The sequence below is a fragment of the Microtus pennsylvanicus genome, chromosome 12 (assembly GCF_037038515.1).
Source record: "Microtus pennsylvanicus isolate mMicPen1 chromosome 12, mMicPen1.hap1, whole genome shotgun sequence".
Classification (NCBI taxonomy): Eukaryota; Metazoa; Chordata; class Mammalia; order Rodentia; family Cricetidae; genus Microtus; species Microtus pennsylvanicus.
Window position 1 is genome coordinate 53,722,541 of NC_134590.1, and position 143,844 is coordinate 53,866,384.

At 46.1% G+C, this 143,844-nt stretch overlaps 2 protein-coding genes across 4 annotated transcripts; both read left to right on the forward strand.

Moving 5' to 3' along the window:
* The first annotated feature begins 13,916 nt into the window (after window positions 1-13,916).
* On the forward strand, window positions 13,917-117,196 carry Prom1 (prominin 1). 2 transcript variants are annotated; one of them, XR_012907287.1, is made up of 27 exons: window positions 13,917-14,031; window positions 21,187-21,557; window positions 57,371-57,426; window positions 64,378-64,583; window positions 72,663-72,783; window positions 74,631-74,694; window positions 75,817-75,906; window positions 79,845-80,065; window positions 82,344-82,418; window positions 83,162-83,225; window positions 87,223-87,382; window positions 90,224-90,376; window positions 91,678-91,801; window positions 93,414-93,517; window positions 94,879-94,963; window positions 97,364-97,510; window positions 98,489-98,560; window positions 99,713-99,805; window positions 101,762-101,815; window positions 103,216-103,296; window positions 103,425-103,493; window positions 105,019-105,111; window positions 106,845-106,960; window positions 107,473-107,496; window positions 107,911-108,014; window positions 115,731-115,771; window positions 116,341-117,196. XR_012907287.1 is itself a non-coding variant. In XM_075943667.1 (27 exons), exons 2-26 carry the CDS (start codon window positions 21,332-21,334, stop codon window positions 115,744-115,746), a joined length of 2,583 nt encoding a protein of 860 aa, XP_075799782.1. In that variant the 5' UTR covers window positions 13,917-14,031; window positions 21,187-21,331; the 3' UTR covers window positions 115,747-115,771; window positions 116,341-117,196. The 2 variants fall into 2 exon arrangements, 1 of the variants encoding a protein (XP_075799782.1); XM_075943667.1 differs by having other exon boundaries at window positions 107,911-107,979.
* A 17,725-nt stretch (window positions 117,197-134,921) lies between these two features.
* On the forward strand, window positions 134,922-138,160 carry Fgfbp1 (fibroblast growth factor binding protein 1). 2 transcript variants are annotated; one of them, XM_075943037.1, is made up of 2 exons: window positions 134,922-135,042; window positions 137,056-138,160. In XM_075943037.1, exon 2 carries the CDS (start codon window positions 137,076-137,078, stop codon window positions 137,820-137,822), a length of 747 nt encoding a protein of 248 aa, XP_075799152.1. In that variant the 5' UTR covers window positions 134,922-135,042; window positions 137,056-137,075; the 3' UTR covers window positions 137,823-138,160. The 2 variants fall into 2 exon arrangements, with proteins under 2 accessions (XP_075799152.1, XP_075799151.1); XM_075943036.1 differs by lacking the exon at window positions 134,922-135,042 and adding an exon at window positions 136,428-136,535.
* Window positions 138,161-143,844: the final 5,684 nt, after the last annotated feature.

A 143,844-nucleotide genomic window follows, 5' to 3' on the forward strand; every position in this document is an offset into this window, starting at 1 on the left:
TCTCAGCAGGTTCAGCGGAAACGTTCCTTAGGTGGTTTGGGGACAGAGGTGCAGAGAGTGAGATCTTAAGAACACAAACAATTCTGAGTGGTGTGTGATACAGGGGTGGACTGTGAGTGAATTCCCTGGTTCTAGACTTGCCGACATACCTAACAAGTACCTAAGAAGAAGGCCACTCTTTTGCCTACATGGAGATGGGGCAAAGCCATGGACTCTGTCCAGCTAGAACACTGAATTAAATTACATTTTCTTGTATTGGTCTCTTTTGAATTGTTGTGACCAAATACCTGACAGAAACAAGTCAAAGCAGGTTTTTGTACTGCTTTGCCTACAGTATCAAAGGTTCCGGCAATGGTTGCTGGACCCCGTGCACTTTGGGGAAACATCATGGTGTAGGATGTTCCTCAGCTCACAGAGGATAGGAAGCAGCGTACAGGAAAGGTCAAGCACCTACATGCTCAACTAGACTCCACCTACTGAGTTTTCCAGTCACCAGGAGGAGATTAAGTCTCCAACACAGGAGACATTGAGGGCATGCAAGTTACCTTCCTCATTGCTGTAATAAAATACCCAGTGAGAGAAAAGGAAAGTAGGAGGAGGGAGGGGTTTGCTTAGCACACAATGTGAGGGTACAGTCATATCAGAGAAAACATGGCACCAGGAGAGTGAGGCAGCCTGTCTATTGAGTTCACCTGCAGCCAGGGAGGAGAGAGTGCTAAATTCTGGTGTTTAGTTAGCTTCCTCCTCTTTATTCAGTCAGGGTCTTAGCCCATGGAGTGGGGCCATCCATAGCTAGGGTGGCTTTTCCTACTTTGCCTAACTTAATCTAGGAGCTTCTTCACAGACATACCCAGAGGTTTTTTTTCATGATGATTCTAAGTCCCATCAAGTTGACAATCAAGATCAATGCATCGTACCAGCGAGAGGTTACATCTAAGGCTTAATAACACTAGCTTGTTGTAACGAGTTGTTCTCTGTCACGCCAGCTCCCAAATAAAGACATGGAGACTTGTCAGTTGTGAAAGCCCAGCCTATAGCTTAGGTTTGTTTCTAACTAGCTCTTATAACTTAAATCAAACCATTTATATTAATTCACGTGCTGGCTGTTACCTTTTCTCCTGCACATCCTGCTTGCTCTGCATCTCTTGGTGTCTTTTCTTTCTTCTCTTTGCCTGGAAATCCCACTTATCTCCCCTGCCTACCTACTGGCCATTCAGCTTTTTATTATGTCAATCACAGCTCTACACCTTCACACAGTGCACAAATATCCCACAACATTTTCCACTTTTTGTTTAAATGTAAGGAAAGGTTTTTAACTCTAACAGTAAAACCATATACAATAAGAAACAGTTACCAAGTAACAATTACATTCACAATGTCCAGTACATTTGCACCTTACAGAACGAGGCTTTTAAGGGAGAGATGTTGACACGGTGTGGCAATTGTACTTTCTTTGCCAGCAGTCCAGAGGGGAGAGGTGCAGAAGAGGTTTAATTGGGATTGTTTCAGGCTCCTCTTAGGACACCTCAGCTCTTGTGAACCAGCTCCAGGGTATGTTTCCTGCCTGGTCCCTCATTCCTCACACTGCTTTTATCCTCCTTGGCCTCCTTCTGGAAAGAACATCATAAAACTGATGTCAAATCAGCACTGCCACACTCTAAAACCTTCTACAGCTCCCTTATCACCTCGGGTGGTCCTGGTCCTTTGGCTTGACAGGTAAGCCTCTTTAGAAGTGGAGTCCTCCACCTGGAGTTCTGGATTCCTTTCACTTCTTATTTTCATTTGCTGCATCGTGTTCCAGCACATTGCTGTTCAGCCATCCTCTGTCTCTAATTAAATAGACACAAAACTGCCTCCCTCCCTCGCCCATCAGGGACTGAACCTAAGGCCTTGTATATAGTAGGCAAATGCTCTAGAATCTGCCTACCTCGGCCTTCTTTTTTGCTTCCTATTTTGAGACAGGGTTTTACTAAGTTTCTCAAGCTGGCCTTGACCTCATTCTGTACCCCATTCAGGCCTTGAACTTGTAATTCTCTGCTTCAGCCTTGTTAGCAGCTGAGATGACAGGCCTGGGGCAGCTAGTAGAGTCCCCGGGAAACGGGTTCTGATCCACTGGAGGCTGAACCTGCTACTCTGGTCTCCTGCCTGTCATCATGCACTCATCCACGGTTGGTGCCTCTAAAAGTCACACTGGCATGTACCTGTTTTCCCTGCTGCACAGAGTCATGTTCCCAGGCTAGACAGGAAGTATCAACCTAGACAAAAACTGAGAGCCTCTCTAGTGATAAACTGTACCATCAGAAATTCAGGGAATTGCAATAAATCACATGTGCCATGGTGAATTATGGGTGTGTCCAAGGGAGACAAAAGTGTTTGAAGATGAGGATTGTTGAGTTGTTTTGGAATAATCACCTTTACCTCCAGGATCAGATGTCATCACCCTGAGGTTGATCAGGCAATTGCTGGGTGGACTTCTGCATAGAGGTGACTGTGTACAAGGTTGTTGTGGCTTTTGTGCAGAGTCCTGGGTTTGACTTTGTTTTGAGGAAGTTTGTGCTATCAGACTGTGGTTGGTATCTGAAGATCCACGCTCTGTGGTTGGCATCTGAAGATCCTTGCTCTGTGGTTGGTATCTGAAGATCCACTCTCTGTGGTTGATATCTGAAGATCCACACTTTGTGGTTGGTATCTAAAGATCCATGCTCTGTGGTTGGTGTCTAAAGATCCACATTCTGTGGCCTTTCATGGTTCTATTTTGTCAGGGGGTGTTATAAGTGACAAAGTTTTCACTAAGATAACCTTTGCATTGCAGATCAGCTCTGTGTCCTCTCCTCACAGCAAAGCAGAGTTGAGCACAGAGCACAACGCTAAGGAATCCGACGAGTGGATGAGTGTGTGCGCGTGGTTTAGTGCTTCCTTGGGCCACTGTTGCACAGATAGGGTTGTGTAAGGGGCAAATGAGATGCCCAAGCTGGTCATTAATTAAAGCCAATGGCATTTAATGAAGTTTTAAATGTTTTTTAAAAACTGTTCATACCCAAACTCTGCTTCAGAGTGTTGGATAAAGCAGGACCTGGCTCCGAACCTGCGTTTCAGCACCCTTGCTGGCTCTAGACCCTGGCACTGAGCACAGAGGGAGAGCCCAGACATTGCATGTGCTGAGCAGTTGAATTAATACACGGAGACTAGCAAGCAAGGGCAGGGTTAGAAAATGCAGTGAAAGAGCTGTCAGAGGTGTGTGGTTGTCAATCAGAACTCGATAAAAGCCGTTCCTGGCTTAACTTAGACTGTGTCAGAAAGGTACTGGATCACCCCAGGCCTAGGCTGGAGTCTGGAGGGTAGAATCAGAAACAAGCATGGGCACAGCCTGCTCAGGACGCACAACTGACATATGGTCCTACCCATACCCAGGTCACCATGGCTATTGGTCAGGTTAGGTCACACATCCAGGGGCAAAGTCCTGTGTGGATGTGGCCTTTGGCAGGATACCAAAAGGGTGTGAATAGGAAACTCATGGCTTGGCTCTTTGACTATCCAGTCTGGACTGGATAGAGCAACTGCTCCACAAGGAGTTTCTTCCGGGTGGGGAAAGGGTCAAGTCTGGGAGATACTGAAAATGATAAAGAATGTAGAAAAGATGGAACTCTTCTGTTTGGCATCTGGTTGAGGTCATTAATTAAAAAAACATAGACATCTCCAGTGAAAGATCTGTGGGGAGGACATTCTAGAACAAATTCTCAACAGAGATTTTGGTTTCGCTTTTGGAACGTGGAAATTCGCAGAAGGAAAATGCAGTTCCCCCTTGGGATCCGTGGAGGAAAGGTAGCAGAAGCCCTCTTAGACACTAGATCCTCAGCCCCTCACGGAGAAGGAGGTAGTGGTTGAGCATAATATTCACACTCCCTCCTGGATCCAATCATCTCTAGCCAATCACAATACCAAATGCAATGTAAATGCCATGTAAACAGCCGTCCTTCCGTGTTGTTCAGAGAACAATGGCAAGAAAGAGAGTTCAGAACAGACTTGGCCACTCAGGGAGACTGTACCGCACGCTTCAGCAGCAGTGTGGGGTTTTTTTTTTTTTGATGAATATTTTTCGTCTATAATATTTGTAATATTCCATCTTGAATATTTCGATTTGGAGCCCATGGGTATGGAAGGCCAATTGCTCTCAAGTGCTTCCGTTTTTAGGAATGTGTTTGGTCCCATCAGTGCTAGGAAGCACACAGGACTGTTTTCTCTGGTGAGGATGACTGCGGAGGGCAGGTGGTCCTCTTCACGTGGCCAAGCATGGTGCAACAGGAGGGATGCCTCCTTGGTCTAAGGCCAGAGCTCTGTTGACCTCATAGAGCTGTATCATCTTTCTGGTATCATTGTGTCCGGCTTCTTCCATCAGTCACACGCTTCTAGGATGGGAGGAGGGAGCGGCCAGCACCTGAGGAAAAGTCATTTTGTGTCACCCAGGTTGCAGTGCTCAGAGGGTCTACTCCTATTAGACCCCCTCTGACATGTTACTGCCATTGCCTTGGGAGTCCAATGGGACACAGAAAATTAGGTGTATCACAGTGAGAGTGAGCCCCAAGTTGGTCTGTTTAAAGACGTGTTACTACCCTCCGCCTCACAGAGAGGTGGCTTATTTACCAAGCTCAGAGTGCACTTCCTCAGTGTCCAAGTCACCCACCTTCCATATTTTCCTTTGTCTTTCTATAATGGAACATTTCAGAACTGTACCAAGCACCCCCGGCACCCGTTACCCAGGGTCAGTGATTTCTCTGACCCGAGTCTGACAGCTGTGTTCACAGTGTGCCCCGACATTCCCACAGAGCTACCTCTCCTTAGCAGGGCACTTCTGGACAGAAGCTGGTATCAGTCTTCCTTTCTCTGTGATTCCCACCTCTTTGAGGTAAGCAAGGGATGAGGTTTTAAGTCTTTGCACATTGAGGATAAAATCAGTTCCTGAAATCTTACGCAGAATGAATGCCCATCAATGCCTCTAAAGCAGATTCGTGACTCTCCGCCTTTGTGTTTCTGTTAATCTCTAGACTCCTCTAACCTCGGTCAGTTTCCCAAGGCCTGATCGTTCTCCAGCCTGATCGTCATCACTGTGTTGTTTTCAGGCAGATCTAGGGACTAAGGCAGATCTAGGGACTAAGGCAGATCTAGGGACTAAAGGAAAAATGTATTCGTTTGTTTTTATGTGGCCCTGGGGAACACACCCGGGCTTGCTGCTACTAGGCAAGCGCCGTGTCGCTGAACTGTGTCCTGAGTCCACATTTTCCTCCTAAGTTATTAGCTTGTTTTTAATCTGCCATTTAATAGAACTTAATTGATCAACTATAGTGCATGAGTCTCCAGGCCCAAGCAATGAGTTTCTCATCAACATGGACTGACGTCACTGTGTGTCTCAGAGTGCCCAAGGCAAGGCCTGCCTGGCACATTCTGAGTGCTTCTTAAAAGCTAAAGCTTTCTTCCAGTCCCAGATTTCAGCTCCTCTGTCTCTGTTCTTGTACTAAAAGCCTCCAACTTGGAAGTAAGAAGAGGGATTTGGAAGTGGATCCGCTGCTAATTGACACTGACTTGGGCATGCCTGCCATTCTCTGGCTAGCACTGGGTCTCGTGGGAGCTGCCAGGCCAGGCTGCTCATTCTCATGCCTTCTGCCCTGTGGTTCCCTTCTTCCTGACCACCGGTTTGCACCTCGTCCTCTGCTCATTGAGACCCATCTCGGTCACCGTGCTCAGGACAGTGTGCTTTATCCTTTCAGCTTGGTTTTTATAGCTTTTACCAATTTCTTCCAGTTTGAATGTTTATTGCCTATTTTCTTGTCTGGAACAGTGGCTCCAAGGAAGCAGAAATCATGATTTTGTTTTGAATTGGTCTGAAGGACTTGCATCAGGCTGGCAGCATATTATATATCAATAGATGTTGGTTGGATGAATAAATGTGTTCTCATGATCACTAGGGGATAATTTTCTGAAGTATTTTCCTCAAGACTTCTCTCCTTGAAAATTGGTTGCACACCTTGCTTAAAGGCGTGACCCATAGAGTCAGCCAGACTTGGAATCCTGCTTTAACTACTTGCTAGTTAGGTATCCTCAGGCATGATGACTTCCCAGAGCATTTAGATGCTGCCACATGAAATGACGTGGCTCTGGTTGAGTTCTGTGCTCTTAAAGGATGTCAATGTCCTTAGGCCTATACAGGATTTCATTTAAAAACAGGGTTTTTCAAGATGGTCAGGTGAGGAGAGATCATATGGTCGGTGTGGTCCTTTCACAAAGGAGAAAGTTTAGATCCAAAATCAGATGAGCACAGAGGGAAGGTGGTGGAAAGACACATGGGGCATCTTACCTGCCAATCAAAGAACATCTGGGCCCAAAGGGAAAAGAGGCCTGGAACAGATTCTCTTCACCGCCTCCAGAAGGAGCCCCGAGGATGCTTGATTTGGGCCTCTGGGCTGTAAGACAGCATATTTAAGTCACCCCTTCTACAACTAGTGGAATAAAATGGCTATTCGACATATTTCTGTTTAGTTTTGTTGGCTACTGTTTCCTGAAATGATCTCAAATACTGTGTATGTACAGTGCTTAAAATAGTGGTTGCCTCCACTAAAGATGATTGTTGATTTTATTAAGTAGGTCCTGAGCCTGTAAATCTCCGTTTTCTTCTCTGGAAAATGAATAAAACACCCCTCCTCCAGCTGTTAGGACCTAATTAAGAGAATGTAAACAATTCGGTGCCTGGGAAATGCCAGCAGGTTAGTAAGCGACAATCACAGATGCCTTCGGCTGCCCTGCAGAATACTCCATGATCTTCCAGGATGCTTTTGCTATTGCCACGGTTGTTTGTCTTCTCCAAAGCTTAACATTTCACTGTCGCCCTTTGCTTTTCTCCTGGGATTTACTGAAGACCTATCATGTGCTAAGTAACATCTCATTTTGTCCTCTGGAAAGTTCAGTAAGAATTCCGTTCCTTTTTTCTAAGGGCCCCTTTGTTCAATCCTCTTTAAAAAGTCAACATAGGGGGCTGGTGAGATGGCACAGATGTTAAGATCACCGGCTGCTCTTCCAGAGAGACTGAGCTCAATTCCCAGTCGCCACATGGTGGCTCACGGCCATGTGTAGTTGAATCTAATATCCTCTTCTGCCAGGCAGGCATACATGCAGATAGAGTGCTCATATACATAAAATAAATAAATAAATCTTTAAAAAAATAGTGTGAGTATGGCTTGAGGGAAGGCGCGGACAGGTGTGGAGGTTTGAAGATAACCTCGCGTGTTGGTTTTCTATTCCTCTTGTTTACAGGCAGGGGCTCTGTATATACCAGGTGCCTACACACCACTGTGTATACTAGGTCAGCGGGTCATCTAAACTTTGTTACTGTTTCCAAGCATGACTCCTACAAATATCTCCCTCTAGCAAACCGGCTTTGATACCCTTTGGTCTTCATGGGTAAGGGCATCTATTCAAATACTGGATACTGGTCTTTAAATACCAGTGTGCTGCCGAGGACCATGTTGGGGTCTGCGGTCCTACTGCACCTGGGGTTTGTGTTGATGTCTGTGCTGCCACCGAGAGTCATTGGGATGCCTATGGCCTGTGCTGCTGCCTAAAGCCATGTTGGTGTCCCTGGGCAGTGCTGCATCTGGGGACCATGTTGATGTGAGTTGTCTGTATTGTCACCTGGAGCTATGGTGATGTCTGAGTCTGAGCTGCTGCCAAGGGCCGTGTCTGGTACCAGAGTCCTGATGCAGCTGGGTCTGTGTTGATGTCTGTTACCCGTGTTACCACAGAAGGCCAAGTGGCTGTCTGTGGCCTACTCCGCCACATGAAGTCATATTGGTTTCTGTAGGATGTGCTGTCTCTCTGGGGACCATATTGTTGTGAGTAACGTGTGTTGCCACTCAGGGCAATGCCAAAGCCCGTGGTCTGTGCTGCAGGCTGAAGTCATGTTGATGTTGGTGGTCCCTGCTGCCTCTGAGGGCCTTGTCTGGATTCGTGACCCTACTGTAGACAGAGACCATTTTCGTGGTCTGTGCTGTAGCCAGAAACCATGTGGAAGCCCATGATCCATCCATGCTTCTGCTGACTGTAGCGCAAGGAAGCCATTTTGGCAGTGATAGCAATAACTGCAGACGCACAGCTGAGAAACAGGCACATAGAAACATCCGTGACAACCCCCACCTCCCATTCCCCCCCCCCCCCCATAAAGTAACAGCCTAAATAGGAAGCCATCAAAGAGAACTCTGAAAATCTGTGATAGGATGCTGAAGCGTAGCTCTCCACAGAGATGTCTTCCGGTGGGGGTATGAGAGGGGAAGGACTCAGCTCTACTTAAGGGGCAGGCCACTGCGATTTTGTCCACACTCCAGTGAATATATAGATAACCCAAACTGGACTTGTTTTTTCCTTTTGTTAGGGGACGGGGTCATAAGCGTGGAAAGAGCAGACATGGAAGGACTGGGAAGTAAATGTGAGTAAGGTCTATGATGTAAAATTCCCAAAGAATCTATAAAGATACTATGTTGTCACAAGCAAAAAAGAACCAGCCTGCTTTAAGAACTTAGTTGCTTTCGGTTGCTATGATAAACACCACAGCAAAAAGCAACTTGGGGAAGAAAGGGTTTATTTATCTCATACTCCCAGGGAAACAGTTCATCACTGAGTGAAGTCAAAACAAGGACTGAAGGCAGAAACCTTGAGGCAGGAATTGAAGAAGCCTGGAGGAATGCTGCCTATGGGCTTGCTCACCCTTACCTGCTCAGTTTGCTTTCTTATATACCTGGACCAAGCATGACACCACCCACAGTGCTCTGGGTCTTTCCACGTCAGTTATCAATCAGGTAAATGCACTACAGACTTGCCTACGGGCCAATCTGACGGATGCGTTTTCTCAACTGAAGTCCCCTCTTCTTAGATGACTTGTGTCAAATTGACAAAAACCCAGCTGACACGCCCCTCATGCTTTTGCTGTGCGGCTTAACATGCTGAGGTCCTGGCTTCCATCTGCGGTTCCACAGAAGAAAACTGGAAACAGTCATCATCCTTACTAGTTAAAAAGAAAAAATCATTCTGTGTTCTCCATAGCCAAAGGGAACTCACTGGAGTCTAACCCTTCCGCTCTGTCCCTTTGCCTCCAGCAGCTGCTTCAAACACTGAGTGAGAGATTGTCCTGAATGTGGCTGCTGTGGGAGAGACTTAGATGGAAGCAGGATCTGGACCTTTGATGTGTACATGCAACAGTTCCGCCCCAGCCAAGAAACTTAATCCCCAGCCCACCTTAGAATCTCTTGAAGGTTTGTTTAGCAGTAACCATGGGGTTCAATTTCTCTGCGCATAGTCTAATTTAAAAATTCAGTTGTATAATGCTTTAAACTTTGCTCTTTGTCTCCCTAGAGATAACAAGTCCCATTAGGGCTCCTCCGCTATAATTTTCAAGGAATTAAGAAACATGACGCCCATGCAAATACTGTGCATATGAAAGCATTTGCTGGGCTCGTGAATTAATGCGGCAGCCACCAGGAGGCTGTAACTGGACTGCTTTAAAGCATGATTTGAGGAATGACATTTCTATGGGCAATTGGGAATGAAGTGAATATTTTTTTTTAATAGATGAAAAACTTGTCAACTTTCAGCTGTCAAGGGGGGAGCACTAATTAGGAAGTCTTTAAAGGATTGGGGAGGCACGTAGCTTAGCACAGGTGAGAATTTTGCTTTGTGTTGTTGAGTTCCTGGCTGAACCTTGAGTGCATTATGGCAACTGCCTGCTTTAGGATTGATAGTGATGGACTCGCTCCTACTTCATGTAGCTGTTTCTCAGGTGAACTGCTTCCTTGCACCTTGTAACTCTGGCTTTCTGATGCTCTCCTTGTCTCCATGGGTTATTAAAGATAAATCAATTGGTTGTTAGAGATAAATGCCCCATTTGATAAAGCGCACATTGCTACCATTTGAGATGAGAACTGTCTTGAAGGACCAGGAATCTGAAACAGTTACAAACTGGAAGGTAGACGGTCAAGCCCAAAACACAACACCTCACACTCACTCCTATTAAACCACTGACTGAACTTTCCCCATCGCTCTCCCCTCCATGTTAAGCTGTCTTCCCCTTGCTCCATCTGCTTCCTCCATGGGCTTTATTTTCACTGTGTGGAAGCTCTCTCTCTCTGTCTCTCTCTCTCTCTGTCTCTCTCTGTCTCTCTCTCTCTGTCTCTCTCTCTCTGTCTCTCTCTCTCTCTCTCTTTCTCTGCCCTCAAGTTAGACTGTGGACTGGGCCTGGCCAATCAGGCACAGATCACACCTGATAAACAAGAGAATTTTTTTTATTACCTTTTGGTTATCAAATGCCAGTAATGTTATTCTTGGCAGCCCAGCCCAGCAGGTAGAGAAAAGCAAGAGGATCAGGAAACCCGGGCAGGAAAATATTTACAGGGAAATGTTGGCTTGCTTGAAGCTATTCACCTCCCCCCTTTTCTTTTTGTCCTTTTTCTTCTCTTCTCACTTCCTTCTTCCTCACTCCTTGGTTACATGTCACATACATTCTAATCTTAAGAGCAGTGTTAAGATGCAAAATTCTATTATCTAAACGTATGATGCCATGTGTCTGAGTCACAGAAAAACATTATTTTAATTATTGAAAGTGTTCATTGCTATAATCCATCACAAATGTCCCTAGCAGCTCCACTCTGCCTAGGCTCTATGCCCTCTGGCTTCACTTCATCTGAGGGACATGGCTTCTATGGTCCTGTCCCAGGACTGCTGCCAAAGCTGGATGACCAGGTAGTCCTTTAGCCCCAGGGCAGGCTCAAAATAGTTGATCCAGACACTTCAGAATCAAAGGCCCTCTTAAATCCCAAGTAAATGGAAAAAAGTAAGCTCCAGGGTGCAGGGAGCAAAGGGCCCGGGGCTGAGCTACTCCAGCCTCTGCTAGACCCCTTTGTTCAGCTTCGCCATGGAGACCACTGTCTTCAAAGACCCCTAAAGCGGCACTGCCCAGGGAATGTGAAAAGTGGCATTGTTCCTTTCAGAACACCTTCATTCATGGTAGAAATGGGCAGGTTAATTAGAGATTATTCACAAACATATTTTACTTTAGTGACTGCAAAAAAATTACTTAAAACCACAAGAAGGTTTTTGTTTAGTGTTTGTTTCAAGACAAAGTTTCTCTATGTCACCTGACCGTCCTGGAACTCACTCTGTAGATTATGCTGACCTCGAACGCAGATATCTGCCTGCCTCTGCCTCCTAAGTGTTGGAGATTGAAGACGTGTGCCACCACCACCGGGTTAAGAAGTATCTTTTCAAGGAAAGGACTACGGACTATTGATCTTTGTGTATTCTGTTAATGGCTTTGGTAGCCCATGCTGGCCTTGACTGCCCCAGTCCTTGCAGTGCTGGGGTTATGCCTATGTTTCACTATTTCTGCAAGCCTCCTCCTTCTCTCTTCATGTGGTACTAGAACCTGAGCCTCAGACTTGCTAAGCACGTGCCCTTCTACTGAGCTATAATGCCCCCGACCCAATGCTTCATTTCTAAAGCCATACAACCCTTGTCACATTTAAAACCTATTTTAGTTTGTATTGTGTGTATCAGTATGTATGTGCACCTGAGTACAGCTGCCAGAGGAGACCAGAAGGTGACATTACAGGAGACCCAGAGCTGGGGTTCCAGGCAGTTGTGAGCCATTCACATGGTCCTGGGAACTAAATTAGTATCTTCTGCCAGAGCAGTAGGAGGATGCAACTGCTGAGCTGTTGTTCTGCTTAAGGCTATCCACGATACATCTTACTGTTGCGTTTTGTGCTTATTCATTTGCTGAGACTGAATGTATACAATGGTTCAGGCAGAATAGGTGTTAGGGTCGAAAATGAAAATGCAAGGAACTGTTGAAGCATTACGTGTCCTAGGTCATAGGAAGGCAGGTGGTTATTTGGCCATTTCCTCTGACTTGACACAGCCCTTCCTACAGGGAGGAAGGTAAGCCTCAGGAAAGCTCAGAAAGTTAACGGCTCCTAAGGCCCCACAGTGGCAGTCATTACACAGTTGCTCCAGTCTCCAGCGGAGCTGCGTGCAAGCAATGCAATGAGCTCCAGCAATGGAGTTCTCTCATGAGCTGCACCCACGCTAGGATGGGCTTTCCTGTTGCTGTAGCTACCTTTGAGTTCTCCATACCCCTTTCTTGAAGGAACCCCTCACTTGCATCCCTATAAATAATCCCCCCAAGATAGATTTAGGAAGAAATGTTTCTTTGGTTTATTATCAATGAATGCCGTTTGGAGTGCACAGGAGTTTGCTCACATCTCCTCAGGAGAGTCACACAGCAATGGTCACCCATTTCATTTCAATGTCAGAGACACTATCAGCTATTTTCTAGGTGCTGGAGGACAGACCTGGGTTCAGATTTACAGCTTCACTCACTCAAGTTATTAAACCTACATCATTATCATTAATCATTAATAGGGTATCAGAACACTCGTGCTGCTGAGATTATATAGAATTCTTTCAGAGCACATGGTCTGGAGCCTCATCATACCACTGTTCTTGCTTTGTGGATGCTACTAGGCTTGGAAGTGAGTATGTCACCCCTGTGACTTTCTGCAGACATGGGAACTGAGATTCAGAGGGACCAGGCCACCAGTGTCTTAATGCTGCTAAAATAGGCCGGCAGCTAGGGCCAAATAGTTGCTCTCAGGAGAGAGAACTGCCTCCCATAACCCCAGCTTTAGTGGAATGTCTGCTTCTGAGCAGAAAAGCTGGGGAGGAGGGAGGCTGAGAGCACCAAAGTCCAAAAAGGACGTAACTGGCAGTGTTAACACCTGTGGTACCCCAACATTGCGGACAACAGCTGTGAGGGATTTTTCAGGGGTCTTTCTGAACTCCCAGTTCTAGACTTGGAAATATGCACACTCAAAGTCAATTTCCACTTTAAGATTTCCCCTCCCCCTTTCCCATCCTCAGTTGACGCTAGATTTTGAGGTGAAAGGATTACTAAATGAAGGTCCATTTGTGGGGGCCAGAGATTGACAGGTTGTTTTTGCAGAGGACCAGAGTTTGATTCCTTGCACCCACATGGTGATTCATGACCATTTGCAACTACAGTTCCAGGGGACCCAGCGCCTTCTTTTGCTTTCCGTGACCACGTGGCACACATACATACATGCAGGAAAGACATTCGCCCATATAAAATACATCTTTTAGAAAAGTTCATTTGTCCCTAACTATACTACTTCCATCCCACCCCCATTTATTCTTCTATGAGTCTGTTATTCTAACCCCCGTCCACATTTCGGAAGCATTTTTTGGTGGTAGAACTATCCCAATAGTGCTTCTTTTCCTATTCCCCCATCCACCAATGGTTGAATCCAGGAATGTGAGTCGATAAAGAGTCTCCATCCCTGATAGTACAGCGGTAACATCCCAGCCCCATACTTTTTCTTTAGTTTTGTTTTTAATGAAATACACTGGACGCCAGTAACCAAAGAGGCCAGGGAAAAAAAAGCGTGGAGGAGAGAGATTTTAGGAGCTAGCCTCCTTTCCAGGAGCCACTTAGGATTAAGTGATAAAGGTGTTCTGGGGCTGTGCAGGAATTTCAGTAGGAAATACACGCTGTCCGGTGGATGGCCCCAGGGCATTGTGGCCGAGCTGCTCAGAAGGTCCAATCAGAGAGCGCTTAGAGCCTTAGGCTTAGTGCTCTTTAAGTTACTGAGCCGGGTAGAGACCCCGGCACCTGGCCTTGAGCTCTGCCACGGGTGAGTCCGTTTCTGAAGGAGTCGGTGTATCCCTTAGTTCCAATCCTAGATGTTCGCCGGGGAACCCAGGAGGACGCAACAGGTTCTCAGAGTTCTGGAGTCCCGTAATCCTGTTTCTTGCGCCCCTAGGCAACCCGGGGCGGGGCAGAGGGGCGGGCTCTCACTCAGCAACCAGGGTTGTGTCCGGAGACTGGATTTAAATAATTCATGAACCAGGCAGTGGGAGCTACTCGGGAGGCGTGGGGCTGGAGAGCGCCGAGACCCGAGCGAGAGCTGGAGCGGAGCGGTGAGTAGTTTCGAGTGCGGACCAGGCTGAGCGCACCCTCTTCTAGAACACCCAGGACAGGGAATGGGAAGTGGAGGAGGTCGTCCAGCGCCTCCTAGCTCCTTCACAGCAGGTGGCGGGAGCCTAGGTTGCAGTCCCAGAGCTGGAGGGGCTGCAAGGTGATTTAGGTCCCGGCTACCGGGCGATCCCGGGATCTGAAGGGCCAGCTAGAGCGTGCAAACTTTTTCCCGTGGTGGTGACCGGCTCCGCGCGATATTGCTTTGCTCGGGTGCTTCTTCCATCCTATGGAAGGGGTGGAGGTCCCTGGGTTCCGGAGACGTGAGCAGGCGGCGGCGAGACTCCCAGGCCCTCGGCCGGCTATCGGAAAGGGCGGCGAGAGCAGAGGAGGATTGAGTCTCAAGACTCAGCCCTCAGTCCTCGTCTTGAGAATTCTTCTGCGGTAAGGAGAGCCCCGGGAAAGGCCCGGGGGACGCGGGGCTCCCAGCCACCGTCTGCTACCTATGTGCAACGCACAGTACTACTGGTCCGAGCGGGAGGGCGACGGGGGTGCAAGAGCAAACCGCCTCCCCGCGGCCGTTGCAGAGCGCTCGCACCCGGGGCTAGAAGCCCTGGCTTCAACCAACCCTCCGGGTCTCACAGAGCCGACACTTTCGGCTTTCCTGGGGATGGAGACCAGGGGCGCTTCGGGTACACCTTGACGGAATGCGGGGTCCGGGGACAACAAAGGAGTGTGGACAGACCAGAGCTTCGTGGCAGCTGGAATATCGGGACTCGGGTTGAGTTTCCGAGAACGGGTCGGAGAGGGACTGTGAGGAGCTCGGCTCCAGTCCTCAGATCGTGTCCAACAGGGACTCGGAGGGGAAACGCCGCGGTGGCGCTCGGGACGGCGGGTCTCAGGGACGACCCCCTCCCCCAGGGCGACAGCGGATTCCTGGAGGCTCCCAGCTTCGCGCGCCGCCTCGCAGCCGGTTCTTTTGTGTTCAGCAGTCCAGGAGAGGCCCCTGCGAAGCCGGGAATGAGGGAGGGCGGGAGGGCACCGATCTGGTGGCAGCTTGGAGGAAAGGTGCCCGCGTTTCCTGCAGTTCCTCCTTGCTCCGGGAGCCCACTCTGTTGCTCTCTTGTTCAGTTGTGCACTTTCCTCATGCCCGGGCGGAGAAAGGTTTGCTCGATGTCTTGTGGGCGGTTGCTGGTCTTTGTTAAGCGAGTGAAAGATTGAGGTCCTGCAGGCCCCTCCACCCCGACTCAGTAGAGACCCAAACAACTTGAACAATGAGTTGCATTGAACCATAAGAAAAACTTTTTTCTTTTGATTGGCCAATTGAATATTGGCAAATTCATACGGTTCAGCTTGAGTGACTACTTACTTTTCTCATTCATTTGTGAATTTACCTCTCTGAATCACCACGGAGCTGACATCTGCCTGCATGAGCCTAGGAGTCACGGTTGTTAGCCGTTAAAGTTTATGGACAGCACAGGTTGTGCTAATTTTTTTACCTGTAAGCATGTTAATCTGCCCACCCCACGCAGAAGTCCGTTTCACATCAGAGAACGTAAGCAACTGTCATTCTCGCAGGATTAGCGAGTGGGACCAATGAGACCTGGCCCAGTTTGAAAACTTGGCATTTATTTGCTATTTATCAGGGCTCTTTAGTTTTTTCTTCTAAGTGTTTCATAAAAATTTTTATGGACTTCCTTATGATTTCTATATTGAAGTATTTCTCTGTGTTCTAGTTCAGTGAAGTAAACAAACACACCAAAGGACAAAACACATCAAACACACTATGAATCAAAGAAATGACTCAATGCTTGGGAACACTGGCTGCTCCTCTACAGGGCCCGGGGTTCAATTCCCAGCACCTACATGGCAGCTCACAACTGTCTGTAACTCCAGTTTCAGGAGATCCATGGCAACAGACGTGCACGTGGTGCACACACATCTGCACGAAGGCAAAACACCCATATAAAAGAAATAAATCTTAAAAAAGAAAACAATATTTTACATGTTGTTGATTTTGTTTATAATTTGAGGGAAATAGGTTTTGTCAATTGCCAAGAACCACCTGCTGGTTTTTAAGAACCAGGAAGCTTTTTTACAAACTAGTCCAGCATGTGTGTGACAGACAGATGTTCTTGGGGGATAGCGGCTTAGAGGAAGTGGCAGGAGGGTTGGATAGTCAGCTTTGGTGACACAGGATGGGTGACAGGCCTCCTGGTTGGTGTTTACTTGTGATGGGCACAGCACATCTTGGATATGGCTGCTGTTCTGCCACCAGCAATCCTAGAATGAATTCAGCTAGAATCCACTCAGCACCAGCGTCTGTCCCAGGCTCAGGCCCAAGAGAAAGCATCTCACCGACCTAGATGGCTCACTCCAGGACCCATCTGGGCACCCCAGGTGGCCTCACAATGAGAGGTAGGGCTGCTCCCCAGAGAACTCATAAAGGTGGGCTCAAAAGTCAAGCAGCCCCTCACCCCCAAAGCAGTGCCCCTGAAGACAAACATTTACATCTACCACGGAGATCCTTGTAGAAAAGTGAGCACTTCTTTCCCATCAAAAGAAAATAGCGTGAAGCTAGTGGTCACCCCATTTGCACATGCAGAAATGGAGCTATCCAGACTTTAGACTCAGGATCATGGGAGGTACGTGCTTAGCATTGACTGTAGTGGACTCAGATTCCAAAGCTTGCAATGGTGAGGCTCAATGGCAGATCGATAGTCCTGCCAGGGAGGGAGGCAGTGAAGAGACGGCCTGCTGATTTTAAAGCAGCCTTAAGTGATCATAGTGATCATAAGAAGTCCCTAGAGGTAGGCTAGTATCTGTCCTCCCTAAGGGTGTAAGATTGCCAACAGGTAGGTGCCTGGCTCAGCTGTAGAAGCAAAGATGATGACCTTGTGGCAGCCTCATTCCCATCTTATTTCGGCCATCCTTTACTGGGCCCTACCTGGAGGAATCAGTATCCCCTGCATGTCGCACTTCATCTGGTGCAGATCAGGTCAAAACCACGGGTACAAGGTATTCATACCTTAGTCTGTCGTCCTGAAGCTGCATCCAGAAAGCCTGCATGCATTGCCCTGGGAAAGAGGCAGGAATGAGGAAGGCAGGGAGGTGTTCTAAAAATAGTGTTGATTTCAACCTTTTGCTACCTTCAGGGATGTTGCTTAAAATGCAAGTTACGGGCTGGCAAGATGGCTTAGTAGGGCAAAACCAAACAAAATAAACAACTGTCAAAGCTACGAGTTCAGTTTCAGAACCCTTAGTAGGAGGAGAGAACCAACTCCAGAAACTCTTGGAAGTTGTCCTCTGACTTAGGGGCCACTGTGCATATCACCTTGCCCCACAATAAAAAAATATTAAATGCAGATTTGAAAGCTCCATCCCAGCAGTTGGGTTTGGCCATCAGTATTTTAAGTCACACCCCCTTTTTTTAAAAAAATAAGAATTATTTTATGTGCGGGAATGTTTTGCCTGCATGTCAGTATGCATATCAGCTTCATACCTGCTTCCTGTGGAGTCTAGAAGATACCGGATCACCTGGAACTGGAGTTTTGAATGGTTGTGCACCACCTTGTGGGTGCTGGGAGCAGAACCGAGGTCCTCTGCAAGGCCAACAAGTCAACAAGTACTTTTAACTGCTCAGGATATTCTGTGCCCTTGGAGCCGGTCTCCGCAGTGACTCTTGGCACCTGAATGGCTCCTAAAAGCTCACCCTTTCTTTCTTTCTTTCTTTCTTTCTTTCTTTCTTTCTTTCTTTCTTTCTTCCTTCCTTCCTTCCTTCCTTCCTTCCTTCCTTCCTCCCTCCCTCCCTCTCTCCCTTCCTCCCTCCCTCTCTTCCTCCCTACTTTCTTTCTTTTTTGGTTTTGTGAAACAGGGTTTCTCTGTGTAGCCCTGGATGTTCTGAAAGTCACTCTGTAGACCAAGCTAGTCTCAAACTCAAGGTTCTGCCTCTACCTGGGGTTTTCACATCCACTAAAAATCTTTTTTTAACTATCTTTTTTTTTTTTGCAACTGCCTGCTTTGTAACTCTTGAGACTTTGATATTTTCTTAAATTTTAATACTGAAGAGGGATCTACACTTTTTGCAAGGGGATATGAAGAGATGTGTGCATTGAATCCCACTTGGCCTCTGAAGCCATGGGCACCTCCATCTCTGCCTTGGTGAGCGGAGGTATTTTCTTTCCTTTGGGATTTCCTCTGTTCATTTCCACAGAGGGAGCTCAGAAGCTTGTTTCTTCATAGATCTCGGGGAGATTCTATCTGTGGCTTCGTCTCATTACCAGGAAGTGTGCCTTTCTCAGCACCTGAGCCTTTAATCCGTCCAGCTCTGAGAACCTTCAGCAAAGAACAAGCTGAGACATGTTGGGGTGGGGGTGTTGAGAAGAAGCCCTTAGGAACCATCACCAGGGTCACAGGGCATGGTGTGGCTATGGTGAAGCTTGATCCCAGGAAGCGGTCGGTAGTTGGCCAGAGGAAGACTTCAGAGGCATTCTGTTGTAGCTCTGGACAGAAGGGATTGGAGCAGGGTGGGCGGTAGAAAAGGAGATGGAGTCTGAAGGGATTATAGATACATACATATAGGGTATATAAGAATTCACATTCCTCATAGATAGAAGTTTGCATCTTTATTCAAACTGCTCAAGAAATCCTACCTCTTGTCTGGGTTTTAAAGTGCACTTGTTCTAAACTTTGATAGTAAATCCTATTCTGTGTTTTGTGCTGGCACCTCTCAGCAGGATCTGATTTAGAATATAGGCAGTTCTTGATTGTCCCCAGGTCCCCCTCCCAGTGTGAATTTTAGAGCAACTTTATGCTTACCCTGAAAGCGTCTATTTAGCACAAAAATAAAAGCCTGCCTTCTAGATCAAGGCCCTTCAACTCCTTTTACCTGTGAGCTTCGTTGTTGTTGTTTTTTGTTTTTCAGGACAGGGTTTCTGTATGTAGCCTCGACTGTCCTGGAACTTGCTCTGTAACCAGGCTGGCCTAGAACTCACAGAGATCCACCAGCCTTTGTCTCCGAAGTGCTGGGACTAAAGGTGTGCACCATCACTGCCCAGCACCCAAGAACTTCTTAATGCAAATCTGGAAATATAGGCATACAAATTAAATAAACATTTGCTGATAATAGATGATAAATAATTTTATTTTAAAACGATTTTATTATTATATAATTTTTACCACTTACTTAAAGGAAACTTACATGCCGATAAGGTGAACGTGCTTGTTTGTTTAACACAGTACAACTCAAAGATACACTAATTTGAAACATGCCGAGAAATGATGGCAGGAAAATATTAAAATTCCTTGTTTCCTGTAATCAAACCATTATGTCTCTATGCGCGCAATACTGCTTGTATGTTGGTAAAAACACTGCACTCTGGAATCTACACTAAGGCATTTCTGGCCGTGTTCACTTGTGTTGCATGGCACGAGGGCATGCACATTGCAAAGAATATGTGCTGTGTGTTCAGAACTAAGGCTACAGTGAAGTCTCGCATAACACCTACATCTAGATTGCTTGCTGATTTATTTATCCTCATGAGCTGGTGAAGAAGTCAGAAGTCTTTTTTTTTTTTTTTCTTTTTTGCTTTTCGAGACAGGTAGCACTGGTTGTCCTGAAACTAGATCTGCAGACCAGGCTGGCCTTGAACTCACAGACATCTGCTTGCCTCTGCCTCCTGAGTGCTGGGATCAAAGGCATGCACCACTACCATCTGGCTTGGGTTCTTTATTTCTTACATTTACCTGCTGAGTAGAGATGCCTTCTGGCAGAATGGAAAGAACCCGTGTTGCTCTCCATCAATGCTGTGTCCCTTTCGCTTCCCAGATGTGGTGGCGGCCATCATTAGGATTCCTGTTTCTCACCATCTCTTCAAAAGTGGATGACAGGGGCCTCGTTTGGCCCTGCCTCTCACTTCCTTGGTGCCTAGTCATTGGAGACTGTGACTTGGAATGGAGGTCTCATAAGATGACTTGTGGAGATATTTATGATCTAACAAATAAACCTTGCTTGGTGATCAGAGCGCAGAGCTAAGCCACTAGTTAGCCACAGAGGCCAGGTAGTGGTGACTCACACCTTTAATAATCCCCGCTCTCTGGAGACAGAGGCAGCCGGATCTCTGTGAGTCCAAGGCCATCCTGGGCTACACGAGATTGAATCTGTCTAAAAGAGAAACAGCTCTCACAAAGATGAGCCCAGCACTTGGGGTCACATACCTTTAATTCCAGCTCTAGGGAGGTGGAGACAGGAGTGATATGGCTGGGCAGAGAGGGGACTATACGGCAGGAGGAGACAGGAACACAGGGCAGTCTGAGGATTCATAGAGATGGCTGCAGTCTGAGATGCAGCCTGGGGGTTCGTAGGGACAGGACCGCCCCTTTGATCCGAGCATTGGTAGAGGTAAGCAAGCACTCTAGTTGCTGGCCACCCTGCTTCTCTGATCCTTCAGATAGCTGACTCGAGTTTTTATTATTAAGACCAATTAGAATTCATGCAACAGTGACTTGGTGGGCTTATCAGAAAAGTAGATTTCAATTTCTGTTTGTCTATGATCTTGAGGCCATGCCTTTCGGGTTTGGGTTAGGCACAGTGATGGATGCCTAGAATTTGATCTTTTAACAAACAAGCAGAGTGTAAGTTATGTAAGCTGCATCTTCAGAGCAAAGAGGGTGGTAGAAACTTAGACAAGGTAAGCACCGTTTACAGTTGGGGGACTCTGTGGCACCAGCGGGAGCTTGGGAGGGTGGGTGAGCCTGGAGCATCAGAGCCTTCTGGTCCTACTGTGCCTGCATGGTGCAGGTTACTAAAGTTTCTTCTGCATGAGTTCCCTCATCTAGAAGGTGGGATTATGCCTTAGGAACATGTAGGATAGCACCTGGAACACAGCAAGAGCTCTGTGAGCGCCCGCTCCCAAGATCAAACGGCTTCCTGAGCCCTGCCTGGTGTTCCCAACCCTGGAAAGGACTGTGTTCTGAATCAGTCTGTTTCCCAGCTTCCTGATAGTCCCTACCTGCAGCTCTGGAGCAGCTGTGTGTTTGGCTTCCACGCACCCCAATTAGGCCTAACTGTTTAACTCTAAGTCACGCCACATCGTCTGGAGTGGGCTCCTGATGCAGGCAAGGCGTCTCTAAGTAACCAATGTTCTTTCTCTCCCTGCCAGGCATGGTCCTTTGAGTGAATGACCTCCTTGGAGACCATTCCTCTACTCCTCTCGCTACCATCCAGGAGGCAGAAGATTCCACAGGTCCAGGAAAGGCCCATTGCCCCCAACCTTCCAGAAACTACCTCATGCTTGGGGAATTAGGATGACCATGGCTCCTGTATTCGGTGTCCTGCTGCTACTGGGGCTGTGTGGAAATATTGCTTCAGGAGGTCAGCCTGTGTCCACAAGCACTCCTGGGGCTTTGGATTATGAATTGCCTACCTCACAGTATGAGACCCCAGACACATTCAATGCCGGGACCGTTGGCCCTCTCTACCGAATGGTACACATCTTCCTCCAGGTGGTCCAGCCGAATGATTTCCCCCAAGGTAAGTGTTGACCATGGGGAAGATGGATTTGTCTCCCTTGGTTTCTGAATGACCACACCACCCACATAGAAAATATTCAGCACTGTACAGTATGAGGTTCAAAAGCATTGGCCATACAGGGGCAGAAAATATTTATATAGAATTTTAAAAGATGTGTATCTGGTTAAGCTAGGTGAGAAACAAAATCAAATCTTTCTGCTTGGTTGTTTTTTCATTTTATCTTGCTTTATTTTGCCTTGAGCAATGCATTGTTCCAAAGCACACACATACCCAAAGTGAAAATTAGGGTAAAAATGCAAGTTCTTTGTTGTGGAATGAGAGATTGAGAATTACCTGGCAGTCGTTGCTTGCATCACTTAAAGATTTAATTCTTCCCTGCCCACTGCTAACTGCAGTCTTCAGGCAAGGGCAGACCCAGACCAGTCTAGACCTGATTTCTGACTGAGGGTTTCAATACTAGGAGTTTAGTGTGGGGGATGTGGGGGTGTTGGTCACTTCAGAGGGCACAGCTTTGTGGTCGTAGCTGTTCTCTGTACACAGTACTGATGTTTCTTTGGCCTTGTTGTAATTCTTTCACCTGGAAGCCCCCTGCTGTGTGTGTGTGATCCCAGGGACAGCACCATCAGTGTTCTGCCTTGTTGGTGAACTTAGTTTAGGTTTCACCTCTGCTAAGCTTGACAGAAATTTGAGCATGGTCATTGGTTATAAAATTTACGGCACGGGGCTAGAGAAATGGTTCAGCGGTTAAGAGCATTGCCTGCTCTTCCAAAGGTCCTGAGTTCAATTCCCGGCAACCACATGGTGGTTCACGACCATCTGTAATGAGGTCTGGTGCCCTCTTCTGGCCTGAAGGCATACATGCAGACAGAATATTGTATGCATAATAAGTAAATAAATAAATATTTAAAAAAATAAAAATAAAACTTATGGCAGTCCAATAGATGAAAGTAGAAGACAATACAATGAGGAGAGTGGAGATGGTCTTGGCTAGTGTTTTAAGAGGCGTGTGTGTGTGTGTGTGTGTGTGTGTGTGTGCACGCGCGCGCGCGAAAGAGGGGGGGCTTATCACCTGCTCACATTATGGGGCTGTGTTCGTTAAGCTGTTTTTATTTTTAATCATTCGTTTTTATTTTATGTGCATAGATGTGTGTGAGAGTATCAGATTCTCTGGTACTGGAGTTACAGATAGTAGTGATTCATCACCATGTAGGTGCTGCGAATTGAACCTAGGTTCTTGGGAGGAGCAGCCGGTGCACTTAACCACTGAGCCATCTCTCCAGCCCAGACTGGTTAGGTTTTAAATGCCAGCTTGCCAGTATGGAGAATGAGGAATCACCTAGCTCAGGCTGGCCTGCTGGTATGGGCATGTGTGTGGGATTGTGTCTTGCCTGCCTAACTGAGGTGGGATGGAAGACCCACACTTAATGTGGACAGTATTGTTTCATTTGTACACAAATGAAGAAGGCTAGCCAAGGAAGCAGGAGCAGTGAGCAGGCAGGTGGTTGGGCATGTTCATTATCTTTCCTCTTGACTGTGGATGTGATGTGATTGGCTGCTTGCAATCCTGCCTCAACTTCCCTGAAATGCTGGACCATAACCTAGAGTTGTAAGCCAAATGAACCCTCTCTACCCCCATGCTGCTTTTTGTCAGGATATTTTTTTTATCATGAATTGAATGAGAACAGGGCTGTTTATAGTTTCATTAAATGCATGTTCGTTGGCATTTTTATTGTGTTTCGGTTAGACTGTTTGACACAGTCTGAAGTACTCTTATCAAATTTCTGTTTAAATTTCAATTCTAAGAAGTAAGTCAGCCCGGGCCTTTCGTGTCGCTGAAGATGACTTTGAACTAACACTGTCTACTGTTTCTGTTACTGCTTAAAAGAATAGAGTTGGAAATCTGTACAATGAAATGAGAAAACAGGTTAGCTGTTAGCATTGATTGTATAGTATCTGTTTGGAATAGTTATCTTGATTTTTTTTTTATAGACTTACTATGAATGTTACTGCAGAAACAGGTAACTCCTACTATTCCTAGTCAGGTTTTAGTTTTGTTTTTCGAGACAGAGTTTCTCTCTGCAGCCCTGGCTGTTCTGGAACTTGCTCTGTAGATCAGGCTGGCCTTGAAGTCGCGTATTGGCTGCTCTGCCTCCCGAGTGCTGGAATTAAAGGTGTGCACCACTACAGCCTGGCTCCTGGTTATTTTAAAATTTTTATTTGTGTGTGTATCTCTAGTGATTGATATGCATATTTGCATAAGGGTGAAGGTGCATGGGTGTGTGGAAGCTAGAGGCTGATGTGAATATCCTTTATTGCTTTTCACCAGCTGGATACATGCATGCTGCCGCACCTGTCTTACACGGCTGCTAGCAGTCCAGTCTCAGGTCCTCATGCTTGTGTGGCAGATATTTTCCAAGTGAGCCATCATCTCCACAGCCCCCAATCATCTTTTTTTAAAAAAGCGTATAGAAAGCTTAGAATTTAGTTGTTTTGTATGAATTTACAATGAATTCAGAAGAGCTGAAACTGGCCATGTCTCACTCAAAGGCATATTTTACAGTTAGCTTATTCTATAATCTCTTTCCATACACTCTTCCCTGTTACTCCCTCTGGATTTCGTAGGGAGGCTCTTCATACTTTGTAAGGCAATGCACATTCAAAGCCTTCACTTCAGTGACCAGGCTAGCTGAGGGTGTATTTGCAGATTTTAGATTTCATCAGCAGCATTGTTAGGTTAGAAAAGAGCTGTCTGGCGAGGAGAGATCTGAACATTCTGAGGGTGTTAGCCTACTGGTAGCTTGGGCTCATCGTAGTGAAAAGAGACATGCCTGAGTTACAGCAGCAGACCAAAGCAGGACAATTTTCCCTTTGAAGAGGAAAATTATTAGAGTGTTTCATATTTCAACCTAATGTTGAATTTGACAGTTGACACCTTAGGGTTTCAATTTCCTTCTCTCATCCCAGTTTCTTTTACATTGTTCCACCCAATTACCAGATTTCATAATAGTCTCATATTGTCAAGGACATGAATGAAATAGACATAGCTTTCATCTGGGGCCCATACATGCCATAGGTGCCATGGGGCATACCCTTAGAATATTAACCCAAGCAGAAAATTTTGAGACAAGTCTAATATGTTGATAGATGGTATGCTGTCTAGTCAACTAGACACAACTAGAGTTATCTATCTGAAAGGAGGGTAGTTTAATTGAGAAAATTATAGCCTCCATAAGATCTAGTTTCAAGGCATGTTCTTAATTAGTGATTGATGGGGGAGGACTCAGCCTATTGTGAGTGGCGCCACCCCTGGGCCGTTGGTTCTGGGTTCCAGAAGAAAGCCATGAGGAACAAGCCTTAAGTAGCACCTCCCCATGGCCTCTGCATCAGTTCCTGCATCCAGGTTCCTTCTCTGTTGTAATTCCTGTCCTCACTTCCCTCAGTGATGCAGAAGTGCAATACAAATAAACCCTTTCCTCCACAACTTGCTTGGGTCACAATGTTTCATTGTAACAATAGAAACACTAAGACAGATGCCGTTATCCATAGGTCTGTGCTTCTGCCTGAGTTTAGTGTAGACAGAGGAAGAAACGACACTGAAGCCTGGGTTCTCTCTGCTTCCCATGGATCTCATGTCCAACAAAATTAGTTTACTGTTATCATTTGAAGTTCATGAAAGAAGCCCATGTTGCATCCTGAAGAGGGTAGAGATGGAACAGCTTTGTTCTGTTGGGACTTGAGACACAGTTTTATTTCTTGGACAAAAGAGAATAGATATGAATAGATCAAGAATGTGGGTAACTGAGCCATAGCACAGTGCATTCTACAACCTGGTATGGTTATCTCATGAACATCTTCCTGGCTTGGAGTTACTCAGACAAGAGATTGCATGCTAGCCTGAGGCTGAAGAAAGCTGTTCTTCACCTTGGGTGTCTCTGTGTCAGAATTTTGTTTTCTTGCTGGGTGGTTGCATATCCTTTCCTTGATGTATGCTTGGAGATAGAAACAGATAATCAGGCTTGTTTTGGTGGCTCACACAGGTAGGATTTGCTGAAGGAGGCAGAGGCAGGAGGATCATGAGTTCGAGGCCAGTCTGGGCTACCCATTTAAAAAAAAAGAAAAGACATAGACAGTCAGGCACGCATCCTTCCTCTCCTCCTCTTTTCACCAGGTACAAATCTCACCATGAGGACTCTGCCTATATGCTTATATATACTATATACCTAATAACTAAATCTAGTTATTCCTCAAAGGCCATACTTTCAAAGGCCAACATATTGGATCTTGGCCTATGAATTTGGGAGGCACAGAGACAGCCTCTACCAGTGGATGTCTTAGTCTTCATTCTGTTGCTATGAAGAGACGTCAAAACCAAGCAACTTTTATAAAGGAAAGCATATAAGTGGGACTTGCTCTCAGTTTCAGAGGTTTGGTCCCTTATGATCATGGCAGGGAGTATGGTGGCACAAAGGCAGACGTGGTGCTTGAGAAGTAGATTGGAGTTCTATGTCCAGATCCCCAGGCAACAGGAAGAGAGAGCCACTGGGCCTGGCTTGGTTTTTTGAAACCTCAAGGCCACCCCCAAAGAGGGGCTTCCTTTAACAAGGTTGCACCTATGCCTGCAAAGCTACACACACCTCCTAGTCTTTCTCAACCAGTGCCACTCTTTGATGACTAAGCACTCAAATGTATGAGCTTGGAGGGGGCATTCTTATTTAAACCACCACAGTGAGCAAGAGAGCATGCTCATGGAATAATCTGGCCATGGTCAATAAGAGTCAAAACTGGAAGAAGGAAGGACAGGCAGCATCCATTGAGAAGCATTTTTTGATCATCCCAACTTCCTGAGGTGCGCCTGTTGGATGTTGTGAGCCAGAGTCTAAGTGGAATTGGGGTTGGGGAAGAGTCTCATCGGTGCTTGGAGGGCAGATCACATGGAGGTGGATACCCCTCCAGTGGTCTAGAGGGATAACTGTGAACATACAACGAAGTGGAAAGTCGGGGGGAAGGCACGCGATGAATGCAGTATCCATTTCATGTCCAAAGGACTGTATTTATTATGTCTTAGCTTTTACAATGTCCTGCAGGGATGATCCAGGTCAAGTTGTCAACTCTCAGGTCTTTGTTTCTTGTCGATGGAGTCTGAACCACTTTATGGTTCTTATTTGTGAGGCTTAAATGAGATGTTGTATGTAAAGCCTATGTTTAATACCGTGCCTGATGGGCATTATGAAGGGCTGATAATTGGGGTTTCTATTAACTTTATTACCTGAGAGTAAAAGTTGGCCAAATATAATGTGTAAGTTGATGTAAGGAGGGGACGTGGGAACAAGATGACTCCCTAGGCATAATTTTTGTTTTTTTATTTAACTTCCTTATTAACTCTTTTGGAGTTTCACATCATGTACCCCAATTTTGCTTACCTCCCAGTCCCCCTATATCTTTCCCTCATTTCTGACATTTCCCCACAAAAGGAAACAAAGTTTAAAAACCAAAAACATCCCTCCCCCAGAAAAAAGCAAAGCAAAACAAAAACCACAACAACAGAAAAATCTTTTTGCTTCTCCAACACCTCTTTTCTTCGTCCTGGTGGCATTGGAGTCTTCGGGGTGCCATATAGCATACCCTTTTGCTCCATCAGTTTTGTGGGCAAATGTTCATTGTAATGAGTCACTGGTCTGGTTCAAGGGCTCTGGTTTCTGGGACACCATTCTCACTGAATCCTCACCAGAACTCCTCTGGGATATTCTGTGCCGACCTGAGTCTTGGAGATCTTGCAGGTATCTAATCCCTAGGCACCATTTAAATGCCCCTGCTTCTGCTCCCTCGGGAATATTCTACATAGAATTTCCCTGGTGAAAGCAGTTTTATGACTTTCCAGGGTGTCCAGACCATATCTGGTCGGCAGGCCACCCAGTGGCAGAATGGGTGCCAGGATTGAGAACTTAGTGCCATTCTGAGTGGTCGTCTCTCCTCACAAGGATGTCTGCCTCTAACAGGCCCTTGGATTTTCTCTGCTTCTGTGTTCTTTACTCTGTCCCCAGCAATCAACCGCAATGCTTGCTTTGATACCTTTGAACTCACGGAAATCCTCCACGACTTATAGAGGTAGGTAATGACCATAGGTGGAGTATCCGTGATAATCATGTCTTTTTACAGGTTGGGAAACTCAAACGGTACATGCTCAAGTTGTTAGAAAGAGGCAGACTGGGAGACCTTTGTTTCTGAGGCTCATTGTTTGCTCAGTTGTCCTTGGCTTCCTATGGGTAAATTGCTTTTCCTTTTATTTTAATATGGTGCTCTTAAAATAACCATGGGCTAGGTATTGCAACAAAACTGCAAACAATGTAAAGAATAACACCCAGACTTTTTTTTTTGAAAAAGGAGTTAACACAACCATAAGAGAATATGAGAAGTTACAGCCTTTGCATGTAGATTGTGGGCACTGCAGACGGTCCACTGCACGTGTTAAATAGTGCCTCGTCCAATTCTCTGTTGTAACAATGTACTTGTACTAGACTCAGCCATTCTCAGGAAGAAAGCAAAGAAAAAAAATAGACTTGTCTGTATTTAGTTTTATGAAATATGGTAAAATAATTGTTCACCCTGCTTTAGCATATTCTTAATTAGATCTTAGGATGGTTGGCCTATTTCAAAAAGTATCTCCGGACTAATATGATTCGACCCTGGGATCTGGTGCATTGACTAGGAGGTAGAATTGGCGCCTGAGGGGGAGTGAGGCTGGGTTCCCATGGAGATGGGGATACCCTCAGGACCTTAGAGTCTCCATGCTCTCTGTCCTGTAGTTAAATAAGCTCATTGGCTGAGTGATCAAAAGAGTTGGGCATCAGGGCAGAGGGCTGTGCCGTGGCTCCCAGTGAGGCCTTGTCGAGATTCCCTCTGCCTCCTCTCGGAACTCCCCAAGACGTTAGCGTCTCCTGCCTCCTCCCAGCCCTGCCTTTTTGCCCTCACTCTCAATTCCTACTGTTTTTTGTTGTATAGAATGTATTTACCCGTGTTACAGGTTTCAGATTAGGTTTTTAGGAAAAAGCTGGGGGCAGCTCATCTCCAACTGTAAACCCCTGGGGAAGCCAAGCAACCATGGATCCTCTCAATGACCATTGCCAGAGCGGTGTTGAGAGGGCCCTGCTGCTTTGAGCCATTGCTGTCACCACAACATCAGAAGCAGAAAAAGGCGGTTCTGGGAAAGTTCCTTGGCCCTGGGGACAGTCCGACAGGTGTGTCTGTACTAATATCTAGGTACTAGATTATAGCACCTGTACTAGATGACACACTAGATTATGGCACCTGTATGTTCTCACCTAATTCATACAAAGCAGTCATTGTCCTTTATCGTGTGACTCACGTTGGCACTGGACCTTGCCAAAAATAAGGTCACCAAGGCAAAAACCGAAGTGTCTTTTTCCTTGTTCCCCAGTCTCTGCTGGGAGGCCTATACCTCTCCTTCCATCCCAGCAACCTTACAGGATGACAAGCCGCCCACTCTGAACTCTTAGTGTCTGAGGAGCTGAGGTTGAGGCTGGAGCACTGCATAGATTGCCCAGTGACTGCAGCTTTGTTCCTCCCAAGGAGTGAGACTCAAAAGGCTTGAGAGAACGCTTCTATGTCCCTTGTGCTGATGGCCTGAGACCACACTGAACGTCTGTTTTACATTTATTTCTATGTGTTCACACGCATGCCTACCTATGCACTCCATCCTCAGCTCACGTGTGGAGATCAGAGGACAGTTCGCTGGAGTCACTCTTCTGCTTCCACCATGAAGGTCCCAGGGAATTGAACAGAGACTGCCAGGTCTGGTGGCCAGCGCCTTTACCCACAGAACCATCTTGCCAGGTTCCATGCTGACCTTTGACCAACATCCCTGACTCTGTGGATAGAGATGTTTCCTTCACACTGTGCTTGCACGGTCCCTAGTGCCCTGTGTGTGTGCATATTGTGTGTGTGCATATGTATGTGTGTGTGTGCATATGTGTGTGGGGGGTTGGGTGAACAGTAAATGTGTCACAGTATGACCAGTATGACATGCACCTCTGTGTCTGTCTCCCCCTTCATTGCACAACCATGTAGCCAAACTGCAAGATACGTCTGTCTTACCAACTATTGCCTTGTTTCCTCGTACACACAGAGTTTTTCTGGCTGAAAGGCAATCTTTTTGTAAGCTACTAGAAAGCAGCAGGAAACGTCTTTCAAAAGGCTCTAGAAGCTGGGCTTCCTGCTCCGTGGGGCCCTGCCCTGACTGGAATGCTTCAGGAGTTTCCCCCAGGAAGCAGGAGATTAGTGTGAGGCACCTCAGCAGCTGCAGGCTGAAGCCAGCCTGGCGGGAAAACAGGCCCTCAGCCCCTGGAGGAGCAGCTATAAAGGGTGGTCTGCGTAGGGCAGCGCCAGGTCAGGATGCCCAGCAGAGTGAACATTCGCGTGCACACGAAAGATCAGAACTCCACGGTGTGTCTGGGGTCTAGATTTACAAAACCCACACCTCTGAGTGACAGTAAAGAGCCTGTGCCCTGATCAACCTTCTAATTCTACTAGCTCTGTGACGGTAAACGACAGTTAATAATACAATCTACTCTGGGGTCACTGTATTTAAGTATTAAACAAATAGTATTATAAAGCCCTTAGAATAACACTTGATAGTAACACTTATCGGCATTTATTTGATTATCAAATACCATAAGAATGTTTATAATCTGTATTGGTTACTGTCAGGTTTTGGAGGCCACAGAGACAAGAGAAGCAGTTACATGACCTGTGCTTATTGGTTTTGCAGGGTGGTGGTCATAGATGCTCACAGTCTGGGCACTCACACCAGCCCTGGAATAGTGTGTCATAACCGGAAGCCAAAAGTCTAAAATCAAGGCATAGACACAGCTTTGCCTTCTCCTTAGACCCTAGGAGACAATGCTGCTGGCTTCCTCCAGTCTGACGGTGCCAAGTGTCTCTTGGCCTGTGTGGGGTCCCTGCCATCTATCCCTCCTCCTCTTTTTAGGACCCTACTATCCCAGAATGCAGTCCTCTCTGGATCCGTAACTCCTAGTTAAATGTATGTAGAGATTTTCCCACAAATAACATTTGCCGGTTCTAGGTTTGGCACTTGGATATGTCGTTTTGATGGTCCCCATTCAATGCGATATACTTTTTCCTTCTTCCTTGGTTCTCTTAATAACCCTGTGCACCTCAGAGACGCTAAGCCTCAAGTTCTATTCTTAGAAAGTAGACCAGATTGTAACCTGTTTTGTCTGATTCCAAGCACTCACATTCCAGTTCTGCAAAGCCTTCCTTCGGGGCAAGAGCCTGATGCTGTCTGGCTGGGAGCTTTGGCTGCGTTGCCCACCTTCCAAAGACCCTGAAGCTGATTAGGGCTTCCCTCCCCCCAAATCAGCTCTGCTACAGGCAGACTGTGCCACGGTCACCCCGAGGTTTGAATGTTGCGCTTGTGGCAGTTCTGATTGATAGTGGCGGAGAAACGTGGGGAGGTTCCCCCGAAGGGCTAGCGTTTGAACTGAGCCGAGAACGTGTCGTTGAATCACAGAAACAGGGAGAGGCTGAGTGATGCCAGCTGACAGATGGACTTAGGAAAGGACCCAGAGAGCAGGAAAACGAGCTGGGAGGGCAGGACTTGTAGGTAGATGGATATCAGACAGGCTGTGGAGTGTCCACATAAGGTTCCACAGACAGTAGGAAGTTAGAGATCACTAAGAAAACCTACACTCTTCACCATAGATAGCTATGTGCAGGAGGCCACAGAGAAGTGTGTGGTTCCCCTCAGCCTTCTAAGAATCCCTGTTACGTCTGGAATAGGGTTAGCTCATTCTTACTCCAGCTTCAGTGTTACCTGGGGGCTTAGCAGAAACTGTTAATTATAGTAATTTCCTACTTTTTAAAAACAGTAAAAAAAATAACAATATGTGTACAGATCAACACAGATAAGCTATCAAATTGACATTACAGCAGAGAAGGGACCCGTCTCCCACAAGTCCACACCTAATACTTGCTTTCTGGTCACTGTCTACCAAGAGTAACTAGCCACTCTGTCAACCTGTGGTGGCGAGGACTGGTTATTCCTGCTAGAGACACCCCAAATGCCGTTGGTTCCAGCTTCTCATTTATGAAGCTATTTGTTATGTATAGTTGTAATGTGTACATATCAAATTTTGTTAAACCACTCAACTTGGTGTTTGAGAGTTTCTGGTTGAGTCATTCTGTACTGTACTGCCGTGCAAGCACTTCTGAGGACTTGCGTTCAGCTCCTCAGAACTCAGATAAAAATCAAGCACACATTTGTAACCCAAGAGCGGGGGTGTGGGAGAAACAGGCTGGTTCTTTCATCTTACCTGACAAAGCAGAGCTTCAAACTCACTGGGAGACTCCATCTCAACAAATGAAGGCCAAAACAATTCATGAAAGAGACCAGATATCAACCCCTGGCTTCCACACGTACCACACTCTAACACACTCAGACATGTGCCTCAATACACATGGAGAAGAAAAAAGAAAACAAACATTTGAGATGCACATAAGAGCAGGGACATATTATGACGAGACCCACCCCTTTTCAGCAACACTCTCCTCGGGATACCCTTTTCCTAGCCTGTACCCCTCTCTTTATTTTGAGGCAAATCCCATGATTCCCAGCTGGTTAAATGCAGTAACGCAGAATCCGTGAATAAGGTGGTTTGATTGTATTTATAAAGGTCAGATCAAGGTTCACATGTGAGATAAAACCATCTGTAGATGTTGACATACATTCAAAGCAAAAGTTAGATAATGTTTGGTCGTGTCTTTTTTAGATGCCGCTCCTATGGTGGCCCTGATGGTCGGGGTCTTGTTCATTCAAATTTTGAGAAAGAATGTGATACTCTGGAAATTTTGTGACTTGAAATTTTCACATATCAAGGGCATTTTTCCATGCTTGTTATTAGAATGTTTCCTAGGTTTAAAAACTCATTTTAATCAAAAAATTTAAACCATCCACTGGACAATCTTTTGATGTACAGCCAAGACTTAAATTTTGTTTTTATTATGAGTTAATTGAAGTTCCAAAATTAGTGTTTTTGATATAAATCACACTCACATCCTTTATAATTTTAGACTTCTTTGTTTTTATTTCTTTGAAGTATAGCAAAAGCAAAACCACTTGCATCTCAGAGTTCCAGATCTGTAGTTTATTTTTTCCTCATACATCCAAACCTCTGGCATTTATTAAAGCTTTACATTTGATGTGTGTGTGTGTGTGTGTGTGTGTGTGTGTGTGTGTGGTGCTGGGAATTGATTCCAGTGACCTCCCATTGAGCCACATCCTCATGTCTTTGACTTATTTTTTAAAGCACTCAATGTCTTTCTTTACATTCCTGTCTCTTTACTTCTGGTGATATTTGGTCACCACACATTAGTTACTATATTATTAGTTTATATGAAAAGCAGACAACAGCTGGTTAGCAAACTCGGTGTCATAGGCTGAATTTTATCTACACAATTCGTATATGGAAGTCCTAACCCCCAGTACCTCAGAATTTGCAAATTAGGAACAATGAAGAAGTAATTTATGGTTAAGATGATGCCACACTAGAGCAGGCTGGTGTGTGTGTGTGTGTGTGTGTGTGTGTGTGTGTGTGTGTTGTCTTGTGTGTATTGTGGATGCTCATATCTGTGAATGTGTATGTGGAGGCCAAAGATCCATATTGGTACCTTTCTCTATCTTTCTCTACCTTATTTTCTGAGATAAGATCTCTTTCTGAACTTAGAGCTTGCTGTTTCAGTTAGACTGGCTGGTCAGTGAGCCCTCAGGATCCCTCTGTCTCTGCTGCACTGGTCTACAGTCACAGATGAGGGATGTGCCTGGCTCTTATCTGGTTGCTGGGGAATCTAAATCGAGGTCTTCATCCTTGCACTGAACCATCTCCCCAGCACACAGTGTCTGTCCTTTCAGAGGAGAAAATCTGTAGACAGACACAGGGAAAATGCTATATCTGGGTTGCTGTGTGTTCCCTGCCAAACAGGAATAGACCCAGTATTTATAGCTGGCCTTTACCAGCTCCTGGGGTTTAACCATCCTGGTAGAAATGAAGATGTGAGATAAACTTGTGCTAGCAAATGACTTGGCTATTAATGGACCTAAAGAAACTGGAATCCCTCAGGAGTCTCAGGCTGGGAGAAGGAAAAGACTGAAACCTAGGGTCTTCAGAAGAGGAACTTGTCTCCTAGGGAAAGATGCACACAGGCCATCAGATGCCTCTCACTGTAGAGACTGGGGCAGACAGTGATGGGTCGACGGCAGGCAGAACCACACTGTGTCCAGGACTGACTAGTTATGCGTACGTTCTGCCTTCTGTTTAAAACCAAATCTCATGTCAGGGCCCGAGGTGTACTTTGGAGGTCACTTGACCTCTTTGTTCTTCTTCCTTCCCAGTATAGTTACACTGAATAAATTTCCCTTTTCTACCTTTTTGCTATTATTTGTTTGTTTTGATAGATGAGTGGCCAAGCCTAGCTTGTTGGGGCTGCCAGGGCCTCAGCTCAGACCCTAACAATCCCAGTAACAGATAACTTTTAAAGGAAAAATTAACACCTTTTGTTCAGCCTCTCTCTCTCTCTCTCTCTCTCTCTCTCTCTCTCTCTCTCTCTCTCTCTCTCTCTCTCCACACACACACACACACACACACACACACACACACACACACACACGCATAGCTTGAGACAGTGTCTCCCTTTGTGGCCCAGGCTTATCTTAAATTCACTCTGTCTTAGTTACATTTTGATTGCTGTAATAAAACACCACAATCAAGGCAACTTATAGAGGAAAGTTTATAATTGACTTAACAGTTTCAGAGGGTTAGAGTCCATGATGGTAGAGCAAATGCAAGACACCAGAAATAGCCCAGAGCCTACGTATTGATTGCAAGCAAAGCAAGAACACTGAGAATGACACAAATCTTTAGAAATGGAAAAGTCCACCCCCAGTGACACACTTCCTTCAGCATGGCCACACCTCCTAATCCTTCTCAATCAGTTCTACCTACTGGGTCCAAGTATTCAAACATGAGCCTATGGGGACTATTCTCATCCAAATCACAACTACATAGCTGAAGTTGACCTTGAACCTTTGATTCCTCCTGCTTCTGCTTTCTAATTCCAATCCTGTTCCACCCCAACTAGCCTGATTGAATATAGTTTTAGTTAATGCATTCTAGTTTTAAAAGTTTAATTGCCTTTTAAATAAATTTTGAATTGTATCTATTTTAATTTGATTCTTAGTTCCTACAAAAATAAATAAAAATCCCTGAGGCCTTGTCCTATAGATATTGAAATGTGATATTCTTAAGTTTTTCTAGTAGTTATTTCAATTTTGATCTTCTCTTTTTTCTAGTAGGACTAATGCCATTTAAGTAACTTTTACCCATTTCAAAAGTTGTGATGACAATGGTTCCATCGCTGTTAGAGCAGTCGTGGTGAGCTAGCCCCGAAGTTGTGAGCGTGGGAGAGATGCCCCTATCCCTCATCTGTCTTGTGGCAGCATGGACGGTGGAATGATGCCCTCCTCGACACACCAACACTTGAGGCATGTGGCAGGATTGGCTTGGTGTTCCTAAGAGTGGAAGAGCCATCCCTGACCTCAACCAACTGCAGCCCTCGGGAGAGCATACCCTGCACCTCACCAGGGCAGCACAGCAGAGCCAACCCAGTTAATGTGGTGTGGATAAGCCAGCCCCAAAGTAGTAAGCACAGGAGAGGGTCGCCAATTCTCATCTGTCTTGTAGTGGCATAAGTCGGGGAGGGTTGCCCTCTTTTCCCACCTATCAATGCCTGGGGCAGGTGGGAGAGCTGGTCCTGTGGTCATAAGAGTGGGAGAGCCACCCTAGGAGCACAGGCATGAGTAAGCCAGCCCCGAAGTTCTAAACATGGAAGAGCTGTCTCTATTTCTCATCTGGTGGAGTAACCCTACAGCTGCCCAGGCCCACACTCAGGGTTATGACTTCACCTGCCACAACATCTACCCCATCAATGACCTATCGGAACATGTGAAGGAACCTGACCCACAGACCCAAAGCTTCAGGATCTCCACAAAACAGGGCAACAATAGGATGCTCAAGAAGAATCCTAGCTCGTGAGGGCCCGGCCTTGGTACTGTTGTAGAAACTGGAAGCCTAGAACTCTTCGCAAGGAACACTTCCAAGTAAAGATTATAGGCAAAGGGGTCTAGGGTGTGACTTACTGTGTCACACTGTAGTTTCCATTATGAGATTTATAATTTTTCCCATTTTTATATTTTTCCTTTTTTCTCTTAAATTTTGTTTTAGTTGGGAGGGGGCACAGGGGCAGTGGGCAGATTTGAAGGGATGGGGAAATGAATGGGATCAAGATACATGATGTAAAAGACACAGTATAAACCAAAAAAAAGTTGTGATGAGCCAAGCATGGTGGCACAGACCTTTAATCCCAGCACTCAGGAGGCAAAGGCAGGCAGATCTCTGAGTTTGAGGTCAGCCTGGTCTGTAAAGTGAGTTCTAGAACAGCCAGAGCTGTACAGAGAAACCCTGTCTTGATAGACAGACAGACGGATAAATAGACAAAAAGTTATGATAAAGACTAAATACAGTTGATACGGTCTGTTCATTTAAAAATGGTAACGTCTTCAACAGCATGCCCTCAAATACACAGAGACGAGTCCTTGGCTGTGACCTGTGTGCGGACTTCATTTGGAACGCCCCCTAGGCATTGTGTCTCCTTGCTGTCCCCTGAACTGTGTGTGAAACTTATCCTCTTAGGCTATTGTTGCTGGGTGTGCATCAGAAGGAAACAAACCAAAGTGGCTTCTTTCCAGGCTTTAGAGTTTCTTAAACAATTGCCCTGAGTAGTACCACGTGTCTTCTGGGAAACCGGAGAGCAGTGTCCGCTTAACCACCAGGGCAGGACTTTCTGCTGGGGCTTTCTTCACGTACTTCTTTTCCTGCTGGTTTGTGTGGATGGGTGCCCTGGGGTGAGCTAGGGTTTGTCAGCATGGGACTTCCAGATATGCTTTGATGACTGATCTAGCTCTTCCGCCCTTTCGTTTCTCTCTTAGTCAACTCTGGGATCCCAAACACAATCATGTGACAGTATGTTCATAGTCAATCTTTCTCTAGCAGAAATCTGTAAGCTTCGATCTTGGCTTTACAATGTCTCAGTCGGATGTTGTTAGTGATTGAAAACGGTGGGTATACGAACTGAGTCAAGGGCTCTCTTTGTACAGTCTGGGTGAGGGGATAAGAAAAGGTTTGCGTATGCTTTAATATCCTCTTAGGTATTGGCTGACCCAGAAGCCCAGCCTAATGAGATTTGGACATGAGTGTCTGGAGGGTAATTGAGCGAGACATGTTGAGGATGATGTTCCCGGCTTACTGACATCCTCTTGCATCTTTAAAGAGACTGCTCCATCCAGATACAACTTGTGCATGGATGAAACTGAGCAGAAATGAGTATGTGCTTCTGACATTTAAGCCAAATCAAGTTTCATGACTTTGGAAACAGCAACTTCTCATGTCCATAATACAGCAACAGGGTGGTCCAGTCTATAATACAGCCACAGGGAGCTCCAGTCTATACTAGAGCAACAGGGAGGCCCAGTCTTACTGGAAGCCAGCTCACTCACATGGAAGTTGGAACTGTCTGAGGAGTATGTGTCATTCTGTCCCCTTCTGCCCGGCAGCACTGTCTTCTCCCAGCCGAGGCTGTAACTCACCTGGATTGTGGCCCAGGTTGGCTTTCAGCATGTGTAGCAAAGACTGTGATGTTGTGCTAGGTGGCCTCCCTGCTGTCCCCGAGACTTGCTGAGCATCCCCCTGCCTCAGGTCCTGTGCACCTGTATTTCCCTTTGAACCATTCTTTTGGATTTGCTTATTTCCCATTTCCCTCCAATCTTTGGTCAGATTGCCTCCCTTTGGGCCATCCCCCGACTCTCTTTCCTTCATTCTTCATCTCATATGCCCTAATATCACAGTGGTACCCCCTTCTCTGGGGTTTTACTATCTGTGGTTTCAGTTTTCCATACTCTAAAGTTTTTCCTTGAAAATTTCAGTTACGCACAATTCGTAAACTTCAGGTTGTATGTTTAGAGAAGCGTGATGAACTCGGTGTCTTCCTGATCCATTCTGCCCAGGACATAAGCCATCCCTTCATCTACAGCATCCATGCTGTATAAGCTACCTGACTGTTAGCCGTTTCTGTTGTCACCTTTACTGGGGTGGTGTCGGGCAATGCTTGTGTAACCCTTATTTTTCTGAATAATGAACCTGAAACACAGGAGTAGGGACGTGGGTGGTTTTATTGCACTAATGTGTTATAGTTCTATTGTATTATTAGCTATTGTTCATCTCTTGCTGTGCCTAACTTAGATTGCATGAATTAGAAACAGTTTATCTAGGGTTTAGTGCTATATGCAGTTTTAGGCATCAGCTGAGGGGTCTTGAAACATATCCCGTGAAATAAAAGGATAATGCTGGTATAGTATTTGTCTGTTCTATTTCTCAGAATCCGAGCATTTTATGGGAAGGGCTCTAATGATTAAATTCATTTAACTTTACAGTCCTGTATCCCCAGAGCCTGGTATGGTACCTAGAACTTATTGAGAGCCCAATAAACATATTATTGGCTGTTCAGGAAACATTTCTGCTCGTTTCTGAGTCTGTCTCCAACTATTCTGTCCTGGCTTGCTGGACTGCAGCCACTCTGGCCTTTCAGTTTCCAGAAACTTTGAGTTCCTTCCTGACATTGAGGGCTTTTGCATGAACCCAGCCATCAGTATGAATGCATTCCTCTTAGTGGGTGGGTATTTTCTTGCAGAGCCGGGGTAGGCAGGCAAGTGGGTTTAGAGTGGTAATTTGTTCTGGGAGCGGTCAGGTGCTGGATGCTTTAAGAGAAAACAGAGACCCCGAGACATTAAAACCAGCTCTCCAGTGGCTCTAGGGCCTCTCCTTCTGCTTGCATCCTCCCTCCTCTTCCTCCACCTTCACCTGAGCCCCTCTCCACCTGTCATGTTCACAGAGAACAGGAGTGAGATCATAGGAAAACTGAACTCGCCCTTTTCATTTTAGTTTTACACTAGGGTTATGAATGCATTGAACTTTTATTTGCCCTTCAGATATTTACCCCCAGTAGCGTTATTAGTCCTAAGATGCTATTTTCAAAGGTTTTGAACGACTTCCAGTGCATCGGAAGGTCTGTAAAGCTTTATGCTCCCTGTGTAGTGTGGTAAACTACTGAGCTGTACATGGTATGTATTGATTGTAGCACACGTTTCTGTTAACTATGGAGGGGGGCATTTCCCCCAGGTGTTACTTTTCCCTTTTGAGGAGCTCATTTGTGAAAGGATTTTGTCTACTTCTGCACTTGAGGCCATGGTTTTTTGCTTTTTAATTTTTTTTTATTAGCGATTCCTCCTCAGCAGAGCTTTGTATAGAACGCTGTGCCTCACTTGGTCACTGAGAACTGGCACTAATTAGGACACTTGGTGTGAGGGGACTTGTTATTTAGGGAAGATCATAAACATTCGTTGCTTTCCTTTATAGAGAATACTAAGGCTGTGGGAGATGAAGCTTGCTCACTTAGGGCTATGCGATCAATGTCGGCTAATGGGACAAACAGGCGGGGTGCGGGGAGAACAAGGGGTGAGAAGGGTTGAGATATGGGGGTGTAGGTGGGGAATGTCGTGCTCTGGAAAACACTCAGCACACACAGGTGGAGCATCTCCTCTGTCATTCCCAACTGACTTCCTGGTGCTTGGCATACAGTTAAAACTCCTGTTACATTGAAATGCTTTCTTTTTCTCTTTTTATTGTTTTATAAATAATACCATTCAAAATTTCCACTTCCTCCCCTCCTCCCATTTCCCCCCTGTTATCCCACTTACCCTCTCCCCTCCCCCTCCAGTCCTAAGAGAGGTCAGGGTACCCTGCCCTGTGGGAAGTCCAAGGCCCTCCACCCTATATCCAGGCTTAAAAAGATGTGCATCCAAATAGACTAGGATCCCAAAACGCCAGTACATGCAGTAGAGACAAATCCCAGTGCCATTATCATTGGCTTCTCAGTCAGCCCCCATTGTCAGCCACATTCAGAGAGTCCAGTTGAATCACATGTTTGTTCAGTCCCAGTCCAGCTGGCTTTGGTGAGCTCCCCTTAGCTCAGGCATACTGTCTCAGTGGGTGGATCAACCCCTCGTGGACATGACTTTCTTGCTCATCTTCTCCCTCCTTCTGCTCTTCAACTGGACCTTGGGAGCTCAGTTCAGTGCTCCGATGTGGGTCTCTGTCTCCATCTGTTGTCGGACAGAGGTTCTATGGAGATATTGAAATGCTTTTTTGACCACAGAAACTCGATGCTGAATTATTTCTTGCGATGTTATTCATCTCAAGCACAGCAGACCTATCTACTTTATTTCCATTTTATAGAAAGTGCTTTTCCTATAAGAAACAAATAAGAAAGGGTACATGTTTACCTGTAGATAACGGTATACATTTGGTCTGCTGTTTTGAAAACTATTGTGTTGTTGGTCAGAGTTTAAATCATACCATATTCCCACATAATATACAAATTCAGATAGGACCTAGAGAAAAAAATGGTTATCTAAATTCATCAAGTTTTGAAACATTTACCTATTGGTCCCCCTGTATGCAGATTATCTAGAACTGTCTGCACTCAAGGGTTCAATGATTTTATTATTATTATTATTATATACATGAAACTTTTAAAAAAGGCTCTGCCTTTACAAGCCAACCTGAAAGCACATGCAGAGGTTTAAGGAAACCAGGTTTTATCTGATGTTGAATGCCTGGGGTTCAATGATGACTGCAGTTGTGTTTTAAGTATGTAAGAAGCTTTTGATCATCCATTACACCCCATCTGCCTTCATGGCTTAATAAGAAAGCTGAGGGAAAGGATACAGAAACAAAATGAAGGAAAACCTCAAATTTAAGTGCCATGCTTATATTTCTAGATTTTTGTTGTTGTTGTTGTTCTCAGGGGAAACTCTATACTCCCACTTAGACAGATGCTAGTTTCTTGGATCTCATTCACGTCTTGTCTAGGGCTTGCAAGTTTTACGGAGCACTTGGCACAGATGCAGAGTCCTGGTTTGGGGCTATGGGATTTACGTGGGAGAGAGAACATTTTCTTCCTTAAGGAAAGAGCAGTTTCCTTGATGGCAGAAACAAGAAGTAATGATGCTAAGTCTATGTAAGACAGCAGGTTGTTAAATGGCACAGGTGGGTAATGAGGTATAAGCATCTGGTGTTGGAGGAGACTGCTACCCAACTCAGGTTTAGCCTAGAAGAATAGGGAGGATGCAGTTGATGGAGGTATAACATTGGCAAGTCTGGGGGGAGGAGGGTGAGTGAGTCTGTTTGAGGGTCCAGATGGGAGATGTGGTCACAGGGTTCAGTTAAAGACGAGCTAAAGGAGGGCTAGAAATCTGAGGGTAAAGAAGTCTCCTCACAGTGGGAATGGTCTGTCCATGTTTCTTTATTCTTCTCTTCTCTTTTTATTCTTGTTCTACCGGTTACAAACATTCCCTGTCATATCCTTAAAACCAACAATTTCCCAGTCCTAGCAGGTTCCAGGGCCAGAATTCTTTTCCCCCATAGAAAATTATATAAGGGTTTTCTCTCTCTCTCTCTCTCTCTCTCTCTCTCTCTCTCTCTCTCTCTCTCTCTCTCTCACACACACACACACACACACACACACACACACACAGAGAGAGAGAGAGAGAGAGAGAGAGAGAGAGAGAGAGAGAGATCCATGAGAGTGGCTAGTACACATCCGGTGAACTCCTTAATGGGGAAAGTTAGTTAAGAAAGGAATTAAACCATCAGGGAATTCTGGAGAGAAAAGTTGGTGTGCTACGCTAGATTTTTAGGTGGTTAGTAAAGAGCTAAAAAGTTTGTTTTCAGTCAAGTTATGAATAGGGTACAGGTTGTTTAAATCAGCTCTCAGCTTCTTTCCTCCCAGCAAACAGAGAGGCTACCAGGTAACCAGGCAACCTGCGTAAACAGTCATGGAGAAGCTAATGATTAAGCTCTTGATCAGAAAACACATATGGGCCTAGGCCTGGATTAGATTTACTGCTCTAAGCGAAGGGACCCAGGCCTCTAAATGATCAGTCCTCGGCTATGCTGTTATCAGCCGTTCAGATCGTGGGTGCTGTGGGTCTGTCTCTGGGCTGCAGTTAATCTTCTCTTCTGCTGTCCTTGAGGGTAAAACACAAGTTGCAAATTTCCTGAATTAGAATCATCAGTAAACTGAGGTGAAAGTGAGTATAAGGAGTTAAGAATCTTTTAAGGAGGGAAAAAAACCCAAACAGCTGCTAATTCTATGTCCTTGGAGGTCTGTGAGTATCTTAAATGGGATGTTCTGTGCCTAGACCCTAAGCACTGATATGTAACAAGAAGGGAAGTCAGCTACAGCAAAAAAGCTACAGCAAAGGACAGCCTTTGCCTTTTGGCTTTCGCCTTTATCAGGTCCCTTGATTCTGATATGTTGCTTGTGAAATGACAGCTGAGCAATTACTGTATAATGTTGTGGCTTGTAGCAATGCGGCTGCATTTGAGCAAGTTTTTAAGGATTTGTAATTACAGCAATTGTCTGCTGTGTTCTTTTTGTTTGTTTGTTTTGAGACAGGGCTTCTCCGTGTAGCCCAGGCTTTACTAGAATTCACTCTGTAGACCAGGCTAGCCTCAAACTCAGATTCCACCTGACTCTGCCTGCTGAGTTATGAGATTAAAGATGTGGGTCACCACCACCCAGCAGTCTGCCGTGTTCTTACCAAGTACTAGACATCTCGCTAAGGTCTTAGGCCTTTAATGATGCATATTATCACCTCCATGTGACGGGCTTAGGGAAGTTAAATGATGTTCCAAGCTGTACCAAGTATATAACACGGAAAGTCAGCCCTGAGATTTGAATTCAGAGTTACTCGGTTACAGTGACTGTATGGTTTATTATATGCAGTGGCACAGGTTAAGGGGGAAGAAAGTGTTGGCAAGGAACACATCAGGACAGTGACTGTAAACCAGGACTGTCTGCATGAACCAAGTCCTAACTTGCCTTTTTGTGATCCTCCCCTACAAAGTCCATACTCACTTTGATTCGAGTTGGCGGGCTGTGGTCACGCTGTAAACAGCTTCATGGCAATGAAGGGAGGCAGTTGATGTATCTGTGAGCACTTTGTGGAGCAGAGAGGAGAGGGCAGGCCAAAGGAGTGGCAGCAAGTGACTTCATTAAATCAGCCAGCTTGGTGAATATCTGGACTGCATGACAGAATGTGAGGGAAATAAGTCTTCCCCTAACTTCTCACTGATAAGTTTCATGCTTCCCCAAAGCCAGCAGTAAGAACAATACATTCTTAGAGACCACTTCCCCAGGTGAAAATGCCCTGAGTTTGTTTCCCAGTTATCTCATCTAGCTTTACAGCCTTGTTTTATCCTCCCATTTGTCTTTGCTAAAGAACCAAGGCAAAGGCAAGCATCACCTTGTTTCCCTTCAACCACAACACGCACTCTGAAAGAGGTGAGATTTTGTATCGTCCTTATCATTCCAGCCATCAGTAAGAACTCTGAGTTCTGCTGTTAATTTTCGCACTCATGCTTGCTCAGTTACCTCTTGATCTCTTCGCCTTAAACCAGAAACCAGCAAATAAGGAAGGAAACTGTAAAATAGACTCAGAAAGTTCTGAACCTGATAAACCAGGAGGCTTGCCCCACTAGCTAACCTGGAGCTGAGAGCAGGATTTGGAGGAGTGTGTCTGTCACTTCCCTCCTCTCTGGGACGGACTCCATGACACAGAAGCCTAAGGAAAGAGAAGTTTAACGCGACTCACAGTTCAGCCATATGCCATGGCAGGAAGGCAAGGTGGCCGACTCGTTCCTGTCGGTGGTGTCAGGTGGCTGCCTTCTCACATCCTGATAGATCAGGAAGAAAATGCCAGAGCTTAGCATTCTGCTTTTCTCCTTTTCATTCTGCCAGGGATCCCAGCACATGTGATGGTGCCACTAACTTCCATGGTCTTCCCCCACGGGTAATCCTCTCTAGAAAATTCCAAGGGCAGTTTTGTCTTCTATATTTTTCCATAGTCTATCCTGTTCTCCAACAGCCATTGCTTTTTTTTGGGTCTGTAGCTTCCTGTTGCTTTAATAAGTCCTCACTGATGCTGCTTGCATCTTGACTGTCCCCCAGGATAGCACATGATGGAGGGTAATTACGATAATAGTAGACAACCGACCAGCACGGCCACTGCTGTGGGTGTAAACTGGTGATTTCCCCATTTCCCGCCTTCCTGTGTGTCAAGAGCATCCTAGTACTGTGCTATAGGAATGCAGAAGCCCTCAAACCTCAGTGTTTCTTGAGAACTGTGAGTCCTCCAAGCAGGGCTCGGGATTCTGGAGTCTGAGAGTGAAGTGGGAGAGGCTGGGGGCCTAGAGCTCTAGACACCACAGGAGAGAAAAGACCATCAGTGTCTGGGTCCCAGGAGGGCTTCTCAGCAGCTGAGAGACTCGGGTTGTGCACTATTTCTCCTCAGTCACACTCGTTTTCACTGCATAGCCAGTGCACAGGCCTAATAGCCGGATGGTGGCGACCCTGACCCTCCCTTTTTCTCCCTTCTCTTTCCCCCGCCCCACTTAGTCTCTCCTTTCCTTCCCTTTTCTTCTCCTCTCCCCTACCCTGACCTCTCCCTGCCTCCTTCCTTTCCTTTTCTTTGTCCTTCCTTTCCCTCCCTGCTTCTCTTTTTCCTTCCCTCCTCTCTTCCTGTTTCCATTTTTTTTTCTGGTTTTGTAACACAATGCACACACTCAGCCTCAGAACTGCATCTCCAGTACCCTTCTGGGTTTGGTTTGTTTTTTTCTTTTTCCCATTACATTCAGGAACTTCCTGTAGAATTGAAAATATGATGGTGTTATGTTTACACCAAGAAGTTGCCCCAGGACCACCAGGCACCTACTAATCCATGGTTCCAAGCAAACATGTGTTCTCAGCACCAGGAGGAAAGAACAATTGGAGGATTTTGTGTAGACGCTGGCTCACGAAGTGGCGTTCATCTCACCTCTAAAGACTGTCCTCGGTCAAAGCCACAGTGGCTTTACTGTTGGCTGCAAGGGAGAAGCTTGTGGGAGCACACCCTGGGGACGATTTACTTGTCCCACGTGATGTCCTCCCTCAGCCTCTTAGGACGTAGTCAGCCCGTCTGTGCTCAGTGAGGATCTGACACACAGTCGGATACACTGTACACTCCATAGAATCTTTCAGAAGTTCAGAGATAATCATCATTAGTTGATGGTCCCCAGTGCCCAATAACAACAGCTTGGCATTTGCAGATGAAGAAACCAAGACCCAGAGTAATTAAGTTCAAGGCCCGCCTGCCAAGGCTGCAGTGCCATTAAGAAGAAGGACTAGGATTCTTTGCTTTCAACGGGGACATGAATTTCTTGCCCTTTCCTCATCTCCTGTGTTAGAGTGTTACTGAAGCAGTGCCAAGTGCTTGCAGTCTGTTAATGTTGGGATGTCATGTTATTCATCCTCGTGCCTGCTGGTCCCTGTCCCTCAGCTTCCTTCTGTTTAGTTAACACATTGAATGCTTCACTTCTCTTTCCAGATGCAGTGGCTGTCATATCTATCTGTCCTAGCAGATGCTTCTCTTGCACCTGCTCATATTGAGCTGCGTGTGCTTGGCTCTTGCTACAAAACATTCCTGCTGTTTTATTTACTTATCTATCTTGTGAGCACTCTGAAAACCTGCCAAACATGGATCACATCTCTTCATCTCTGTGGCCTTAGCACCCAGTACAAGGTCTGAACACATTTTCAAGAATGATGTTGGACCGTGTCATTGTATGTGTGAGGAACTTTACAGCTCGAAGGGGAAGTGACAGTTTCATCCACAAGGTTACAGGGAGGATTTTATGAGATGGCCACTGTCACTTGCAATCTTTCTGATAGCAGTCATAAGGTAGCAGCGAGTCTCTTCTTATTTCAGAGGAGGAGAAGAGGAGCTGGGGAGTATCTGTCATTTGACACATATTCCGACTAGTCACATAGTTAGAGCCATTAGTGCTGGAGGCAGAGCTGGAAGCCACTCTGGCTCATGTCATGTCACATGCTCTGCTTCCCCCGAAGCCTGTCTGAAGCACATAGCTTGCTAGGTAATTGGAGGTGCACAGCAAGGCGGGACTTTGGCACACCAGGACAGGTACTTTCGATCCTTAGAAACTTTTAAGTGGACTGATTGATATATGGTTAAAATACTCCCCCATCTTTCCTTTCCTCCATCCTTCCCTCCCTCCCTTCCTCTCTTTCCCTCCTCATCTCCATCTGCATATGGATTAATTTAAAGAGCATAAACTCCTCTTATACAGCATGGCTGGGCTGTGTTATCATTGGCACTTGGTTAGGTTTCATGGAAAATGGTGTACTTTATGCTGAGAGACTGTGACGATTGTAGTAAGGAGGCCACTTGTTAATTTCCTGGTTGCCCAGACTTCCAAAATAACCACACAGAAACTGTATTAATTAAGTCACTGTTTGGCCTATTAGCTCTAACTTCTTATTGGTAGCTTTTACATCTTAATTTCCATAATTTTATATTTTATCACAAAGCTCGTGGCCTGCCTGCAAGGTTCTAGCATGTCTGTCTCTGGCAGGGCTATATGGCTTCTCCCTGACTCCACGTCCTTTCTCCCAGCATTCAGTTTAGTTTTCCCCGCCTAGCTCTTTTCTACTCTATCACAGGCCTAAGAAAGTTTCTTTATTAACCAATGGTATTCACAGCATACCGAGGGGAATCCCACATCAGATGACTGTTCCAGGTCACTTATCCTGCACACAATACGGTAAAATCTGATTTTACATGTACAGGAACCAGAATTTTAACCACATTTTTTTTGTCAGGAATTATATTATGACATTTTGTTTTTAGTCTTGAAGTTGACCTGGATATAGAAGAATATGCCAATAAAATTCTTTTATAAATGAAAAACTTAAAAAAATTTTCACATGACCTGGAAGTATATATAGACCCTCCATGCTTTCTCACTAGAATACACTGTCTCCAGGAGGCCATTCTCGCCATCAAGCCTCTGTTGCAATATAACAAAATGAATTTGCTTGATTCACGCTCTTACAGCCTTGTCATTAAAGTCATGTGGTCTCCAGTGTAGACGAAACACATAACTGGAACCACATGTCTTTCAGAGGTCCGCAAGATAAACTTTTTCTCTATGAAGAAGAGAAACAAAGGCTGAAGGTGGAATTGTCCTCTCTCGTCATGTCTAGGGAAGGACCGCACATTGGCAGTGGGCCTTAACTTCTGGACTCACCATAGGCTGCCTTGCCAGAGCCCCAGACAGCATCTCTTAGGAGGAGCCAGCCCCTGCAGCTCCTCCATAAATTACAGAAGCCCCTCAGTCCTCTGTGCTTATCTAAGAGGTAGCCTTGTTAAGGCTTCCTAATCCAGCAGACATCAGAAACCTTCGAAAGGCCTGTATACAATCATAGCTTCCTTTGAAGAAGGTGGAAATGACTGAGGCGTAGCCTAGTAACGACCTGGCTCGGGTCAGACAGCAGGCAGAGTGAGCACAGGTAGAGTAAATCACCATCCATGGATTGGCGCGAGTACACGGTTGGCAGAAGCGAAAAGGGCCAGATTGGTCCCAGATGACATCACAAGCAGAACTTCCTCTGTCGCCATTTTTCTTAACTATCCATTGTACTAACTAGTTTTATGTCAAGTTGACACAAGGGCGAGTCATTGAGAGGAGGGAGCCTCGATTGACAAAATGCCTCAGAAGATCCGGCCAAGCAAGCCTGGAGGACGTTTTCTTAATTAGTGATTTATGGGGGAGGGCTCATGCCTTGTGGGTGGCACCATCTCTGGGCTGGTCGTCCTGGGTTCTATAAAAATGGAGGCTCCACAAACTCTGGGCAGCAAGCCCATGTGCAGCACTCCTCCACAGCCTCTACATTAGCTTCTTCCTCCCAAGTCCTGCCTGGTTTGAGTTCCTGCCTTGGCTTCCCTCTGTGTTGTAATCAGGATATGTAAGCCAAATAAACCCCTTTCTTCTCAATGTCCTTTTGGTCATGGTGTTTTATTGCAGCAAGAGTAACCCTGAGACATTCCTCTGAAGAACAAATGTTGGTGGAGGCTGCTTCACCACTTGTTTGTTTCCCGGCCGCTCAGACCCCAGAAATAACCACACAGAAACTGTATTGATTAAACCACTGCTTGGCCCATTAGTTCTACCTTCTTATTGGCTAACTCTTATACATTAATTTAACCCATTTCTATTAATCTGTGTATGGCCACGTGGCTGTGGCTTACCAGTTAAAGTTCCGGCGTCTGTCTCCAGCAGGGCTACATGGCTTCTCCCTGACTCTGCCCTTCTTTTTTTACAAATGAGTATCTTTGTTAATCTAGTAAAAGCCAATGTATGGGCAGAGGCTCCCCAGCCAGAGAAAGATGAAGAATTAAATATGTTCATCAGCTGGCAAGAGGAGGAAAAAGTACTCAAAAGTAGCTGTTGTTGGCACACCCCTATCCTCACCCCCAAGTTGTTCTGACTGCTTCAAACTCTGAAGCTGAAGTGGTATTCCTGCCTCAGCCTCCTGAGTGCCGGGACTACACATGTGCATTGTTGCAGCCCATTGTATTCTAGAGGAAGGGAAGAAGGCTCTCCCTGACCAATTCCATCGTGAACTTAGAAGTGGGAGCGTACACTTCGTAAGTCTGATAAACCTGACTTGGCTTCTACATGTCTGAATCACCAATCTCTTTATTAAGAAGCAAACCAAAATTTAGTTAGGTTGCTATTGGGGTTTGATTGGTCTCTCTCAGGCATTTCGTCACACAAAACTGTGAAGTCCGGTAGGGCTGGGGCAGGGATTCAGACCAGGTCTCAGGAGTCCAGTAGCAGACACATAGATCACTGAAAGTGATGGCAGACATATTTAACCTATTAGGACTGCTAGAAGGTGACACTGACATTTCGCCTCAATTCCTCAAAATAACACTTAACCTTTTCAGCAACATATTTCTTTAGCTCCATCATTTCCAACGGAAATCTTTGCAGATGCCTTTGAAATCAGTGCCCACCAAGCAGAGATCAACACTATCGAGTTTAGCTCTTTTCTGAGCTGAGTGTCTCCTCCCAGTCTTGCACTGCCTGAGACCTGGCTGCTGCCCTTGCCTTGGCGTGGAGAAATCACATTGCCAAGAGATCAGCCATTAAGAGCACTGGCCGCCTTCCAGACAACAAGGGTCGATTCTTAGCACTTCCAAGGCAGCTTACCACTCTCTTAACTGGAGTTCCAGAGGATCCAGTGCCCCCTTTTGACCAATGTGGATATCACTTGCACACAGTGAGCATACATACTACATACATACATACACATACATGCATACAAAACCAGATGTATGCAAGCCCTTCTTCACAGTGGCTTGGATAGTAGGGTGGAAGAGTATAGAGGTCAGTAGAAGCCTGATCCGCTCAAGTCAGAGTCATGTGATCTCATCCCTTGGCTCTTGAGTATGATTGGTCAATGCTTCTTCTGAAATAAATTTTTAAAGTTTCAAAAAAGAATTTTCTATTAATGATGCTTTGCTTTTCTGCTTTGAAGCAGGGATGCTCTGAGATGTTCTGCTTGATCACACCTGCTGCACCTGTAACTGTGGTGATCCCCCTGCAGGCTTTACAGCAGGCAGGGAAAATCCAATCCACCAAGAGACCAGAATGAAACTCCGTTCAGCCCGGTTTTATTGTAACCAGTGCTGGACCAGGACTTCCAGAGTCTGGCCCAGATCATTTTGCTTTAGCCATTTAAGCACAGCACAATTTTTCATAAAAGTATTCGGATAACAATTAACTCAGCCCCAAATGCACAACGATTTAAGACATGTTTACATTGAGATTCTTTACAAAGTACATCTGGCTTCTTTCATAAGAATGGGTACTGCTGGCTCAGAGACAGTGCCCAAGATTTAGGGTCTAGGGAGCTTGACTGAGGTAAACTTAATGCCTGTGGTGTCAGGATTGGCCTGCCCCTAAGATAACACAGAAGTCACTTGGGCTGTTGTAAGGCATACGTGACCTTACTCATAAGAGTGTGTTTTATGGTCTAAAAGCAATGCTCAAGGTTTAGGAGAAAAGGTCTTGGATAAGTAAAAGCATAAATTTTGGGAGATACAGCAGAGCCTGTCTCATTAGAGGGCAAAGGGTCATCAGGTTGTAAAACCACATCATCCCTGGCATTTGAGAAGAGCGGTTGTGCTCCTCATACCATTGAAGAGGTAAGTAGTTTGCCTCGCTTTCCCGGCTTCTCCGGTGCTTATCTGTGTGCACAAAGCTGTAAACAGCTAGTCTCATGATAAGCAGCAGCCACTTCCAACAGACCGACAGTTTTCTGTATTCAATTTAGCCAGATTAAGGTATTCAGTAACTCTGTCTAACACTAACATGTGTGCATTTTATAGATGGGTTTAACATTGACTATTAGTTGACTCCGTGTTGTGTTTAGGTGCTAGAGGTCACACTGGGTCCTGAGCATGCTAAGCGTGTACTTAGTAACTGCACTTTGCCCTCAGCCCACAATGAGTTGATAATATAGATGGGCTTCATACAGCAAGTTGAAAACCTTAGGAGCAAAAGTTAAACAAACAAACAAATACATTAGGCTTCTCAAGAAGGGAGTTTTGTCAAGATGGACTTGGCAGTTTTATGTAATACAGTGCCTGGTTGAGACCAGTCAAACCTTAACATCAACACTGATGACCAGCCTGCCCTGAGATTCAGGCTTGCCAGCAGACATGATGCCTTACAGCTAACCTCAGTGTTTCTGTCTCCATCTGTAGACAAGCATCTCTGTCCCTCAGTTCTCTTAGTCTTTTTTGGGTTTCTGGAGAATCCAGATGGAGACGTGCAGTGTTTGGAGATTAGGGTGGAAGAACGCTGTTTTAGGGTTTTTATTGTAGTGAAGGGATACCATGACCGCAGCAATGCTTCTTTATTTGCTTGTTTGGTTTTTGTCTGTTTGTTTTGTTTTGTGAATCAGGATTTCTCTATGTAGCCCTGACTGTCCTGAAATTCTCTCTGTAGATCAGGCTGGCCTTGGACTCAAAGATCTACCTGCCCCTGCTTCCCTAGTGCTGGGATTAGAGACACGAGCCACCACCACCCTGCAACCATCGTGACTCTCTTAAAGGGAAACATTTAATTAGGGCTGGCTCGCAGTTTCAGAAGGTTAGTCCACTATTGTCATGGCAGGAAGCATGGCCGTGTGCAGGCAGACATGGTGCTGGAGAAGGAGCTGAGAGTTCTACATCTTGATCCACAGGCAGCAGGTAGAGACTGAACCACTAGGCCTGACCTGAACTTCTGAGACCTCAAAGGCCACCCTTTCGTGACACACTTCATCCAGCAAAGCCACACTTACTCCAGCAAGGCCACACCTCCTAATAGCGCCACTCACTATGGACCTATGGAGGTCATTTTTATTCAAACCAGCACAAGTATAGAATTCAGTAAATGCCCAGCCTCTCAAGTCAATGAGTTAAGGAGACTTGTCTCTTGACTCTCAAGTATGATTAATGATGCTTCTGAAGCTCCCATGCTGTTTGGACATGGCAGCCCAGTGAGCCTGTGAGGTCATGCCCTTGAGTCTTTTGGGTTTGGAGGTGGGGCAGGTGGCATAAGTATGCCTTTATTTTTATACCTATGCTTTTAGGTCCTTAAGCTCAAACTCAGGACTTTATGCTTGCTATGTAAGCACTCTTCCTATGAACACTCCTAGCCCACTGATCTACCTTTGCCAAAGGTGCTATATCGTGCCTGTGTGTGTGTATGCACATGTGTGTGTGTGTGCCTGTGCCTTGGCACACATGCTCAAGTGATGTGGGGCATGTCGAGGTCATAGGACAGCCTCAGTTGTTGGTCTCTGCTGTCCACGCTGGCACATACTGTTGGCTGGTTTACAAGTGCAGTTGGTTTTTACTCTTTACTCTTGGGAGCCAGCCACCCAACTCCTAAATAAATACACATGAAGACTTATGAATGTTGGGCCTTAGCTTGTCTTATTTCTAGACAGCTTTTCTTAAATTATCCCTTCTACCTTTTGCCTCTGGGCTTTTACTCCCCCCCCCCCCCATTTCTGTGTATCTTTTCTTTCCTTCTTACTCTGTGTCTGACTGTGTGACTGGGTGGCTGGAGCATCCTCCCCTCCTCCTTTCTCTTGCTTCTTGATCTCCTCTTCCAGATTTTTCCTCCTATTTGTTTCCTCTGCCTGCCAGCCTCATCTGTCCTTCTCCTGCCTAGTTACTGCCGTTCAGCTCTTTATTAGGCCAGTCAGGTGTTTTAGACAGGCAAACTAACACAGCTTCACAGAGTTAAACAAATACAGCATAAAAGAATGCAGCACATTTTTGCATCATTAAACAAATGTCCCACAGCATAAACAAATGTAACATAATATTCCACAACGTACAAGCTTCTAGGGTTTCTCCTTATCTCTGCTTCCCATCTTGCTGCAGGAGTGCTGGGATTACAGACACACACCACTGTGGGGATTCAAAGGGCTCTACCCACCGAGACGTCACCCTACTCCCACAGGTGCCGTCTAATCACCTCCAGTCATTTATTTGAAGAAGGACGCACTTTGCATCAAATGCTGAGCAATGAATGTGCATCAACAGATGCGGGCGTTAAGCTAAAATTCTAGGCGTGGCTGGGCCATAGTGCCGCACACATTTGATCTCAGCACTTAGGAGGCAGAGGTATAAGTTTCAGGCCAACCTGGTCTACAAAGAGAGTTCCAGGACAGCCAGGATTGTTAACAGAGAAGACCTGTCTTGGAGCAAAAAAAACATCGAGGATGTGGTTCACTTCTTTTGTAATGAACTTGTCAGGTTACCAGAACCAGTCATACTTATACTGACTGAATCAAAATTTAAAGATTTGAAAAAGCAATTAACTTTTTAAACTTAAAAAATAGTAAACTGAAGCAACCTACTCAACTAATCAAAAACTTCTGTATTTGTTTGGAGCAATGAGATATTTTTCTGTTGGGAGTTATCATTTTAGAATTCTGCCTCAGGAAGAGCATCAACAAATACAAACACAGAACCTAGCACGCTGTGACCTATAGTGAGAAGACAGAAGAAGAGAATTGCGTTGAATTTCTTCTGCAGTAATCCCAGATCTTTCCCCCTGGGGAGGGAAGGTCTAGGGACCATGCATAAGCACACAGGGATTTATGTTTGCATCAGTTGGCCCCGTCTTGATTTCAACCTGCCTTCTCCTTCAGAAAGAGCCGTGAAGGTCTGCAAGCTGGTGCTCATGACTCATCTTGTGAACCATTTTGTGCATATAACTCTTGGGAGTGTAATCAAAATCAGGTTAGCTTCAATCTCCATCTGCCCAGAGTAACGCTGTTCAATATTTAGCAGTACACACATAGAAGCAGTGGTTTACTCTGGTTATGAGCATGCATTTTGTAGAGTAGAAAAATCTGGCGGGTGGGAGAAAAGCTTTAGAAGGTGTTCGTATGTATGAGGCTGCCGGGGTGGGGTAAGGCATCTTGGGGCTTTGAAGACACGGATGAGAAGCAGATGGGAGAAATATTTTATAACTAATCTTTAAAGTGATTTTTATGGTTTTCAATGGACTTTTTTTTTAATGTATCCTTTTTTTTATGATTCCACGAGTTCAGAATCCAGGTGAAGATGACTTTTGAAGTCTTAGTTTACGTTTTTGCTGATCTGTTGGTGTCTTCCAAGTCTGCATGCGGCACATCTGCGTATGCTCTCTGCTGAGAGAAACGAGCATTTTCTCAGCCTTGCTTTGTCAGGACTGGCAGAAAAATTACAGCTAGAGAAGGAATCTTAAGAGCTACTGACACTGCATCAGAGTCTGGATAACTTATTAAGAAAAATTTATTTTGATTCCTGATTCTGATCCAAGGCTGAGTGACCTCAGATGGAGCTGGCCTTCATGCTGGCAGAGTATGGAGTTGAGGCAAGATTTCCATGGCAAGACACAGGCAGTGTGCTTAAGAGCAGAGTCCCAGTCACTTCTGAGAGGTTCTTTATCCTAGCATCGTATAATGGAGTCAATTTCAACACAGATTTGGAAGGAGACAAGTCATGTTCAAACTGTGGCAAGAAGCACCCTGGAAGAAAGGCTCGAAGTGATATAGCATATGTAGTTAAACACAGTGAAGCCGTACCAAAAGCCTCAATTTTAGTGATTCTTCTTTTCCAGGAGAGGATTTTTTTTTAAATCGTGTGTGTGTGTGTGTGTGTGTGTGTGTGTTTGTGCACCATAACATGGGTGTGGAGGTCAGAGAGCACCTGGTGGGAGTTGGTTTTTTCCGTCTATCCTGTGGGTCCCAGTGATCAAACTCAGGTCTTCAGATTTGGGTCGGCATCATCGTCTCTTAAGCCACCTTGTTACCGTCCTTTCTTTTTCTCTTTAAAGACATGGTCTCACTCTTTAGCCCAGGCTGGCATGCATCTCATTGCCTAGCTCAGGATAGCTTCAGTCATCTTGCCTCTGTCTCCCACGTGCTGTGATTACAGGCATGAGTAGAAATCATTTGCTTCTACAGGGCCAGGTCCAATGTCAAGGGAAAGTCTCCTGAGGTTGCTCGTTTGTCTCCCTGTGGTTCCGTCATGTTTCTGGATTTAGGCGTTCCTGTGGGATCCCTTATTCTCAGCAGAGAGGTGAGGAATGTGGCCACCGATGATGAAGGCTGTGGGAATATTTAGAAGCCACACGTATACATACATCTTTCACATTCTACAGTCACAGTTCATATCATTAGCTGCTACCTGATGACAGAGGACCTAGGGCACCGATCTGGGATGTGGGCCTAGGGAGAAGAGGCCACACAGCAATGCTGCCGTGCTCCTGGACACCCATGTTCTGTGTCTCTCCTTGAAGAGCCAGAGAAGGAAGGGAAGAAGGTGAAGGTACCAGAGCGGTGGTGAAAGATGCTGACATGCTGATGTAGTAGGTTCAACACCAGGCTGTGCTGAGTCCACGCTGATGTAGTAGGTTCAACACCAGGCTGTGCTGAGTCCACGCTGATGTAGTAGGTTCAACACCAGGCTGTGCTGAATCCGCCTCTGGGGTCAAATACCCTTAGTCTCCCCCTTATACACAATAGCAGCGCTTCCAGGAAGTTAATTTTTGGGAGTTGGGGTGTCTTAGTTATGGTTTCTATTGCTGTGAAGAAACACCATGACCACGGTAATTCTTATAAAGGAAAACATTTAACTGACGTTCTGGCTTAGAGTTTTAGAGGTTCAGTTCATTATCATTATGGTGAGATATGGTGGCTTGCAGGCAGATGTGGAACTGGAGAGGGAGTTGAGAGTTCTACATCTTGCAGGCAACAGGAAGTGGACTGAGATACTGGGCGTGGCTTGAATTTGAGACCTCAAAACCCACTCTACAGTGACACACTTCCTCCAACAAGGTCACACCTCCTAATAGTGCCACTTCCTTTGGGGGCCATTTTCTTTCAAACCACCACATGGGCTCACTACTGGGCATTAAACCGCCTTGATATTCTAGGCAGGTGATCTACCACTGAGCTATAGCCCCAACCCCCAGCCCCACCCCTTTCATTGTAGTTTTTACTTTGAGACATTCCTAGGCTAGTGGTTAGCTTTGAATTTTCTCATTGTTTATGTAGGTTTTGAACTTGCGGTCCTACTGCCTCATCATCTTGAACAGCTGGAATTATAGGTTTGTGCCATGAAGCATGACTACATTAATTTTTGAATGGCCTAGATCTGTGTCTGGACTGAAGCACTTGACTTACCTGCCTGCCTATTGTCCCTCAGGAATTAAGGGCCTGTGGAAAGACTTTCTTTACATTGTACTTGAGACTCACTGTATTCGAATGGGTACGAATGAGGCTTTCCCTTTGATCAGCGATGATTTAGCACACAAATTAACACAAGTGTGTATAAGACAGTGGCACTGAAGGCAAAAGGGGCTCCAGCCTGTGCATCCTAACCCTATGCTCTGAGAATTGAGACTTATCTGTCCCCCTTTCCCAGTGAGGTCTCTTGTGGCAATTAGTTTTGTACCTGATATTAGACACTAAGCATATGCCCCCACACCTTTGTATGTGTATTTATGTGGCGAGACTGGGGGCGGTGAGTGAGGCTGTGTGTGTGTTCATGGGCATGTATGCCGTGATTGCGCATGCACATATATGTACTCATAGGGGCAAGGGAACAATCTTGGTTATCATTCTCAGGAACACCATCCACTTCTTTTGAGACCAGGTTTCTCAGTGGGGCCAAGGACTCACCAATTCTGCTAAGACTGTCAGAACAGTGAGTCCCGGGAATCTTCCTATCCGTGTTTTCCCAGGACTGGGATTGCAAATGCATGAGTGTCTGCCAAGCTTTCCACATGGGTGCTAGAGCTTGCATCCGGGTTCTCATGCTTGCATGGTAAGCACTTTACCAGTTGGATCCGTCTTCCCAGCCACTGGACTAATTCTTCAGGTGTTGCGGATAGAACTTGGGTCTTTGAACCTGATCCATTCTGCTATTGTGCTATGTTCCCCTCTGAACTATTTCAAGAGCCCAATGCGCATAACTTTGGAAACATATTTGAATACCTAGATGACCACTAATTTAAAATTTTTAGGCAATAACAGAAACTCTTCAGTGAAATTCTACGAGAAACTCGAGTAATGTTGCCTGGCGGCAGAGGAGGGAGACTGGGGTGGAGCTGCCCACAGGGAGTGGGAAGGAACGGACACAGCTTGCCAGAATTCTAGTCCTGTTCCTACAACATGGACTTCATACCTTGGTTCGGGTCTCAGCTGTGCACAGAACAAAACTGTTTTCCAGAAAGAACTGTCAGCCTCATGGAATTTTGCAGCAAGTGTCTGAACATCTTTGTTTCCATGGAAGTCTTTTAGTGGTTGATGCAGGTCAGCGTGAGGCCACAGGCAGAGAGAGCCCAGAAGCTCATCTGGGCATGAGGGATAGTGGGTGTTGATGGGATGCGAAAGAGCCTATCCAGAAGGGAGACCCGGCCCTGGCCTGACTTAACCATCAATCACTTTGAGATTCTTAGGCAAGTCCCTCACTGTCTGGACCTCGGTTGTCTCAAATCCTGCCTTGGTGGAGCTTCAGAGAAAGCCATGGCTCTTGTCCAGTTTTGGTCCAGCGCTTGTTATTTGAAAATGCCCCCAAATGAGCAAGGATGGAAAAGTGAAAATTTTCCACAGTATTTCTGGGTTTTCACACGCTGCTTAGGAGGAGGGAGTTCTCATGTTAACAACCCTCAGGTCAGGCTGGCTTTTAGGAATCATTTGTAAATATTGCAAATGTTGGAAATACATTGTCTATAAATTAGCAACTTCAGGTCCAGTGGAATGGCTCTGTGGGTAAGGGCACTTGCCACCAAGTCCGATGACCCAGGTGTGATTCACAGAATTTATGCTGGTGGAAAGAGGGAATTGACTCTAGCAAGCTGTCCTCTGACCTCCAGAATGTGCTGTTGAAGAGTAGAGCCCCTGGTCTTGTCCATACTGTGTACCTGTCCTACCTCTCCAATAAATAAATGCTAAGACACTTCAGCAACTTCAGTGTAATGTTAGGCTCATTAGCTTCGTCCTTTACCTACCTTAGAAATAGGACTATCATTATAAGGATGCTATGTCCACCTAAAACAATTTTAAAATAATTAGTAAACCTATGTGTATGCATTGTATTCTTTTACTGAAAAAATAATTTTAGTATTTTGTTTTTTTTTTCTTTATAGATATGATCAGAAAAATCATACAGAGGAATTTTGACTTCTCAGTTGACTCAAAGGAGGTAACGTTTTGTTGTTATTTGTTATTAAAAATAGCATATACGAGAAAAATCATGTCTAGCTTGAACACAGGTCTTTAAAACAATCATTGTTTTATCTGTAATTTGGAAACTTTTTTTGACTATGGAATTTTTATGGGAAATTGTCTTATTTAATGGATCCCATTTGAGTGGCAGCAGAAGCTTCACAATTGGTGATTGAGGAAAACCAAGTTATGCGTCATTTGAAATTTTCCTGAAAAAAAAATACTAAGATTTTTGTTTGTTTGTTTGTTTGGTTTTCATTTTCAGCTAAGGAAGGGAAGTTCCTTAAGCAGAAATGCTCGAGAACTCTTAGAAGCTAGACACCGGGACAGGGGAGCTTGTTTTCGGGAGCAGCTCTCTCCATGGCCACTTCCCTCTTGGCTCCTTGCTGCACTGGCTGAGCAGCTGCTCAGTGTGCACACGGCTGGAATTAGAGGGATGGTGGAGATGAGGAAGGCTGCTCTTGGACAAGCCCCGGCAGGACCTTATGGTTTCAGGGCAAAGGGCAATGAGAAAATAAGTAGGTCTGAAGAAACATGCAAAGAAACAGAGAAAATCAAGTAATTCTGAGCAGAAGCCCCGACTACACATAGTGACTCTCACTGAAGGACAAGGGGATGGACCAGGTAGGAGGAGAGAACAAGGGGATGGGCCAGGTAGGAGGAGAGGACAAGGGGATGGGCCAGGTAGGAGGAGAGGACAAGGGGATGGGCCAGGTAGGAGGAGAGGACAAGGGGATGGGCCAGGTAGGAGGCGCATTTGGAAGTTCTGGGGGGATTGAGTGAGCTCTGAAGCCAAGTGTGGAAGAGAGAGAAGAGCAATTGGTCCAGAGAGAGAAAAGTGACCCTGGTCAGGTCAGCAGGTGAGAGGTCAGGGTTTACAGAGAGCATCAAGGGATCTCACTGCCCTCTGTCAGCCCACAAGGCACTGCTGTTCCTCCCCTTTCCTTCTGTGACCTAAATAGAAGAATAGATTTTGAGTTTGGATAGTTGTAAGTGTAAGGCCCAGGAAACACACAGACAGGTGTATGCAGGGTAGTGGGTGAAGGGTGATAAAAACCAGGGAAATGTGTTTGTTGTGTTCTTAGCCCTCCACAAGGTAAGTAGGGTGTGTTACTTGCTCTTGCTCTGCTCTGAGGAGCCAGGGGAACAACGAGATAGCCAGGACAGGGCTGAACGTGAAAACCCACTGCCCCAGTTGGCTAATGAGTTCAGACCCTCAAGTTAGAAACATCTGCTTCACAGCCTCTGTTTGTGGTGGAAAAGGCTGAGTTGAGATGCCGAAGAGGGAAGGTGCTTTGGAAGCCATTTTCACCTGTCCGACCATGGGACAGTTCAGGAAGAAACCACTTTGCCTTCTGCTCACTGCCCTGCTAGAACTCTCCAGAGCATTTTCCTTCAATGCTCTCACATCATTGTATCACCAAACTCTTGTCCAGATTGGCTCATATCTCTGGACAAATGCCACGGCTGCTGCTTCCCGTGTGTCTTGAACGTTAGCATGCCCGATGAATCTGATAGCCCCAACGGGAAGGGTTCCTCTTCTAGGGACAGGTAGGAATGGGGACATGAGCTCACTTGGGTTCAGGTCTGGAGACTCCTGGGAGTGGTCTAGCTACCTCTTTGCTACCTCTCCAGTGGGAGAAGACACACTGCCCATTAGAACTCACATCCCATTTGTTTGCACAAGGAAAGCGCACTCCAGGGATCTTGGAGGGTATTTTAAAAAAGAGCACCCTGCAGGAGTCATTGGGTTTTACTGTCTGTAAGAGGCTCTGGCCAGCATCCAGCTTGAGTATCTGCTCATCTAGAACACAAAGAAGCACTGGTGGCTGAGTACCTACCCATCCTGTCACTTGCTGTCATTTCCCTTATAGTTTTTGCAAATGCTTCCCCAGGTACTGCTCTCTGCTTATCCCACCCGTTAGTAGCAACACCGTGGATGTTCCCTAGAGATTTTGATATTGTTCTTCAGGGTGGGCTAGTTCCTGGTATTTTTAAAAGCTCCCTTGATGATTATAATGCGCAACTGAGTAGAGAACAATGGGACACCAAGGTGTGGAAACAAGATTTTCACCGCTGTACGCCACAGAAATAAATTTATCCTGTATTGCCGCTCATTTAGAAAGAGACAAGTGAAAATTCACTCACCCAAGTCCGTGGAGGTTTTTGCTGTTACCCTGTAAAATAGATCAGACAGGTTGACTCTTAGGTTAGACAAATTACAAAAGAATCAGCCATTTGTTATAGTTTATAATTAGAGTGATGACCTTCGTGCATCCAGCATGACCAGCCACAATAACCAAGTGAGGACAGATTTCCCCAGATTACACATGTGTAATTATTGTATGTAAATATGTAAAGATACCTGGCCTTACCCAGACCTGGGCTCAAGTACCATAAGGGAAGTGGAGACTGGAAATTAATTACACGGGGAGGTCCTTATGGTTGGTGGATATGTCAGTGGTATCAAGCTTGTAGGCTCACCCAGGAAGATAGAACGGAACTTGACAGGACGCTAAGCTAACCCTTGGGGATATGTCTCTCTGAAATGTCCCCAACCCCCAGCATTTCCTGTGCTTCATTTAAAAATTAATAGAAACGTGAGCATTGTTTTTTCAGAGTTGTGAAGATCTGCCCCAGGTGAGGAACAGTTTGCATCCATTCAGGTTTCCAAGCCAGAACTTCAAAGCAGTGAAACAAAGCCACCTCATTTTATTTTTGCCACAGATGGCATCTAGAAACAGCAGCAACTTTCAACTTTCTTCCCCACCACACAGGCCACCAACAGGGATAGGTTTATAAATTGAGCAAATTTAGCTTAAGGAAAGATCCACTGAGATATGCTTTATTTTCCCCTCATCATTGTGGGTTAGTTCATCTTCATCGCTGACTGGTCCCCATCTCTGAAAGACGCTGAAGAATCTCTGGTTTGGGGCCGTGCTTTTCTTTCATTAGCTCATCAGCTGGTTAAGTTTTGGTTGCAGGTGGGGCTTGCTGTCTAGGAGGTGATGGCAGGAGATGGCTCTATGGCAACCATTTCTTCTAAGTGAAGCACCGTATCTCAAATGGCAAGTTCAGGGCTACAGAACAGTGTGAAATAAGATGTACAATGCCCAGGCTTCCTGGAGGAGGTAGCATCTATTCTGAAACTTGAGTTTCATTCAGGGAAGAGGGATGAGTAGGAAGACAACCTGGGCAGTCAGAGTGAGGAGAGAAGAGAGGAAATGTCCTGACAGAGTGACCCTGAACAGAATGACCAGGAAGAGTGAGGATGTGAAGCCAAGATGGGTAATAAAGGACACGCTGGCAAGTGTACGTTAGAAATAGCACACCTTTAATCCCAGCACTCGGGAGGCAGAGGCAGGCAAATCTCTCTGAGTTCAAGGCCAGCCTGGTTTACAAAGCAAGTCCCAGGATAGTCAGGGCTATACAGAGAAACCCTGTCTCAACAAACAAACAAACAAACAAACAAACAAACAAAAATATCCAAAATAAAAATAAAATAAAAAAAGAAATGGGGGAACTTCACTGGATTCTGTTAAACAAGGGAATGACGCTTTCAGAGGGGATGCTTTGGAAGAGTTGTCTTTGGCTCTAGGCTACCCTCATGACCTGCTTCATGAAGATCGTGTAGCAAGCGTATTAGGATCTGTAACTGCCCTGCAATTCTCTTTTTCCTAACTGATGATCATATTGACTTTAAACCTTCCAAAAGCCCAAATGTGAAACCCATAACTTGACTCTAATTCAAACACAAATTCTCAAACATACACCCGAGAATCTGTATTCCTTTCTCATGTTGATCCTTCTGCCTTGATTTTTTTTCCAGTGTGGAATATGGTTATGGTTAATGACTCATGTGACTTTTCTGTTTTATTTTGATGCATGCTGCCTCTGCTACACACAAACTCCTCAACTGCTTTGATTTCCACAGCCAGAAAACATAGTCTTGGCTTTGAAGGTAAACTGCATGCCTACTGTTTGTCTGAAGTCGGCACTTTCCGCCCATCCCTGGTGTCGCCCTGTGGTAGTGTTTAGATTGATTGTTTTGTCTGTGTCTCAGCTGTCATATTTAATTTTCCCTTTGTCTGATGTCAAGATAATCTACAATGTGCTCAAAGATCATGACCCCTGAAAATTGATCAACAAATGGCCAGAACCTTTGGTGTAGAAATCAGCTCTGAGAACACCCTAGGACGGGGAATATAGTTCAGGGGTAGCACACTGGCCTCTCTGATGTGTGAGGTTCTAAGTTCGGTTCTCAGCACTGTGGCAGGTGGGAGGAAAAGGAAGGAAGGAAACGATGCATTCTCATTCCCGACACTGTCTGATATTTAGTTGGTAACATTGGAAAGGTTTTATATAACGTATAAACTTTTGCTTGATGCTAAAACTAATGCACTGTAAATATTTCAACATATCTTCTCTACTGGGTTTGAGTTTATCGTCTACTGGGTTTGAGTTTATTGTCTACTGGGGTTCAGAAAATATTTAAAATTCCTTTCAAATACTAAATAATTTTGTTTGCTGAGAAATGTAGAAAAATGTGTAAGTATGTGAGAATTTGTAGTGTCTGGGCTGATTTCTTAATTGACCGATGATATTAGTCCTCAAGGAAATGCTAAATAGTCAGTAAATAATGGGTGTTTGTAGACAGGCGAAAGGACACACACACCCTCGGCAACTTCTCTTGCCTTTATTTCCTATTTTTTTTTTAGCATCAGCAGTACCCCAGTACATATCTGAGTGCTTGCCTGTAGTTAATTGCTATCTATTGACTGTAAGCTGTTGTCTTCACTTTGTTCATCCGTCATGCCCGTGAGGCTCATCACGTTGATGGGCCCTTTCCTAGTGTAAGGGGACCAGGAGCTCCCAGAAGGATGCAACTGACTTCAGTTTTACTGCTCTCTAACAAAACATCGCATTTGCTTCTGGCACTGTCGCCAGAGCCCAATAATGCATCTGTCTGTACAGAGGGCCATTTAAGAGACAAGACCGGCATTGAGGCAAGGAAGGCAACTGTTGAGAGCCAGGTAGATGGGAGGATGGCAGGTTTGTCACCAAGTTCATTTTGCTGGAAATTTAGGAGTGATCACGGGGCAGTTGATAGGGGTTCACCGACCTGTGGGTGACTCCCCACAACAGGTGGCCAGAGGTGCACACGATCACAGTTTTCCATCAGGAGATGCTTTTTGCTTCTGCAGGAATCAAGAACAAAGCTCTTTGTTTTCTTCAGCTGTTTTTTGTCATTGCTATATTACACGGTGGACAGGCTAGAGGGAGTGGCGGCCCTGAACTCTCTTTCCGATTGTCACACTCACAGTAATGCAAGAAAACACATTGTCTGATTGGGGAAAGATAAAGTGAGGTGGTTGAACAGGAAGTTGGAGGTGAGATCCGGTCTCAGTGCGCGCCTGCAGGAGCAAGGCTCATGTCTTGATTTACTCTCATCATCTTAGCTGCTACATCAGCCATTACCATCTTGTTTGTTTAATCAAGCATCAACCTGTGATTTTCCACCATTCTTTAGAAGCGTGAGGAGGAACTTGGTGCTGAGGGTGTAGCTCAGTTGACAGAGTTCTTGCCTAGCATTCAGGAATCCATGGGTTCCAGCCTCAATTCCATCCGCAGAAGCTAGGCATGGGGGCACACATCTGTAATTGAAGTATCCAGGAGGGTCATTCATTACCACTGAGATCAGCCTGGGATACAGGGAGCTTCGTCTCACAAACAACAGGGGAGTGAGAAAACCAAGAAGAGAAATGTGGGTGACTTTGTGTGCGGACTGGAGGGAGAGATTATTCCATCCTCCAGGTCATTGTTCCATGTGCCCCAAGAACAAGCCAGCAAGGACCATGAAAACATATTAAGGTCTAAAGATTCCATGTGGGAGTTGTGCTGGGTCTTAGGCAACCCAGTAGGAGGAAAGGGTCCCAGAAGCAGGTAACAGAGTCAGAGACAGCCCCTGCTCTCACTGTTAGGAGTCCCACAAGAGGACCAAGTTACACAACTGTAGCATATGTTCAGGGGCCTAGGCCAGTCCCATGCGAGTTCTCTGCTTGGCAGTTCAGTCTTTGTGAGCCCCTGTGAGCTCACAGATAAGCTGATTCTATGGGTTTTCTTGTGGTGCCCTTGACCCCTCTGGCTCCTATAACCCTTCCTCCCCCTTTTCGACAAGATTCCCCAAGTTCTACCTAATGTTTAGCTGTGGGTATTTGCATCTGTTTCTGTCAGTTGCTGGGTGAAGCCTCTCTAGTGACAACTTCGGATAGGCAACGATTAGAAGTATAGCAGAATATCATTAGGAATCACTTCATTGACTAGTTTTTTTTGTTTGTTTGCTTGCTTGTTTGCCAGTCCTGTTTGGTTCTATCCTCAGTCTCTGGGCTGTCCAGCCTCTCTGGTCCTGGCCCTCCAGGCAGTGTCAGGGGTGGGCTCCCTCTCATAGCATGGGCCTCAAGATGAACCAGTCATTGGTTGGCCACTCCCATAATTTCTGTGCCACCTTTGTCCCAGCATATCTTAAATTCTTTTTATAAACATTGAGTTTGTCACTAGTCAATCCCATCTATCATGGTTCAAATCCCAGTCTACTACTAATTCTGTTTTTCTGATGTAGAGTACCCTGTTTGTGTATGACTCGCTAGGCAGGGCTATTTTTAAAGCCATCTGGAAAGGAAAATGCCTTTGAAATTGAAAGTAAACCATTTTCCCACTCGACCTTGCTCTTAGGTAACTTCCAGGAAAATGAAAGGAATATTAAACTCTTGGCCAGAATTCTAGTAACTCAGGACTCCACTTCCTTCAAAAGCTCAGCGAGCTTCTAAATGGAAGAACACACCAATGCGTGCATACCGAGCTACTCACGACTGTGGAATGTTCTTTCTGTTTCGTGTGACATGTACTGTGTGTTTCCTTTACGTTGCAGATTGCCTACTATGAAATTGGAATCCTTATCTGCACCATCCTGGGACTGCTATTTATTATCCTCATGCCTCTGGTGGGCTACTTCTTCTGTATGTGCCGCTGTTGTAACAAATGTGGCGGAGAGATGCACCAGCGGCAGAAGGAGAACGAGTCGTGCCGGAGGAAAAGCTTTGCTCTTTCGCTCTTGGTGATTTGTCTGCTCATGAGGCAAGTCGAGTCTTGGACCATAGTCATTAGGGTGTTGCAAGGTGATGGGGAAGGCCTCTTTCTACCTTTCCGTCCATGAGTTTATTTTACTTTTTTCTTTATTTCTTCTTCTTCCTCCTCCTCTTCCTCCTCATCTCCCTCCATTCCCTCATCTCCCTCCTCCTCCTCATCTCCCTCCTACTCCTCCTCATCTCCCTCTTCTTCTTCTTCCTCCCATTCCTCTTCTTCCTCCTCCCCTCCTCTCTTCTTTTTGTACAGATAGGGCTTCACTATATAGTTCTGGCTGCCCTGAAACTCACTATGTAGACCAGACTGACCTTGAACTCACAGAGATCCGGCTGCTTCTGCCTCCCAATGTGCTAGAATTAATATTAATAAAGAGATGCACCAATGCCCACAGTCTTTTTCCCCCCAAGACAGGATACCAATACATAGTTACAGTTAACATTGATCTTACACATAGTAAGGACTGCAGAAGTCCTGGATGGCTTTGAACCTCTAATAATGCTTACTCCAGCTTCCGAGTCCTGGGACTACAGGCATGCCCCTACCACACCTCGCTGAATCCATGCATTTAAAGTGAAACAAAGCAGAAGCATCAGAAGCATCTCACAAAGCTGCCAGAGTGCCTAGAAGGTGCCATCGTCTGGAAGTTGCCCCACCTGACTCCACATGCTCTCGTTTTGGTAGTTTTCTCTCTCGTAGATATCGTGATAAACTGTGTGTGTGTGGGCGGGAGCACATTGGAATGTGTGGATTCAGGCACACATGTACCATGGCCTGTATGAGGTCACAGGACATCCCTGGATGTAGGCCTTCTCCTTCCACTTTGTTTGAGACAGGGCCTCTTCGTTATTTTCCCACTGAAAACTCTAGGTGAACTGGCTGACAAGCTTCTAGGGATTCTACCATCTCCACCTCACCCCTTCCTGAGGGAGTACTGGGGTTGCAGATGTTTGTGATACATGTTTGGCTTTTACGTGGTGTCCTAGGATTTGAACTCGAGTCCTCATGCTTATGTGGCAAGCACTTTTACCCACTGAGCCACCTTCCCATCCCCTGGTGAACTTGGTGGCTGAAAGCCTTTACTTTCCTCCTCCGCTACCCCTGTGGAGGCTGACAGCATGCAGGCAGGAAGCAGAGCCTCTGTGAGCTAGGTGATGCCAAAGGAATGTTGGCACACCCCTGTACACTGTAAATTTGTGAGGATGGTGGAATACGGAAAGCTTCCTAGCTATTTCAAAACCTGCTTTGCTTGAGTTTGCTGTCTGTTTGCTCCTGCTAGTGAAGTTTATATCCACTGTCCTTTGTGATCTAGGATGGTCCATGGAGTTATTGCTATTGGTACAAGTTTCCAGCTAATGGACAGACCAGAAACTTACACCCCTTTAAGATGTTGGACCCATGCTATTGGACCCATGTCTATTCCCCAGCTGAAGAATGCCCATTTGTGCTATGGGCCCCTTGTTATGATCTTTTTGCTGTATTGCTCCACGGTCCTTCAATGCATGTTTTTTTTACATTTTTTAAAAAATACATTTTAATTTATATTCATGTGCGTGTCTGTGTGTGACATACACACGCACGCCTGCATCCGCAGATGGATGGGGGAGGGCAGAGACAGTGTGCATGCATAGAGAGGTCAGAGGTCAACTCCTGAGACTCTGCTCTGGCTTGGCAGTAAGTGCCTCTACCCACTGAGCTATCTTGCCTGACCTCAGTGAGGATTTCATGCACTAAGAGAAATGAAGTCCCATGTGCACAATGCTGAATTACTTGACTTTCCCAAAACATCACATTTGCTCAGCAGCTGGAAGAGGTGTTAAGTCTAACAATGTTTGTGTTTAACTGGGACTTTAAGCACAAAGCAGTAAGTCCTATACTTAAAGTTCTGGGTCCAAAGCCAGAGAGAAGTGCTTCAGTGTGGTCATTGATAAAGGCCTGGCCAAGATGCGTGACTTTCAAATATACCCACCAAAGATTCACAGCTAGACATCTGTCACCGAGAGATGACAAGGAAAAGCAATTTGCAGATCTTGTAACTCTGAGAAAAACAGAAGAGGGGAGTACCATCACTTTGTTTGTTTTTGAGGCAGGGTTTCTCTACACAGCCCTGGCTATCCCAGGACTCACTATATAGGCCAGGCTGGCCTTGAACTCATGGAGATCCACCTGCCCCTGCCTCCTGAGTGCTGGGATCAAAGGCATGTGCCGCCACACCCTGCAAAACACCTTTTTATATTTGGAAAAAAACATAAAATATGTGAAATGATAGAAAGAAAACCAATGGCTGCCCTGGAAAAGAAACGGAAGGTTGCTGGGCAGGAACTGTGGAAGGAGCTGTAGTTCAGCTGTTTGGCTACTGAGGTTCTATCCCAGGCTGGGTGTCACCTCTGAATTAGTTTAAACGTGACCAACAAAGGATCCTCATCACCAACAAGAACCCAGTTCATTACTTCTTACCCCAAAGGAGTGACCATGGAATTAAAGACAGGACTTCACATTGACTGTATATTAATATCTGCATAAACAGGACTTAAATGCGTGTGCTGTTAGCCTCCTGCACTGTCAGCTACCCAGAGGACTGCTGACCTTCTCGCTCGTACACTAAGTGAACACATCTCTTTTTATCTCCGACTTTTCCTGCGCTGTCTGTCTGACTGAGCCTCTCGTGTATAACTCAAATCTGTTCTTTCTTGTGTAATTCCTGATGTGTCTGTTTTTCCCCACTTCCCTTTGAAGCCTTCTCAGGGTGGGTAGGCCCAGCAGCATAGGGGCTAGCTAGTTATCAAAGAATCTAATTACAGCCTCCAGACCTCTCAGACTCAACAGGGCTTCACTAGTGTTTCCTAGAAGCTAGCAACACACAAGCTTCCTTCACCCACAGCGTGTTTTTCATCTATACCCTAGGCATTAAGGGCCAGACTCAGACCAGGAAGTGCCATTTGAGCACATTGCTTCTCCTGTTAGAATGATTCCCTACTGAGCAAGCAAATCACTTCTTAAGAAACTTACCTGGTATATATGAGTGTTGTGTCTGCAAGCCTGTCTGTGTACCATGTGTGGTTCATGCCAGTACTCACAAAGATCAGAAGAAGGCATCAGATCCCTTGGGACTGGAGTTATGCATCGTCGTGAGCCTTTACGTGGTGGGTGCTGGGATCTTAAAATGGGTCCTCTAGAAGAGCAGCCAGTGTTCTTAACCGATACACCATCTTTCCAGGCCCCCAAAGCTAACTGCATTTTTTGCTTTATGAAAATACATGTCAAAATATTATGAAGATTCTTTATTACACAGATTTACTTATCTAACTCAATAAATGTTTGCATATGTATAAAGGGATTTTCATTTTTAAAAGGAAAAGAACCGTGTTTTCTATATTGGATTCCTCTTTTAAGTTGGACTTCTGTTTACATTCCTATAAATTACTTAGGACCTCATTCTGAATTTTTACTGTGCTTAAAATACCAAAATATGTAAAGAAAGCTATAAAGTAAGATACAAATCTAGTTTCTATTTACATATTTACATATAGCTCAGCTAGCTTTTTTCTTGAGATGAAGACCTATTAAAACTTTTTTGCTAGCCTTTTTATTTTTTACGTATATATTAGTTTGGAAAATTATTTTTAAAAAATTTCTTGATTCTCTAGCTTTTTACACATTTAAGTTTTTTCTCAGCCTAAACAAAACATTAGTTTTCAATTAATAATTTCAGATTTCAACTTAATTAAGCATGTGGCAAATTTAAAACTACTTAGATTTTATGTTGTACATTAAACTTATCTGTAAGATGGGGTGTTTTTTTCTTCTTCTTTAAATTCAGACATGTAGACTGAAGTTTCTGTCCCGCCTGGTCCCACAGCTGTTCAGGCCCAAAGAAACTCACAAAAACTATATTAATCTATATTAATTGTAACATTGTGTACCTATTAGCTCAGGCTTCTTATTAATTAGTTCTTACAACTTAACCCATATTTCTTATCTATGTTTAGCCACGTGGCTTGGTACTTTTATCATTGAAGCATTCTCATCTTGCTTTCTCTGCCTCTGGCTGCTAACTGTGACTACCTTCCTCTTTTCAGAATTCTCCTAGTCTGGTTGCCTTGCCTGTACTTCCTGCCTGGCTATTGGCCAAGCACTTTATTAAATGAATATGAGTGACAAATCTTTACAGTATACATGAGCGTTATCCCACAGCACAGACAGAAATTTAAACTTCTTTGCCTCGAACCTCTCAATTTACTATAGGTATTTTGACATATTCTCTTTGAATCCCTTATCACTTTTCATCATGAGTGAGCACTTGCTAATATTGTTTGCAAATAATCAGAACAGCCAAAAAGATTAAGAGTTAGAAGTAGAAATGTGTAAAAGGGAAAGCAAATGACAGTGGGAAGAAATTATGTCACCAAAACCAAAGGATTGGGTAGAAGGAGACAGAAGTTGGAAGCCACATTAGAAAGGAGGTAGAAGGAAGGCCCTGCTAGAGGCTGGAGGAGAGCCTGCTGTGGAGGCTGGAGGAGGGCCCTGCTAGAGTCAGGAGGAGGGCCCTGCTGGAGTCAGGAGGAGGGCCCTGCTGGAGGCAGGAGGAGGGCCCTGCTGGAGGCAGGAGGAGGCTCTGCTGGAGGCTGGAGGAGGCTCTGCTGCAGGCTGGAGGAGGCCCTGCTGGAGGCTGGAGGAGGCCCTGCTGGAGGCTGGAGGAGGTCCTGCTGCAGGCAGGAGGGGGTCCTGCTGGAGGCTGGAGGCAGACAGAGGCTGTGCAGGTCGAGTCCTCCCTTCCTCACAAGCCTTTGGCTTCTGCTCCAGCAGAAACTGCATACCATTACTGAATACCTATGCCTAGATGGACATAAATCCTTCCCCTAGCCCTGAACATGTCCACTTACCTTTGACCAGACTCAGCCCCATTCATGGATTCTAAATCTTACAATTTAGTACAATCCATTTAATATTAACGCTGCTTTTCATGTTACTCCTTTACTTTTTTTTTTCCAGTCTCGTAGCATTTTGATTTTGGGAAAGCCATGTGCGTTGAGGAGGCAGACTCCCCGGTGTGTGGGGAAGCACGTGAGGTCATGCTTTCTCTGAGCTTTCCCATAAGACAGCTTAGGAGTGAGAGCCTCGGAACCTGACCATGTGTTCTATCGTCTGTGGAGGATTGCATTCTCACTTCTGTGACTGACAGATGGATCTGCTGCTGACTCAGTCACAGATGGATCGTTCTCGGAAAAGGCCAGCTCAGGCCGGCTCTCCTATCTCATTACAGATGGTTGTGAGCCACCGTGTGGTTGCTGGAATTGATTGAACTCAGGACCTCTGGAAGAGCAGCCAGTGCTCTTAATCTCTGAGCCATCTTTCCAGCCCCTCCAATCGGCTTCTTTACGCTCATCATCACTGCAACATCAGTCAATATAATAAAGTTTTTATCAGTTGCTAGTATTTACACATTGCGAAGTTTTATGTAAGAACTAAGGTTTGCAGTGTTTGTAGTTGCTGGGAAGTTCCTGCAATACTACATATCTATTTACACAGAAAATTTGCTGGAAAGTCATTGAGTTCGAACCCCTTTTAGCACTAATTTTTGTTAAAGTTATTGGTAGCATGGTTTTGCTCATTTCTAGCAGGACTTTCTAGAGCTGTATTCTGGGCAGTCAGTGTTGGATCAAAAGCTTATGTGGCAGTTCCTTGATCTGGCTGATGATCTTGTGAGCAAAGCCTTTCTCTAATAAAGTACAAGGACAGCTTCTGCTTCCACACCCTGCTCGCATAGCTACTATCTAGGCAGATCAAGGTTTGAAAGAGCAAAAAGCTCAGTCTCCAACCACTTCCTTTAAGAGCCCCTGTCTGGAGACAGACTGTATTAGATGAAGTAGGCAGGGAGGTAGTCACTGCCTTGTCTCAAGGAGACTGAACTTAGGTCAGAATAAAGACGAACTCCAGCTGGCATTGCAACACAGGCCATCAGAGATCCCTGTGGGGACTGTTCCATGGTGTGTGGAGGGCAAGGGTCAAGAGGAAATGGTGGACTTCAGAGTCCACTTTGACTTTTTCTGTGACCAAATGGGTCTGCAACCCAGTAGAATGAACTCTGAGATAATTCGGAGATTGTGGGGAGAGAAACTGAGATTCTCCCAGGGTGGATATCAGGTCTTTTTAAGGGTGATCCTGACTTGTCACAGCAGAGATGTTTGAACCTGGTTTAGTTAAATAAAGACCCTGGCACAGTTTTGGTGTTTCGTTTGCATGTGCATGTGTGTCTTGCTTCTGCACATAACTCTAAAATCATTGAGTCACTTGACCTAACTTAGGATGAGGGTGTCACGCTAGTCAGTGATTATTATTACTGAGACACAACGTCTGCTTCGTATACAAACATAAGCTTGGGACAGACAGTAGTGGATCATACTGCAGTCTAAATGGTACAGAACATTTTGTCTTCTTTTTTGGAGATTGCCCTAAGAAAGAACTCAAGTTGATGAACCAACAAGTCCCAGGGAATTTGCAGACATCCCCTGGCCAACCGTCTCCTTTACAGTTTGAGCAGAGCTTATACAGTTGAGGCTGAATTCAAACTGGTTTATATCCTCAGATCCAGACTGAGCTATGTGATGGTTGCTGAGGCTCAGGGAGGAAAGGGGTCTTCTCAGACCTGGTTGAGGAGGAACGAGGGCCAAGTCACACGTTCCTGCTCACCCGCTCATTCTGCTGCAGCTCGTTAGGCAGAATAAATACTGTTCAAAGTTATGGGCCATATGGGCGTGTTAAGGTCACTTTGGGAGCCCTGAAGGGCCTGTGTATTTTGTTTTTGTTTTTGTTTTGTTTTGTTTTGTTTGCAGCATGATATTTTTCAGTATAATCTGTATATGTGTGCATAAAACCGAAGTAATTACTTGACAATCTGAGAAGCAACTGCATCTTATTTTTCCAAAGTTTGCCTGTTACTTGCAAAAGTATAAAACCTATCCACCTTTGGCTTCATAGTTAAAAAGTTAACAATTTTGGTCTTTTGGGTCTTTTCCGGAAACCTTTTGAGCTTTTTATTAATTCCTTACTGCCCTCTAGTGGTCATATCTAAAAAATACTTTGGGTTTTAGCTCCTGTGCTGTTTGGGGACAGGGGTTGTTTTAATTTTGAGAGGTCTCTACAGTTTAGGTTAGCCTGGAACTCTGCGGTCCTCTCACCTTTCTCATTTAAGTTTTGGATTGCAGTGGTACACCACCAAACCTGGAATTTACTCCAAAATTGAAAATTTTAATGTTCGGGGCTCTGCCTCAACAAATGAACCAATTAGTGTAATTTAAGTCAAGAGTTGATGGTGGCTAAAAAACAAAACCTAAGAACTTTTACTATGTTTAAATTCAGTCTTTTGAGATCAGGAATTTTCACAAAGAAAACCCAGCCATGGAAAGAGTCCTCAGTCTTTACCACAATAACCATGGTGTTTTTTAGTGCCATCATTTGGTTTGAGTTCATACTTTATATAAATGACCAGTGAGTGGGTGTAATGCCTGTATATGTCATGGTTTGTTTCAAGATTGTCGCCTGGGCACAGTCTAGTATTGTGTGGAAGGAAATCATCGAGGGCATATGCTGTCAGTGCAACAGGAAATGAAGCCAGACCTTCCCGTCATGGTTTAGTGCTGAAATACTTTATTTCTTTCCAATCTGGATGATATAGAAACTAGCAGTCAATTGAAAAACCACCAGAAAGCCTGAGTCCCTCTTACCTGATCACTAGTTCCCTCTTCTCTGGTGCATGAGGATGTTTGTGTGGGCACAAGACAGCATACACACAGGGTGTACACACGTGCCCCTGGTACTGCCACGACCTTGCAACTTTTCTCCAGAATTTGTTGTTCATTTATGAGAGTCATAGTGCAGTACTTCACCCTGAATGGAGTCTGTCCTCAGAGACGTCTTAGTCCTGTTCTGTGTCCCCATTTTGGTGGTGTGCTGATGGTGGTCTTAGGGGGTAGGCTGCAGGGGCACGGGACAGAGGTGGCCTTTCTGTGGCCCCTGCGGTGCCAATGACAGTGGATCTTGGCCAACGCTCTTTATTCTTCCCTTTCCCTGCAGCCTTGGCATCATGTATGGTTTTGTGGCCAACCACCAGGTAAGGACCACGATCAAAAGGACCGAGAATCTGACAGAGAGCAATTTCAGAGACTTGCAAACATTCCTGAATGAAACCCCAAAGGTAAAAACCTACAACCTACATGTTCCATGGTGCTTGGTGTCGGCCACTCTGAATCTCTGTGCATGTTTGGAAGCTCAGCCAAACCTTTTAAGAAGCCAGTGAATCCACATAGAAGGGTGTTGCCCTTTAATGCTGAGGATGAAGAAACACAGCCAGAGAACAGCTCTCAAAAGCATTGAAGCATAGTTTCCATAGCCTCAGGATTTACTTGGCTTATTTTGCTTCAATTATTTTATTTGGGCATAACAAAATCACAGTACATATAAAAGTATCTCATAATTTTAAGAGTCTCACTGTGGGTATTTGGTTTTGTTTTTTGTTTGTTGTTTGTTGTTATCCTTTATTTTTTTGATGTAGTTAACCCGTTATCATTGCATAATTGCTATTAATGATGGAATTTTTAGCTTTATGCACACCTGTTTGATGTCTGTGTAGATGAGTCAGTCTCCTTTGGGAAAAATCTCTTTTTCTCTCTCTCAGACACACACACACACACACACACATTCACACAGATCATTTTGGACAAAGTCAAACAGAATAACTGAAGGGCCATGACGAGAAGGACTTCTTTCTGTCCTTTTCCTGGGCGTGTGATTTGAAAAGTATCTGAGCAGGAACTGACTTAAGTGTGTGGTGCTCTTGGGTCCCCCAGAACCAGATGTGGCCTTCAGGTTGATTCTTTCCTCAAAATCCTGCTCAATGAAGTGTATCACACAGCTGGAAGCAAAACAGAACCACATGGGGAGGCCTTTGGGAGGGCAGAGAGTAGAGAAGTTAACTCTGTCTGACTCTACAGTGTAGCACAGGTAAAATGACTTTTCCCACACCTTGTAAACAAAAGCTCATAATGGCTTTCATGTACCATCCTGAAGATTCCACAGGTAGCCCTCTTTCCACTCCCCAAATGCCAAAAGTAATAATGGTGAATTGTGACAATTGGGGTGGCTTTCATCATCTTCTAAAGATGGTAAATTCCTGACCTTGGGGACATTTACCTGATTGAACGTATATGAAGACCTCTAACAAATAGAAATTATACAGCTAACTGAATAGGCAACTAAAATGGAATATAACAGTCCCCAAGGAGAGCAAGGTGTTTTACCTCTAGCAGCTAAAGAAATGAAAATTTAATACTGCTGCACGCTTATTGGGGAGGTTGGCAACTCTGGAAGAATGTTAACCTGGCCTTGCTGAGAGGGCTAGAAGCAGGCCCTCTGAGCCACCATAAATAATAAGATGAATACTCCTTTAGAAAACAACTGGAGAGTGATCAATACGGTGGACTCGTGTGTCAAACTTCAGATGGCTGTCAGTTCTTACTCATTGTGTTCTGGAGAACATCTGTCCCCTTGAGTCTAGGCTGTCCCTGTGACCTGCTTATGGCCAGGAGGACACAGTGGACACGATCTTGAGCTGGTTGGGAACTTCAGCTCCTAGGAGCTGTGCATCAGGTGTCTATTAGGCTCCTGCTGCTGGTGATCCTGAGGGGACCTGGTGAATATACCCAGGCTGCTCACTAAGAGGCAGGAGAGAGGGGGACCCACTTGTGCGCACCCTCACAGTTCCCATCATGGCCCACCTAGGCAGTCCACAGAACCATGACACATAAACGGTGACCACAGCCAGTCAGTTTATTGTAACAAACACGATGGATAAAAGTCGGTGTTTGGCCAGTAAAGCTGGGGCGTGTGAGGACCAGAGTACTGGAAAAGACAAGTGTCTGTCACCTTCTAGCTATTTCAAAGTGCTCCGAGGGGGTTAATTTTATATATATATTAAAGCCCTACTGTCTTTGTATTATGATTTTGCACCTCAAAGAGCAGGTGTCATGAAATTTTCTTTTCCAGCAAATTGACTATATACTGGCTCAGTACACCAACACCAAGAACAAGGCATTCTCAGATCTGGATGGTAAGTAGCGCTGAAAGTTGGTTTGCAATTTTGTTTGTTGTGGTTCAGAAGATGCCTTACCTATCTCCTATAGCACAGAGCAAAATGGGAACCTGTTGAAGGTAGGAGGAAGGCAGAAGAAGCTCAAGAGCTACTGGGTGTTTGTCACTTGTCACTGGATGATTAAAACCCAGTTTTAGGGGCTGGAGAGATAGCATAGTGGTTACTAGAACTTGGTGCCCTTGCAGAGGACCTGGGTTCCGTTCCCAGCTCCCACGTGAAGGCTCACCACCATCCATAACTCCAGTTCTGAGACATCCAAGGCCTTCTGCTTACCTCCATGGACACCAGGCATTTACATGGTGCATAGACATACATGCAGGCAAAACATTCATCCACATAGATTAATAGATAAATCTTTTTTTTAAAAAAAAGGCACCCAACATTCAAGTTCAGTTTCATAATCCGAGGGATTTGGGCTTCTGTTTTAAAATTTTACCTCGCTTATGGTAAAGCCTTTATTCTCCTGTGGTCATTCTTCATGCAGAAGAGCGTGTGTGGCCCTACTAAGTGCCCTGTTAAATGGGCTGTAGAAACAACTTGGCCCTGTTCCTTAACAGACCACGTCTCACTAGAGTTCATACGCAGCTTAGTTAAGTTGTTCTTAACAAAAGGTGACATTTCGGAGGAATGTATGGTTGGCAAGATTGGGGAGGGGTAGTGTCCAAGGCCAATGATGCTGCTCATCACCCTACAAGGCACAGGACAGTCCACCCTCCAAAAGCTGTATCTGGTCCCAAATGTCAGTGGTACTGCAGTAGAGAAACCCCAGTGCAGATGAGTTAGAGATAGTCGCTATGTAACACAACTCAAGATCACAGACGCCGTGTCCCTTCACACAAAGGATAAGGGTCCATGAGACTAATTTTCCAGGGGGAGCTACAAGTTTGAGGATTTTGAAGCAGGCAATGGCATCTCCTCACATTAGGGCCCACAGTGAATGGTCTGAAGTGGAGGATGGGACGTGAGGACGGGAAGAGGGAAGACATTTTCCAGGCGTCAACTTGTGGGGCATGAGCAGAAGGCATGAGAGCTGAAGGAGAAGCCAGCTTGCCCTCATCAACCTCTTTCCTTTGAATCCAGGTGTCGATTCCTTGCTGGGAGGCAGAATAAAGGACCGAGTAAAACCCAAAGTAATCCCCGTTCTCGATGAGATTAAGGCCATGGTGACAGGTACGCATGGTGGTGGCACAGGTGACGGAGGATAGCATCCTAGATTCCTGGCTTCCCACGGACACTCACATTGGCTTGGATTCCTTCAAGGGTGGTTAGAGACAAGAATTATAGTCTGGCCATGCAAACAGGCCTGGCAAAGACACAGACTGTCCCAGTATGGGTGTTGTTTTGACGAGTTTGTGCTTTTAAAAGCCTAGGATACTGGAAAATATCACTTGAAGTAATAGTGATCCAAAGTTATGTTCACGTGTTTCTGTATGGCCCATGGTTGGTTTTGTGCTGAGGTAGCAAAGTTTTGTGTGTTGAGGAGACCAGGCCTACAGAGCTTATATGATCTCACCTATTATCTGGAGTTTCGAAGAAAATATCTGTTGGTTATGGTAGCACATTTGTAATCCTGGCAATAGAAAGGGCAAGAGAACTGTGACTTCAAGGCCAGCCTGAGCTACTTAGGGAGTTATGTAAGACCCCAAACAAAAAATCAGAGTGAATGAATAAATTAAAGGGGTGAATTAATGAATTAAAGGCCTTTGAAATCATCAGATATCAGTTCTGCCCGTCACCAACCATTTCCTTTCCAGGTTATGTACCCCTAAAAGACAAGTCAACCTCCACCCCCCCTCTTTCTTTCTTCCCTCCCTCCCTCCCTCCCTCCCTCCCTCCCCCCCACTTCCCCCTCTCCCACTCTTCTTTGCTTACCTCTCCTGGTCTCATTCCAATGCTACTTCTTGTGGCAAACGTCCATCTCTAGCTTCCCTTCCTTTTCTTTAAAAATTTATTTATTTAGTTATTTATTCATTTATTTGTTTATTATGTATGTGAATGTATGTGCATGAGTGCAGGTGCATGCTACACACTCGGCACATTCTTGGCCATCAGAAGGCAACTTGTGGGGTTGTTCTCTCCTTTTACCTTTAAGAGAGTCCGAGAGAGGGACCTGACTTTGTCAGGCTTGTGTGGCAAGCACCTTTATCCAGAGCTACTGTGCCAGCTGCTCTTTCTCTAATAGAAAAGATATCAGCTGTTTCCAACCTGTACCCTACCCTGAAGATCTTTTTATTCAAAATTCTTTTATCTGTATGAGTGTTTTTGCCTGCTTGCATGTTTGTGCACCATATGTGTGCTTGATACGTGGGGAGTCCAGAAGAGAACATAAGATCCCCTGCATCCTGCCTTGTGTAATCCTCCATGTAGGTGCTGGGGAACAAACCCAGGATTTCTGCAACAGCAGCAAATGCTCTTAACCCTTGAGCCATTTCTCTAGTCCCCACCCCCCTTAATCGTAATTAACACTCTCTGGGTCCTTATATGATCATTTCGTGGGCTAAGAATTCCACATACTAATCCAGTCTATAGCCATCAGCGGGCTGGGAAGGGATGGACTTGGCTTTCAGACCTTATCTAGCAAAAGCCCACATACCCAGCCAGCTTTGGTAGATGGCGCTGAGAACACCGGGGAGAGTTTGGAAGTAGGGTGTTGATGTACCATTCACAGGAAGGCCAAATAATAAGGCCTTCAGGAAGACCTGGCAATCTTTGTCTATGGGGGAGTGGCTGTAGGTGGATTCTAGGCATCCCTCACCCCAGACCCCTGTGTCAGTACGTTTACACCGTCATCCAAGATTCCCTCCAACCCCACAATCTGAAGGTGCTGAAGGCTGCACAAAAGGAAAACCACAAGCCAGTGTAGTTGGTCACTGCATGATGCACACAGTCCACGTGTCCCACAGTCTGAACAGTTTTTAGTGTTTTTAAATTTTATTTTAAATATTTTTTTAGATTTACATTTGTTTGTTGTGTTGTGTGAGCACACTGGATCTGTGTGGAACCCGTGTGGAAGTCAGAGGACAATCTGCGGGAGTTGGTCCTCTTCTTTTCCTACATACATTCCAGGAAATCAAATTCAGGTTCAGGCTAGGCGGTCCAGGTCCTCCCCCACAAAGCCATTTGCCAGCTCCCTATATTTAGTGCTTGAGTTATGTAGTGCTTTCTAGATAAGGGACCAAGTGGGTCTTATTTTTCTCTGTAATTCAGATATTATTAAAGCTCTCGTTAAAGCCAGCTTGAACAAGTCAGTGGGTTAAGATTCCACTGTGGCCAGAGATGTGCCTTAGACTGTGCTCAGCAAGCCGTTCCAGCGGTTTATTATTTTCATGTGTTGTGAGGCCCTGTAGGGAAGACCACTTGGACATGGGTTCAAGCCAACACAAGTCTTTATTAGCTGTCCACTGACTACCCTGAGTGTCCAGCACCCGAGTGCAGTCCCAAGCCTGCCTCAGAGTGAGCATACTAAGTACAAAAGTCACATCCCGGGTTGACACCTCAGTTTAGCAAGAACAGTTAGTCAGAAGCAGAACTACAGAAGCCCAAAGGCAAGGTTAGTGTGGGGACGTTTCTGGACTTTGATGGATTGGGTCTTTGTTTTTACTTTGGTAGCCTACCTGCTGGGTTCCAAGGTCCGAATGGGGACTTCCATCACGGTGGCAGTTGTGCCAGGGTCTGGGGGTCTGTAACACAACAACTTTGGAGAGAGAAGAAACGTAACAATTGCCTGAGCACGTTACATGTGGGCTGCAGGCCAGTCCACGAGAAGAGCTTTGGGCTGGTGAAATGTAGTTGACTGAAATTAAGAATTAAGGAAGAGTTGAGATGAGACTAAGAATCAGAAAGGTCTTTTCCGCTTTCTTCAGAGGCGTCCAGCCTGGGATCGTCGAATGACCCTGAGTCACAGCTCTGCACATATATTAGAGGCATAATATGCTTTGGAATTTAGAAAGTTTATAGCTACCGGGTTCTTGCTGGGCCCTAAGAGAGCAGTACTCATAGCCCAGAATGTCTCTAGACGATGACTAAGCATGTGTTTCCTGGGCCCTAAGAGAGCAGTACCCATAGCCCAGAACGTCTCTAGACGATGACTAAGCATGTGTTTCCTGGGCCCTAAGAGAGCAGTACCCATAGCCCAGAATGTCTCTAGACGATGGCTAAGCATGTGTTTCCTGGGCCCTAAGAGAGCAGTACCCATAGCCCAGAATGTCCCTAGACGATGACTAAGCATGTGTTTCCTGGGCCAGCAGCTGTTTTCTCGCTCGTCTTTCCCTCTTTTTTATTGTTCCATGAACTAAAATAGCTGAAATCAAAGGATAGACCAGCGAGACAAAACTCAGGCGCAGAAACCAGCGTGTGTGGTCTCTCATTTTCCTCTGTGTTCTGCTCTCTTTGCTCCTACGCGCGTCTTGCTTTTCTGGTGATAAACAGTTTTTACGGAGTCTCTGTACCCCATAGAGCACAGTAAAGAAACTGCCAAGATGGCCACTCCATTGTTGGGGGGAGGTTTTTCTTGTGGGTAGGAGAGAGAAGATATCCAGAGGCAGCTGGAAGAGTCCAGAACAGAGAGAAAAGGAAGTAGACTGGACGTGGCCAATGGACTGGATATGGGCAGGGCTTTCTCCAAGAGCATCGAGAGAGCAGGGATGGGGGTGGAGGAGTATGTGAAAAAAATCACATGGATGACAAACGTTCCCTCTCATTTCGGGCATCTGAAAACCTGGTCGCTAGTTAGTGAACGGTGCTGCTTGGGGGAAGCATTTTGCATTATGATATGGTCATGAGTTTGTGGGGGCCAAGGAGTACTTTGTTCTTATTTCTGACTGGTAAATGCTGGCTCTCCTAATAGTCATAGCCCATATAAGGGTAAAACTGATTCTTATGTGGATCAGTCTGCTTTGCTGACCAGGTAGTGGCACTCGAGGTGTCCTGGGTTTATGCTCAACTGCTTAATTAAGAAGAACCGTGGAGGAGAGCTGAGCTGGGTGAAGGGGCTGGCAAGGAGTCTTTCCTGTGTCCTGCCCCACTGCCCTTCGCAGCTGTCTGAGCTCACCTCCCGCTTTTTTGAGGCACTTCTGTGGCCCACTCTGATTCTGGCTGTGATCCTACAGCCATCAGGCAGACCAGGGATGCCCTGAAGAGCATGAACGACAGCCTCAAGAACATAAGTGACGGGAGCAAACAGCTCAGCGCCAACCTGACTGATGTGAAAAAAGACATAGAGGATTCACTCAAGAACAGCAAGGACTGTGCTTCAGAGCCGGCCAAAGATATCTGTGACAACATCAGATCAGAGCTAAGCAATCTGGCGAGCAACCTCGATGAGAGCCAGGTGAGCGGGCATGAGCTTGCCGCAGCCAGGAGAACTAGCGGAAGTCCAGTAGGGCTAAGACAAGGACCACCTATCCGGTGCACAGGGGCTTGGAATGGAAAACAGTAACCTCCAATGCTCGGGGAGTCTTTTGGGGGGCATCTAATCACTATGCTGGAATGGATGCAATGGAAGTTTTAAAAAATATGCGTGATGTTTGAGAAAGTCTATGCCGTTTGATGATTTAGCAAGGTAAATTCAGATTGCAAAAGAAAAACAGACTACATGCTCTTCTTTAAATGTTTTTTAAAAACTAGGTACACGGAGATGTGGGGAGATGGCTCAGCAGGTAAGAGCCTTGCTGCTCTTGCAGAGGACTTGAGCTCAGTTCCAGACACTCATCAGATAGCTCACAGCTGCCTGTGACTCCAGATCCAGAGGCTACAACGCCCTCTTCTGGCCTCCACAGGCACTGCACTCATATGTGTACATACCTCCATATAGATATATGATACACATAAGTAAAATAAACTATTAAAAATGCCAAAAAGCTAGGCATATTAGTCATATATGCTGGAATAGACAATTCCATTATTTCCCCAAATTTCCACCCTCATTTGAGATGAAAAATTTATATTTATATTAATTATACTTAATACATTGATTTAGTTCTATTACCATTCACATTCTATATAAAACAATATTTTAACATACTTTTTCCACTTTCATTTTTTATGAGTCATTTTTTTTCAAGACTTCACATGTACTATCATTGTGTGTATATCTACTGAATTACTTTGTGAGTCATCAAATGGACTTTTAGAAGTTAGTTCTGTGTTAGCAACTTGAAATATATGTTTTGAGAGGGTGATATTGTCTGCTTTGTTGTTGCTGTTTGCCTTTGTGAGACAGGGTCTCACAATATTCTCACACAAGCAATTCAAGCAGACCTCAGACTTCACCCTCCCACCTTCCCCTCCCTAGGGCTGGGAATACATGTCTACAGGCATGCAGGAATACAGGCATATACCACCACACCTGGCATTGTTGCTTTTTAATGTGGTTTTTTTCTTTGCATTTTTGGGAAAGCTGTATATACATGCCACTCCTCCCATACCCTTGGACATCTCCATGTGTTCTGGTTTCTTCTGTGCTGTTGTGATACAACACTTTGACCAAGAGCAACTTAGGGGAGAAGCATGTTTCTTTGACTAACACTTCCAGATCACTGTCTACCCTTTAGGGACAGGAATTAAAGCAGGAATATGAAGCAGAAACCATGGAGAAATGTTAATTGTTGGCTTTCTCAATGGCTTGTACTTACCTAGCTTTTTTTATACAACCCAGGACCACCTGCATAGGGAATGGTGCCTCCCACAGTGGGCTGGGCTGTCCCACATCATTTGCTTATCAAGACAACACCCCAGAGACTTGCTGTAGGTCAATCTAATCTGGATAGTCCCTGAGCTGAGGTTTCCTTCTCAAAAGACTGGAGTCTCACATTCACCAAGTGCCTGCTTCAGAAGCAGTGTTGTGTCCTTGATGTGTCCTTGTGTCCTGTTGAGAGCCCTAGGGCATGGTCCCAGGTGCCAAGATCTATCTTACTTGGAATTTATGTATAATTCCAGACTTGGAAAATTGGTTCCAGACTTCTAACCAATGTAACCACCAGATACTTTACTTAATTTTAATATTATTTATTTACTTAGGTAGTTAGTTTGGTGAGTTTGGTTGAGGATCCAATCCAGAACCTGGCATGGGTATTTCACCTCATTTAGACTGTAGCCTAAGCCCCTGTTTTACTTTTAAGAGTGATTTTTACAGGTTTATTTATAACTTCGTTCAACAGTGTTCGTTCTGTGCTAGCAATTGTGCAATCAACACATACTTTATCTGTACCTCATTAGCTGACTACAGCAGACCCACAAACTCTAAAAATCAGTGCTCATGGGCCGGGCGGTGGTGGCGCACGCTTTTAATCCCAGCCCTCTGGAGGTAGAGGCAGGCAGATCTCTGCGAGTTCGAGGCCAGCCTGGTCTACAGTGCGAGTTCCAGGACAGCTGGTACTGTCACACAGAGTAACCCTATTTAAAAATAATAATAATAATAAAATCGGGGCTCACAGATGCCACTCTGTACAGAATGTGATTTCCTCAGACCGTGTTCTGTTTTCAAAAGAAAGTGAAGTCAGGTCCTTCCACGTTGGCACCCTGGGATCTGGATATAAGATGATGTCCCTTTTTGTGAAGGTTAACTTGGGGATAATTACCTTTTCTGACTCTGTTTCATAAACGTTCAGCTCCCGTCTGTGGATGAACAACTCACCAAGGTCAATGACATCTGCAAGACTGATCTGGAGAGCCTCGTCGACAAGGCAGGTGGCTTATGTCATACCCAGGGCAGTTAAATACTTAAGGACATAGGAAACAGCGAAATCCCATGATAGTCCTGACCTCTGCTTTCTGGGGCTTAGTTGCGGGTGCAGGGTAGCCCTGACCGAATTCCCGATAGAGACTGCTGTCCCACTCCACCCAGGAGCTGCTGTGTTGGTTTGGTTTTATTTCCTTCCCAATTCAAAGCTTCTTCACACACTATCCCCTCAGCCTGACACTTCTTTCTCCCTCTCCTTCATCTGGTGACTTAGTATTTTCAGCCTTCATACACCACTCTTTCTTTTACTTAAAAAAAAGTTCACTAAACTGATTTTAATGTATACATTTCCCGCTTGAGTGCCTTTGCTCAATATCCTCATTGTCCCAATGATGCATGGTTCTTACTTTCTTGGTGCAAACAATGGCTTTATCTTTCTTTGGGTTCTCTGCACATTTCAAATTACTTGTCTCTCAGCCACGGTCGAAAAGAGTTTCTTCTAGGGCGAAAAGCCTTTAAGATCAGATTCCACTCTTCAACACACACACACACACACACACACACACACACACACACACACACACCAGCACTTTTTTTCTAAAGGGGATTTGCTTTTAGACTCTTGATGGTTATGTTAAGGTAATTTCAACCTTAAAATAAATATTACATTTTAATTTTACAGCTCTACTTGATATAAAATAGAGTATAAGCCAACTGACCTTCAATCCGTTTTGAACTGTTTTCTAGGGGTACGCGTCAATTGATGAAATACCTGGTAAGGTAGGAGAGCAAACCGTGGATGTCGTCGCAGGTGAGAGCCCTAGCTGGAGGCCCTTCTGTTTCTCTCCTTGTCCGCACTATGACAGAGGAGGAGTTTGTTAGAGATTCTATTGTTCTTTTCTGGTTAAAATAGTTTTTAAAAGATTTTATTGTTCTTTTCTGGTTAAAAATAATAGTCTATGGAATGAATATCACGTTTTGATTATGTTATCTTTAGTCAGTGGTAATGTAGACTAGAGAATGAATATCACCAAGCCTCGCATTTAATATGTATTGGTGTATGGCCAGGGTGTCACCGGGTGGTGACATGTGCCTGCTTCAGAAGTGCTCTTCTAGGCCTTACAACAGCTGCAATTTGGAAGGTCATGTTCTAATTGTCTTCCTGGAGAGGGAGACCCCCACCCCCAGATTATTATATTTCCTAAGTAAATTTAAAATGACTCTTACTTATTTTTAAGAAGACACTACCTACAGAAGAGTTTATCTTTTGGGGAAGTACTTTCTTTCTGTCCGTGGCCCTGAGGAGACAGTCCTTTAGGCTCTACAGCTGCTTAGAGTTTTAGAGACACAGTCTATGCTGAGGGCGTCCTAAGGTTTGAAATGACTGTGCTGCGTTAGGGTGAGGGTGCTTGGTAGTCAGGTGCAGATCAGTGTAATGTAAACAGTTCTGTATGCCAAGAAGAGAGTGCTCTTAGGCTTATTAGCCTGAAGCTGAGTAAAAACACAACCTCTCTTTAAAGATCTGCTCAGGGTTGGAGAGATGGCTGAGCAGTTAAGAACACTGACTGCTCTTCCAGAGGTTTTTGGTTCAATTCCCAGCACCCATATGGCAGCTCGCAACTGTCTGTTCCAGGGGACAGGACACCCATGGCAAAACACCAATGCACATAAAATAAAAATAAATTTAAAAAATTGCCGTGAGTCTACGAGGGCGACGCCAGCTAAGACCAGTGACAGCAGTGGGTGCATGGCCTGAACTGGCCATCCCCTGCCATCAGATTGGTGACTACCCCAGTTGTCATCAGAGAGCCTTCATCCTCTGACCGCTGGAGGCAGATTCAGAAACCCTAGGCAAAGCATTGGATCGAGCTTGGGGAATCCTGCCGAGGAGAAGAGAGAGGAATTGTAGGAGTGGCTCCAGGGAACTCAAGAGTCTGAACCAACAACCAGGGAGCCTGCATGGGACCGACCTAGGCCCTCTGCATATATGTGACAGTTGAATAGCTTGGTCTACTTGTGGGACTCCTGGCAATGGGAGCAGGAGCTGTCCCTGGTGCTTTGGCTGGCTCTGGGGAACCTATTCCTCATGCTGGATTGCCTTGCCCAGCCTGAGTACAGGGGGAGGTTCTTGGTCTTATGGTAGCTTGATGTGCCATGCTTTGCTGATGCCCAGGAGAGGCCCGCCCCTTTCTGAATGAATAGGGAGATGGGGTGGATGTAGGTGAGTGGAGAGGCAGTGGGGGGAGAGAGGGGAGGCTGTAGTCGGGATGTAAAATTAATTAATTAAATTTAAAATAGCTTCTTCCCAGGGCTGCTTTTACCTCTTTATCAAGTGGTTTTAAAAATGTTGCGTTACAGAGCTGGAGAGCTGACTCAGTGGTTAAAAGCACTGGCTGTTCTTCCAGAGGACCCAGGTTCAGTTCCCAGTACCCACATGGCAGCTCACAACTGTCTGTAACTCTAGTTCCAGGAGATCTGATACCTGCACACAGACATACATGACACCAGTGTACATACAATAACAATAAACCTTTAGACAGACAAAAGTAAAGCCCTGCATTATATCTTAGAAGCTGGAGAGATGGCTTAGTAGTTAAGAGCACTGACTGCTCTTTCAGGATTCGGTCCTCAGCAACCACATGGCAACTCACAGCCATCTACAGTTCCAATCCCAGGGCATCGGATTCTCTCTGTTGGCTTCTTTGGGCATTGCATGCGTGCAGTGCAAACGTGACACAGGCAGAACACCTATACACCGAAACTAAATAAAACTTTATTAGAAGATACTAAAGGCAAGGTCATGCTTTCCTTGGGTAACATCTGAAGGTTACTTACTGCATGCCGGATGTTGATAGCTTCCTGCTTACTAATCTCCGTGTTTGATTTCTTGTTTCACCCCCTCTGGACCTCTTCTGCCCATACGAGCTGCCCTCTGTTGTAAGTGTGCTGCATGCATGAACAAACCCCACTATTTCTGGTGCCATTGCTTAAACACAAGTCAGTATTATCCCTGGGCCAAACTAGTGCCTGTCTACCAGTCTGAATGTTAGTTTATGTTTCTGTCCTTAGCTCCCACACTTCAGGCCTCCAGTCCTCATCTGAATTTTTTATTTTTTTAGTGCTTACTTTGTGTCCCAGGCTCTTCCAAGTGTTGGGGATGTGAGAAGCACCAGGCCTGGCCACTGACTGCCCTTTGGCCAGTCATACACACAGGTCAAACTGTGGCAACGGAGTGTGTGCAAGGAGCCACCATGGGGAGGCCTCAGGAGGAGCCTTCCTCAAAAGGCATCCTGCACACTGAAGCTTTTGATTGGAAGGATTTGATTGGAAGGTGCTTCGGCCACCTGGCAGTCACCAAAGCTGACAAGGCTGTGCCTGTGCCTCATCATGTGAGAGGGAGGGCAAGATAGGCCCTCAGGGAGCTGCTCAAAGCAGACTGGGCCTTTGGATCACGTCCGTCAAAGTGGCCGATGGAACCTCACAGCTCAGAAGGTTTTACACAAGAGCCATTTGGGGTGGTGGGGAGGCAGAGTTCTCCAAACATGGCGTGCTTGGCTGCTCTCTGTTTCTAGATCTCAAACCTGTATGGAAAACACTTTGGAAAAATTCCAACCTTTTTTTTTTTTAAATATATAATACAACCATATTTTGAACCAAGCCCCAACCTCTGCCTTTGTCTAGAGCCCAGCGGAGCCTGGGATCCGTTTTTAGAGAGTCCTGTTTGCCATTGCTTCACAGTCTCTCTGCCCATCAGATTCAGTAAACTTAACGATTGTGTTTCTTCTTAACACATCTGGATCAGAACCTAACCTTTGGACCTGTGGGATGCTGGTCAGGTGACTGTGTGAACAGGCAGCTGTGATCCAGGGTCTGTTGGGACAGAGTAACGCATTCTAGAACACTGGTGTCTGGAAAGCCATTAAAGACCTAAGTGGAAGTTGGCCCTGGGAGGTGTGCTGTCCTTGGCGTGTAGGAAACACAGATTGGCTTCTGGGATGGATGAGTCAAGGAACTGATTAATACATCAACTGAGGTCACTTTTTCAAGAAGCAGTGCAGGAAAGTTATGCCCGTGAATGCCATTTCTTTTTATTTTTAGTCTATTTTCTCCCTCCACTTCCTTTCCCCCTTTTTCCTCCCTTTCCGTCTCCCTACTCTCCCCCCAAACACCCCTATTTCTCTGACAAAGGGTCTCCATATGTGGACCAGGCTGCCCTCAAATTGACTGCAATCTCCTGGCTTCTGCCTTCCCAATGCTGGAATCACTGTGTGCACTCCCCTGCCACGCCTGTCTCTTAAGACCACTTCTTAAGTAGTGGGGTTTCTAGTCTTACTATTCCCAAAATCAAATAATAGGACTTCCTTAAAACAAACAACAACAAAACCCAGTACTTCCTAAAGAGAACTTAACTCCCATGAGTTACATGAGTGACTCCCATGGGTCACAGTAAAGTGGGAATTCAGGCAGATATTGCATTAGTGAGGAAGTAGATTAATATTGACAGAAGGGCTTGGCACATGGTAGGCACACCTGAATATCAGTCACCTGATCCCCAACATTTTTTTTTTTTGCAAAGTATTAGTCGAAGGAGCCTGACAACTTTAGTACATCTCACTAAGTCTGTGCTTTCCTTCACTGCTCCGTTTGGCTGTTGCTTGTAGGTGGTCTTGGCTCTACTGGTGCTTGGTATAGAACCTCACCTTGTTAGAAACCTACACAGAACATGGGGAAACTTAAGTGACTTTTCTTTGTCCCCAGACAAGGTGTCTATGTATGTTTGCAAGTAACTGTTCTCCCTTTGTTTTCAGACGTCAAAAAGGCCTTGGATTCCGTCAGCTCCACCGTTCAGAATGTGAGCCAAAGTATTCCTATTGAGGAGGTGCTGTCTCAGGTCTCCCGTTACATTAACGACAGCAACAATTACTTCCACCAGGAGCTGCCCAAACTGGAAGAATACGACTCATACTGGTGAGTGACTCTTCGGAGCTGGCGGATGAGGGGCAGGAAGCTTGCTTTGTAAGGGCATGAGAACGTGACGTCATTCCCAGGATAGCCTTGTAATACAAAATAGGGTAAGGAGGCTGTGCCTGTGTGAGCAACACCCAGCTACATTCATTTATGAAGAAATCCAAAGGACTTGGTGAGATGCCATTGCGGTAAATCTCTGGCAGTACAAGTGGGATGACCTGAGTTCGAATCCCCAGCACCCGTGTTAAAGAAAACAAAGTCAGCCAAGAGGGGCAGTGTGCATCTGCAACCCTAGGACTGGGGTGGGGAGGGTATTGGTGGAGCCCTAGACTTGCTGGCCAGCCAGCCTAGCCAATCAATGAGCTCTGGTTTCAGTGGGACACCCTAACCCCAAAATTAAGGTGGGCAGTGATTGAGAAAGACTATTGACATCAACCTCTGCTCTAAAAGCATGTTCATACATGGGTCACGTACCCCAACACACATATCTGCACACACCTGGTCTAAGTGCCCACTAAGGCAGCACACAGAGTAGAATTGGAGCAGTACAGAGATAGTTAGAATGGCTTCTGAGTAACGGTGGCGTGCATATTCAGAATACACCCCTTATTTAAAAGCAAAACTCTGGGGACTGGAAATCCTCTAGTCAAATGTTCAACAGTTTAGGATTTTGATGTTCATGTTTCTCAGATCTTTGCTGTAGTTAGTAACCCGAGAGTGTGTGCGAGAGGGGTGAGGAAGCTCAGAACTAATCAAGTAGGGCATTTGGAAAATGTTCTCATTGGTTTGTGAAACAAATTCACAGGGGTTGGCATTTTCGGAAGGAACCTGGTGCTTTGGTTTCTTTAGCTGTGCTATGAGGTCATTAGGTTGGTGTCTGAACTAGGGGGTGTGTGTGGAGGGGTACGTTGGCGGGCAGTTGCTGTACCCAGAGCTTAAATACTGCAGGCCATGCTGTTTGGCCCTGGAGGGTGATGACATTCAGACAGCGTGGAGAGGGATAGAGTTAGGCATCTATGAAGTGAAAGGTGTATTTTCATCTCTGAAGGGCACGGCCTTAGGACTGCCCGCTGGGGAGGTTAGCTGCCCTCTCTCACCTGGATTACTATTTGCACAGCAGCACGAGACAAATGATATAGCTGTAACCTGGGGAGATGTTCAGCATGCTCACTAAGCACTTTCTTTAGGCACGGTACTTCCTACTCGCTCCTGACATCTGCTGAGTTATGTCTGTGTATTATTGTGTTGTAGACAGGACTTCAGGGTCCAGAAAAGGGAAATGGCTCCTTTAAGGCCACACCATCTGGCTGTACAACAGATAAGCTTCCAGGGGCTCATGTCATGTTTCCATTGTGGGTCTAGGACACCCCAGCAGACACTGGCACAGACATAAGACAGAACGTCCCGAGACTGAGACAGTCTAGTCCATTTATCTGTTCCTTCCTTCCTTCCTTCCTTCCTTCCTTCCTTCCTTCCTTCCTTCCTTCCTTCCTTCCTTCTACCCCTGTCTGGAGACCTTAAAGATTTTGTATTTTGAAGAAAAAAAAATCTCAACTAATCATTGGATTCATTAACTCTGAAAGTTCTCTGAATCAGGCTCCAAGGTTTATTTAATTTGGCCTCCATGGTTTATTTAATTGGTATCCGGAGCGAACATCTCACTGAATGGCTGCTGTTAGCTATTAGTGTAATTACAAAAATTGCTTTTAATTGAATGAGAAGCTGCAGTGGCTGCTTCTGTCAGGAGGCCCCAGAGGAGCAGATACTTCTGTTGTTTTAGATACTTCTGTCTACAACGTTGGGAAGCAGTCTTAGCCTTGAGTGCTCTTCAGCGGCAGGGAAGTGGGTGTGCATTCCGGGAATGCCAGGAAGACGTAATTGAGGCTCCATTATCCTAAAATGTCTCCCAGGACCATTACAGAATTAAGCTCTGCATTCTGTAACATTTGATTTGGGACGCTCATAAAATTCTAAATGTCTCGTGTATCTGCCGCACGGAGTATTTCTGGTTCAGTAAGGAACATGATGCCCCAGAATATTTTTTTAACCCCAAAAGAGTTTTGAGAAAGGAGAGGAGCTTGCTGTTTTTCCCCTGCCATCTACCCAGATCCTAGCCACAGCTTCCAACTCTAGGAAACTTGACAGGACTTGAACATCTTGGGTGTGTTTTGATCAGACCCCTGAGGAATCTTAGGCCTATGATGAACCCCATGTGATACTGGGGGTGTTCACCATCACCCTTGAGAAAGGGCGCTACGAAGCCAAGAGGAAAATGTATTGTAGTTGTTGGCAATTTTTACTCTTTGCTCTTACTCTTTTGGGGGGCCCACCACCTAATCTCCAAATGAATCACACATGAGGGCCCAGCATCAATGGTGTCACAGAGACCAGTGGCCTCAAACTAGACCAGTGATATTTTACAATGAACTCCTGCATGTAAAAATATATGGACAAGGGGATTTACTGCGTGACTCACCGTGACACCCTGCATCTTCCATGACAAGACTTTCCCCCTTCTTCCTTCTTCCCTTCTTTTTTTCCCTCTTTTTTTTCTTAAATTTTGTTTTATTTTGGGGTGTGGGAAGAGAGAAGGGTGTAATTGGAAGGCATGATGTGAAAGACACGAAGGAAGGAGGAAGAGCGAGGGTGGAGGGGGCTCTTGTCATGCAGTCTTGTTCTCTGATGCTTGATGAATGAGACTACTCCAGCCTTATCCCACAATCAGATGGGATAGCCACTGCCTATTTGATGTATAACAACAGGACTGGAGAGGCGGCCCTGCCACGGAAAGCTAGACTCACAACCAAAAGTCGTACGATAACACTGTCCTTTTTCCTCCAGGTGGCTGGGTGGCTTGATTGTCTGCTTCCTGCTGACCCTCATTGTGACCTTCTTCTTCCTGGGCTTGCTGTGTGGTGTGTGTGGCTACGACAGGCATGCCACCCCAACCAGAAGAGGCTGCGTGTCCAACACTGGAGGCATCTTCCTCATGGCGTGAGTATTTCATTCTCTTGCTGGAAGGAAGAAAAGTAAGGACGCGCGTGGTGTTCTTATTGGAGCCTCCAAGTTCACATTGCTTCCATACGGTGGGCTCTTTTTTAACCCAGCTGTTGTGAAAATCATCCCCAAGTTGCTTACTACCCATTCCTGCATTAACATCACTCGTTCGTGAGAAGCAGAGACACCATTGCCTACTGTCGGCAGCACTGCTAACTGGAAGCTCGAGGAACTTGATGTAGAGCAAGATTTACCAACTCAGCACCCTTGGTGTTTAGACAAGTAACCTGAGCCAGGGACAAGAGTAGACGTTAGGTCCCTGACAGCGTGGAACCTGCGGTGGTAGGCGGGAACGGAGATCCCTGCTTTGAAGACACCCGTATAAAAGTTTACATATTTGAAGGATGTTGAGGAAAAGCCTAGTGGGCAAGAGCAGTGAACGGTCATGGCAGCAGAACCTTAGGCTGGGACCCAGGTGCAGTGGTCAGGAATGCGCCACAGAGGAAACTAGGTGGCCTTCACGGTCTCTTATTGAAAATACTGTAAGGATGCATAAGCAGGTTCAAGGGGGAGTAAGGGCTAGAAACTTCTCCTTTGGGAGATGGAGAACCAAACCACAGCCATGTGCCAGGATGAGGAGGAGGACTGAGGGCGGCTGCCCTGCGTTTGTCTGCCTCTTTAAATGTGGAGTCCCTGTCATACTCAGACTTCTTGTGATCTGTGTGTCGAAGTGCTTCTCGCCCCCCAAACAGTCCCATAGTATCTATCACATACCTTCATTAATGTTAGCATTGATAGGTATAAGAATATCCTCAAGTGAATGACCTAGGGACTTCCAGGATCTGAGAAAGTGCTCCACACAAGAAGTCTGTTTGCTCTCACACACAGACTTAAAACTTTCTATTCCCAGGATTGGGGAAGTGGCTTAAAGGTAGAGTCCTTGCCTAGCATGTGCGAGAGTCTGGAAGCAACCCAAAGGGAGGTCTCCAGAGGCACAACTCCTGCTTAGTGTCTCTCTACCATCTCCCTCCTTGCAGGAAGAGTTGATTCTCAGCTGATCCCAAGCACAGGCTCTGGACTATGCAGAACTCCTGATAGATCCAACAACCTCATTGTCAGGGTTCTGTAGACATTTGCCAAGACTCCAGTGGTCACCACTGCCTCTCTTCACTGTGGAAGGTCAATACATTTTTACCCACAAAGCACTGAAGGTTGCAGGTCCATTGTGTATGACCAGTATGTGAAATCTGTGAGACCTAGCAACTCATGCTGTCTGCGTTTTTTTGTTTGTTTTCCAGCGGGGTTGGATTCAGCTTCCTTTTTTGCTGGATATTGATGATCCTTGTGGTTCTTACTTTTATCGTTGGTGCTAATGTGGAAAAGTTGATCTGTGAACCTTATGCAAACAAGCAATTATTACAGGTAAATATGGGTTTCTTCTTAGGAGGGAGGCTTGGGCAGACACTGGTGTCTCACTGTGTCCCCTGTAGCTTGTGGGTTGCATCGAGTGAAAAATAATAGGAACTTTGTTCTCATTCAGCAAGTTGAAATTCTGCTTGCAATAGCTAGTGCACACTCATACACATACACGGTAGAGACTGAGGAGACACAGTGAAGCGTTGAATTTCAGGTGTGCTGTCCCCAAGAGCACCTCACCACGACTCCAAGACTCAGTCTGCACCTTCACTGTCTTCATTTATATAGAGCTTTGGTTCACATGTCTGGCTGCCAGTTGGCTTCCTGGTATTTTTCTGTAGATTTTGATTAGTGGGGTGTGTGGTGGTGGTGGTGGTGGTGGTGGTGGTGCTGTGTGTGTGTGTGTGTGTGTGTGTGTGTGTGTGTGTGTGTGTTGTAGTATTGTGTATACATGTATGGAGGCCAGAGGTCAATGTCAGATACCTTTTTCTATTCCACTTTCTGAGACAGGGTCTCTCATCTGGGGCTCATTAGTTGGCTATACCAGCTGGCCAGTAAGCCTCTAGGATCCTCCCTTCTTTGCCCTCTGGTCCTGGGGTTACACAGCTACATTCATCCTTTCCATGGGTGCTAGCATCTGACCTCAGGTCTTTATGATTGCCCAGCAAACACGTTACCCACAGAGCCATCTTTCCAGCCCCGGAGTCTGATACTTGGAATGTATTTCTATTTCCCTATTGTGTATACATCTTCCACCTGGCATCTGTTATAAAAACAAGTGAATGACTGCACAGGTGACCAATTCTACCTTCAGCTATTAGAATCAAGGGCTACTAAGTTGAGAAGATCCATGGATCGCATCATCTCTATTTGGTTTCCTAAGAAAACAGTGGTAGAGCCTTACCTTCAAGTCATGTGTGTAAGAAAATAATTAAGCACAGGTGAACTTTGTTTGGTCTTGGGTCCCATCCCTTAGGTGTCTCTTTATATGTGTGTGAATAAAAATATCTAAATCTGCCCCACCTTTGGCCCCGAGCATTTGAGAAGGAAGATGCTGAGCCTGTGCTCGGGTAACGTATGCACAGCCAGCCACACACTGGTGGGCTTTTCTTAAATTCGTGTGGTAGAGCTGGAAAGTGAGGTATATCTTTGTTTTCTTCTTAAAACAGGGTCTCAATAGGTAGCCCTGGCTGACCTGGAACCTCACAGAGATATTCCCGCATTTGCCTCCAGAATAAGGGATTAAGGGCGTGCACCACTATGCCCTACTGGAAAATGAGTTTTAACTCACTTTGTCCTAAGAGACTGAGTCTATTGCTTTATGACTTTCTCTTAATTCTTCTAAACCAAATAATCTTCTAAACCAAGTTGTCCTTCTTATTCTAATATGTTTAATAAATTCAAGTTGCTTGAAAACCACAGTTTCAGTGGTTCTGATCGATGTTCCTCGGTGCTCACCCCATTTATCCTAATTGTGCTATTGTTTTCCAAGTCGGGGTTTGTAATGAATAAGGAATAGCACAACATTAAATACCTCGAATGTCGAACTGGTTAATCGTGATTGTATGAGTCAGTGTTGTGCAACTGTCATTAAAAGCAACTTTTGTGTTTGTTCCAGCTTTTGGACACTCCCCACCTGCTCAGAGAAGACTGGCAGTTCTATCTCTCAGGCCTGATGCTCAATAACCCAAACATCAACCTGACATTTGAACAAGTTTACAGGTATTAATCCCTGCAGTAGGCATTTTCCTCCTGAAAATCTTGTTGTTGTTGTTGTTAAGAATGAGCTTTTCACTTTCAGCATTTTTTTTAACTTAATGGTAAGAAGTTCCAATTAATTTCAGAGCTAAACTGTTTTCTAGTCTTAGCAAAATATCATGAAAAAGACACCTCTCCCAAAGGTCACGTTTTCAAGCCTTTATGACCTAATCTTGGTATTTTCTCAAGCCCTGTCTAGGTATTCCCTAAGATTCCCTGCCTAAGGTAACAATAAGAGTCATTAACAAAATCCATTAAGAACTCAGAGACTGGAACATATCTCAGACACCACAATTGTGAGCCAGCTTTCGGGCTAGCCTGTACATGCAGTCAGATCACCTAGGTTCCAACAGTGAGCCAGCTTCAGGGCTAGCCTGTGCATGCAGTCAGATCACCTGAGATCTTGTCTTGTTCCTGTGGCCCTGAACAATTTGATTTCTCTCCATTTAGTGTGTTGCATAACAGTAGAAATCTCCCCTTGGGGTTTTAAGAACCAGGTGAGATGCAGGTGTTTGGAGTAGTGCCCAACACACTATGAGAACATGATAAAATAGTGTTTGGTGATTGTTCATTGACATGCATTTTCCACCCCTGACATGTAAGAACATTGGTAGAACATCCTGACTCCTGTCGCTAACATCCCTGCGATACTAAACGAAACACGGGATTTCTCTAACCCTTTTATAAACTTAAATCTTCAAGCCCCGCAGCAGTGGCATGACAGATCCGTCTCGTGTGTAATGGACACCTTGTTTCAAAATATTTTACTTTTATTTTCCCGCTCCGAGGTAGTGAGCTGGCTGAGAAAACATTCGAGCTGCCAGCATCCTGTCCCTGGAAACCACTTCCCCAGAATGTTCCTCTCAGGTGGCAGACCTGGTCACGTTCAGGGTCCCTTTTGGGATTTTCCACCTTCCTTAGTAAATGTCTTTTGATGTTCAACAGCCACATGAGTGCACACATGAAAGTACCGGGTGGCTTCTGAGGGTCTTGCTTCAGCCCCTCAAATTCTGGGTTACCTGACAAGACCAGAAAGGGCCTGACCTCAGTCCTGAGGAAATGAGGACTCATTGTTGTTTAATACCACTCAAGGAAAAACTGATATTTTCTTTGGTTCAGCTTTTAGAGTAAGCCTCTCAATAGTGTGTGCTATTCCCTTCCCTCTAGGCCTGGGGTGAGTGATGCTGTACTCACTTCCCATCGTCTACCTTTGCCCGCCAGGGAATTAGTCCTACTAGCCTAGGGGGTGGCTAAACGTTCTCCTCATCCTTAGTGAAAGTCAGATCTCTAGCGATGATCTGGTTCTTCTCTGTTTCTCCCCATAGTGATTGCAAAAAAGGTCGGGGTGTATATGCTACCTTTCAGCTTGAGCATGTCTTCAACGTCAGCGAGAATTTCAACATTGAGAAGGTGAGTCGTTAGATCCGGTCATAAACTTGACCGCATTTTACTAAGAGGCCCAGGTGCATTTGTTCCCTTTGGTTAAGGCTGATGCGAAGCCCACAAAAGATAAAGCACACCATCTGAATGTGCCACTGAGTAGATCACGATGGGTGCAAAGCTCATATAAACCTGTCTAATAGAAGCTCTTCACATTGGAAAGCTGCAAAACCATCATGGCTCCCTTAGTTCCTCTAAGGACCTTGCATGATACCAATTGAGCAAGATGTGGGCCAAGACCTTCTCCCTTGGTCCTGCTTAGGATCTACTCTCTCTCTGCAAGCTGTTTGCCATCCTTACCCTTATCTATTAATCTCAAAACACCTCCACACCCCCCAACCAGTTGTCTTTCTCTTTTACACACATTGAGTTTTTTTGATAGACTGTGCAAGACCTTCCAAAGAGATCTCCCATAAGAGACTTCTCAGGGAAACTGTTAATTTCTCTTTTGTTTGTTTGTTTATAGATTTCTATGTTTTTCATTTTTATTAATTTCTTTTATTTATTTATTTATTATTGATTTTTATTGAGCTCTACATTTTTCTCTGCTCCCCTCAATGCCTCTCCCTTCCCCTTCACTCCTCTTCCAAGGTCTCCATGCTCCCAATTTACTCAGGAGATCTTGTCTTTTTCTATTTCCCATGTAGATTAGATCCACGTATGTCTCTCTTAGGGTCATCATTGTTGTCTAGGTTCTCTGGGATTGTGATTTGTGGGCTGGTTTTCTTTGCTTTATGTTTAAAAACCACTTATGAGTGAATACATGTGATAATTGTCTTTCTGGGTCTGGGTTACCTCACCCAAAATGATGTTTTCTAACTCCATCCATTTGCCTGCAAAATTCAAAATGCCGTTATTTTTTTCTGCTGTGTAGTACTCCATTGTGTAAATGTACCACATTTTCCTTATCCATTCTTCAGTCGAGGGGCATTTAGATTGTTTCCAGGTTCTGTCTATGACAAATAATGCTGCTATGAACATAGTTGAGCACATGTCCTTGTGACACGATTGAGTATCCTTTGGATATATACCCAAAAGTGGTATTACTGGGTCTTGAGGAAGGTTGTTTCCTAATTTTCTGAGAAATCACCACACTGACATCCAAAGGGGCTGTATCAGCTTGCATTCCTACCAGCAATGCAGGAGTGTTCCCTTTACCCCACAACCTCTCCAGCATAAGTTGTCATCAAAGAGACCATTAATTTCATCTAGTGAACATGCTCTTTAAGAACAAGCCTACTCATTTCCCAAGGATGTTTGTCCTTCAGGACCAGTTCCTCTATTATGCCAGGTTCCAGACTTGGGAATCAGGTAGAGAGAAGTGTGGTCACCCCATCCTTATTCCTAACAACTTAAGCACTGTCACCCCAGGATTACTGAATGGATTATGTGAGCACCACCTACCTGTGGCAAGAAGCAGAAAGGATAGAATCAAAAGGAGAAGAATGACCATCTTAGCTGTGCTCCAGCCCACACCCTTGTCATGTCTTATCCCAGAGACATCGAACAGAAGAAAGCAATAGTTTCTGCTCCAGGTCTAGAGAGCGATTAGCTTAGATATCCTCAATCTCCCTGTAGGAGACCTTTTTTGGTCTTTTCAGCTTCCATAATAAGTAGACAAATCTCAAGCAAGACCAAGGGAGAAGGTCCTGGCCCACATCTTGCTCACTTTAACAGCATAGAAGGTCATTAGAGGAACCAAGGGGACCACGATGACTCTACCGCATACCAATGTGAAGACCTTTTGTTTGAAAGGTTTGCCTTGAGTTTCCCTTAAATATTCCCATAAATAAAATTTCATCTTGTGACCAAGTCCTAAACAGACTTTTCTGTACTCCTTTGCCCATCATGCTATGGGCCATTTTCCCTGCACCATGTTAAGTAACAGTTGAGAGTGGAAGCCAGCACTGTATGCTGACGGAAGCTACTGATTGGCTGTTAGGACAGCTCCATCTCAGCAACCACATTCCCAAGATCGTTGTCTCACAGAAGGTATCTCCCATCCTTCCCTACTACCCAAGTGCCTGCTGGTCCCCTCCCTCTTTCCTTTCAGCCTCCTTTATCAAGACTAGACGTCATTTCTTCTCTCCAGTCCACTTCCACTGAGTCCTCTCTGCCTGGTCTTCTGATGGAGTTTATGCATCCCTCTTTTATGACTTAGCCTCTTCACTCCGAGGGCTTCAAGGGGGGAGATGCAATCGTACTTCACTTTAAATCCATCTCCAGAGAGAATACTTATGGAGTCTGAGGAGGAAGTAATTCAAAGCAAAGTAGATGCGTCCCTTTCGATCCAGTGCATTCTCGTTCCTCTTGAAGACATCGAGTGTGTGACCTTCTTGGAAAATAAAAGGATTCTTTTGTTTTACACAGCACACTGGAAAAATAATCAAGGAGTTGGACAACCTGAATGTGGATATTGATAACATTGAACTGTTCAACAAAACAGGAAGGGACAATCTGGAGAACTTTGTAAAATCCGGGATAGATGAAATCGATTATCCCACGTACTTGAAGGAGGTATGAGCAAGATACACATGTGTATGGTCTTTGGGGAGAAATTAGGATATCATACATGTGTATTTTTGTTGTTGTTGTTTATCACAACAGTGGATTCCCATAAGGTGAGCATCCAAACTGCCTAGGCTCCCCCAAAGCCAGTACGTGCAGTAGGATCAAAAACCCACTGTGATTGTTCTTGAGTTCCCATTCTTCCTCATTGTCCGCTATGTTCAGCTAGTCCAAATTTATCCCATGCTTTTTCGGACCCAGGCCAGCTGGCCTTGGTGAGTTCCCGATAGAACATCCCCATGGTCCTTGGCTTCCCACAGGTCAGGGAACCCTGATTGCTCTTCAAGTAGATGAGGGAGGGTGACTTGATCGGGGGAGGGGGAGGGAAATGGGAGGCGGTGGCGGGGAGGAGGCAGAAATCCTTAATAAATAAATAAATAAATAAAAGAAAAAATGTAAAAAAATTAAATAAAAAAAATAAAATTCCAGTACAAAAAAACAAAACAAAACAAAACAAAAAAACAGTGGATTCCCATAGCATAAAGGTCAGTGTTTTAAAGGCCAGCAGTTTAGTGGCTTTTAGCATATTCATAGTTAGCACCTCCAGTCCCAGAGTGTTTCCATCATCCACAGGAAACACTGTACCCAAGAGCAGTTGGTACCCAGTCCCACATTCCTGGCAGTCACCCATCTACGCTCTCTTCTGCATTATCCACATAAGTAGCAACATACACTTTGTGGCTTACATTTCTAGATTCTTCCACTGAGCATATTTTTAAAATCTGCGAATGTTATAGTGTTAATGGACGAGTGAAAATAATCCATAGAAATAGATATGCAAAGGCTCTAGCCTGTGTAGGAGTTTCTAGCCTTCTGTGGTTGCCTGATGGCTGTGGCCCCATGTTCAACGTGCTACCTTTCGATGGTCTTCTTGTTTCAGAAGCCCATGACTGTAACATGTTTTTTTTTTCATTTCCTCCCTGTTAGGCTGAGAAATCTCCTACCATAGTAGATCTGCTGGTGTTTGCTTCTTCTCTGGAAGAAAAGACAGACAAGTTGGTGAGTTCAGTGGTCTTGTTGAATACTGTCATAGTCAGAAAGGCAAATATTGATATCATTGTTTAGGAAGTTACAAAGAGGTCCCTGTTACCATGGCTTGACTTTGTCTCACAGCACCTCACTAACACATTAGAGGTCCCATTGGCAACTGTCCCTATGTGGTTTAGAAGGCTAAAAAACTTTACCTCTGCATGGGCTTTCACAGATCAACACCTCTACTTCAAATACCTGTTCACATGCATGCATGCACATGCACATATGCACACACATATACACAGCATGCACATATGCATGCATGCATACACACACACATATATAGGTAGATATACACATTCATACACACACAGACATGCATACATGGGGACACACAGTCGTATACCTATACACAGATGCATACACAGCATGCAGACAAACATGCATGAAGACATGCACACATACATGTACATACAGACACATGTACTTACTCATATACACAGACATGCACACATACATATGTACACACATTTCCTTGCAGTGTAAAGGAGTAGTAACTGAGCTGTGCCTTGCATCACCAACAGTAGGCATATAAGATTGAACAGAGGCACCATCATAGACTTACCCACCATGCTCTTCTGCATGGCCCGACTGATCCCCTCTAACAAACAGCTGACTGTGGTGATAAGGAAGACCCAAGTTCAAATCCTGACTCCGTCTCTTCCTAATGCTAGTAGCCTAATCCAGGTGTCTCGCTCACCCGTGCCTGAGTTTTCCCATCTGTAAAAATGGAGAAAATAATTATACCCGCCTTTCAGGTTTGCTATAGTTCAGATGCTGACTGTCATTTAGGTGTGAATTAACTTGAACAATCTTCAGTTGAACCTTGGTTTCCCTCAACTGTAAAACAGGGAAATTGACGGGCTCTGTCATTTGGAGGCAGGGGAAAGGAAACCATAGCGTCTTGTGTTTAGGGGAGTGCTTTTGAGTGTGGAGCGTTGAGTCCGTGGCTCTGGAGTTCGATGTAGTTTGTGCTGTGTCTCCTAGCTAGCTCTGATGCCCACCCATCTCATAATTGTCCTGAGGTCATATGGTGTCTTCTGGTGTCTTTTATGGCTAAAGAATCTGTTCTGAGGCCCAGAAGGATGGTGTTGATCCTATGTCTTCCATTCCTTGTAGCCCGACGGAAAGCTGAAGCAAGACTTGAAAACACAGGTGCAGAGAATTAAAACCATTCACCAGAATGAAGTCCTTCCTCTGCAGCAATCACTGGTAACAGTCAACAACCTGTCACATGTCCTGGCAGCCTGAGTGAAATCTAGCACCTAGTTATCTAGTTCCCTTGCAGATAACCTGAAGACACGCACTTCTCTGACGGAGGTCCCAACCACTCAGCCTCAGCCCCTGCTGTGGAGCTGGGCTTTAAAACCCACCACCTTTCCTCATGACTCTCTTCACTGTGCTTCCCTGTGTTCCTTCCATGAGCGCATGAGCAGTGAGGTGCTCCCCACCCCTGCCTGCAGCGCCTCGCTGTAGCTTGCGCTCCTATCGTAGGCCTCCCGGGCAGTGTGATTGTGCTCTGGGCTCATGCTGACATATTCTGCTTAGAAATACGTGAAGGAGAGGGTAAGTGCTTCTTCTTTTTCCCTTAGCTCTGCCGGCGCCCTCCACGGCTACACTCTCATTCTCCTCTTCTCTACCCCAGCTTTCTGTTCCCTTTGCTTCTAATGTCACAGAGGTAGTTTGTAGTTTGGAACCACACAGATCCGGTTTCAAACCCCCCTTTGGCCCTTATCAAACCATCGAGTTTCAAATAATAGAAGCAAAGAGAAGGATAGGGTGTTATGGGTGGCTATGACGTGGTCCGCGGAAATGGACGACTTCTGAACTTAGAGACTCAGAAACCGGAAGAGCCAATGTTATGCTTGCCCCTGTTTGTGACTGTGAAAGGGAGAGCTGTGGGGTCCCTATGCCCGCTGCATAGGCTTACAGACGCGTGCGAGTCCATCCTCTCCAGCGCAGAAGCTTGTGGATCTGGTTTCCACTCTGCTTGGCTCTGTCTTCTCCTTACTTTCTGGTTTGCTGGGGTTGGTTCCCCAGGGTTCTCCACTGGGTTCATATACTCCGTGAACTGGTTTATGACAATTCTCTGTCTTTGTGCACACCCAGAGCAAGTTTGTTAACATTTCCTATTTATGCTTTTCTTTTTTAAAAAAAAAATTATTTATTTATTTATTATGTATACAATATTCGGTCTGTGTGTATGTCTGCAGGCCTGAAGAGGGCACCAGACCTCATTAAAGATGGTTGTGAGCTACCATGTGGTTGCTGGGAATTGAACTCAGGTCCTTTGGAAGAGCAGGCAGTGCTCTTAACCACTGAGCCATCTCTCCAGCCCCCTATCTATGCTTTTCAAGTAGACAGGATATTCTGGGCTCTTCTGAGCCAGAGCAACCTTGTCACAGATCTGTCATATAAACCAGGGGCTGGCAAACTGGCCCTTATCGTCCACAGACTGACCCAATCCAGCCTCTTGCCAGTTTTAAAAAAAATGGGACAGCCATTGCCATTTATTAGAAAACTATGGCCATTTTGGCTATGAGAATAGAATATGGCACCAGGCAGTGGTGGCGCACACCTCTAATCCCAGCACTCAGGAGGCAGACACAGGCAGGTCTCTGAGTTCGAAGCCAGCCTGGTCTGCAGAAAGAGTTCCAAGACAGCCAGGGCTATTACACAGAGAAAACCCTGTTTCAAAAATAGATAGATAGATAGATAGATAGATAGATAGATAGATAGATAGATAGATAGATAGATTATATGGCCCCTGAAACCTGAAGTATTTTACAGTGTGGCCTTTTACAGGTAAAAATTTCGACCTTAACCTAAACCATTCAAGTAAACCACACTTGATAGGCAAGCTCTGTTTTAATGATGCTCTTCCCACCAATTAAACCTATTTTGAAGGCATTCTTGTCTGCTGTGTGTGTGATATGCTGCCGTTCAAGCCTTTGAATATGACCCCATTTTTCTTCTATGGGTTTTCTTACACACTAATGGTGTATAAGGTCCATGTTGTGGCTCCTGTCTGTTGTACTTTCAAGAGTGAAGCCATTACACTATATAGTCAGATTTGATGTCTGTGTTGGAGAGGGGCTGATAGAAAGCCTGGGTTCTTGATGCTTTGGATAAGCTTGTCTTTGAAATGCTTTTCTTTTCCCTCATCAGAACACTTTAAAACAAAGTATCCGGACACTTGAGCGCATGAGCGAGAACTTGCCGGTAAGGGTTTCATCTTCTTTCATGAGGTTTTGTTATCAAACATCACACCTAGAGTTTCAGAGGTATTGGTTTTCATAAGTAGTTTAAGTTAAAAGGAGGTGTTGGGAGACTTTTGAATACCAAACTTGGTTTTCCCATGGCTTCCCTTCTTCCAAGTGCTTCTGTGAGTGCAAGTTTCAAGAGTCCGGGTCTCGCTGTGTAGGAGGTGACCTTAAGCATGGTTGCTTTAGATTGAGCTGCATATCAGTGGTGGTCTCGGTCCTGTTCACCATCACTGTTAGCCAAGCCACAGGCTTTTCTAATCACCCTCCCCTGAAACCTCAGCCTGGAAGAGCAGGCTCTTGTCGCAGCTGGTGGGAGCATGGCAGTAGACAGATGGGCTTGGTACTGGAGCTTATATCTGATCCACAAACATGCAGAGGAGAGGGGGGAAAGAGATAGGGAGAGAGGAAGGGAGGAAAAGACAGAGAAAGTGCTAACTGGGAAGGGCATGGGCTTTTTAAACTTCCCACCACCAGTGACACACTTCCTCCAACAAGGCCACACCTCCTAATCCTTCCTAAGGTGTTCCAGCAGCTAGAGACCACATTTTCAAATATCTGAGCCTATTGGGCCAGGCTCATTCAGTCCACCAAAAGGGGACACCCCCAGAGAGATTTACTGTTTGTGGTTTTGAGGAGGAGCATTTCAGTTATCAAACAGTTAACAGCCGACACAAGCTTGGGGCATGAGCAAGAGCATGGATTGGCGTAGGATTGCCTTTAAGCCGCTACTCAGAATACTGCCACTTGTCCTCCATTCCATCAGCTAAAACAAGTCACTTGGCCACAACCTTTGTCATCATGAGGTAGAGAAGTGGATGGCTTTCAGGACATGCCATGAGTTCTCAGGTCCCTTACATCAACTGCACAGTATGTGCGCCCAACATTGGTATACCTTCTGGTGTACTGAAACCATCTCTAGTTTCCTTCCAGCACTTAATGCAGTAGCAACATGGTTTAACTAGCTGCTGTCCTGTATTCTTTAGGGGGAAATGATCAGAAAAATTTTTACTCATTCAGTAAACCTCCCCCTTCCTTGCCACAAAAGGTTAATTGAGCCAGGTGGTCGTGGCACACACCTTTAATCCCAGCACTCAGGAGGCAGAGACAGGCAGGTCTGAGTTCAAGGCCAGCCTGGTTTGCAGAGCGAGTTCAAGGATAGCCATAGTTACTCAGATATTAATGTGCCCAAGCAGACGGCATGGGCTGTGTGATGGTACCGCTCCATTATGCAGAGGAGCATCCAGAACCTGAAGATTTTGAGTAAGGGGAATGGGAAACAGCCTCCATAGGACTCTAATTGATTTGCAAATTGCCTAATTAATTAATTGTTCCCCTTCCAATTGTTATGTTTTCCAGGAGAGAGTGAACAAAACCATCACGTCTTTGGATTCTGCTCAGAATTTCCTCATCAGTAACATTTCCTCTATTGTTATTGAAGTAAGTTTTCTTTTCTTAAGCACGTGTGTAGCTCAAGTGCCGTGTGAGTATTCCAGGATGAAGTAGCTATGTCCATTAAGTACGCGCTAGTCACTTTAATAATGGTTCCGATCTTTGATTTCTTCTAGGAAACGAAGAAGTTTGCGAAAACAATAGTAGGCTACTTTGAACACTACCTGCAGTGGGTCTTGTATGCCGTAAGTAGCTGTGTCTTTTATGAACATAAAGGGCGCCAGCTCTCAGGAGAGTCATTGTCTGGCATAAAATCTGAAGGAGATTAAAATCCTGGAGATTTTGGTTGGAGATAAGCGAAAGTGTCTGCCCAGACTGGATGCTCCAACTCCTCCATGTTTTGAATGAGGAACCACATAAATGAACAGAAAAATAGCTAGGATTTTACTCAGTGGCGCAGTGAGAGCACAAGATGCTGCGAGGAAGCGGCAGGCTATCCAAGGCAGGCTGCCCAAAGTGAGCTGGCTACTCGTTAAGGCTTCCTGGTATGGGGTCCAGAAGGTAGAGTTAGTTGCTGGGGTAGGGGGAGTGATTTTCTGTTTTAATTGAAGGTTTAAAGTCTTCGTTCACTTCTCACATCCTTTTCCATGTTGTGTCTGACTTTAATCGTGTACACTTCCAACTATACAGAAGCATAAGAAGTAGGGGTTTCCCTTAGATGTTCACTCAGAGGATGTGGTTTGGTTTGCCATATTGTGCATACGGCTTGCCATTTTTGTGCACACGGTTTGCTGTATTGTGCATGCTGCATTGTGCATATGGTTCGCTGTCTTGTGCATACGATTTGCCCTATTGTGAATAAGCCCCAAATCAGCCCAGGCCGGGTTCCCATTTCTCCATCACTCCTTTGAATCTCAGGGTATGTTCTAGGACATTTCTGAATGAACACAGGGAGTTTACAGGAAGGTTGCTATGGTGGAGTGACACACTGTTGTTTGGGGTGGGGGTGTGTGTGCACAGCTCAGCCGATGCAGTGGGGGGGTCCCAGGTGACTAAGCACATGATGAGGGAAGGGCTAGTGTATAATTCAAGCTAAGTGGAGTCCTGTATTGCTAAGATTTCCTATGCTCGCCTGCCTCAAGAGGGTTTGGATAAGGGGAACCAGAACCTTTGGAGCCAGCCTTCCCATGAGGGAGAACACCTCTCCCTAATCCCCTTGGCTCACTTTTGCTATACGGTTTCTTTCATCTGATGCCCACTCCTTCGCCAGATAAAAGAACCCTGCAGCACTAGGCTGGGCGTGTGCATGTCTTCATTCCCCAGAAGTTCTGCAAGATGAGTCTTAATATTCTAGACAACAGCCGGGCGGTGGCGGCGCACGCCTTTAATCCCAGCACTCGGGAGGCAGAGGCAGGCTGATCTCTGTGAGTTCGAGGCCAGCCTGGTCTACAAGAGCTAGTTCCAGGACAGGAACCAAAAACCACAGAGAAACCCTGTCTCGAAAAACCAAAAAAAGAAAAAAAGAAAATATTCTAGACAACAAATGAGGAGAACTGCAGCTCAAGGGGACTGAGAGTCTTGCTGTAAATGGCTGTAATTGTACCAGCTGTAGGCCTCCTCATCGGCTCATCAGCTCCCAGCTCCTGATCTTCCAGGACTCTCCCGTGATGCACACTTCTGGATGCTCCTCTGAAGCCAGTCAGGGGTCACATCTGACGGCATGAATTTTTGTCAGCCGCAGTGCACATTTGCCTGCTTTCCATCCCACAGGTCACAGAGAAGATGGCATCCTGCAAACCTGTGGTCACTGCGATGGACTCCGCTGTTAGTGGTGTTCTGTGTAGCTATGCTGCTGACCCTCTGGTAAGAACTTCATCTTTCAAAAAGAGAAGACATATTGCGTAAATGTGTTCTCCCCGCCCCCATTGTGTTATTAGTAGTTCTCTACATTTTCCTCCTTGTTCAGAGAGTTTTACAGCTTTATGACATCACTGTTCCTTTTCTGAAGATCAGGAGCCAGAGAGGTGCCACCGTCATCTTCCCTTGTCCCCCACCCATCACTCTGCTCACCTTCCTTTTCCCAACCAGTTCCTCTTGGTCTAATGGTTTTCATTGGGGTTGTTTCCAGGGACATGGTGAAGGGTTATTTAGAGGAGTGTGGACACCCTTACCCCAGTGGTATACCACCAAGGAAAGTGGTTTTTCTTAGCCCCGTCAACCATTAACTGCCTATAAATTCCCAGGGAGGCCTGGGCTTCGTGAGCCCCACCCTCTCCATGGCAGGATGCTGACGGGTCCAGCCTTGTGCAGTCCTGCGCAGGGAACACAGCTCTGCTTTGTTGGAGACTGTCACAGCCATGTCATGCATGGAAGGCAGGATTCCAAAGCAACCTCACACTATCCGCTCTCCCAGTCTGTCTTCACCTTCCTCTGAGAGATTTCCTGAGCCTTGGTGGGAGTGATACAGATGCAGCATTGACGATCGGACATTCAAAAGCCACATTGTGATTTTGGCCAATTACGACAATCTTTAGCTACCTTTGTTCACTGAAAGAAGAAGCCTCCCTGTCCAAAATTGATAGTGGCACCAACAAATAAGGATAAATATAATTATTTAGAAGGTAATTTTATGAGCATATTATGTCCGTTTAGCACAGCTTCGACAGCTTCCTCATCAGGGCCTGCACCCTCCTAGGCACAGGCTCTGACTGTGTTTCCAGGACTCGATATGAATTATCTCTTGCAGAGCAGGCTTCCAATCCAGTTAGAAACAGGTTGGTTGCCCCATCCTGGACTTGCCTCTGTTGCCCCTGTGGGTACATCTGCTCTAGTCTGCAGAGAGTGCTACACACAGGAGCCACTCTGAATAAGGCTTTTGAAAACAATGCTCCCATAGCAGCCTGCACAGCCCCTCTGGCACTATGAGGGTGAAGTTCTAGTCCAGTTCCAGCCTGCTTTCTCTATGTCCTATAACCAGTGTGTGTGGCGATAGTGACGGAGTCTTACCTTTCAGTCTGGTTTGCACCCAACAGCAATGGCAATTGCCTGTGTTGTTTTGGAGATCTCAGGAGCCTTTCTGACCAGCTCTCGGGGAGGTAGCCCAGCCCTGGCTCTGTAGATTGAAGTTGCCAATGTGTTGACTATTCAGATGTAGAAAAAAAATCAGAAAAGCCAACTGTTCATATTTACATTGAACTATATGGAATGACAGTTAAACCTGGGCTTGCTGGTTGCCAGCTGTCTTGATTAGACAGCCATCCTAACAAAGATACACTGTGTGATGTGTGATTAGGTGTTTTCTGACTGTGTTAGACCAAATCTTAGTTACACCACTTAGATGCTTCTGTTCCTCTCTTAGAAAATAAGCAAGAACCTGGGCTCTCACCTCCTTGCCCTGCGGAAAGATTATCTCCGTTACAATAACCTTTCCCAGTATTTTTGTGGCTGGTTCCTGCTAGGTTCACAGTTGATTTTGAGAACAGAATAAGAGTTTTAAAAAATTGCAAAAGAAATTCTTCCCATAGCGAATGGTCTTTCCTATTATCTGTCCCCAAGCATTTATTTCTCCTGACCGTTGTTGTTGTCTTAATCCCCAGAATTTGTTCTGGTTTGGCATCGGACAAGCCACGACGCTCTTGCTTCCCGCTGTGATCATCGCTGTCAAGCTGGCCAAGTACTATCGCAGGATGGATTCCGAGGACATATATGACGAGTGAGTGTGGGGTGTCTGTGTGCAGCACTGTCCCCCGAGAGCCACCAAAGGCCAGTCCTCAAGAGAACAATTGGCTCCTGCTTAAGTCCTGGGTTGTCCCCTTTCCGCTGCTGCTGCTGCTGGTGGTGGTGGTGGTCTTGTTTTTGTTTGTTTATAACCAATCTTATGATTCTGTTTCCTTCCTCTTTACTCAACGTCCTTAACCAGCCTTCTTCTGTTTTCAGCTCGCCTGTCTCGGGAACATGGCATTTCACTTTATGATAACCGTTGTTACCACTCCCCCCCCCACCGCTCCCCCCGCGCTGCCGCCTCCCCTTTGCTTTGTGTCTGTTGAACACGCATGTTTGCTTTTCCCTTCTCGTCTTCTCTCATCATCTCTGTAATCCGAACTGTCAGTCCGGACTGCAGTGAAAACACTGGGAATGGGGGGCACGGGGAGGAGGGTGTAGATCATGGCCTTCGTAGTGATCAAACAAGCAAATAACCCTGTCTCCCCTTTTTATATTTTATAGTGTTGAAACTGTCCCCATGAAAAAGTAAGCCTTTTTTAAAAATTATCTTCACAGATGGGATGGGGGAGGTTTCTATTACATGGTAGACCTGTAGTTAAGTTAATAATATGACATAAGAACAACAGAGAAGTCTGGGTAGAGATGAATCACGGCACCTCTTAGAAAGAGGGTTGGCGCATAGAAGGTGCTTACGAATGGAGTGAATGAGCGTTTTATACATTAGACGCATCGCTCTGGGAAGCCACTGTTTCCATTTGTGGTTTCGAAAGAGGGAAGATGGGCACGTAGCACATCCTCAAACCACCTTTGCAGACCGGACAATCTGTGACCCAGATTGTCCTTTACATTGTAGCCTTTACATTGTCTTTGTGATCCACAGCATGAATGCTTCACCCTAGAGGTAACTTGGTGTTTCTGGTGTATTTATTTTTGTTGCAGTTTGGAAAACGGTAGTAATGGTTATCATAAAGATCACTTATATGGTGTTCACAATCCCGTTATGACAAGGTAAAAGAAAGCCTGGAGTGCATGCCTAGCCTGGGGTGAGCCTTCTTGTCTCTGCTGGACCTGACACCGAGCCTTCTGCATGCTCTGATGCCCTTCACCTCCCTCTGCATGGCACTGCACTGTCCCTGGCTAGCTCTGGTCACACTCCGCATAGCATTCCACGATGCCGATTGTCTAAATTTCCAGTGCCTTCCTCAGCAGTGAAATGGGGTAGCCTCTGGACTAAATGCCATCTTCAAATGCTATGAGGGACTCTAGACCCTAACGGGTTGCATGCGTGCATACCTTTACTTAGCCCCTCTGCCCCAAATCACCAAGTAGTGACTTAAAGACCTTTTCTGCCTTCCTCCCTCCTTTGCTTCCTTTCTTTCTCTCTGGAAAATTAACTATAATCAACCAGAAAAAGAACTCAAGCTTTTCTTTCAAAATTCTTGTGCTTTTATGCTCCCTGGAGTTTCCTATGTGAGTCTGGATTTGCCAGATAACTCTGAGTGTTACCTGCCAAGTGAATTCTGCTGCACCCCCACTAAAATTTCAGACAAACACGTCCACTAGGGGGCAGACTTTCTGTGGTCCTCTTCATGTCTACTCAGGCAGCTCCAAGCCAATGGTCAGCACCCAAGGGGATGTTGCCCCCACCCCAGTTGCAAAGGAGTGAGTCAGACAATGGTACATGGGGAATCCTGCTGTCCTAGAAGCCCCATGCTCCATGTGGGACATTTCCCCTTAAAAGAATAGACACCACACTGAGGGAAGTCACCAGCGTGGGCTCCTCATCAGGTGCTGCCACATAGGATGCCCATTTCTAGTCAGGGGCATCGTCATCTTTAGCCACGTTTCCTAGAGACAGCAGAAGTGCTGATTTCACGAGGAACGGGAACAAGAAAGTCAGTAGAATTTCTCCTTTCAGAAGGATAAAAGGGTTTTTCCCCCTCCAACTTACAACTTGGAACATTCCAAAAGTTTAAAATAGTATTCTCTTGCTTCAGCTTGTCATATGCGGGGAGAGGTATCGTTTCAGTGTCTGAGCTGCTATAACAAAGCACAGTAAGCAGTGTGGCTTATAAAGACCAGAAATTTCTTCCTCATGATTCTGTAGACTGGGGAATGGACGGCCAAGGCACCACCACATCCATTTCTGATAAGGGCAGATTTTTCACAGATAGCGTTTGCTATCCTCACTGTGTCTTCATGTTGTGGGGGTCTGTGAGTTTTCTGGGGTTTCATGCCCAAAGTGGTCCTCCTACCCCAGCTTCATGATACCATCATCCGGATGGTCAGAATCTCTATTTATGAACTTATTGCTCTTCAGATGTTCCAGCCGTAGCTGAAGTGGTGATGATAAAGCGGGGGTCAGTAAGGCTCTGAAGTGGGGGTTACGCATCTGATTTTCTGACAGTGTGCTGAACTTGGATGCTAGGATGCTGTGTTGTGAGGTCGCTTCAGGGCAAATCTCAGTTTATCAGACTTGGTCCAGAGCACATAGACAGTGCCTTGGCTGTCCTGCATTGTGTACTGGCCTCCTCCTTCCTAGCATGGAGAGTCTAGAGGGTGTCTCACATATCTTAGCTGAGATTTTGCAGGCCAGAGGTGAGCTCTTTCCTACCAATGACACCCAGCATCAGTTCTCCGAGGACCTGATGAGTGTGCAGAACTGGCTTCTGGTGCTGACCTCCTAGGCATGGCATCACCAAATGCCTGCTCTCATGCCGAACATTTCATTGAGTCTGCATGGAGGGTGCTGGAGAGAGACCTATGTGGGTGGGAGGGTGTGGAAGGCTGGGTCTCTGGCAAAGATGCTGAGATGGAATTTGGGATACAAATGTGTGCGAGGGTCCATAGTTGTGAAAGGAAAGATCAGAAGTCTAGAAAGACATGCCGCAGCCTCATCTCAGCAGTGGGGAGTTCTGAAGCAAGTATGGCTTGTTAGAAGTCACCCTCAGGGGCAAGATGCAGCCTTTACACCTCATCTCCCTCCGTTGTGGGATCTGGTCTACCTGGGAAGGTAGAGCCCCTCGGGTGGACCAGTTGGCAAAAAGTTGTGCCATGGGAATTTTGGTGGAAGGATCCTCTGCTGACTGCCCTGCAGCAGGCGACAAGCCCGTGACAAGCCTGTCTTAGAAGAGGGTATAGCAGTACAGCACCAGGAGCATAGGACTGAAAGCTCTAGGAGGCCTGGCAGAGTCCACCACATCCACGCAATGTTTCCAGTAGGGAGAGCCGACTCAGCTTGCCAGTGGGAGGATTGTCTCTGAGAGCCAGGAACCTCTCGGCGCTCCTATTCTGCTGTGAACACTGCCATTTAGCCATGATGTCAAAGTCTGCACTCGAAAGTGTACAGCTTTTGATACTGACATGATCCTCATCTGCAAAGTTCACACTCAAGAATCACACAGTCTGGGTACGGCAGTGGTGGCACATGCCTTTAATCCCAGCACTGGGGAAGCAGATGCAGGAGGATCTCTGTGAGTTCAAGGTGAGCCTAGTCTTCAGAGGAAGTTCTAGGATAGCGAGGGTTACACAGAGAAACACTGTCTCAAAACAAACAAACAAAAGAATTACACAATCAAGTTACAAACAAAGGTTATGAAATGAAAACAAACCAGAAATCTCATGAGCCTTTCAGTAGCTTCACAGTTTTGTGATGGCTTGCTTTCTTCGCTAACCTAAGACCCGTAGGGTCATCATTTAGACATGCCCGCTAGGCACTCACCACTTCTCATCCTTGAACCTGCCCTGCCATGCCATGCCCTGGTCCTGAGCCTTTGGGTGTAAAAGAGGGCCAGACATCTTCTTTAAACATGGCGAGATAAACATAATGAAATAAGGAGTCCCCACTCAGACCCACAGGCATCTGCCTCTAGGGAAAAACACTTGGCTCTCTGGGCTAGTGGTTCTCCTGACTTAGCAGCTCACATCTGTATAACAGGAACACGGTAAGCCTTGCTGAAGCTTGGATCTGACTTCCTGCAGAGGAGGAAGTGATTGCAGTAGAGAATAGGAAAAGCAGCCGGGATGCTCTAGCAGTGTTAAATACCTAGTGCTTCCGGGTGATTTTGTGATGATTCTGCTTTTGGTATCCCTTTGAAGGTGTGTCTGGGAAGGACCCAGCACTCCACACTCCTGGGAGAGGAAGCTAGGGCTGTGTTAGTGCCTGAAGTCCTCCCTCTGTGCTCTCTAGGCAGTAAGATGGCTCCAAAGACAGGTTGAAGATATTGTTTGCTTTGTCTTGATTTTCAATAATGTAAGGCCCCAAAACTGAAAGGTCCTTCATATGTCACAGAAGCGACTTTTTCAGTGACACTCACACCAAGACCTACCCTCTTTCTTCAGTGCCCACTGTCCTGTGGGGACCTGGCCGGTCTCCTGATCCTGAGTGCCCACTGTCCTGGGGGCCTGGCGGGTCTCCTGATCCTGAGTGCCCACTGTCCTGTGGGGACCTGGCGGGTCTCCTGATCCTGAGTGCCCACTGTCCTGTGGGGACCTGGCAGGTCTCCTGATCCTGAGTGCCCACTGTCCTGGGGACCTGGCAGGTCTCCTGATCCTGAGTGCCCACTGTCCTGGGGGCCTGGCGGGTCTCCTGATCCTGAGTGCCCACTGTCCTGGGGGCCTGGCGGGTCTCCTGATCCTGAGTGCCCACTGTCCTGGGGGCCTGGCGGGTCTCCTGATCCTGAGTGCCCACTGTCCTGTGGGGACCTGGCGTGTCTCCTGATCCTGAGTGCCCACTGTCCTGGGGACCTGGCAGGTCTCCTGATCCTGAGTGCCCACTGTCCTGTGAGTGCCCACTGTCCTGTGGGGACCTGGTGGGTCTCCTGATCCTGAGTGCCCACTGTCCTGTGGGGACCTGGCGGGTCTTCTGATCCTGAGTGCCCACTGTCCTGGGGACCTGGCGGGTCTCCTGATCCTGAGTGCCCACTGTCTTGTGGGGACCTGGCGGGTCTCCTGATCCTGAGTGCCCACTGTCCTGTGGGGACCTGGCGGGTCTCCTGATCCTGAGTGCCCACTGTCCTGTGGGGACCTGGCGGGTCTCCTGATCCTGAGTGCCCACTGTCCTGTGGGGACCTGGCGGGTCTCCTGATCCTGAGTGCCCACTGTCCTGGGGACCTGGCGGGTCTCCTGATCCTGAGTGCCCACTGTCCTGTGGGGACCTGGCCGGTCTCCTGATCCTGAGTGCCCACTGTCCTGTGGGGACCTGGCGGGTCTCCTGATCCTGAGTGCCCACTGTCCTGTGGGGACCTGGCGGGTCTCATGATCCTGAGTGCCCACTGTCCTGTGGGGACCTGGCCGGTCTCCTGATCCTGAGTGCCCACTGTATGTGGGGACCTGGCGGGTCTCCTGATCCTGAGTGCCCACTGTCCTGGGGACCTGGCAGGTCTCCTGATCCTGAGTCCCCACTGTCCTGTGGGGACCTGGCGGGTCTCCTGATCCTGAGTGCCCACTGTCCTGTGGGGACCTGGCCGGTCTCCTGATCCTGAGTGCCCACTGTCCTGGGGACCTGGCGGGTCTCCTGATCCTGAGTGCCCACTGTCCTGGGGACCTGGCAGGTCTCCTGATCCTGAGTGCCCACTGTCCTGGGGACCTGGCGGGTCTCCTGATCCTGAGTGCCCACTGTCCTGTGGGGACCTGGCGGGTCTTCTGATCCTGAGTGCCCACTGTCCTGTGGGGACCTGGCGGGTCTCCTGATCCTGAGTGCCCACTATCCTGTGGGGACCTGGCGGGTCTCCTGATCCTGAGTGCCCACTGTCCTGGGGACCTGGCGGGTCTCCTGATCCTGAGTGCCCACTGTCCTGGGGACCTGGCAGGTCTCCTGATCCTGAGTGCCCACTGTCCTGGGGACCTGGCAGGTCTCCTGATCCTGAGTGCCCACTGTCCTGGAGACCTGGCAGGTCTCCTGATCCTGAGTGCCTACTGTCCTGGGGACCTGGCGGGTCTCCTGATCCTGAGTGCCCACTGTCCTGTGGAGACCTGGCCAGTCTCCTGATCCTGAGTGCCCACTGTATGTGGGGATTTGGCGGGTCTCCTGATCCTGAGTGCCCACTGTCCTGGGGACCTGGCGGGTCTCCTGATCCTGAGTGCCCACTATCCTGTGGGGACCTGGCGGGTCTCCTGATCCTGAGTGCCCACTGTCCTGGGGACCTGGCGGGTCTCCTGATCCTGAGTGCCCACTGTCCTGGGGACCTGGCGGGTCTCCTGATCCTGAATGCCCACTGTCCTGGGGACCTGGCGGGTCTCCTGATCCTGAGTGCCCACTGTCCTGGGGACCTGGCGGGTCTCCTGATCCTGAGTGCCCACTGTCCTGGGGACCTGGCGGGTCTCCTGATCCTGAGTGCCCACTGTCCTGGGGACCTGGCGGGTCTCCTGATCCTGAGTGCCCACTGTCCTGTGGGGACCTGGCCGGTCTCCTGATCCTGAGTGCCCACTGTATGTGGGGATCTGGCGGGCCTCTTGAGTTGCCGGCTCATCTGGGCAGGGAGGAGAACACAGACTAGGCCTGTTTATTTTCTGAAGATGAGAGAGTGGCACCTCAGAAGCCCTATAGACACAGTCATTCCAGCCTCAACGAGACCCCCAACTCCTGCGAGAAGACTCTGGGCTCTAGATTGGGGTAAATTTTCACTGTTTAACTGTGCCATCGTGAAATGCTAATGACATTAAGTCTCAGTTTCCACGTCTATAAAAGGTGTCAATGAGAGCTCTGCTTGCCTAGAAACTGTGAGGGTCAGAGTTCACTCTTATAGTACAGTCCCCTACCCTAGTGTTTGTAGTTCATGATAGCGGGGATGCTCTTATTACATGGCTGATTCTGATGGAACCTAAACGTGAGTCAAACGTAATAAATAAAGGTGCCTTGCCAACCTATCAGCCGAGCCAGTGCCACTCAGCCTCCCCCCATGACCCACAGAGCCGTGGATCATAGGGAAGACCCCTAGAAGACCTTCTGTAACATAAGTATGGCTACCTACTCCCTTCACATGGACTTGGGAAGGTGATCCCACTTCAGCCCTGACACGCTGCCTGTAACCTGGGCAAAGAGAGGTTTGAGGGCAAGCATGGTCAGAGCTTCATGAAGATGTGTGGCCCTTCAGGAGATCCTTGTGTCAGTCAAGGCACGCACTGACATTTAACCAAGGTAGGGTCAGTTTGACCAAGCTCTTATTACTATATGGGGAGCTGGGCAGGGAAAAGTCTTCATAAGTAAGATGCATATTGTTAGTGGCATACTCGGTTTCAAAAACAAATCTGATCTGGTTTCCCTTTATCTTTACTATTCAATTGCACAGACACAGACACTCACAGCCTCTACTAAGTCTATGTCATGGCCTGTGGTGGCTCATGTGCTTTTGCCTACAGAAAAAAAGAGCAAAGGGCTTTCCTATACGCACTGAAGCCTGAGGTGTTCTTCATAGGGCTAATTCTGCCTCCTACACGGTCTGCACCAAGGAGAGGCATTTTCCTCTGTGGAGGTACATCTGCTGTAACAAGCTCCCTGGCACAAGTAACTTAGAGAAAGAAGGATTTATCTAACACTGCCAAGGTACAGTCAGTCCCAGAGGCAGGGACATGGGGCTGCTGGATATATTGGATCCACGGTGAGGAAGAAGTTACATGAATGTTAGTATTTGGCTTTTGTTGTTAAGGACTGTGAACCTGTAGCAAGGTGCCACCGACATTTAGGGCGGGGTCTTCCCACCTCACTTAACCTCATCTAGGAAATCCATCACAGACATGGCCAGAGGTGTGTATCCATGGTGGTTCTAAATCCCATCAAACCACCATCACAGCAAGTATTGGTCTGCTCAGCTGGAGACGGCACCATTTAAATCCTTTCCAACAGGTCTGAATTTTGCAGCCCCGGCTGGCCTGGAACTCTGGCAATCCTCCTGCAGCAGTTTCCCAAGAGCTGGATTACTGGCATTAGCCACCACACCCTGCTTGATGTTTTCCCATCTAACACTAACAAATCACATTGGGGAACATATACCATACTGTTTCTATGAAATATGTTTTCAAATTCATGCCCTGTTATTGAGCTGCAGAGGTTAGGCCTTGTGCAGTGTGCTTGCAGATGCGTTGGGAGAAGTGCGAAGGGCCCACCTGCCGTATCTCTCCTACAGTGTCCCTGCCTACAGCTGCTCCATCTGTGCCGGTCTTTTGCTCTGTGATGAACTGGGTGTACTAGACTGGAAACTCACACCCTTCACATGGGGTTCTCCTACCTTCTCCCCTTGCACAAATTCTTCATGGGGGTCAAGGTCATGGTCTTGAAGAAATATGAGAGGATGGTGGGGTTAGCCCGGGTTGATAGTTAGAAAGCTGCTTATGGGATACATACACATCTGGGCTCATACATGCAGAGTCCAGCAAGATCCCTGCAGAGCTTCAGGAAGCCGTTTGTGGCCAAGAGTCATCTGCCATTATCTGCTTTTTGCTATTCTAAATGTACTGCACACAAGTCCCCAGTGACTCGTACCACACACACGTTCCTAGTGACTGTGACTTCTTCGCCATAGAATGGATGGATGTGTCTGAGTTTGTTTCACTCTGTTCTCATCTTCCTGTAAAATGCAATGCAGACAGATGCTAGAGCAACCTGCTTTATCTGGCATTCTTTTTCCTTGCTAAACTTTCTGGGGTTTAATCTATATTCGTCTGTGACTCGAGTCACATCCTACCTCTGAGCATGAAGGTGACAGGACCACCTGCAGCCTAGCCCAGACTGCTACAGTTCTCTGTTTTGTTTTCGTTTTTAGCCCATCTCGTTACTGACAATTGAAAAGGAAAATTGCTTGAGGTAAGTGTGATGCTTTCATATCAATGAATTTATAGGGCTGTTGTTTTTAGTTTTTAAAACACCAAGACACAGGTAATTCTAACATGTTAAGTGGAAAATCTAAATAAGTATAGAGATTCTATAACATGCCTTTAATTACACAGAATCCAGTTATGTGACTAGATAATGTGTGTATGTCGATAAATGTAGATATACACGCATACAGTGATTATGTCTGGATACATACGGTATAAAATTAGATGTTTTTAAATGTAGCAAAAATAATAAGCTGTTAGATATTCACATGTACATTGAGGGTTATGGAGTTAAGAGTTTTTTATATGTGCTAACACACTGTGTTACAATGAACACTTGTGTGAACATGTATTTTTTTGATCTACGTCTGAAAGTAAACTACTCCACTCTAACTATGAGATGGTGCCCACAAGGCCAGCCCACCTGCCTCTTGAATAAGTTCATGTTTCCTGCAGTTCTTTGGTTCCTGACAGAACCATTTTAGGATTCTGCATTCTTGCTTTCTTTTGTAACTCAAAGCCAGTTTCTAAAATTATGTTTGATTCCCGTTTCAGCGTCAAGACAGTCAAAGTGGAAAGGATCCCAGACTTTGGATAGTCTCTGAGTCTTCTAGAACTTTCCAAGTCCAGAAGGAATCATGGTGGCAAATGTGGAGACTCAGGCGGGCACTGAGAACATGGCTCCAGTGGTCTTAGGGTAGCACTTTGTCAGGAACGAACAGTCATGGCTATAATCCCATGTCCATCGCTATCCAAGGATGACTCTCCCCTGTTTTTAACTTTTTTTTACACTGAATTTCTATTAGACACTAAAATATATGGGGCTTCTTGGTCCCCCTGGATACATTCACCTTTGAGCCAGCTCTTTGGATGTCATAGCTGCGTACCTAACTTACTTCCATATGTGGAGTGTGCTAAACACAAACCAGTTTACAAAAAAAGTGTATTTTGCATATAGTAAATTGTATATATACTCTTCTACCACAGTCGGGGTTTTTTTTTTTTTTTACACAAATGAATACTCTAGATTTTTCTCCTAAATGAGGTTCCCTTTGGGTTGGGCTGTAGAGAAGACTCTATATGCATCGAAAGTGTGTGAGCCCTGCAGCAGGCCCGTCCTTCCTCGTGGATCTCCCTCTGCTGGTTGCCAGTCTGCCTGTTGGACAAGAAGATGCCTGCTTGACACGACTGGTAAATTCAGAACAGAGAGAACTCGAGAGAAGGAAGCATTGCTCAGCCGGAAGCGGAATGGTTTTCACAGACGCCAGTCCTGGTTCACGGTTTCATGGCACACTTTCTGATTTGTGAGGGTGGGCCGTAAGTTCTGTGTCATCTGATTATTAGTGGGGTTCTAAAATGAGGGGCAAGAACTCATGATTCTGAGATCTGAAATAAAGTGTGGATGAATGGAGCCTCTGGAGTTTGGTCAGTTCACCTCTGTGGTGGGTTGTACTTACTGGCGGTGACCTTTCCAGAAGAGATCAGTGAGGAAAGCTGGTGGAAGTGAGTGTGACCGCAGTGAGAGGCATAGCTTTATACCAAGCCTTTCCATGTGAGCCCGCAGCCCTGATTCATGTCAGTATAAGGGAGCTTGAGGAATGTGGCGTGAGTGTGACTTCCTTGAGTAGCCCAAGTCTGCACTGTGCCTGGGATGGAGCTGAGCTCTTGTTGCATGTTTATCCCACTGCTCTCCAGGATGAACTCACCCATCACACAGAGTTGATGGAGTGCAGGCAACCTGCCTTCTCAGCCTGCTGGCTTTTGGGATCTCAGATGTTCAGCCCTAATGCAGACACCGTTTTACCAGATGTGGTGGTACATACCTGTAATCTCAGCACACAGAAAGCGGAGACAACAGGGTGGCAAGTTCAAGACCAGTCTAGGATACCTAATCTGACACTGTTATATTGTTTTAAAAAATACGTTTCTTAGGAAACAATCGGAGACTCTCTAGACACCCGAATACCCCCTTATGCACACACCCTTAGAGGGGCTCACGGGCAGACAACTGCGACAGGTGCAGTAGGGTCCTTTATACTGAATCAGACATTTCAATGTCTTTTGCTTGTTTAAGGACAGTGACAGTATTTAAAATCACTTTTCTGGTACGTAATTGAAATTCAGTACCTTTCATTTGAATTTAAAATAAATCTCGTGGTCTGAAATAGATTTTTCGGCCACATGGGAAACAGCACTCATCATACCTAGTTGGGTGTCACTCGGTTGGTACTGGGCTCTGCTGTGTAGAGAACAGGATGTCCCTATCAACCAGACCACATGCTGCTTGGTGCTGAGGGTGTGGCCTCGGTCCTGCCTGCATACAGCATGCTCCGTTATCTTTTCTCTCTCCTTTGTTGTTATACTTGGGGAATTTTCTCTGGTTGGTTTTGGTTTTCTGTGTGTCTGTTGCATTTGTTTGATCATCTCAGTGACTTGAACTCACAGGACTTGAGCATCCTTTAGATTAGCTGAACTCATGGGCTTCCAAGAAAGACACCACAACAAGAAATAGTGGGCGCTCTGGGGCAACAGACCTGTTGAGAAATCTCTGCTACATAGCCTACTACTGATAAAGAAGGCTTTGCCCATACAAGAGGCAATTAATTGTAGAAAAAAAAAGTCACTATAGTTTGAAAAATGTAAACTACTCAATCCCAAACCTGTGTGTAGACACACACACACATACACACACGCACGCACGTGTGCACACACACAATGACCCTAGGCTGCCTCTTCTGCTCCCTCTGTTGTATTCCTTTGTCCTCTGAGCAGCTGGCATGCACACACACACACACACACACACACACACACTGACCCTAGGCTGCCTCCTCTGCTTCTCTCTGTTGCATTCCCTTGTCCTCTGTGCAACTGGTGCACACACACACTTCAAACACAATAGAAGAGTAGAGAGAGAATCACCCACAGTCCAGCATGCAGAGATAATAATGTCTACTCTCAGGAGTGCATCACTATGTACAGAGGCAGATGCAGTCTGCAGACTGACAAGTAAAGCTCTGTCTTCATCGTGTATCCTTTGTGCCTGTGGCTCCTGCATTAACTCCCTAAACTTCCCAAGGCAAACACACCACAGGCTGGGTGACTTAGCAATGGATTTCTTTTCTCACAGGTCAGATTCTGGTGCTTTAAGGCATCATGTAGTAAGCTGGTGTTGTGTGAGGCTTCGTGCCCTTGCATGCAGATGGGTGCTTTCTCCTAGTGTCCTCACAGCTCTTGCCTTTGGGTCTGTGTCCCAGATGCCTCTTATGGAACACCATCAGGTAGGATCCAGTCTCCCTGACAATGCCATTTTAATCTCTTATCTTGACCACTTCAAAAGTATCCGCTTCCTTAAAAGCCCCATCCCATCTCCAAAGAAGCACAGCTCAGGGTGTGTTAGGGTTTCTATTGCTGTGAAGAGACACGATGATGATGGCAACTCTTATAAAGGAAAACTTTTAATTCAGGCTGGCTTACAGTTTCAGAGGTTCAGTCCATTTTCCTCAGGCAGACATGGTGCTGGAGAAGGAGCTGAGAGTTCTACATCTTCATCCACAGGAAGTGAACTGTCTGCCACACTGGGTGAAATTTGCACAAAGGATACCTTAAAGCCCACCCTCCATAACACTTCCTCCAAGAAGGCCACACCTACCCAACAAAGCCACACCTCCTAGTAGTGCCACTCCCTTTGGGGGCCATTCTCTTCCAGATGGTTTGGAAGGACCATAAGTCAAGACACAATAACAGTTCTTTGCTGTCTCCAAATACAAAGAACAATCTCCTCCTATGGTGTGACATTTCCTATCCGGTGTTCTCACCTCGGATGTGTAGTTTCAAATCACAACAAGCTATGCAAACTTTTAATTTACAGAATGTACGAAGACTGGAGAGGAGAAGAATGCATATGTAAACACACACACATTTAAGGAGTTCAGTGACCACCCCTCCCATAAACATCCAATGATGGGGATATAGGTCCCTTACTGACTTCTTTGGCTGACAGTCCAAGAATGATGCAGGTTTTCTGTTTCTATGTTTCACAATCTAGATGGTCATTGATCATCAGGTTAGCTTTCTGAGCAGGACAGAAATGCGTCCCCCTTAGTTGCAAAGGGAACACAGACTTGTTAAACAAAGTCCAGAAAGGAGCAGTGTGCACAAGGGAATGACTTTGGAGGTGTGACAGTTTGGCTCTGGTGTACTGATGCGTGCCTGTCATTTCAGCACATGGACGGCAGAGGCGGAGCTTGGTCTACACAGAGTTCCAGGGGAGGGAGGAGAAGGAATGACTGTGTACCCAGTACAGTATTCACTCTGACAAGGCAGAGTGGCATCAGGGCGGTATTGATGGTTAGTGGGGTTGAGCCTGTGGTAAGGAAAGCCTCAGCATTCTTAGTGACGTCCTGAGAGTAGACGCTAGATAACTGTCTCTGTGGACTCCTAATGATGTGGACTTAGCCTTTCTGAAGTTCTCTGAGGGCTGGGGGGACATCGTAGTCAGTAAGAGCATGTTGAACAAACATGAAGGCCTGAGTTCCATGCCCATATCCTGCATTAAAAAAAAATAACCAGGCTTGGTGATGTATACACTTATAAAAGCCAGCCCTGAGGAGCCGGGGAGAGAGGCAGATCTCTGGGGTTTGCTGGTTTCAGGGAAAAGAGAGAAGCTCTGTCTCAAGAAACCAAAGGAGGCCACTGAGGAATGATGCCTGAGGTTGACCTCTGGCTTCTCCATGCACATGTGCACACACACATACACACACACACACACACACACACACACACAGGCAGAGAGAGAGAAGGTGGGGTGTAAGGAAGAAGAACGCTCTGCTGTTGCTACTACTACCACTGATCTGTGGAACTAGACTTATCCTTCTGGAAAGCTCCATTCCTATGAAATACGAGAAACTGGCTGGTGTACCCTACTCTGTCATTAGCACTCGAGGGGCCCAACACAGCACAGCTGTCTGAGTGAAAGGATAACTGGAGGTCCACTTGGGACTTTCCGTTTCCGTGAGTGCCCAGCAGTGCTCCAGCGGGCTTCTCTGGTGGCTTTCATGGAACTGTGTCAAGAGATCCAAGTCGCAACGAGTAACTGAAGGCAGAGGCTGTACCTGGGCCAGGGGCTCCACTCAGTACAGTTATAGCACAGACCTGAAATTCACGAGACACCTTGGAGTTCACGATCCCCAAGAGAAAGACTGTTGGTCCACGTCTAATGCACCTGGTGCTAAGCCCTCAGGTAAATTAGGACTAATTTCAAGCTAATTTGCAGCTCGAGCTCAAAACAGTATCTGCCTGATGTGTATCTTTTCTCTTTTTCCTGATTAGTCCAAACAAGTTCAAGGCTTCCTGTATTAGAGGTGGCTCTGTAGGGTGAATAACGTCCTTGGCTCTCTCAGGAATAAATCTCTGGTCCTCATTCCAAGGGCTCTCTATGAATCCCCAAATGTTTGGGTCTGCTATGAAGTCACCTCTGTGCTTTTCGATAGGACAGCAGTTACTCTGAAGAGTCTGTCCCCTGGGTTTTGGTGGAGTCTGTGAGCAGGGTATCTCTCAAGAGAATGGCTATCGAATGTCTTTACCCATCCTCCCATGGTAAATAAGAATATTTCCATGCTTTGGAGGCAGGCCAAACCTGGCAAGTTCAGGAAAGGAATCTTGGACCCAGGGAAATGGAGAACAGGCATTGGTCATAACCGTGCTATACAATCAACCTAGCCATAGCCACTGTCATAGTCTGACTGGTTGCTATTGACAACAGATGTGTTTGGTGATGGCTAACTGTGGTCTTGAGATTAGAAACATCCATTTTGGAGTTCATGTGAGGCAGAAGGAAGTCTTCAGTGTGCTAAGCCCCCAGAGCTTGGAGTCTGTTCATTTCTCACATGGACTGGCATGATATGACAACGTGCTCTGCTACTTCACAGGTGGAAAGGCTGGTCACATCGTGCAAGCCTGTTCAGACATGTGTAAGTACTCAGAGAGCATTTGTCAGTGCGATAGAACTGAGGCATTTAAGTATCTCCTCATGTTCAGCAGCTCAATTTCCACTGAATCTATGTGTAGGCGCCGGTACGGTTGACCCTGGTAACCACCAGTGGTTTTCTACCGTCCCAATGCTGTGACTCTTCAATACAGCTCCTCATGTGGTATGAAACCCCAACCATAAACTCACTTCAGTGTCCCCTGATATACAGGATATCTGGTATGCAAACCCTGTGAAAGGGTATCTTGACAACCCCAAAGGGGTTGTGACCCACAGGTTGGGAACCTCTTGTTTAAAAGGAAGTTGAGAAACATCCAGGGAGGTTTGAGTATGGTGACTTTGAATGAAAGAGCCAAGCTGAGCACAGACTCGGGAGACTTTGCAGTGTACTTGTTGCAAATATGTTTAGATCTGTGTTCCCGGAGGGGATTGCAGTTGATTGACACAAGCATCCCTTTGAAAGATATTGTCCACCTGAACACCTTCTGTCTGACGTCATCCTGGGGCATACAAAAGGTCAGGCAGCTGCTGCTCTAGCAACATTTGGTTTTCGAGTTTCTCTGGAACTATTATGTATCTGTTGGCACCTTAGGAATTCAAGGTTAAAAAGATGAAGAACTCGTGAGTGACGGTGACCAGTTCATGCAAAACTGTATTCATCATCACTCCCCAGGCTTTGACTCACCCTCTACTTCACAGAAGAAAATGCCTCTTTCCTTCCTCTCTGTCCTCTGCCCGCTCTGTTTCCAGAGGACACACTGGGTGCTCTAAGCTGGTATCTCTGCAGGATTTTCTCCCTGCAGCTTTCAGCTGCCATTAGCTGGACAATGTTGAGCCTCTTCTAATCTTTTACTGCAGAGCAAGGACTAACTTTATGCGTGGAATGGGAGATTTATGAGCAGATTTGGTGTCGCAATAAATATCATGTGGCTTCAGGGATGTCACTTACAGCAGGTTTTTTTCCCGCACTTTCAATCCAGGTAGAAATAATGGCCACTTCGTGAGAGTGTAATAAAGATCAGGGGTTAAGAGCACTTGCTGTTCTTACAGAGGGCCTGGATTCAGTTCCCACCACCCACATGTTATCTCATTCTCACGGCATCCAGTTCTGACCTCTGGGGACATCAGGCATGTGTATGGTACACACACATACATGAAAGCAAAATGCTCATACACACAAAATAAAGTGCATCATTTAAAAACAAAGATAAGTGATAACGCGCAGCGAAGGACTTTGTGTACATGGCATTGTGCATAGGACAGGGTCCAGGTGAAGGTTAGCAGCACTGTAAGTTATGGGAATTTAGCTGAAGGAACCATGAAAGGCTACTACAGCAGACAGGTCTAGAGGAGAGTTGTCCAGGCAGACAAGCAGAGAAGGGGATCTAGGTGACAAAGGTTGGCCAAGACAAAGTGTTCTGAGAAGTCTGACTTGTGGGGAGAGCAATGGACAGCCAGGTGGAGGTCGAGCCCCAGGGCCTGTGCACAAGATCCAGAGAATGAGCTGAGAGCAATCGGGATTAGGAAAGTCTCTAGAGTAGCATTTAAAACTATGGACCTTCCTGTGAGAACAAGTTCAGAGAGCCGAGGCAGCCCCGGAGCTTGGGAGGAATAAGTAGTCCCCAGTGTGTCGTGGGTCAGAGAATGAGCCTGGAGCTCACATGGCGGGGCAGAAGCCGAGTCAGTTTCACCTTTGTGTTTGGTTAAATGCCCTTTTCTGTGCCTTCCATAGAGCGGCTGCTGAACAATGGTGAGTCAATGGCCCTCCCTTTTCTCTGCATGCGCAGCCACCTCTGCACAGCTGCAGCAGCTCACACCACCACCTGAGATCCTTTGGTCACAAGGAGACAGTACCATCTATCCAGCATCTTGTCTAGTCCAGTCACATAGCTCATTCCCTCGCAGGCACCACCAGCTGAGGGTGCTGAGGTTGTAAGACACGGGGCTTATCCATTAGGTCGCTGCTGGTAATCTTGTGTCCTGGACAGTGCAGGATCAGCTAGCTGTGAGGGAAGCCATGTGCTCTAAAGCATGAGATAGCTCCGTTCAGTGCTACCAGGACTGTCTGTGGCCAGTATCTCACAGAAAGCAACTCTATGACCCTGTGCCACAGACGCCCACATTCTAGTGGTAACCACCAGATGGCAGCAGAGCACCAAATGTTCTGTTTAATAGGCATAAGGAGTACGTGGCAGAGTTAAGGTGTTCTTGTTCACCCTGAGACAGACAAAGCAACTACTGACCGACACCACCAGTCCTGGAAGAGTATTTCGGTCTCCAGGGCAAGCACTAGAAACCCATTTTTGAACTCATTGTGTTGGTGGTCAATTGCTATCCTTAGTTTAATAGTGATATACAGACTTCAGCCTCTTATCCACTTATGGGATGCACACTCTTCTCATGGAGATCCTTAAAGGATGAGAAAAGGTCTCTCCAGGCTTCAGGGGCAGCTGTCTGGTTGGTTTTGATTGTCAACTTCACATAATGTACAGTCACCTGGGAAGGATCTCACTGAGGAATTGTTTAGATTGGGTTGGCCTGTGGACATGCCTGTGAAGGATTCTCTTAATTGAGCTATAACTGATGTGAGAATAGCCACTCTGAATGTTTGGACAGCATTTAATGGGCTGGGTCCTGGACTATATAAAACAGGAATAATGGAATGAAGCGTTAGCACTCACACACGAGGAGCACTGGCATGCATGAGGAGCACTGACACATGAGGAGCACAGGCACGCATGAGGAGCACTGACACATGAGGAGCACAGGCACACATGAGGAGCACAGGCACGCATGAGGAGCACTGACACATGAGGAGCACAGGCACACATGAGGAGCACTACTACACACGAGGAGCACAGGCACACATGAGGAGCATTCGCACACATGAGGAGCACAGGCACGCATGAGGAGCACTGACACATGAGGAGCACAGGCACACATGAGGAGCACAGGCACACATGAGGAGCACAGGCACACATGAGGAGCACAGGCACACATGAGGAGCACAGGCACACATGAGAGCACTACTACACACGAGGAGCACTGGCACACATGAGGAGCACTGGCACACATGAGGAGCACTGACACATGAGGAGCACTGGCACACATGAGGAGCACTGGCACACATGAGGAGCACTGGCACACATGAGGAGCACAGGCACACATGAGGAGCACTGGCACACATGAGGAGCACTGGCACACATGAGGAGCACTGACACATGAGGAGCACTGGCACACATGAGGAGCACTGACACATGAGGAGCACTGGCACACATGAGGAGCACTGGCACACATGAGGGGCACTGGCACACATGAGGAGCACAGGCACACATGAGGAGCACTGGCACACATGAGGAGCACAGGCACACATGAGGAGCACTGGCACACATGAGGAGCACAGGCACACATGAGGAGCACTGACATGCATGAGGAGCACTAACATGCATGAGGAGCACGAACACGCATGAGGAGCACTGACACATGAGGAGCACAGGCACACATGAGGGGCACAGGCACACATGAGGAGCACTAGCACACATGCATTCTTTGCTCTCTGTTGTTGGTTATAGTTGCGACATGACCAGTTCCCTCAAGCTTCTGCCACTGTGAGTTCCCCTCTGTGATGGACTATAACTGAAATTGCGGGCTAAAATAATCTTTCTTCCTAAGTTGCCTTTTGTCTGGGTACTTTATCATAGTGACAGAAATGAAACCAGGGCAGTAGAAATGGGGATAATCGGATCCTGGAGAAGAAGACCACCAGGTAGCATTCATTCATAGAAGGCAAGGTGGGAGGAGAGACCTCAAGGGACAGCAGAGGCAACATGGCCACAGAAGCAGCTGACTCTTGTCACCTGTGGTGTTGATCAGTTCATGGTGATTTTAGGAGTGAAAAAGATGGGACGTCCACAAAATCCTTTATCTATGACCTCAACAAATGCATGTATATAATAACCGCATTGAAAAAGGACATAACCAGTCCTTTCAGGAACCACTAGACATAGGCTCTGAGCTGACAGAGATCAGGAGATTCCAAATGCCACTATGCCCTCTCCTCCCTAATCCCTGGGTCAAAGCAGATGCTAACAGAGGTCAAATGACCCATAGAGTTTCAGTTCACGTTCAACTCACAGTCAGCACCATGGGTTCCTGAATCCTCCCAGGAGTTATTTCACAAGGTCCAGGTGTATCCTAAAAATGCACACACAGCCACTGCCTGAACCCTCACACTGATTAATTCCTTGCATGTTGTGAGGACCCTTTAGAATCCACCTGGTCTAGATGGTGTGTTGATATAATGAAAGGATCTGGAAGAAGGCCGGGTAATCTCTTGCGTGCTCTCTCAATAGCTCCTCTTCCATCTTGACTGGCAGGCCAGTGAACCCCCTGGGTCTGCCTACCTCTGCCTCCCCAATGTTGTATGACAAGTGTTTTCTTAGGGTGAATCTCAGGTCCTCATGCTGGCACAGAAAGCACTTTACCACCTGAGCTGCCTCTCCAGCTTTACGATGTTCTGATTTTTTTTAAAATCATATGATGCTATCTTTGGGGGGATTTACAGAGTCTGCCTGTAAGATAAACAACTCACTTGGGATCAGATCTCATCCGGGCAAACAAGCCATCCTTTCTATGTAACCCTCACTATCCAAGACAAGAATTTTCCCCTCCTTAAATCATCCCGGGGACTAGTCTGCTTCCATCCACTCTACAGCAGCTACATCCTCCAGCTTTGAATTCCCCCTGGAAACAACTAAGGCTGTGGCCTAACGTTCCTCCTCATTCCCATCCCACCTCTTGTCATCACCAAGGCTTTGTACACAAGACTGTGGCCCTGCGTGATCTGGCATGTCACCTTTCATTGTAAGCTGAGTGATGAAGCTGTATTTTTGTGGCAGTAGTCTCTGTGGGTCCTCTCAGTCAGCCCCATCAAGTCCTGCAGGCCCACTCTGAGACCCTGCCAGCCAGCAGGCTAGCTCAGTGTTCCATGGAAGGCCAGAGTGTCTCTCTGCTCTTCATCCAGTGACTGCCTACCAGCAAGTTCTCTCTAGAGTGTTTGTAACAAGGACACAACTGCTTTATCCCTTCCTTGATGGGCCAGAAGAGGACTAAAGATTCTTGCCTCACATGGCTAATACTTTGGGGAGTCCATCAGACACCATCTGGTTGAGAAAGCCTCCTGTTAGATGTGAGGTGAAGAGGCTTCTAGGCTTAAATGGCAAGCAAATCTTCCTGAGAGAGGGGAGACAGGGAGTGGTTCCTCCGAGTGTGCTTTAGGGCAGTATGAGCCGTAACCTGGCCTGGCCATGGCATGCAGCACCAGCAGAGGGCACCATAGAAGGCTCTGGTGCTAGATAGCCTGTCTGGAGCAGGATTCTCTATTTGAACAAATCAATCTCCCCTTACTCTGGCTGGCAAAATAGTCCGTGGTATATGGGGGTCTCCCTTCTGCCAGCAGCCCATTGGGGGCTGATGCTGAGACTCACTTAGGCCTCCAGCACTCCTACCGTCTGCAGACATTTCCCATTCAATCCCTAGTGGCTGGGAGCCGCTTCAGGACCCTCCCTATGGAAAACAACCACTCCTAACCTTACAGATGGCTTGAAGGGCACCTGTCTTTGTGATTGCTTGTTTTGTCACGGTCATTAGTCCCTTGTCCAGGAGGCCTCACATCCATGGGTAAGAGTGGCCCAGAGTCTCACAACTAAAGCAAAAGGGGAAACGTTTTATTTCTGCTCTCCCTGGTGCACCTGGAGAGTGTTCCTAGTTTGGAATAGTTTGTCAATCTCCTGGCCAATGCACCGGATCCTACTGAATCCACCACATATCAGCATGCTAAGATGCTCATCTTGAACTATATTGTTCATGTATCAGAAGGCTGCATACTTTGCCTCTTGGGGAAGACACTAGTCATTGCGGTAGCCAAAAGCTTAGTAGGTAAATGCCTAAATGAAAAAGTGGTACAGAAAGGAGACAAAAGAAGGAAGAAGGAAGGGAAGGAAGGAGGAAAGGAGAAGGAAGAAGGGAAGGAAGGGGGAGGGAGGAAGGGAAAGAGAGAAGGAAGGAAGGAAGAAGGGAAAGAGAAAGGAATAAAGGAAGGAAATGGTCCCCACCTAAAATACCATCCAGGCCACCACGGGGTCCTCACCAGCTTGCTCATTGGATATTATCCTTAACTATCTTAACTGCCTCTTGAAAAGATCCTCCCCCATGAAGATGTATGGACATACAAACGGATTATTTATTGAGGTTTGGGTGTTCTGGTGGTAATAGATAATTTAAATGTCTATTTCAAAGAAAAGGTTTGAGCTTTTGACAGCCCTTCACTCTAAGTGTGCATGCCTTATCAACCTCTCATGCCTCCTAAGGCTACAAAGTGACCAATGGTTCTGGTATAAGAAACTACTCCATAACAACAGAAACACTCAAGATATATGAACACAATAATGAGTCTATGAACACACACCATATACACTCAAGAAGTAAGCCAGTCACAGAGTGAAGAGCCAACCAACAAAATGGGCAGAAATCTTTCTTCACATCTAACTGACAGAGGTTCCTTCTCAGAATATATAAAGAACTAACAAGATCAAATATCATAAATTAAGTAATCCAGTCAATAATTGAGTAAATGAGCTGAATAGACCCTTTTCAAGAGAGAAAGTATAACTGACAATAAATACATGGGGAAAAAGCTCAGAATCTTTATCCATCAGGGAAATGCAACTTAGAACTCCTCAGAACTATGCTGGGATTCTGTCTGCCCATCATCTCCTTGGTTGTCATCCAGAAACCAAACACCAGCCCTGGTGAGGTTAGGAAGGAAACCAATCCTGATATACTGTTGATAAGATAGTTTATTGGTGCATCCTTTATGCAAACCACTTTGAAGATTCATTTCAAAACTCAAGTTAGACCTATTATGTGACCCAGTAGCCACTCTGGGTATACATCTAAAGAAAGCAGACAGAATATGACAGAGCCCCACATACCCATGAGGAATGTGACATCATTCATAGCCGTCAGTAAATGATAGAGCCCCACATACCCATGAGGAATGTGACGTCATTCATAGCAGTCAGTATATGATAGAGCCCCACATACCCATGAGGAATGTGACATCTGTCATTCAAAGCAGTCAGATGGTGGAATCAGCACAGATACCCAGCAGCTGGAAACTCAACATGGAATCCTATTCAGCTTAAGAATGGACCCATGTCATTTGCAGAAAAGTAAGTGTACCTGAAGATAATCTTGTTAATGAAATAGGCCAAACTCTGAAAGAAAAGTATTACATGCTTCCTTCCACATGAGTAGAATCTGCTCAAGGAAGAAGTAAAAAAAACAGGAAAGGGATCCAAGGCAGAGGAGGAGAGCCGACACGGGGAGGGACAGAAGAGGATAATAGAGAATGAACATTTCTGAAGAACATTATATGAATATGTGAAAATGTCACAATAAAGCCTATTATTTTGTGTAATTATTATATACTAATAAAAATGGAAAAGTTTTGCTGTTAGGAATAAAGTACCTCATGCTGGCTACCCTTAAAAGAGCAATACTGGTTACCCACGGCCTACCCTGAAAGCAGAGATAATCTCAGACCTTGCCCATGACACTCCCTGTCCAGTTGTCCATGCTCAGCACAGCTGGTAAGGTCTTCCAGGTCGAATGGAGTGGAAACTGAGCCTTCTAGCACATTCCACCTGCAGGAACATGGCTTCTCTGGCTCTGGCTCTTGCCAGGTGCTGTGATGTTGGAGGAGGCCACCTTTCCCTAGACCCTGAGGTACCTGAGGAGCCTTTCTGGACTGGCTGACTAAACACGGATGGGATGCCGCAGAGAATGCAAATGGCTCCTCATGCCATCGTATTTCATGCAGCTCGGCAGAATGGGGCTGCTTTGGACTCTTAGCTAGGGTGTCTCTTATGAAGGGCAGAAGCCAGGAAACAATTCGCTTGGCTAAATTTGAAATACTCGTCTTCGTATGGGCCACCAGACAAGCAAGTGGCTCTGTCCTGACATTTATTATACTGTCATTGGACCATCACCTAACACTTGTTCTCTTCAGGTTAAAAAATTTGGAGAATTTCCCACCTCCCAGATACTCAACATAGAAATCAAAATCATGCATGTCTCTGCATGTATCAGGCCCACAACACAAGGTCATCCCAGGGCACTCCTAATTCATTTTGGAGTTATAGGTATTACTAACAATAGCCAAGGGACACATGTCGCTCTCAAAACACAAAAGGTATAGCTGCCAGAAGAAAATTCGCTCGATAAGATGCTCATGTCTCAGAAAACTAGGTTAGAGGATATGGTTTCCTCAGAAAACTCCTTTAAAAAACTCTAACCTTTCACCAGGCAGTGGAGCATGCCTTTGGTCCCAGCACTTGGGAGGCAGAGGTGGGTGGATCTCAGTGAGTTCAAGGCCCACCTGGCCTACAAAGTGATTTCCAGGACAGCTAGGACTATTACATAGAGAAATCTAGTCTCGAAAAAAACAAAACAAAACAAATTCTAAGCTTTCAGATACCGCCCTCCATGCAGTTTCTGTTTTCCACTAGGACTTAACTTTATAAGTTTCCCATCTTGCTCTTATTATCCCATGATAACATAAGGACCAGAGGGGCCAACTTTCCTAGAACTGCTGAGGTATAAATACCCACCAGCCAAGTATCTGCTCATGTGACCCATTTGGACCTCAATTTTCACTAAAACAACAACCCAAACCCTTAGTGCACCTACAGGCTGTTCTGGTTGACAGTTGAGCTGATTATTTCTCGTCTGGATGCTTCCATTGATTTACAACCCAGAAACCCAGGTCCTCCACAGACACCAAGCTTTGCCAAAACATTTAACAGAGGCACGGTGAAGAGACTGAAGAGACAACCTACAGAATAGGAGAAAAACTTTGCCAGATATTCATCTCACAAGGGATTAAAATCCCGGATATGTAAACATAAAGAACTCAGAAATACGGACACCAAAAATAAATAATCTAAGTGAGTGTAAAAACAAACCGAATAGACCCTTTACAAATACTAAGATTGCCATCAGTTCTAGTAAGGGTTCTTTTGGGAAGGTCATCTCAGAGGACACTGTGCTGTCTCAGAAGCTCAGCACTGAATATGATGACATAGCTTCAGCCCACACGACTCCAAGGCTTCCCCATGCGATAGGAAAGCTATCGGTATCTAAGAACCAAGCATAGGCCAAACCTGCCAGATTTTGAGGACAGGAGTCAATCAAACTCATGCTGGCGTTCCCTGGAGTGCCTAATATTCCACCTGGCCTAGAATAATTACTGCATGACAAGATCAGCAACTTTCACCCCCAGGCTCAGTCTTTCCAGGCTCCTGAGAAATTCTTCTCTACCTTAGGCTAGGAGAGACATCCCAGGCTTCCTTCCAACTTAGCAATTAACCTCTATACTGTCATCTGATATAGACCTACCCCTTATTGTTCACCACTTCCTTGAGAGCAAAGACTGCGGCAGCACTGACGCCCTTCTGGGTGGCCTTTAGACAAACGAAGGAGGGAACAACGACTGAGTGGCAGAATGAACGAGGTCTCTCAAGCATCTGGACCATTCTCCTTCCCCCTTCCTCTCTGAAGTGCACCCTCCATGAGAGTGTCTTGATTCTGTGTGTCCTTGCACCCTTATTGGTGTTTTCAGGGTTGTTTCTGGGGTTCTCACCCTAACATCTTCAGTGTTCATGTGAAGAGCGTGGTCCCACTTGCACAGTGAGAGTCTCACCACCGAGACAGGGCCGCTTATCTTTTCCCTTCCTGCCTTTCCAGAATAATAACGAGAAATTTTGGTAACACATGGATGAGAGGGTAAACTCAAACACGAGGATCTTTAGAACCATCTTCCACTCTAAAATTTAGTACCTGTTGTTTTTGTGTGTTCTATGACATGAGATCATGTGTGTGCACATATGTATATAATTATGTGCAGAGATATGCTGTGAAAAAATATTAAAACAGCGTTCTTTAAGGAATATTTGCTGTTAAAAATAATTTACTTAAAAAATAATAATTTACTTAAAAATCTAAGACGATAAAAAAAGCTTGGTTTGAGGGGAAAATTTATCATAAAATAGTAAAACAAACAGCTTACTACCATCATCACCACCTCTACCATATCAACACTATCTTCACCACTGCCTCTACCACCAGCGCCACCTCTACCAGAACCATCTCCACAACTTCTGTCACCACCACCACCTCCATTACCACCACCTCCACCTTGACCACCACCACCACCTCCACTACCACCACCTCCATCACTACCTCCACCACTTTCACCACCACCACCACCTCCTCCACCACCTCCACCACCTCCACCACCTCCACCTCCACCACCACCACCACCACCATCACCACCACCACCACCACCACCACCTCCACCCCCCCCCACCACCACCACCACCTCCACCCCCATCACCACCTCCACCATCACCACCTCCATCACTACTCCACCACTTTCACCTCCACCTGCACCATCACCACCTCCACCACCATCACCACCTCCATCACTACTCCACCACTTTCACCTCCACCTGCACCATCACCACCTCCACCACCATCACCACCTCCATCACTACTCCACCACTTTCACCTCCACCTGCACCATCACCACCTCCACCACCATCACCACCTCCATCACTACTCCACCACTTTCACCACCACCACCACTCCCACCACCTCCACCCCCATCACCACCTCCACCACTTCCATACCCCCACCACCACCATCACCATCTCCACCACCATGGCCACCATGACCATCACCTCCTCCACCACCTCCACCACCATCCACTATCACTTCCTCCAACACCACCTCCACAACCACACCCACCTCCAGCACCACCTCCACTGTCACGAAAGCTTTTCTAGAAGAAATAGTAGTGTTTTATTAACTATTAAAAGAAAAACAGCGAAGTTGTCTTATTTAAAATTGTTCATATTCTTAAGCATTATAACTTACTAAAACTCCCAGTAATCTCCTTTTGATTAATCTAAAATAAAACTAAGTTATTCTTCCGATTGATTCAGTATCTGAAACAAGTGAACATCCCTAACAAAAGCAGTTAATACTAAATGTTTTTGAAGCGTTCATTCTCCAGAAGACATAGGCAATGTGGTGTGCATTCCTGTTCACAGCTGAAGCATCAACACTGTCTCTTGCTGCTCTGAAAAGACAATTTAGCAGCAGGTGTCTTTTGATTTCCTAAACAGGGACTCAGAATCTTCCATTAAAATTTGGAATGCACACTTTCCTCATAGTTCCAACATGAGTACCTGCTCATGGGATTTTACTGTTTGTTTAGCCAGCCCTGTTACCTCTGACATTGAATAGAGTTTTATATACTTATCTGACGCAACAGACTGATACTGCTTAATGCACCAAATCAGCACTGTAGTGATATTTCATTTGTATTTTAATAAATAAAGCTGCCTGAAGATCAGGGAGTAGAACAGCCCCATTGGTCAGCCTTACAGACCAGGCAGCGGTGACACACACCTTTAATCCCAGTAGCCACACTAGTGTGCCATAGAGACCCGGTGGTTGTGGTGCATGCCCTTAATCCCAGTCCTAGAGAGGATTCAGCTCTCAGACAGTCTCATTTTAAGGATTCCTGGAGTCAGTATCACCATTTCAAACTGAGGTACAGGTTAAGAGCCAGTAGCTGGCTGTTTTACTTTTCTGACCTTCAGGTTGAACCCCAATATTTGTCTCTGAATTTTTACTAATTGTGCTACATAGCATTTTCCTCTTCTGTTTATAAGGTCGCTTCTCAGGAAGGGGGTTGATGTTTGATGAGCCTGGCTGGATAGACTTGCCCTTAGCTGAAGCTCACCTCAGAGCCCAAACATGCCCACTCGCACACTCTTTGGTGGCCACACCAGTGGGGCAAGCACTGGAGGCCAAGGAGCTATCTGAGCTGGGATGAAAGAGGTGGTCAGTCACCAGCCCTCACCGGTGGGCATCTATCAGCTCATCAGTAACATCCATTGTGTCCATTGCTCAGCTTTGCCAGAAGTCGAACTGCACTTGTTATCGAAACTCTTTGATAAAGAGTTTGACCAAGAATGATTAGAATTCCAATCTAATTGGAAACATCACATTCTAAAAGGAGGAACACTCTCAAAACACCTGCTGTGCGATAGTACAAAAGCCTGTTTTCAAAGGAAAACGTTTAAGATCTCCTTAGGAGGCCAAACTGAAAGAGCTCAGCTCCAGGAAAGACTCCAGTGGGCGGCCTGCAGTGAGATTCTGTTGTTATACACGTACTGTGAGCAATGCGGGCAAGTGCAGTGGGACTCTGTTGTACATGCACTGTGAGTGATGTGGGCAAGTGCAGTGAGATTCTGTTGTTATACACGCACTGTGAGTGAGGCCGGCAAGTGGGCGATGAAGAAGACCGGAGAGTGCAGTGTCACAGCGTTAGTTCAGGGCCTGCTGTGGCCAAGATTCCCCATCAGTTATATCTGGAGTGAAACCCTACCTGTGACAGGATGGCCTGTGGGAGCTCCCTGATGACCTAAAGGCAAATACTTTCAAATGAAATTCCATTATGGAGAGTTATCTCTTCGCCAGCCCCTGGGGCCCACAGATTCATCTGCCCACACAGTAAATCCACCTGGCTCCAAGCGAACAGGAACTCAGAAACAGGTTTCAGCAACTGCAGTCACTCGTTCTCCAGACATTCCCTGAGCCAGCCAGGTGGGAGGAGGTCAGATTACGGATGTTGGCAGTCCTGGCTTTCAATTTCTTGCCAGCTCTGGGAACCTAGACCCGTTTACTATTGTCAAGTGCCAATTTCTCCATCTATGAAATGGGAAGAGCTGCTAGAGATGGAGAATATGGCAGGGCTCTAGAGGAAACAGGCTCAGGGGTTGGCATGGTCCCTTTTCTGTGTGCATCGATGCCCTTGCTGGAATCCTCACCTCATCTTTGCAAGGCCGATCTACACTTTGACCGTGGCCACCGGGAGGGAAAGGAAGGACTTTCAAGGCAGAGGCTCATGGTAAATGCAAACCCCTGCTCCCTGGATTCCACCCAGCACTTCCCTCCAGGAACTGGCTCACTCCGAGGGGCGTGGCTGGGAGGAGCAGAAATAAAGCTCCACAAGTCTGTGAGTTGTAAAAACTCAGGCAGCTTGGGCTCCTGTATAAATAGTCGAGTCTGCTCCCCCGGCTGTGAGAACTGGAAACCTGCACTCCCTGGCACAGCTGGGCCTGCATGCTCACAGAAAGGTAAGCCTGGGTCTCTTAAATATTTCTTAAAACAAATAATATATATGTATATATACACACATATATTTCATATATATTATATGTATATAAAATATATATAGTTGCTGTTGTTATTGTGTGTATGATTGCAGGGGTGGGGACTTATATACTGAGAGCAGAGGACAGCTTGTACTTGTAGGAACTGGTTCTCTCCTTCCACCTTTACGTGAGCTCTGGGCATTGAACTCAGGTTCCTTTGAACTCAGATCATCAGTTTTGCGTGGCGAGTGCCTCCCTCTGCGGAGCCATCTTGTCAGCCCCCTTCTTAAAAGTTGCTTTACCCACCCTGCTTCTCAGCTGCTGGGTCTCCCTGGATCTGGATAGCACTGTGGAGCCAAGAGAACTGTATCACAATGCCCCAAGACCCAGGTGTGTCCCTGGCTTATCTAGCCTGCCTAACCCCTCATTGCTCCATTCCAAACTCTCTGAGGGCCTTTTCCTTTTCCAGCCCTATAGGTGGGCAGAGACCTGGACAGAAGCGAGTTCATAGCCATTTCCTGGACTTTTCCTACTTTTCAGAAAAATTCTCTCTCTCTCTCTCTCTCTCTCTCTCTCTCTCTCTCTCTCTCTCTCCTCTCTCTCTCTCTCTCTCTCTCTCTCTCTCTCTCTCTCTTTCTCTCTTTCTCTCTCATTTTATTTTTAATAAAGCACAGATAATAGGAACGGTGTGGTCCATACCGAAACTTTGGTTGCATACCAAACTTTGTACAGTTCCTTGTTTTACTGTTTCTTATTAATATTTTATGAAGAGCAGAATAAAGCTGAAAAGCAAGAAGTGAGATGTAAGTGCTGATAGAGAGATAAACTCTGCCTTCTCCCTCCACCCATCTCTGGCCATGAAGGGACTCTGGGCAACTTGTTTATCAGTCTGAGCCTTAATTGTCCCAGTAGTTACCTGGGGTGTTCCCTTAACAGCTCTGGGTAAGACTCCTGTGGCTTGTAAGAGGGGAGAGAATCAAATGTCGGGCACTGCTTAACACCTAGTAGACGGCGAGTAAGCGCGGGCTTCTCTTCTGCCTTTACCTACAGTTTTCTTAGCGTGTTACTTCATGTACCATAGGAAATCATTTTAATTTTGTTTCTGAAAGAAGCATTAAGTAACTATTTCCTATATGGCTAGCACTGTGCCGCTGAACTCAGGCGTGGCCTCGCCTTCAGCCTTGCAGTCTCTACACTCTGAAGCTCATCCCTTTCCACCCTCTGTCCCTTGGTCCCATCAAGCTCAGTGGCTTCCCTGACCTTCTTGCCTTTCTGGGCTCTTCCTCATGAATTTCCCCTCTAGTCCCACAGCTCCACCCAGCCCGGTGTGTCAACCCTGGGCATGTTCAACTCTGAGTCAACATCTTTTCATGACACTTCTATGGCTCCGACTACATCCTTTCACAACTGGTGATGGTTGGTGCCAAAGCAGATTATGGGGAAGAAACCCAGCTCTCTCTGGAGCTGGAAAAGGGGTCAGTGATTATTTCATTCAACAACTTCTAGAGGGGAAGAGTGTGGCTGTTTCAGGATTAAACAGGACTGAGAAGGGAGAAACTCCCTACGTGATGCCATTTAAATTCCTCCGATTGTATTTTTTTTTAAATTTCTCTTATTGGTTTTATTGAGCTATACACTTCTCTCTGCTCCTCTCCCTTCCTCTCCCCTCCCCTTCTGCCCTCTCCAGAGGCAGCGATTGTATCTTGTAAACTCTTTAAGGCACCCGTGGCTTTGTGCAGTGTTTTGTTATATTGTAGGTGTTCAGTGATTATTGCGTGGGCAGGGGAAGGGCTGAGAACGTGAGAAAATGAGGGAGTAGCTGAGTGAATGGAGGAGGGTCATGGTTGAGTTGTAACTTTATTGGAAGTGGAAATGAGAGCAGCCAGGTTGCTTGGCAGACCTCCTCTCAAAGCGGGCAAACCTGTGTTGAGGGAGGCAGCCCACAGTCCTGCCCCATTGGCTGCTGCCACTCACTCTCCCGCCTTTGTCAAACAGGTGTCCACCCAGGTGAAACCATGAGAATCCACAGCCTCCTCCTGCTCTCCTTCCTTCTCATGGCTGCTCAGGTGCTCTCAGAAAGGGTCAGAAAGGGAGCCAAGAATGCCCCACACAACACAACAGAGGAGGGTGCATCTGCCCCCTCGGGCAAGGCCCAGGATAAGCAGAGAAGCAGGACATCCAAATCCATGACCCGCGGCAAGTTCCTCACCAAAGACCACGCCACCTGCAGGTGGGCTGTGACTGAGGAGGAGCTGGGCATCAGCCTGAAGGTCCAGTGCACTCAAGAAGATCGAGAGTTTTCTTGTGTTTTTGCGGGTGATCCAGCCGGCTGTCTTGAACATGACAAAGACCAGATCTACTGGAAGCAAATTGCCCGCACTCTGCGTAAACAGAAGAATATCTGTGGGAACACCAAGAGTGTCCTGAAGACCAGAGTGTGCAGAAGGAGGTTTCCAGAGTCTAACCTCAAACTGGTAAACCCCAGTGCACCTGGGAACATGAAGCCCAGGAAGGAGAAAGCAGAGGTCTCCCCAAGGGAACACAATAAGGTTCAAGAAGTTTCCACCATGGGGCCAAACAAGGTCCAAGAGGACCTGGTGCCCAGTCCAGCTGTGACCCAGACGGTGGCCATCAAAGATCCGGAGTGCCTAGAGGACCCAGATGTGCTCAACCAGAAGAAGGTCGCCCTGGAATTCTGTGGGGAGTCTTGGCGCTCCATCTGCACCTTCTTCCTCAACATGTTACAGGCCTCGTCCTGCTAGTGAAGTCCGAGGGAGCAGCCTCAGACGCGAGGAGTCAGATCCCCAGTGTCCGCTGCAAAGCTCCCGGAGTTCCCCACAAGATACAAACTTTCGTGTTACCAGACTACAGTGAAGTATTTAAACCGTTTTTGTAAACTTTGTTTTTGTGTTTTAGGATTTGCTTTTTTTCCCCCCACATCCTTGGATGTACTTTTCAGACTCTTTACCTCAGTGTGTTGGTCTATGGACCGCCAATCTAGGTGCATATAAGGAGTGGAGAAATCCTAGTGAGGATTTCCATGCAAGGAATTGTTAGCTGTGTTTATCAGGATAATAAAGTTCTGGGCATTGTCAGAAACCCCACCGACCACTGTTTTCTTTCTAGGCCTCTTGTTCTGAAAGAGCTTGTGTCTCATTGGCAACACGTCTCCAGATGTGAGTAGATGGAAGGCTGACTTCATGGTCCGTCAGTCCAAAGTTCTCCCCCCAGACAATCCATCCCATATTGTCTCTGTACCCACTGCCCTGTATTGTCATGTACTGACATGTCAAGATATCACAGATGCTGGAAGAGGAGCCCACAGTGTTTGGAACTAGGAATATTTTAAATTAATTTTGCTATTATCATTATTGTGTGTGTAAGGGTACACACATGCCATGGTGTGCATGGGAATGCCAGAGGACACCTTTGTAGGGTTGCTTTCATCTTTGCACAGGTCCCAGGGGTGAAACATGGGCCATCAGCCCTGTGAACCCAGCTGTTTTACTCCCCGGCCCATCTCACTAGCCTCAGGACCCAGGATTCATGTCAGAACTGCCCCATGCCTATTCACCATCTGTAGAACTGTCCTTACAGAGCTCACTGGGGACAGAGGTCTGATGGTCAGCAGTGTTCTGTGGTAAGGGCTGTAACAGGAGGTAAGAAAGTGCTGTGTGGGAAACCAGAGACTCAGTGGTGGGAGATGTGGGCTGCGCTTCCCGGGGGCAGCAACGGTGGGGCTCCACTCTGGAGAGCATATTTAATAATGAGATGGAGGGGCTGGAGTTATGGATTCACATTTGAGGCCACTGGCAGCTCGTCCAGAGGGCCTGACTTTGATCTCCAGCACCCAGATGACAATTCACAACCATTTGTAACTCCAGTCCCAGGAGATCAACACCCTTTCCTGATACATAGACATAGATGGAGGTAAAACGCTCATACATACAAAATAATAAAATCATATTAATGCTCCAAAAAAAGAATGAAATGAAGTCCAGTAAGACACGTTCGACGTGACAACACGTGTTACAGCAAAGCTATGCGGAAGTCCCAGAAGCTGGGAGGGGTCAGGTGGCTGGATGACACACAAGGCTGCTCTTAGCTGCCTACATTTAGGAGAAAGGTGGAGTTATTTTTGAGTCCAGAGTTGAGGAGAGAGGACTTCCCAATGCCTTGTTACATCTCACCCAGTGGGGAAAGGAAAGAGAGACAAAGTTGGTGAAAAGCCCCGCCCTTGGCACTTCTGCTGCAGGCAGAGAGGATCTGTTGGCCTGCTGCCAACAGTCTTTAGCTATCATCACCCTCCCAGGACGTGTGTCAAAGGATGCAGGAGGCGTCACAGTGACATTAGGAGGACATCAGGAACTTTGTACGGCTCACAAGAGTTATATGACCTTCTAATGCTTGTGGTCACAGGACAGGTACCTGTACAAACTCCTGTCAGACAAAACCCTAGCCTAGAGAGAGGTGGGAAGGCAGTCCCAGCCCTAGCTGGGGAGCGATTAGCATTTGATAGCTGCAGGGAGGGAGAGCTTTGGCCAAGGGTGTGGCCCTTGGTAGGTCAACCACATTCCACTGAAAGGTCACATGTCCAGCTGTGTGAGGGCTGCACAAATTGAGTTTGACTGGATTAAAAAAAAAAAAAAGAGGACACAGAATTGGGTGGGTGGGGTGGATCTGGGAGTAGCTGGGGGGAGGGGAGTAAATATAATCAAAATATATTGTCCAGAATTCTCAAAGAATTATTGAAAAAGCAAATCTAAAAAGAAAAGTCAGTCACTTGCTACGGGCCTGGTTCTGTGCCAAGACTCTCCTGCAGTTATATCCTTTCACCCACTGTCTCGTTCATTGGAAGGTGGTTTACGGAGCTCGGACTCCTCCTAGCTGTGTTCCGGGTGCTGGGCACACAGAACGTAGCTCTGCTGCCAGAGCCCTCACTGAAGGAGAGAGCGGTGGCCAACAAATCCTTCAAGAGTGGGAGAAGGAAAGGGAAGTGGGGAGGGTCCTGGTGGGTGCGAAACATGGTAGCCTTTCCGCGGCTGATGAGGGACCTTTCTCTGGAGGGGAAATTTGAACACAGATCCAAACACAGCGATGGAACCAGGCGATGTCCAGTGTTAAGGATGTTCTGGAAGGAACTGTCAAAGCAAAGGGTCTGGTGTCACAGGTGATTTCTTTGTTCTCTGCTAAGTTTACACTATTTTCCAGGCCCTCCCTCAGACTCAGGAAATAATAGCCAGGACAACAGAAAATGTATCATTTTTACACTAATGGAGTGTCCAAGACTGGAGTGCCATCACAAGATGGGGTCCTGGGCCTGGCTTGAGAACCTAACTATTAGAACCCTGGGAAGAAGGGTTGAGGTGCCTATTTTACATATCAAAGTGGACCTGGCTGCCAGATTCTCCCTCCACCCCTACCTGCTCCAGGGCCCTCCTGGTTTGGTTATACAACCCCTTACCCGAACTCTCCAGCCCAGGGGTCCAGGCTGCTCTTCCCGATATAATCCAACCATTTTGGTTACCTGTCCCTTTTTGTATCTTTGCCCACTTGGCGGCTGCACCTGGCTCTCCTCTCTCTCTTCTGTCCTCCCTGTCGTCGCATGACTTGGGGTCGTGGCCACTCTGGACTCCCCCAGATGTCTGTCTGTAGCTACGCCCTCCAGTTTATCTACAACAAACGTTCTCCTCCACCATTCTTAGGAAGAGTCCTGCCCTGCCCTTTGATTCATTAGCTAACCACCAACTTCAGGAACTGAACCAGACTATCCCTGCTTTAGCTTTGATGTTCTTTTAAAGACTGGCCCTGAACCCGGGGCCCTGTTAGGAGCTGGGGCTTCGTGAGAGTGAGTTAGGTCATCAGGGATGTGTCCTTCAAGGAGACATTGGAAAGCCAGTCTCTTCTTTCTCTTTACTTTCTGGCAGGCATCTGGTCCCATCACGATGTGCTGTGCCACCACAGACCCTAAAGGACAGGGCCAATGGGTCATACACCAGAACCTATTAAAGCAGGAGCCAAAACAAACCTTTTCTGTCACAGTATGGTAGGTTGCTTGCTTAGTATCCATGTGGGGTTCAATCCCCAGGACCAAAGTAAGATAAATCAACAAATAAATTACCCATTACTCCCTCCCTCTCCAGAGTCGGTGCCAACAGAGGTAGCCATTTAGTCTGTGGTGTAAAACCAGACTGTAGAGGGAGGAGAATTTCTGTAATGAGCGCTCTTTGATGGTGGGAATTGGCTTTCTTCTCTTTAATCTTAGCTGGTCTTTAGTTTTGTTGTTGTTGCTTGCTTGTTTGCTGTTAACTGTTCTTTGAGATGTAGCCTCAATATATCGCCCAAGCTGTCCATAACTCAGTCTGTGGCTCAGGCTGACTTCCAACTCCTAATTTTACTGCTTCAACCTCCCCAGAATTGGGAATTTGGGCATGCACTAAGATGTTTGCCTTGGTGTTATATTTTTATGGAATCGTAAATGGCCAGGTGCCACCATTAAAGATCACCTAACATTGTCCTCATTCTTTTATTTAATCCCTTAACAATCTTGCCTAACAGGACTCCTCAGCCTCGTGTCCTGAATGAAGGGACTGAGACTCAGCAAAGCGGAGGAGCTTCTGAGTCCCAGGAAACAGCAAAAGGCAGGACTTGTGAGGAGAGCACTAGCTGTAAGGACTCGGGAGTCCTTCTAACTGGGAAACTTGAGAAGTTCCTTCAAGAAATTGAAGACTGACAGGAGCCAAACCTGGATGTGAACAGCATCAATCAGCCCCCTTCCTACGTGAACCGCCTTCCAACTTTGACAAAGAGAAAATTTTCGAAGCTAACACTTGCATTTGTGTTCAGTTTTTCATTCTAATCGCATCCTGAGGGAAGGTTCTAATATTTTAAGAAAAGATAATCTATGCTTCATGTCGGATTCTGCCTAAATTGCCACTATATAGTTTCTCTGAGAACTTTCTGGAAATAAAATAAATATCTTCTCTCTCTCTCTCTCTCTCTCTCTCTCTCTCTCTCTCTCTCTCTCTCTCTCTGACACACACACACACACACACAGAGAGAGAGAGAGAGAGAGAGAGAGAGAGAGAGAGAGAGAGAGAGAGAAATAGCATGAGATTTAAGATGATTTCCCTCGATTGCAGCAGAGGGAAAGCTTTTAGGTATGCAAGGAGAGCTGACTGGAGGCGTGCTACATCCCTAACGCCACTAGGAGCAATAGTATCTATCTGACCCATAATTCAGCAGGAGGACCCCTTCCTTCCAGCATCCGAGCTCTGTGTGGTAACTCACAGCAACACTAGTGCAGACTTGAATGGCTGGAATCAGGTACAGCTCACTTGGCCACCTTCCCATCCACCTTCTTTCACAACTCCCCCTACTAAATTGCTTTTGGCAGAATAAATAAGAGATATAAAATGTCAGAGATTTCCCACACAAGGGAAATCATGCCTTAAATTTAGCCACCCTCTAGTGTCTTGGTTTTCATAATGTCTCCATGAACACCTTGAATGTCTTCCTCAACAAATTTGTCATACAACAAGAAAATAGTTATTGGAGTCCTTTCAAGTAAGGACTCAGGAAGGGAGGGAGATTTCCTAAAATGGCTGATTTGGGACCTGGAGGGTTGGCTATGGGCTGTCCAGGGCATGTTTTCATAATGCTCTTGGAAACGTATAAGATACGTGTATGATCGTATGTGATGTATGTGGTAATGCAGACTTCAAGCCCGTCTGGCCCAACAGCACAGTGGTGGCATTCAGTGCAAGGCTTGCCACAAGATGTGTCTTATGAACATTACTTGAGTGAACGAGAGAAGAAATCCCAACAAGAACAAGGATAGACTTCAGAGTGAAAAGAAACTGGGTGGGTTGGCATTTCTGGTTGTGTCAGATGGGACAAGTTATTTCATTTTACCTTCTCAGCCACACACTGAGAGTGGGAGAAATTCATTTGATAAGAATGATAAGTGGTTAATATCAAAAGCACTAATCACATAAACCGGGCATATCATAAAGGACTTGCTATGGGTGAGAAGATAGTTGAGCGAAGAGGCAATAAGGCTGTTTTTTAGGAAAGCAAAACTTCTGCCTGTGAATGGAGTCTGGCTGTCCCAAGTCACCTTCTGATGAGTGTTCTCTACCTCCTGGTCCTCAGCAGCTCCTCCACACCTGCCAGAGACAGAGTCACTGTCCGTGATGTAGGAGCAAGGTGGTGACAAATCTGGCTCATGACAGCAACTATTGAGATGTCCTTCTGTGCCTTCCTGTCCATCATCAGCCAGCTCCTCCTCCTCCACCGCCACTTCCTCCTAACCCTGACTCCGCCATCTGAGCTGAGGGCTCCAGCTACCAGGGCTCTCTAGCCCATCTCTTCAGGAGCCCATTGCTTCTCCTGTTGTCTGCACACGGGTGACAGTCACACTTCTAACCCAGCCAGATCCTGTCTCTCAATATCATTTTTATTCTCCATTCAGCTCATGACATACCCTTCCAATTGCTCCGTCAGAACCCTTCAGGATCGTATTTGATTCTTCTCAAACTTCATATCCAACTCACTATTAAGTCCTGTCCTCCCTACCTTCAAACCACACTTCTAGATCTGAGCCATGACCCTTTGTCCAAGCCCAGTCTTTCTCACCTGGGTAATTGGGAGAGTGTCATGATGGGTCTTCAAATGTCTCGTAGTTTTATGTCTCGTAGTTCACTTTAGTACAGTGGCAAAAACAAACAAACAAATAAAAACATACAAAAATGCAAAACAGTTTCCCCACGTTTCCTACCTTGT

Coding starts and splice junctions, on each gene's coding strand:
- Prom1 (XM_075943667.1), top strand. CDS start 21,332: ATGACCATGGCTCCTGTATTCGGTGTCCTGCTGCTACTGGGGCTGTGT. Junction 57,427..64,377: donor TCTCAGTTGACTCAAAGGAG/GTAACGTTTTGT, acceptor TTTACGTTGCAG/ATTGCCTACTATGAAATTGG. Junction 82,419..83,161: donor TGGAGAGCCTCGTCGACAAG/GCAGGTGGCTTA, acceptor ACTGTTTTCTAG/GGGTACGCGTCAATTGATGA.
- Fgfbp1 (XM_075943036.1), top strand. CDS start 136,496: ATGGGGAAGAAACCCAGCTCTCTCTGGAGCTGGAAAAGGG. Junction 136,536..137,055: donor TCTCTGGAGCTGGAAAAGGG/GTCAGTGATTAT, acceptor TTTGTCAAACAG/GTGTCCACCCAGGTGAAACC.